This window comes from Cyprinodon tularosa, unplaced genomic scaffold, assembly GCF_016077235.1.
Source record: "Cyprinodon tularosa strain WSP-4 unplaced genomic scaffold, ASM1607723v1 ctg920, whole genome shotgun sequence".
Classification (NCBI taxonomy): Eukaryota; Metazoa; Chordata; class Actinopteri; order Cyprinodontiformes; family Cyprinodontidae; genus Cyprinodon; species Cyprinodon tularosa.
Window position 1 is genome coordinate 365 of NW_024039697.1, and position 144,179 is coordinate 144,543.

General features: G+C 40.6%; 3 protein-coding genes and 2 long non-coding RNA genes across 6 annotated transcripts in view; 1 reads left to right on the forward strand and 4 right to left on the reverse strand.

Moving 5' to 3' along the window:
* Positions 1-8,028: 8,028 nt before the first annotated feature.
* rcor3 (REST corepressor 3) lies at positions 8,029-25,713 on the reverse strand. The gene is made up of 8 exons (XM_038274585.1): positions 25,315-25,713; positions 25,153-25,209; positions 24,327-24,404; positions 24,200-24,252; positions 20,562-20,723; positions 18,064-18,188; positions 15,193-15,271; positions 8,029-8,319 (listed from the first exon to the last, which is right to left on the reverse strand). The coding sequence occupies exons 1-8, from the start codon at positions 25,436-25,438 to the stop codon at positions 8,044-8,046; spliced, it is 954 nt and encodes a 317-aa protein (XP_038130513.1). The 5' UTR covers positions 25,439-25,713; the 3' UTR covers positions 8,029-8,043.
* Positions 25,714-37,003: 11,290 nt separating this feature from the next.
* Positions 37,004-69,137, forward strand: LOC119776271. Its single transcript, XR_005279763.1, has 3 exons — positions 37,004-37,157; positions 53,345-53,492; positions 68,470-69,137. It is a non-coding gene; the product is annotated as an uncharacterized LOC119776271 (long non-coding RNA).
* LOC119776272 lies at positions 44,752-45,625 on the reverse strand. Its single transcript, XR_005279764.1, has 3 exons — positions 45,565-45,625; positions 45,416-45,480; positions 44,752-44,833 (listed from the first exon to the last, which is right to left on the reverse strand). It is a non-coding gene; the product is annotated as an uncharacterized LOC119776272 (long non-coding RNA).
* Positions 69,138-74,696: 5,559 nt separating the features above from the next.
* p2rx3b (purinergic receptor P2X, ligand-gated ion channel, 3b) lies at positions 74,697-127,583 on the reverse strand. Its single transcript, XM_038274596.1, has 12 exons — positions 127,181-127,583; positions 118,716-118,851; positions 118,568-118,639; positions 107,787-107,853; positions 107,383-107,476; positions 103,578-103,655; positions 98,689-98,830; positions 93,671-93,807; positions 92,798-92,891; positions 92,581-92,646; positions 92,344-92,421; positions 74,697-79,932 (listed from the first exon to the last, which is right to left on the reverse strand). Exons 1-12 carry the CDS (start codon positions 127,300-127,302, stop codon positions 79,813-79,815), a joined length of 1,206 nt encoding a protein of 401 aa, XP_038130524.1. The 5' UTR covers positions 127,303-127,583; the 3' UTR covers positions 74,697-79,812.
* Positions 127,584-142,052: 14,469 nt separating this feature from the next.
* The window catches only part of rbm34 (RNA binding motif protein 34), a 17,393-nt gene continuing 15,266 nt past the window's right edge, over positions 142,053-144,179 (reverse strand). The window contains exons 9-11 of one of the 2 annotated variants that reach the window (XM_038274599.1): positions 144,113-144,155; positions 143,925-144,043; positions 142,053-142,460 (exon numbers count right to left, since the gene is read on the reverse strand). In XM_038274599.1, coding sequence (XP_038130527.1) covers positions 142,158-142,460; positions 143,925-144,043; positions 144,113-144,155 — 465 coding nt within the window. In that variant the 3' untranslated portion in view covers positions 142,053-142,157. Of the gene's footprint in view, positions 142,461-143,856; positions 144,044-144,112; positions 144,156-144,179 lie in introns of both variants that reach the window. The other variant, XM_038274600.1, reaches the window with a different exon arrangement.

The window sequence follows — 144,179 nt, forward strand, 5'->3', positions numbered from 1 at the left end:
CTTATCTATCTGATCGAATTCAGTTTGTTCATGTTAATGATAGATCTTCAACATGCTCAAAGGTTACCTGTGGAGTACCACAGGGATCAGTGCTAGGACCAATTCTCTTTACTTTATATATGCTCCCAATCGGTAGAGTTATTAGACAGCATGGGATTCAGTTTTATGGTTATGATGTTGATACTCAGCTATATCTGTCTATAAATTCAGATGAAGCTAACCCATTATATAAATTACAGGCATGTCTCGAAGACATAAAAACCTGGATGACTCTTAACTTTCTCCTTCTGAATGCAGACAAAACAGAAGTTATAGTCTTTGGACCAGAGTCTTTGAAAAATAAGCTGATTAGTCAGTCACTTCATTTGGATTGGATTAAACTGATTTCAGATACGGTAATAAAGTAAAAATCTTATTGTTGTATTTGATCAGGACCTGTCATTTAAATTCCTGTTTCTGTGTTGCCCTGCGATGGACTGGCAACCTGTCCAAGGTACACCCCGCCAATGACCGCCAATACCCCAATGACTGCTGAAGATAGGCACCAGCACCCCTTGCGACTTGGGATAAGCGTGTAAGAAAATGGATGGAAGGATAATTCTAAGTCTGAAAAAAATAATTGATTATAATTCAAGAATAAATGGTGTGTTACACAGAAATATAAGGTGAAGTAAAATGGTAGGTTTACCTGCTGCACACACGTGAAGCTATACAGTCCTTTCTTTTTTCTTTAGTAACATAAAAAACACTGTTTCACTAAATAAAACTGAATGCACTGTATACAATGAGTAGTTGTTTCAGACTTCATTTATATTGTATGTGATGGAAACAGAAACAATAATCCATGTTTCTGCCACAAGCTTGGCCAGACAACTCCACCTCTATACCCCTTTCAGTCACTGAATTAACAGAAACAATACTGCATTTAAAAACACTGTGACACTTGAACCTTCTGCATCATTTAATGTCAGTAAAGGCAAACATGTTCGTTGAGAGCAACTTTATATACTCCCATTTGGAACGGGGCTGCCGCGCTGGATTGGACGGTATGATTAAGTCATTTTGATGCACGCACCCTTGCACTTTGTGCAATGCTGTGAATATAAAACATGCTTAAAGACACAGTTTGTGCCTTTATGGATGGAAAGAATATGGCGCAACCGGATTTGATTTATCAAATAACTTCGCTAGTTGAGAAACCAAACAAGATACATCACATCTGCTATTACTGCTGCGATTGGTTAAAAGCTCAACATGGATAATAATACAAACTGAACTTTATTGATCTCACATTGGAGAAATTTAGTTCTGCATTTAACCGATCCCCTTAGCAAGCAGTGGGCTACCATTGTGCCATTGTGCGGCACTCCTCTACCCACTAGGCCAACAGTCCCCTTGTGGATGCAGATGTCACTTGGTGAATTAGCCAATCAGCTCGAAGAATTGTGCTGAATGACCCTCCCTTTTGTGAATACTTTCCACAGCAGTCTTTCCAGATGGATACTGTTAGAGGTAAAACCTTTTCTTGCACAGCAGCGTCTGAAAGCGTAATTGATGCCTATGCCAGTCCTTCCTCACACATCTTTAGTTGTTATGCGACCACACACCTTTAGCTGGAGTATTTCTGAGGCCCCGTCCACACGAAGTCAAAACGAACACGAAACGCTGATATTTTCCAAAACGTTTGCCGTAAAGACGGAGACGTAAAATAAATGTGAGCGTCCACACGAATGCATGAAAACGCTGCAAAATGTATGCCAGGCCTGTAAGTGGCGCTGTGGTGCCAAAGCAAAAATAAGCGACGAAATGTTGGGCATGTGCACTAATATTTATACATGGTTGCCCTGCGGGTCCATTTTCGTGGTTAAGTGAAATTCAGGTGCTGAACTATGTCGTCGATATTGCTCTGTTCTTCCTGGAGATATTCCAGAAGAAGAAGATTCTGTTGTAAGCCCGACAGCAGGGTGAGTAGCATTAGCAACGGCGCCATTGTTGTTGTGATACTGGTCGCGCATGCGTGTGTAGAGGCGACGCTATGACGCATGCGTGTAAAAAAAAAATGCGGTTAGGGCGTAAAGATGGAAACGCGAAAACGGCGTTTCAGAATCTTCCCACTCTGAAGGCTGAATAAAAAAATGATCGTTTACAGACCCCCGAAACGCCGGCTCCGTGTGGATGAGAGGCTGATTTGGTGAAAAATTTGTGCGTTTAGGCCAGGGTTCGTCTTCGTGTGGACGGGGCCTGAGACAGCACATACATCCCACCCTGGCCTCCCTCCATTGGCTGCCTGTGCATTTTAAGATTCTTTTATTTGTTTTTAAGCTTTTAAAAACAAATAAAGACTTGAGCTTCTCCACCCCTAGGCTCCCACTCGTTGCCTCAGGTTGGTTGACCTGCTGCTCCTGGAGGTACAGAGATCCAAATGGAATCTCATGGCTTTTAACACAGCATGAGTCTTTCTCTGTTTTTGTGTTTATTTATTATTATTACCATTCATTTATCTTATTTTATTTGTTTTATTCTTTTAAACATCTTTGTTGTTTTATTCTTTTAAACTTCTGTTATTTTTATACAATTCTAACTTTCGTTGGTATGTGCAGCACTGTGTAACAGCTCTGGCTGTTTTAAAGGGCTCTAAAAATAAAGTTAAGTTCAGTAGAATTCATATTGAACAACACATATCAACCTGGCTTATGACATGTTACAAATGGCACTACCTGGGGCCTCATCTATGATGCATCATGCAAATTTTAAATGCAAAAAAACTGGCTTCAAAGTCTCCTCTTGATCTTTTTTCTTCAGCCTACTCTCCTCCTGCTGAAACGGCGCAGGTCTTGTAATTGCCTTAGAAATATCCATTTTAGCTCCCATCCAGTTTTGCATCCTTAAGGGCTGGTTATACTCCTGCAGCAGTGTGTCGCAGTGAGCTTGACGCAGACATTTTCTATTTATGCTAAATTTTGAAGCGTGGTCTGCACTACACACTGTGGGTTTAGATAAGGCTGAGGCGGTGAGGAAGTGAGGGCAAGTTTGTCCGACAACGGAGGGACATGACGCTGAAAAAGAGCTGGGATCCAGGTGGAAAAAGGGTCCCAGCGTTCTCGTGCACCCTGCACTTCTAGCTGGTCCAACTATTTCAAACTGCGGTCAAGCTCGAGTTCCAAGCTCTCCAGCTTGCAACTCTAGCTTAATGAATTGAATCAAGCAGTAATGGGCCATGTGTACGTATTTATAGTTCTAAAGTTATAAGGACTTTATGCTTATATTTTCTGATTTCATACCTGGAATAAATTATAGACTGAGCAATTTTTTTAATCAACTGTGGTGTTGCTATCCATCCTTTTCAAAATCTATACCTGTGGTCGATAACTTGAATCTGTTTTAGAAAATTTAAAGCAGTGGGTGTCTGCCCTGTTCATGAATAACACCTGCAATGGTGCTTCCTCTAGGCTTGGAAAGTGGTGTCAAAGGTACACACATTTGTAACTTAAGTAGAAGTATAGATACTGCAGTTTGAAAACACTCTGGTAAAAGTTGAAGTATCAACTTGACCTCTTTACTCAAGTAAAAGTGAAAAAGTATGTGTTCAGAAAACTACTTAAAATATAAAAGTATAAAGTAACCTTTAAAAAAGCAGCCAGATCTCACTATTTGAACTGAAAGCTCAATTTTTCAACTATTTCTATAAATTCTCTGAGATAGGGCCAAGGATGAGGGAGGTCTGGTTGGTCTCCGTCTCCCGATACGCTCTCGCCTGTGTCCGACCTTTCAGACATTTCAACATCTTTTTCTGAATCCCACATTGTAGCATGGCATAGACAATTCACGTTAGCAGTTTGAAGAACACCTGCTTGTTTCTGATGATTTCCTTTAGCTAACCAATGAGTGTTTGCATTATATGACTCATCCAATGACTCTAGTTTTCACTAGATGTGGATGGAGCCAATGATCTGTATTGGATGGAGCACATGATGGGAAATAAATATTTATAAAATTAAAACCAGGGGGAACCAATTAACAATCAGCAGGGTCTGAACCAAATTCATCAACCAGTAAAGGTCCGGAGACATTTTTAATGATCTGTTACTTTAAACATAATTTAACACTTAAATAAAATGAGGTGTTTAAGCATTCATGTTATACATTGAATCTTTAAATAAAAAATTATTTTAAACCTTTTTCCATTTTAAAATCTAAAGTGTTTTTGAAGTAGAGAACAACAATCTTTCAGTTTGGTATATAGCCAATTTCCTGATTAACATACACTGAAAAACAATGCAACCATTTTTGGCATTTACTTAATCATATTTAGTTACTTTAACACAATTGTTTCATGTTAGCAGGTTAGGCCATAAAATAATTGTGTTAAAGTAACTAAATATGATTAAGTAAATGCCAAAAACGGTGGCATTGTATTTTTTTTTAAAACACCTGAACAGTTGTTTTTTTTCTTTCTTTTTTCTGTCTTAATGTTGGCAGTGGGCTTTATGCTGCCCTGCAAGGCTTTAAACCTGGGTTTGAATGGAGACTAAGCCATTCTCAAGCACATATCAAGATGCTCATTTTGAGCTTGGATCCAGATTTATTTAGATTCTGTTCATGGTGGATAATCCTGCTTCACAGCAGCAGGTTGAGCCAAACATCCTCTAAATGTTCAGGCTCCACTCAGGTCCGTTCAGGTCAAAGATCCTCTATTGCAATCGCACCAAACAGGAGAAAGAACAGCGAGAAGATCTGGTTTGTCGGATTAAAATATAGTGACAACAGATCGGTAATTACAGATTACAGCATAATTCTTATGAATTCCAAAAAAACTAACACAGTTTATTTAAAAGATTGGATGCAAACTATTGCTACTACTCATCTCCGTCAGAAACCGCACATATGCTGGATCCTGATGGGGATTTCTTTCATATATCATTAAATTAAGCGTTCATTTCTGCAAGTTTTGCTCCTACGAATTTAATGATAATATCACACATGCTCTCCTAAAGCTCAGAGGAAGTCAGAGCAGCAATACAGGAGGAACAGCTGAGGCTGTAGGCTTTGCTTTGCAGGAGGTCTGGAGGGCAGCTAGGGGTGTAAATCACATCCATCATGGCAATTCGATTCAGTATCAATTTCCTGACCCAACGATTCAATTAATTTCGATACTCAAGAATACACCACGATACAATTCTATTCGAATAATTATTATTATTATTTTTTTTTTTTTTACACCTTAAAGGCTAGCCAATGTGTCAAATTTGAAATAAATCAATGAAAGCTGTAATATCGTTATCATTATAATATAATATCATTATTAAAACCTCATTCACTGAAAAGTAATAATACCCCTGCGTTATAGATTTTGAAAGGCTTTGCATCAAAAAATACTGCACAAAATCAGTGCAATGAGTGCAATGCAATATCTCGGCTCCAGATGTCCCCGCCCCCTCCACAGACGCTCCGCTGCTCCTCTCCCAAATTGCAGCTGACCGCAGACAGGAGGCCGGCTTATTTTGTTTTTATGACCGAAATTGCGGAAAACAACTCTTGAAGTTGGACCAGCTAAAACAGCGAGGTGCGCGAGAAAGCTGGGACTCTTTTTCCACCTGGATCTCCGCTCTTTTTGGCCCCCACTTCCTCACCGCCGAAGCGGTGAGGAAGTGGGGGCGAGTATCTAGACCCACAGTGTGTAGCACAGACCATGCTTCCACATTGAGCATAAATCAAAAATATCTGTGTCAAGCTCACTGCATCACACTGCTGTAAGAGTATAACCAGGAAGCGAGGTAGGAGGGCAAAATAGATTTAGCGCCACCGCAGCACAGGAGGGAGAAATACGTCCAGGAGCAAATGGATAAAAATACACCGGAGGAAAAAAAATATCATGAATAGATACTCTTGCGGATGTGTCGATGCATCGGATCATCGGCCGTTGATCGATGCATCGATACAAAATGATTATTATTTACACCCCTTAGCGCAGCGGGGAGGAGCGGAGGATGTGGGATTTCAGGATAACAGGAAAAGTGGCGCAAGTGACTTTTAGACACTGTCGTCGGACAACATGCAGTAATTTATAAATGTTTTAAAACAGGTTGCGTCCGGATTAGCCAGCAGGTGGGTCTGGATCCGGACCGCGGTCCGCTAATCCCTGACCTCTGCATTAAACCGAAGCCAAGAGTTACGAGTAACGTTTGTTTTAAAAATGTAAGGAATAGAAAGTACAGATACTTTTGTGAAAATGTAATGAGTAGAAGTCAGAAAAGAAGTCAAAAATAAGTAATGCAGAAAAGTATAGATACCTAAAAAAGTGTACTTAAGTATTTGTACTTTGTTACAGATCTGCCTAATTCTGCCTTCACCAATATTTTGCCTGTGCAGTCTTGCTATCTAGCCTTAACTAAAGCCATTGGATATAAATGCAGCTGTGCTGAGAGGAGATGGAAAAAGTCTAGACTGTGTCTCAGGGGCTCCACTCTGCATGGCTCCACTTCACCCCATCAATTTCACTGCTTTTTCAGTACAGGCACCAGCTTTTTCAGACCTGCTCAGGAGTAGGTATAATCAGAGATCAGATTGTTGTTGGCTTGTTTACAACCTGTTTTGGACAGTTTCCCAGTTAATATTGTGGACACCTTTGCCCGGTGAATGGTTCATTTATAATGAGGCCAGTAAGACCCCCACCTTCTTGAAAGAAGGAAACACAAAGATTGTAGAGATCTCTCAACTCAATGGAGACATTTTAAGACCCAGACATGAACCTTGTGCTGTCAGTTGCATTATTTGGTTATTTTAATCTCTACAAAAAGCATATGGTATAGACCTGCTATCATAATCAATATTTGTTGCTATGTCACGCATACCTGTTGCTAGGGAACAGATAGCTGGCTCTCTAAACCTATGAAAATTTTCCTAAATAAAATTCAATATTCATGCTATTTTATTTTTTTAGTCTGTGTTCACACATATGGTAATGTATTATTCACTGTGGCTTTGGGAAAGTAAAATATTTTATCAAATCAACATACATGTACATGTAGATCCAAATTTAGTAAATGGTTGAATCAACATTGATATAGTATGAGCTATGACTGAAAACCTTGTGATGATTCAAAATGTATGTCAAAACAAGCTTAAATGGGAGGCAACCAGATATTTGCTCAGTTTTTCTAGAGACGTCTTGTCTCAAATTCAGGATTGGTTGTCAGTTCTGTCAGCTGTTGTTATCTGTATTTAAACAAAGATGGCGTACTACCACCCCCTATTCAAACATCTGCCCAAGATCTGGACATTTTGGAGGATGTGTCCTTTGTTCTTGACGAAGTGTCCATTGGAATCTTGTCAAGAGCTACTGGCTGTCTGTGCTGCATCCTGCATTTGTGTAGTCGTTTGGTTTCTAGTCAGCGTTGTTTAAGCTGAACAGGATAAACAAAACTGCTCAGCTTTGCTTTGGGTCTTCTGTCTTTGGGATTAATCCGTTTTTGTCAGAGTATCTTGTTGGGTTTGAAATTATGCTTCTCATAATCTACTGTATGGAATCACAATGTTTCCATGTCTCTCTTTTTTCTCCTATGTGAAAGATGCATTTCTCCTTCCATTTTTTTTTTTTGGGCAACTTAACAAACTAGAAATAAATGGCAACCAAAAACAAAAACTAGCAGAAAGAAAAACGAGACAAGATGCAAGTCACTGACTGCTTTTTGTATAATTGCTTGTGCCTTCAGCATAGATTCAACATTTTTGCTTAACATACTTTCCGTTTCAACATTGATTCCCTCGTGTTTTGGTATCTGGTGTATTCTGCTCTCTCTTTCTGCTTGAAAAGAACCATGAGGTATACGCTACAATGAAGGCTGTCTGTTCCCAGGTCTGGGCTTAGTTGTCAGGGAGACAGAGCCTTACCTGTGATATGTTCTAAACTTTGGAATATCCTTTCTGTTATTGACTTTCATGTTTTGATTTATAGATGTTTTTGTTTTAAATTCCTTTAATTTCAATTTATTCTCCATTATTTTTTCCTTCACTGTTGTGACTTTTATCCCTCTGGCTGATATTTTAGCCAGTAAAGGGTTTGTGAGGAGTCAGTGAGAAAACAAGGTTTGTTGCAGCGCCTTCTACCTGTCTCTTAAGGGACACCAGCTCCATGTCCAGCTGACGAAGGAGTGTGTTAGCAGCAGAAGCACTACAGGATACAGCCACTACGTCCTCTTGCGTAAGGTACATGCCTTTGGGGGGGCGGCAACGGGAGCGCTGGTGATGTCGGTGCTGCAGGGTCTGGTGCTCACGTCGCCCTAAAGCTGCCTTGGAGCAAACAGCCAGCTCGGACATGTTCTGAAGGAAGCAAATGCCAGTAGAGCTATTAGCAAATAAATAAATTGAAATAATGGACAATCAACTACCAATACAGACGAAATGTATTTAAATGATTACATACAAAAGCCTAATGTTGTACATTTCCTCAAGTATGTGCCCATTAATAAATGCTTCTTAAATGTGTGTATTAACAAAAGATTGTTGATTTTGGCAAAAAAGAGCAAGAGCAAGCATGGAGCATCAGTAGAGAGGAAAAACAGTATAGCACCATCCGCGCATGCAGTCTGGAGTCGTAACAGGAAACTTTACCCCTTCTATACATTCAGCTTGGTAATCTGGATCATTCAATTCCATTTGGAGAGCGAGATCCTCTGTGGTAGTAGCACTAGACATCTAGCCGGCGCGCGTGGATGACGTCATACACACGCCGCTTTGTTTTTAAAAGATAAAAATATAAAAAAATATAACCGTGGATGTCTGGGGGACAGTGATTGGCCTACATGTAATGAATGCTGGCGTACGATAAAGAATAAACTATGAACAGTTTAGTTTGTGCCTTCAAGTCGTTGCCCACAGGAAAATGTTACTTGAATATAACCTAATGGAATATATTCAGAACTGCTCCAAAACACATAAAACTAATATGGGTGAGTAGAAGATGATGTAATAACGTGAAATCAAGGAGCCCAATGTAAAAAAAACAGCGTTCCCCTTTAAGATGAAAAGGGAACAAAGTAAGAGGTGGAATGACACTCTAATGAAGCTTTAGCTCAGATGGTGGAGGAGGGGCTGAAGGTGGGTTGAAACGGGGTCATCTGAAAGAAGTCACAGCGCATCCACCGCCTATGCACAGGAGCAGACAGGTGCGTATCGGAAGCCTTTTAAGATGAGCTTTGGATGCCGATTGGCAAGTGGCTGTATGAAAGCAATGAGTTTCTTCATTTTTTTTTTGTGTGTCATATAAAAACATCAAAGACAAAAACTGAAATATCAAGAAGTTATTTTTGCCGAATGACCCCAAACAAATTTTCAAATTTAACTTTTTAGTAAAAGCAGATAATCTTCGGAAAGATATTGATGGAGAATTCTCCCACTCTAAATGATGGGCCACATAAACTCCATTAAAAATGTGTCCTTGCCTAAATTTTATTATCTTTTTCAGGGTCTGCCTATATTTTCAGCAAGGGTTTTTTTTTTTTTTTATAATTGCTGGACTCATTAGTTTAGCCTTTTCTCTGGGGTTTTACAGCACATAGAATATCATTTACAGAAACCAAGAGAGATGGGGGGATTGGGATTACACTGCTCAATGGCGTAACGACACAACAATAGGCCCGTAAGCAACATTATCTGGGTGGGCCACATACGAAGTACAACAATCATCACTATCTGATATAAAATAAAGAATTGGAGACTAAAAGGCCTAACTACACTGAAAAATTTGTACATTGACAAAAAGTTTACTTAATTGGCATTTCTGAGGGACCACTTCTCCCTTTAGATATTTGCAAATTAGACTGCGGATTGGGATTGAGGTCTGGAAGGAGGGTCCGGGGAGGATTCAGTCAAGCTCTATCAATGTACAGTTTAGTTCAAGGTGTTTCACAGTCTTCACAATTCGATAACAAAATAGAACAGAATATTCCCCTCAATATCTCCAAAATGTGACAGATGTAAGTCCGCTGATGACTCCTTGACACATCTGTTCTGGTCATGCTCCCAGCTCTACCAATATCGGTGCAACATTTTCAAATGTGTTTCTGAAGTGTATAAATGGGCCTTGATTCCAGACCCCAGACTACATTTTTTGGTACCTCAGGACTGCAATACAAACAACTGTGGCGTATGGATGGTAATAGCTAAAAAAGTAATATTAAGATTGTGGAAAACTGACAAGGTTCCTCAGTTCAAAATGTGGGTTAGTGATTTTACTGAGATTCTTCATTTGGAGAGAATGCGGTACGATGTTAAGGGCTCCCCTAAAAGGGCAGCAGGTTCTAAGACCATTTTTCTCAGTCCAGGTCTGACGCCAACACAGGCTCAGTTTTTTATTATGCCACCCGTGCCTTGATAGACAGATAGTACCATCCTAAAGTGTAAATGGTAATCAGTGTAATGTAACCATTACTTTGATAATTTCCCTGACCTTTGTTTTTTTTCTGCTTTCCTCAATTGTTGCATTTTTTTTATTTTTATTGTTATAAAAATAAAAATATGAAAACCATGACAGTGAAACTATATTTTTTCTTATGAAGTAATTTGTCAACACATATACATATGCATATATATATATATATATATATATATATATATATATATATATATATATATACATATATATATATATATATATATATATATATATATATATATATATATATATATATATATATATATATATATATATATATATATATATATATATATATATATGTATATATATATGTATATATATACATAAATAATATGTATATATATATATATATATATATATATATATATATATATATATATATATATATATATATATATGTAGTATATATAAATATATTACCAAAAAATATATATATTATATATATATATAAATATATAAAAAGAAATGTCTAAGACATAGGTCCTCAACCTGGAATTGCCTTACTTTGCTGACACAACTTATACATTGTTGAAAATATATAGAACACTGCATTTTTTCCACATTCAGTAAATTTTCAACTTTATTCCAAGTAAATCTATTCCTTAACATTTTACACACAATACCTCAATTGTGTCAATGCGATTTCTTTAGACTACTGAAAACTATTACAGTTAAAGAAATTGTTGGGATCTGGAGATCTGAGGGCGTCCCTGGGTCTCCTGAGCTGAAGCCACAAGCACACCTGAGGCTGATCATCTCATCAGGAGACCAGCTTTATAAGCAGCGGCTGAACTTCCCTTCAGTGCCAGAGTGTTAAACAGTTATGGTTAGCAAGCCTGAGCCAAACCTGTTGCCTGAATCTCTGACTATTCTGAAAGCCAATCTGATTCTAACCTGCCTTTGTCCTCTCTGCCTTCCTAGGAAGACCTTATTGACTCAGGAGCTCTGGAGGAGCTCACATTCAAAGACCTGCCTGCCTGCTCTGTGAAGCCAAACCTGAAGATCAACAGTCTTTATCTGCAAGCTAGTTCTCAGAAGAGAACTAGGAGATCAACTCAAGGTCTGAACCTCTCAAGTCTGAAGTCAAGCTCTGCCGCTGCTAAACCCTCTGCTGAACCCTCAGTCTCTGGACCCTTCTGGTTCCCTCTCTCCAACGCTCAGTCTGAACTACCATCAGGTACAGATCAATTACAAGCTCTGTCAAGACTCCTCTGCTACTTGGCTAATCAAACTGTCCCTCTCTGCAGAGAGCCCTGTGATTCCAGTCCCGGACCCGTTCCTGTATCAGTGCAAATAACTTTATTGTGCCTACTCTCAATAAACAGTTGTTAACTTTTATTCTGTCTCCGTGGTGTTCTGCATTTGGGTTGAGCTCCTTAGACCCAACATGAGAGAAATCATAAAACATATTTCTCAAACTATTCACAGCTTTTATTTAATACGTTGCTGATCCACCTTTGGCAACAGTTCCAGCCTCAGCCTTTTTAAATCTGATACATTGAACTTAGCATTTTGCAAAACATCCCAAACTCCATCAGGTTGGATAGGAGATATGTGTTCAGTTATTTTTAGATCTCTCCAGATGTTGAACTGGATTCAACTCTGGACTCTGGCTTGACCACTCCATGGCATTAACAGAGTGGTTCCCACTCCTTTGAGATCTTGGCTGTGTACTTAGGGTTTTCGCCACAGTCTGAGGTTAAAAGTGCTCTGGAGCTGATTCCAATCGGGGATGTCTTTCCCAGAACTGTCCTAAATTGGATCTTCAGATTGTTGCCATGCTGGGTATTGAGATACCAGACAAAACTGGGTTTCTGACAGACCACAGAGTTCTAGTTGAGTAAAATAATTACCCTTATGATTAAGTTTCACTACTCTCAAGCTGTACAAAACGAAATGTAGTTTTGTATACACGCTGTGCATACAAAATGACAATAAAGTTTGTCTAAGTCTTGTCTAAGTCTTAAGCCCCAAAGAGTCGGAACTGGATTTTGTGTCCAATCCGATGGATAATCTTGTAATACGATGTTGCGGCATTTAGTGTTCACTGAGAGTCATTGCATAAGAATACAACTGATACGATTCTGCCAAGTGGATTGCGTAGCTCTGAGTGTGAAAGAAATCAGTCTTTTTTGTCAGACTATGTGGCAATTCAGCTGCAATTCTATGGGTCTGACTGGAAGAGAGACTCAGTTATAAAGTAAAAAAAAACACCTGCTTTGAGGGAAATGAGTCACAAAGTGCATGGGAGGAACGGGCGCTATCGCGAAGCAATTTTTCTCCATCAAAGCAGTTCCCGGTGAGTGTGGGATTTTTTAGTGTGATGGTTGATGAACTCATATGTGAAAGTAGTTTAATACACCTGCCAGTATTTTTATTTTGCTCTCTGAGGTTTTGATATAAATGTGATACGATACAGTGCCTACATCAGCTCCTAATAGCTCAAAATGTTGCTGTAAGCTAAATGGTGGAGGCAGGCATGAGCACATCACCCCAATCCTGACTGAGCTTCAATCTAATCCTAACGCTGGTAGGTTTTAGGATCAGGTTTAAGATAATGAGGCTAGTATATAAAGCACTTATGATACATTCACACCGAACAGGATTTGAGCAGCAGAAGCAGAAGGTTTACATGCAAAGTCAATGGTTGATGTGCATCAAGGTGTATTAAAAGGTCCTGCAATGCGGAGTAGCGCATCTTAAAGCATCTGAGTAGCACCTCATGAGCATCTGAGGCGTGCTACCCCTTCACAAGATGCTGGAGCTGGAATATTTACATTTTTACAGCTCAACATATCACATTAACCAGAGTAGCTGATCTGGGAGCTGAAAGTGAGACTCACACAGCACTGCTGATACAGAGGTGTCAGCATAAAGCAATCAAAAATATATAAATGAGGTGAAACTCTACTAGCTTTACATAAAAGGCAAGTTGATTTTTTCATATTCAAAGAAAAGGTTATTGATGCATCCATATTGATTAAGTTAAAATGTCAGCAAACTATGTTCAGTTTTCTTATTCTGTTGACTGCAGTTGGTACCAAATACCCAAAAAAGTCAACATCTACTTCCAGCCACCATGGAAAGTAGTAGAAAATCCCAAAGAGGCTGGTGGCCGGAGGCAGCTGCTGCTGGGGATTCCCAGTGACTGAGCCCCACCGGTATGTGGGGGGCCCACAGAGAAGGCAAAATGTTTTCAGGAGGACTTTCTGACTTCAAAATAGATTCAAACTACTTTTTACCCACTGATCACAGCAAATATAGCAAAGCCGCTCTCTGCCATTGAACACAGGAGCAGCAGAAACATCGGGACACACGTTACTTAACGCGCCTGGCCCATCTCGCTCCACCCAGGACGCAAAGATCTTCCTCTTTGTGATCCTAAGGGCTAAATGCACTTCAAGGGATGGGAGAGCCTTTTCAGTTGCTGCCCCCGCCTAAGGAATAAGATCCCACTTGAAAAAGTCAAAATCTAGACAAGTAATTTATTTTTAAAAAAGTGCATTTGTTCATGAATTAAGAAGGTAAGAGTAATTACTGTGCCAATGGAACAAGACAATTTTAATTTAAAAAAAAACACACAATTGCATTGTTTTATTTCAAGTGCATGTCATATAATTATCCAATTCTAAGAGTAAAAAAATCTAATTCTATTGGCAGATCATCTTATTACCTACTCAAATTAAGGGTAAATACTTTTAATTAATTTAAGAAATGTTGGCTTATTTCTAGATTAGTTTTGCAGTGTATTAGATATGCCAACTCTGTTGCTACCTTCGAGTTAGCACTGAAGACCTTTATGTTTACTCAGGCTTTTAGAGTGTTTGTTGTCTATTTATTCCTAGTTTTTATATTCATTTCAACTTTTTACAATCTATTTTTATCTATGTTCTTAGCTTTATGGCCTCTTTCTTCCATCCTGCCTTGAGTTCTTACATATACCTTGTTTTTTTATTTTTTATTTATGCCTTTCCTTTTACTCACTTTTTTGTTTGTGATTATTTTCTCTGCTGTTGTTAATTTTTTTTTTTAGATGTTTTGGCATCCGGAGTCATGCGTGTTAGTTATTCAGTATCCTTGGCATTCTGTGGATTCTTGTAAATTTTGCTGTAGACATAAACTTGAACTTGAACTTAGGATAATATAGTTTGAGGCTTTGGAAAGAGTAAAATAACAATACAGGTCAGTTAGTTTTTTATAGTACTAGCGTAAATCTGATCATTTTTACTTCTATCCCTGATAATGCAATAAATATTTACCATACATTCTATTTTTTTTTTTTTTATTGAATCGATACACTGCAAAAAAATTCAAATCTAAATAAGTCAAAAAGATTATTTACATTTAAAATAAGAATAAAAAACAATTGAACTGCTGTATCTAATTATCTTTTTTAAGAGTAAAAATACTAATTCAATTGGCAGATCATCTTATTTACCTACTCAGATTAATGGTAAATACACATAATTTAAGAAATTCTGACTTTTTTGTAGATCGTTTTTGCAGTGTACTGTCTTCTAACATAATTGGAGCATTAGTATAGTATAGTAAGAAATATTTCAGAGAAACATATCTCCAGAACCCTCATTCTAACCTTTATCACCACTCTCCAGATTTTATGTCTGAAATGTGGAAAATGTGCAAAGATTTGAATAATTTCTGGATACACTTATTTATAATTTTGCATGTAAATACAAACACAAATATAAAAAAGAATGATATTTATAATTTTCCAGAGCTAAAACCTTTGGGCTCACCTCTTTCTTGGTATCTTTGTTTGGATCATAGTCGCTATCATTTGCTTCAGTGTGATTTGCCCCCTCCATCTCCTCCTCACTGTTTCAACAATAAGGACAAAGACATACAACTTTTAAAAGAGCAACACCATGGCAAATAAGTAAAGAACAAGCTTTCTAAATTAACTATAAAGTTAGTCAAACAAGGTACATGAGCACTAAAATATTTTATTGAATTAATCATGATTCATTATCAAAATAAAATTACTGTTGTCTAAATTATTCACTAAAGTAATTTAGTGATCAATTAGAGATTAAGCTCTGAAATATTCCTTTTTTTAAAAGTTAAACCAGATCTTTGCAAGATATATATTGTTATTTTGCATTTAAGACCTTCAGTGTCTGTAAATATAGTTTATACTGAAAATATTTTGGAGTACTTAGAAATCGAAATTATTTGTAAATTTCACTCAATGAAATGTAAGTTGATTTTACTAACAAAGAAGGGGTGATTGAACAAACAAACACACTCAATTTAACTTTACAGCCAAATTTCTCTTATTTTCAAAAGATGCACTTTTCTCTTTTTTTTTCGCTAGGGAATTTTACACAGAGGCACAGAAACATAAAACCACTAGGTACACACACAAGGAAAATCCTGAGAACCCAATTAACCCAACAGTCAAGCATTTGGACTGTGGGAGGAGACTAAGAGTACCCGGAGAAAACCCATGTATGCATGGGGAGACCCTGCATGGAACGGATTAAACCCAGGACATTATTGCTGCAAAGCAAGAGTGCTGTGAACTGTGCAGCCAATGAGTAAGTAATATTTTCTATCTCTGACCTTAACATGGTTGATCTTAAGTAAACCCAACTTAAGGGCAAGCTTAAGCTCCAGCTGTATGCAGGAAGAATTGGTGAAAATGTTGGTCTAAAACTGATGGAGACATACAGTACCCTGAGTGACGTGCAGTTGTAGTCGCAGTAAAAAAAAGTGGCATAACAAATTACTAATAAATTTAAGGGGGCTGAATAATTTTGCACACCCAATTTCCAGTTTTTTATTTGTTAAAAAGGTTGTAAATTTCCAAAAATAATGTTCCACTTCATGATTGTGTCCCACTTGTTGTTGAAAAATCTTACAATTTTATATCTTTATGTGTGAAGCCTGAAATGTGGCAAAAGGTTTAAGGGGGCTGAAAATTTTGGCAAGGCTCTGTAGCTGTCAAAATGTAGCTGTCGAAAAGGAAGGAGCCTTATTTTGGAAGGCTAGGTTCAACATACTCTCATAAATAGTTTGTCATTGTTTGGATCTATGTGGCTATAATGCGGACGCTGCATCAGTCAATCTATGTTCCTACCTTCATCTGTGGTCATGAAATCTAGATTGTGACTGAAAGAAGGAGATTTCTGATACAAGCGGTTTAAATGAGGTCTCTCCACAGGGCAGTCCCTCAGAGATAGGGTGAGCTAAGGTGTTTGGTCATCCGAGAGTGTAATAAGCGCAGAAACTAGAACCCAATATTCAGACAGACCAGGATGATTTTCAACAGGCTTCATTTCTCAGCTAAGGTGAAGAGCATCGGCCTGGTGTCAGCGGGGCGGAACACTGGATTCTCTGATTCAAAGTACAATTTGATCCCACAGGAAACGGAGGAATCTGGGAGAGAGGTTATCCACAGTTTGCAACCAGGGCCGCTACCAGAATGCCGAACAATGATGAACTGAACGCCAGCTGACGCTAAGGGAGCAACAGCGTCCGTGAGGGGAATCCAAGCCGAGGTCAGTGAAGCACTCCAAGATCGATAACCAGCAGAATCCAGGAAAAACAATAAAAAAAAACAAAGCAGACAGAGCAGACAAGGGCGAGGCAAAAACACGAATATCCAAAGCAGAAAACAGGTCAGGATCAGAATAACAGACAAACTCTTCTGAACGCTAGAGTTACACTCACAACAGCTGAAATAATCTGGCACTAATGGAAGGCAGGCAAACAACATAAATAGTTGAGGAACCAGGTGGAAACCATCCTTGTTAATCAGCCACTAGGCCAATGAGACAGGTGAACATCAGCAATTAAAAAAGCCAACCATCAACGCCAAGACCATGACAGAGAGAGGCTTAGAGTAGAGCCACATCAACAGGAGTCAGCTGACATGGCCAGGACATCCATTCCAGATGGCCCTAATACCTCCGACAATTTCAGTCACATGCCACTGGAGGGAGGTCTAAGAGACGGAACGGGACACCATGGGGGGACAATGTCTCTCCGTTGGCTCTGAAGCTATTCCAAGAGAAGAGGGAGGTCTGGGAGTCTCAACTGAGACTAATGAGCCCATGACCCTAATCTGTGCCAAAATTTGAATTACAAAATTGGGACAAAAGAAAATAATGTCATTTATTGTCAGTCCTTAAAAGAACCACCACTGCCTACTGTGCTAACCCTTTTTTAACCAGGAGGGAGCCAAACATGCAGTTTTAAACATAAAAACAGGATTTAAATATATAAGCTGTAAATTGTCAAATAAAATGCATGTTACATGTGGAGAGTACTAAAATACATCTATTTATACAGTGAGAGAGCAAAAAATAAATAAAAACAAAATATGACAACAAAAAAGTTATTTTATGGTTAAATAGTAATTTAGCTAAGTGTCCAAAAAACGTTTTATTTTAGACTATGGAAAATGTTTTTTTCTATAGTAAGATCAGATTTCTGTTTCTTAGATGGAACCTGGAAATGTTTAGCAGTGGGGGTTATTGTTATCAAGCTAATCAAAGAGGAACAGTGCAATTTTAGATGAAAAAGAATTGTTGATCAATTTACAACTTATTTTCACTTAAAAATAAAATGATCAGCTCTATCAAGAAATGATTTGAGAGTTGTACCTGTCATCCTGATTGCTTCTGTTAGCCAGTTTACGGGCCTGACGATCCATAAGGCTTGTTCTGGAGCGTGTCTTCTTCCAGGAATAATAGTACTTGACAAGACTGGAGATAGATTTGTCTGGTAACTGAATGAAAGATAAAAAGATTCAACATGTAATGCCAAGAAAAACCCTTCTGTTGAGTAACAAATGAGAATTTAACCTAGACTGAGACTGATATAACATGATTTGAAGCATCAGAAAAGCTTCTGCTGCTTCAGTTCTGATGATTGTTCACATTAAGATCAGACGTCCATAAAGTGTGTCTGATGCTTCTGCTGCAGAGAGCGTATTTGCTGTGATCCGTGGGTAAAAAGTTTGAATCTATTTTGAAGTGAGAAAGTCCACCTGCAGTCAGTTCATCCAGATTACCATCCTGCCTACAAATATTATTTCTGTGGGAGCCGCTCAGACCCCCACATACCGGCGGTGCGCTGTCAGTGGGAATCCCCAGCAGCAGCTGCATCAGGCCCGGTCGCCTCTTGGGGGGTTCTCCTACTGTTGGTGGTGGCTGGAAGTAGACGTTAGCGTTTTCCACATACGTAATCCAATGTGGAGGCACCAGGATAACAAAAGCGAACATATTTTGCCGGTAGGTTTCTACATTCTAAGTTAATTTAGGCGTTAATAAACAGTTTTAGAGGAGAGATCCTAGTGCCCTGCATCAGCAGTGCTGTGTCTGTCTCCCTGCCAGCTCCCAGATCAGCTTCTCTGATCGGATGATGTGGACCCAGAGAGGAGGCTACGATTTTATTTTAGTTTAATTTAAAAAATGAAACACTCCAGACAAAATACTTCAGAATTCTTTCAACAGTATAAAAAAACCTTCAATTAAATGAAAATATTCTGTAAGATTTGCACAAAAGAAGTTTTTTTTTAATGCTATTTTTTCACAAGTACAGAGCAACAAAATGTATTCTCTGCATTTAAACCATCCCCTTGGGGAGCAGAGGGCTACCATTGTGTGGCGCCCGGGGAGCAGTGTGGAGTTAAGGGTCAGTGACCCAGAGTGGCCGTCCATAGGGGACGGGCTTGAACTCAGAACCTCAGGATTGACCAGGCCGCCACTCCCCAAAGCAGGCATTAGCGTAAGGCGTCTTTGCAAGAGACCCACACTGGCAGCTCATTCCCCCCAGCTGGGAAATGAACCCAGGCTTCCTGTTTGCAGGACAGGCGCCAGCAGCTTCAAAAATAATATTCTGTCTGTTATGTTTCTGGCCTGTCAACTAGTGTTTGTGATGTCATTCCCCTCCCCCTCCTGCTCTGCCTGTTCATTTGGCCCTCCTGTGCTGCTGCTGCTCAGACCCTGTAAGTAAGTGAAAGGGTGGAGTAAGAGTAAAAAAAATATGCACTCCTAGGGCAATTTATTATCCTAGGACATTTTCTAATCACAGCTCATCTGATCCACCTGCTCCTGCCTCTATTTAAAGTGTTTGAATCCGGTCATCAGAGCCTGATTATTCTTGTTCTCTCTGAATGGTTTGCCTCAACTGTCTTAGGACTCCTGGACCTCTGATCCTGCCTGTTCCTGTTCTGATATATTTGTCTGTCCTGGCTTTGGACTGCCTTATGTTCTCAGGGGTTGCAGCATCTGAGACACTCTGGTTGATGCCCGCTGCATCTTGTAGGAAGCCCACTGGCTGGATTTTAACTCGTTCTCTGGGCATGGACTGAACCAGGTTAGTGACTCACATGGATAATCATCCACAGTCAGATTATCATGGTCACTAACCTGTGTTGCTCTCCTGCAGAGAATTCAGTTATCTATCTATCTACTGCACCTCCTATATGTCATTGCAAAGTTTATTTCATTAGCTATCAAAGTTTCTATGACAATCAAAGTTTGATCAGTCACTAATGTTTGGAGTTTCGGCTACACAAAGACTACAGAGGACGGCACTGCTTGTGTTTCCTTGAGGATACTGGAAAGGGATTTGACGCTGTATTTTGGGAGCAAGCTTATTGGTGAATAATTTTGTTTTTATCCTTATATTTTTACGTTTCCGTGGGGGGGAAAAATGGGCTTTGGGGGATTATTGCGATGTGATTTTTTATTTTTTGTGGTTACTAGATATTCCTTTTTTGGGGAGTGTTGTAAAGCAAGTGAGCCCAGGTATGCCAGGATAGAGCATGTTTTGGAATGCCAGAAGATGAAAACAAGGTAATAAATGAAAATTATGAATTCTCATTTATTGACACAATATTAGTTTTAGGCGCTTTTAGAGTGCTGTTGGCTTTCAGTTGAGTTGATGGTTGTTTTCTTCAGGATCACCTGATACTAAAAAAAGTTCAACATTTTGGGCTTTGTTTAGAAACAAGATTGCTATTCGGTGGGGGACTTAATGTGACATCAAAACCACTCAGGGCCGAGTGGTTGGGTTATATTGAACCTGAGATGTAAACACAAACACCTCAGGAATGCACAAATACAAAACAAAAACAAAAAAGTTAGGTGTTTACCATCTGCTGGATGCGATGGAAGCTCTTGCCATGGAAGCTAAATGCCTGTTCAAACAGGACCTTGTCCTCAATGGTCCACTCGTCTGGGAAAGGGGTGAAATTGGGCAGGTCAGCCAAGGACTTCTCTATGTTGTGTTTGTGCCAGAACAGCATACCAAGAGCCTAAATAAAATTCACAAACATATACATGGTAGTGTTAGCAGATCGGCAGCATGTTCCCAGTAAAAACCTGCAGCAAAGTTTGACCTTCACATCCTACTGTCATTAACAAACACAGCAACAAGACTGGAACCTATTGTCTACCTGTTGGCACTGCTTTTACATAATGCAGAGAATTACATTGGAGATAACCATAAAACTCATATAAACTATTTTTAAGATTATTTTATGTAAAAATTTAAATTGATGACGACACAGGCCAAAAGTATGAGTTTAAATCTAGCCAGGCAGGTTAAAAAGCATAAAGCTATCTTGTTGATTATTATCGTTATTATTTTATTGTGATTTATTATTTCAACCTGGAGAGACTCACACTCAGAAAAGTTGCAATACTCAATTTATTCATACAGGTAACACAATCATATTCTCTAAAATATTTTTATCTAAGGAAAACCAGTTGATATCAAAGATTAATTGACTTGCAATACCTCGCTCTGAGCATGCATGTAGCGTCAGTTGAGAGGAAAACTAATTTTGAACAGGTAGAACCCTCAAGCAGAACCAGGCTCAGTGTCATCTGCTAAGGAAAACTACGGTATGATTTTTTAAACCTGATATCAGGAAAACCGAGTTTACAAAGAGAGTTTACTCAACCTCTGTTTCAGTCACCTTATTAACATTCTCCCCAGAGCTAATCTGATTAGCAGGTTAGGTAAATTCAGAGTGCCCTGTCTCTGCTCTCCTTACAGTCAATCACACTGTCTTTTTTCCTGGTTTAGTCAACCCAAGGAAGGGCCTCATAACATACCTGGGCGGGTATATAAAGAATGTGCAGATCAGCTGGCTGGTGTCCTCACAGACATTTTTAACACCTCGTTGGATCAATCCATAGTACCACCATGCTTCAAGTCTGCCACCATTATTCCAGTCCCAAAGAAGCCTCAGGTCATGAGGACGTGCTTCAAAAGGCTGGTTAAAGAACATATCGTCTCCAGTCTGCCGCCAACTGATGGAACCGCTCCACCGAGTACGCCATCTCTGCTGCTCTCCACCTGAGCCTGGCACACCTGGAGGAGAAGAACACCCAGGTGCGGATGCTGTTCCTGGACTTCAGTTCAGCTTTCAACACCATCATCCCACAGCATCTGATGGGTAAACTGGAACAGCTGGGCTTCAATACACCCCTCTGCTATTGGCTGCTAGACTTCCTCACCAACAGACCTCAGTCAGCCTGGGTCGGACAGAACACCTCTGATGTCATCAGTCTAAGCCCCTCCCCTCAGGGCTGCGTCCTGAGCCCCCTGCTGTTCACCCTGATGACACATGACTGCGTCCCCAGGTTCACCACCAATCACATGGTGAAGTTTGCAGACGACACCACGGTGGTGGGCCTCATCAGAGAAAACAACGACCTGGACTACAGAGAGGAGGTGGAGCAGCTGGTGGAGCAGAGATAACAGCCTGATCCTGAACGTGGAGAAGATGAAGGAGATCATGGTGGACTTCAGGAAGAACCGTCCTATTCGCGCTCCACTGCTCATCAACAGCTCAGCTGTAGAGGTGGTCAGCAGCACCAAATTCCTGGGGGTGCACATCACAGACAACCTTCACTGGACTGGAAACACCACCTCATTGATCAAAAAGGCACAGAAGCGCTTGGACCTCCTGAGGAGGTTGAGGAGAGCCCACCTGCCTCCACCCATCCTCCCCACCTTCTCCAGAAGCACCATAGAGAGCGTTCTTGAGCAGCTGTCTCACTGTGTGGTGTGGAGGCTGCAGCGCCTCAGACTGGAAGAAGGTGAGAACAGCAGAGAGGATCATGGGGGCTCCTCTTCCCTCTATTAAAGATATTTCATCCCAGCACTGCATGTCCAGAGCCCGTGACATCATCATTGACCCCTCACCCCCCCATCATGGACTGTTCTCCCTGCTGCCCTCTGGGAAGAGGCTTCGCAGCATTCAATGCAGGACAAGCAGATTCTGCAACTTCTTCCCAACCGCCATCAGACAACAACAATCCTCCTCCTCTGGACTCAGACTGAACTATAAGACCAGGTGACTCCCTCGTTTGTGATCATCCACTTCCAGAAAGACATGGTCACAAACCTGCTGTCTCCACCTGCAGAGGTTCCTGCCGATTCTGTTGTTAATCAAACATTCTGAGAAATCTAACTACTTTGTCTGCCTCAAATTACTGGATCATTTTGTTCTGAGATCTGGTTACATCTTTGTTATTAGTGTTTTTGGTGCAAAGGAAAATCCAACCATAATCCCAGTTACAATATTGCTTAATAAAAATAATTTCCTTATTGATTTTTGGCAGAGCCATTTACCCCCGTTAAAAAGTACAATCTGCTCTGTCTCTTCTTGTAGATGGCTTCACAGTTGTGTCTCTAGTCTAGTTTGTTGTCCAGGTGAACACCAGAGTATTTCTATTCCTCCTCCACTTCTTCTCCCAAGATTTTAACAGGATTCAACTTGTTCCTGATTATTCTTAAACCTCCAATCATCTCCTTGTTCTGTTGACATCCAGGATCAGAGGATTGTTTCCACACCATGCCACCAAGTAGACCTCCGTCTCTCTGTGCTCAGCTTCTGCTCCATCTTTGATTCTTTGCCTCATTAAACAAAAGATGAACAATATCTAATTTCAAATGTTTAAAATGTACCTGCTCAACAAAAAGAACCAGAGTTTGTATTTTGCTGTAAGAAAAATAAAAAAGTACAAAATGGCTTGTTGTATTTATCCAGCTTACATAATGGATCTACCAAAGCAGACTTGGATTGGATAGGATTTACAGAGACTGTTTGCTATATAAAAAAAATTCAAAAAGAAACTGTTTTAGAATAAATTTACTTGTCAGCCCGGAATATTTAGACTCAATCCTCGACTACGTAAAGTTTAGGCAGTTCTTCAGATTTGCTATAAGTAAAAAAGCAAACCCCTCAAACCATGTCTTTCAACTTCCATTGCAGAGAAGATCGGGCTGTTTTCCAGTGTGGTCCTGTTTCTCTGACCGTGACTGGCTGGATGTGCTCTCTTCGTCCTCTGACATGGGAGCTGGCTCGGAGCTCGTCTGCCTGGCTGTGTGTTTCCTGGACGGGGCCGCCTTTTACAGCTGCTTTTTTTGTCTCTGCTTCTGTCTCCTTGAACCCCAGTCGGCCTCAGCAGATGGCCGCTCACACTGAGCCTGGTTCTGCTGGAGGTTTCTTCCTGTTAAAAAGTGAGTTTTTCCTCTCCACTGTCGCTACAAGCATGCTTAGTGTGAGGGATTGTATTTGAGTCAACGAGTCAATGCAATCAACTGGTTTTCCTTAGATAGAAAACTTTGTATCAATTTGACTGTATGATCTGGTTGAACTGTAAAGTGCCTTAAGATGACATGTGTTGTGAATTTGACGCTATATAAATAAACTGAATTCAATTGAATTGAATAGAAAACACTTTATCAGATGAAAGAAGAAAGAAAAAAACACACCTGCTCCACATTGTAGCCATGTTTCTCCTTGGCAATAGAAATATATTCGTCCACTGTGAATGTAAAGGCATACTGTTAGTCTCGCCTAGTTTCGTGCCTCAGGAGCATCATCGGTTGCATCACTTACATTTAGAATCAATAATGAAGTGATATGGAGACCATACCAACATTCCCCCACTGTCTTTTTCCGTATACTTGACAGAATCTGAATGTGGAAAAAACACAAAAGAACAATTAAAAAACTTTCATGGCAGCTGCTCCATTAAGTACTTGTGATCATTCATGGCTCAGAAACAGATTTTATACTTCAGTTACATATTCATTTAACACCATTTGGGGAAACAGAAACACTGAAATCTACATCTATACAGCTCAGGCATTCATAACAGCAAGGCCCATCTTTCTTTTATTTCTCATCTTAAAGTGAGGGAATACCCTTTCTTCCCAGGAAAAAAAAATCTAACTTTAAGAATATTATATATTGTTACAAATCAGATAAAACGTCAGCGATAACGTAAAGCTATTTTGGTTACAATTAAAAAACTACGAGAAGAAAATAAATATACCTAAATTTACATTTATATTTAAAGATTTAATGCAGAAATATATCACCAATCCATCACTACACAGATTTCAGCTTTATAGTTTTAAAGAGAGAGGATTTTCTCTCAACAATAGGACATCATTAGTATCAAATGTGGTTTTATCGATGATAATGACTTTGTCTATAACAAAGTTACTACAAACATATTTGTGTAGTTATAACCATCATAAGCATAGATTTGAGCGGAGAGGCAACGGTAGCCTCAGTCATTGCGTTCGTCTTTATTGTGATCAGTCAGTTGTATTAGAGCACTGGGTGAAATGTGCAGTAGGCTTTCATTAATGCGTTCCCTGGACATGGGCCGAGGCTATCACTCGTTATCACTCGGCCAAAGCAGTTCAAATCTCACCGGGCTCAAATTCTGGAATGTTAGCTTGATAATCAGTTCCAACCCGCATTCCAATATCTGCAAAACAGAATAAAATAAAATCCACACTGTAACCGATATACCGACTAATTCTGAGAGAGTTCAGTTACCAAAGAGCGGACAGTGTTCGAGGCTATCACTCACCGTGTTCGTCGTCGCTGCCGCTCTCGTCAGAAAAATGTCCGTTAGAGGCACTGGACGGACTTTTAGTCCCATTTGACCGTCCCTTCCCCAAATAATCTGAGCTTTTATCCATCATCCCAGGCATTTCTGAGATTAAATTTGATCTAAATGCTATGTGCCTCAATATGAAACGTCAGCTGCAGCAGGATGAATGGGGCTGCTGGGCCTTTACTAACCACACCACCTTCCACCGTTTCGCTGTCCCCTTTTCTATATCTCCCTACGTTTGTGTACGTACATTTATGGTCTGATAGCGACTGTATAATACAGGTGTAGGTTTTCACAAGATCACAATTTCCTCTGAGAGGAGATGCATTTTCTTTAAAACCGCGAAGGAAAAGGATCTAACTACCGCGGCGGAGGCGTTCGAAGATCAGTCAAGCTACAGTGTGATGCGGTTCGCTCCGCTGGCTGCAACCTATCGCTACATTAAAATCCAAATAGCAGTTATTTACAATATGTGACTGACAATTGGCCTTGTTATATAAGTTTATATCAAAACTCGAGTGTTTCGTGTTAAAGTAGACAATTGTCATGGTCATCCAACTAAAAACTGTTTTTTCTTTATAGAAAGCCTATTGACCTGCATCAAATTAGAGTTTAATTTAATTCCCTCTCTTCTATATTTTCGGAAACCAAGCCAGCAGAGGATGACCCAGCACAGAGCTCAACCTGGGTTACAGTAATAAGAAACAAACAGTGGAGTAACATTTCTGCTCATTTGCTCCCACATTATTAACTACTCTGTAATGGAGAATAATCTTGTTATAAACAAAAAAATGCATCAACAGGTCTCTAAAATTTTTGTCTAAATTATCACTTTTGTAAAACTTTTTATACACCAAATTCATTGTATAATATTAATCCTAGCACCTTATCATTAAGAGTTAAAGCAAACATTGTTAGCATATTATAACTTGAATTATCTCACCCTTTTCTAGCTTATGTACTAAGTATTGGTTTTATTCATATTATGGTCACAAAATCTAATTAGGAAAACAGTTTGGCTTTTTATATATATATTCTCATATCATAATTTAACCTAATTCTAAATTCTTTTTTGATTTAAAATTGTATATCACATGAAAAAAATGTTAAATTATTATATTCACCTTATCCTTATCATTTTATTTTTTTGTTTATTAGCAGCTACTCTTGCGCCAATGGCATTTTTTTTGGTCTCAATACCGATACCCGATACCTGGCTGTGCACTATTGGCCAATACCAATACCAACAGTTTTAAATTGATGTGTGCATGTATATATAAAGAACGGCATACTACTTGGATGTAAAATAATTGCCATCATGGCTTTGTCAAGCTGCTGCCTACCTTTGTGAAGCAGGAAAAAGACTAAAACAAATTGAATCCAGTAGAACTTTGTATTGCCTACCTGGAATGGGTGACAATAGTTGAATGAACATTTGGCTCTCAACATGGTATTGGTGCCTATTTGTTAGTATTGATAGCGATAGAACAATTTTACTGCTGGATTGGGGGCCCGTCCAATACTGGTATCCGGCCACATTATTAGTAACCCATAGCTGTGTAATACTTAGTTTCCTGTAACATTTTATCTCTGACTGTTAGATATGTGGGGCTCCTAAGTGGTGCAGTGGTGCACCTGCCTATTCTGCCTATTCACCTGCCTATTCTGCCTAGTTCCTAATCATTTCTGATCTCATCCACCTGTAGGTTCTGCTTTATACTCAGTCCAGTCCAGCTATTATGGCAATATCATTGTTTGATGTTTGTTCCCTGTTTGCCTTCTCTTAATGTCCTGTCTGTCAGTTTTAGATTTATTTCCATGGTTCATGTTCCGGTGAGGAGTTTATTTCCAGGCCAGTTTCCTCAGGCGAGTTCTTCTTCTAAAATTTAAAATCCTCCTTCTCACATATAAAGCCTTAAATGGCCAAGCTCCATCTGATATCAGAGATCTGATTGTTCCTTATGTTCCTAACAGAGCACTTCGCTCTCAATCTGCAGGTTTACTTGTGGTTCCTAGAATTTCTAAAAGTAGAATGGGAGGCAGATCTTTTAGTTATCAGGCTCCTCTCCTGTGGAACCAACTACCAGTTTTAGTCCGTGAGGCAGACACCCTGTCTACTTTTAAGGCTAGGCTTAAAACTTTCCTTTTTGATAAAGCTTATAGTTAGAGTGGCTTAGCTTATCCTGAGCTATCTCTATAGTTAGTTTAAGCTGCTGCTCTGAACCTGCCTTCACGCTGTGATGGATTCCTGGAATCCTAATATGTCTGTTCCTATGTGGATCTGAACCCCTAACCGGACTGTGGACACCTGGATTCAAGAACCATTCAAGTCTGATCCTAATCACTGTCCTGGCCTGCTCACTGGAGCTGCTGCATCAGGGACGTTCTGGACGGCTCAGGGCAACAACTGGTTGGCCGTGTATCGGCTGATCATGCCTATATTGAGAGGATGGACTGAACTGTTAAACTAGGTAGGTGACTCACTCTGATAATCATCTCCTGTTCAGCTGATCACGGTCACTTACCTGTGTTTCTCCTTAAACCAGAGTGTCAGTGATTGGGCAAAGCCCTGCCCCATTCCTGCAGCAGCCGTGAGCCGCAGATCGACAGCAGCGTGTTTCTGTTCTGTTCTGTTTTTAATAAACGTTTTGAACTTACCTACTGACTGTCTCACCTTGAATACTGGGTCCATCTTTCCCGTTTTATAACATACATACACTCTGTGTAAATTTCAAAACATACAGCGTTTCAGCAGTGAATAAGCAGCTTACAACTGCTGAACTTTGAGAAAAAACTCTAAACCAAGTCACACACAATGAGACTGCATCACACTGATAACATCAAACCAAAATGAACTCAACTCAAATAATTTTCTACTGCATATTTGTTTTTGCACTTCTCTGAACTTCCACATCAATACATTTTTGCAACATGTTTTTTCTCCCCCACTGTTTACGTTCAATCACTGCTGCACTTTAACGAATTAAAATGTTAATTTCGCTGCTAAGCTGCTGCTCCTTCACTGTCTAAAAGCTGTAAAAAACGAAATTTCATTTTGTGTACACTCTGTGTATACAAAATAAAAATAAAGTTGTCTACGTCACCAGTGAAATGAACATTACCATTTGTAAAGTGCAGCAGTGATCAAGAATGTAGATGGTGTAGCAAAAAAGGAAAAAGAAGGTTAAATTTTAGAAGATCATTACCAGATAGTGCAGTTATACCCTAGGCCCCCAGAAGATGCACCCATCTTGTAAGCTCAACTCAGTCTTTCTTTTTGCATAAGGCCTCAAATCCTCACTAACGATCAATCACCTTGGGCCAGCTTTGTTGCAGGTAAGTCTTTACCTTTAACAGGACAGGTCCATTGTTTGACGTGAGAGCTACTCAACCCGAACGCTTTCAATAGGGTTTGTATTCTTCAAAAATGAGCTCAAACATATATTTATTGAAAGCTTTACTATTGTTGAGAACACAAGAGAAACGCAATACATTTGTGGTATTTATAGTTATAGACAGATGCCTGCATTTAGCGCATTATTTTATAAAGGGCTCAAAAATATATATCATGCATCCCTAGTATGAACACAACTTCCGTTCCATCCTCCTTTCATTCAGACTCCTTTTATGTTGGCTTTAATCAGCCCCTGCTCACACCTGAGCGCAGCAATTACGCAGAGCAATTAATGCACTCCGCCTCCCCAGACAACCACTTCAGTCCAGTGCGCATGGATTGTCACAAGGGAAAAACAAACCAAAACAACCCAACATGCAGGAAAATTTCAAAAGTCTAAATAAAAGAAAACACAATCATATAAACAAACATCAAAACATGCAAAACTCAAGAAGAAAATACAAAGAAAAACAAATCATATCTTCCCCTCCAAACATGCAAAGCATAAAACTAACACTTAAATGAAAGAAAAACATAAATCATATTTTTCCCTGTGCAACATAATTGTTACGAATAGGTGGCGCCCAATGACTATAGAATGTAGTAATGTGTATTATCCAGCACAGAATGTAGATCTCAAAACTATAGAAGACTGGATGTTCTGTTGCCAAGATGTATTAACAGTTCTCTCAGAGTGCATTATCTGTATGGTTTGGATGTAACACCTTACATAAAATGCAAACTCGGCATCAGTATTAGTGGGGTTCATTTATTAGAAGTTACCATAGATAGCCTTCTTTTTTATGTGGTTGTATTGCTGCTCTTACTTAACTACAATTTAGCTACTCTAACCACCTCTTATGGGTTAAACCTGGATGGGAAAATGTAACTTCACAATGTGTTTTACTTCATGTTCATGTTTTTACATTTTACAGTGTATTTACATGCCATTAATTATCTTAATAGAATTGCCACTAGTTAATGTCATGGTTGAAGGGGACAACAGGAGCTGTTTAAGATGTTTATTTGACTACACAGAAATAAGGTCAGTTCATGACAGGAGCCACAGACGAGGAACATCAGAGTTCTGCGGGAAGAAAGAGGTACAGATAACCTATCCAGGGAGGGTGAATGGAGGAATGGGTTCTGTAACTCTCAGCTTTCCGATGGAAGAGGAGGCTGAGTGACAGGTGGGACTTAGGCGGGGGCCCGAGCAGCACTGCAGCGGAGGCAGGTTTGAGGAGCAGCTGAAGGAACCACTTTGAATCCAGGGAAGGGTCTCTTGTCCGACTCAGTAGTACCGAGGGGGCTTGAGAGGAACGCCAGAGCAGAATCTCAGCAGCAGGGATTCAGAGGCCAGTCCTAACAGCACGGAGACAGGCGGGTGAGCAATCCAGAGCTCAACGAGCTGAGAGAGACAGGAGATACACTATATTGCCAAAAGTATTTGCTCACCCATCCAAATTATTGGAATCAGGTGTTCCAATCACTTCCATGGCCACAGGTGTATAAATTCAAGCACCTAGGCATGCAGACTGTTTTTACAAACATTTGTGAAAGAATGGGTCGCTCTCAGGAGCTCAGTGAATTCCAGCGTGGAACTGTGATAGGATGCCACCTGTGCAACAAATCCAGTCGTGAAATTTCCTCGCTCCTAAATATTCCACAGTCAACTGTCAGCTGTATTATAAGAAAATGGAAGTGTTTGGGAACGACAGCAACTCAGCCACGAAGTGGTAGGCCACGTAAACTGACGGAGCGGGGTCAGCGGATGCTGACGCGCATAGTGCGAAGAGGTCGCCAACTTTCTGCAGAGTCAATCACTACAGACCTCCAAACTTCATGTGGCCTTCAGATTAGCTCAAGAACAGTGCGCAGAGAGCTTCATGGAATGGGTTTCCATGGTCGAGCAGCTGCATCCAAGCCATACATCACCAAGTGCAATGCAAAGCGTCGGATGCGGTGGTGTAAAGCACGCCGCCACTGGACTCTAGAGCAGTGGAGACGCGTTCTCTGGAGTGACGAATCGCGCTTCTCCATCTGGCAATCTGATGGACGGGTCTGGGTTTGGCGGTTGCCAGGAGAACGGTACTTGTCTGACTGCATTGTGCCAAGTGTAAAGTTTGGTGGAGGGGGGATTATGGTGTGAGGTTGTTTTTCAGGAGCTGGGCTTGGCCCCTTAGTTCCAGTGAAAGGAACTCTGAATGCTTCAGCATACCAAGACATTTTGGACAATTCCATGCTCCCAACTTTGTGGGAACAGTTTGGAGCTGGCCCCTTCCTCTTCCAACATGACTGTGCACCAGTGCACAAAGCAAGGTCCATAAAGACATGGATGACAGAGTCTGGTGTGGATGAACTTGACTGGCCTGCACAGAGTCCTGACCTCAACCCGATAGAACACCTTTGGGATGAATTAGAGCGGAGACTGAGAGCCAGGCCTTCTCGTCCAACATCAGTGTGCGACCTCACAAATGCGCTTCTGGAAGAATGGTCAAAAATTCCCATAAACACACTCCTAAACCTTGTGGACAGCCTTCCCAGAAGAGTTGAAGCTGTTCTAGCTGCAAAGGGTGGACCGACGTCATATTGAACCCTATGGATTAGGAACGGGATGTCACTTAAGCTCATATGTGAGTCAAGGCAGGTGAGCAAATACTTTTGGCAATATAGTGTAGGTTAGAATCAGGAATCCAAAACATCATGTTTCAGAGATCTGTCGACTGGACAGAGGCCTAGGCGTACCACAACAGTTTAACACTGTGGTGTCCTTCAGCAGACTGAACACTCCTCTTAAGCTCAGCCGAGCAGTCAAGGCCCACCTGTCAGCAACGACCACCTGTGGAATGGAGTAAGCAGAGCACAGAAACACGGAACCCTGACAGTTACAGCTTAGAGCTGATGGGAATCATCCTTCCATATATTATAACATTAGAATATACACTCACCGACCACTTTATTAGGTACCCCATGCTAGTAACGGGTTGGACCCCCTTTTGCCTTCAGAACTGCCTCAATTCTTCGTGGCATAGATTCAACAAGGTGCTGGAAGCATTCCTCAGGGAGTTTGGTCCATATTGACATGATGGCATCACACAGTTGCCGCAGATTTGTCGGCTGCACATCCATGATGCGAATCTCCCGTTCCACCACATCCCAAAGATGCTCTATTGGATTGAGATCTGGTGACTGTGGAGGCCATTTGAGTACAGTGAACTCATTGTCATGTTCAAGAAACCAGTCTGAGATGATTCCAGCTTTGTGACATGGCGCATTATCCTGCTGAAAGTAGCCATCAGAAGTTGGGTACATTGTGGTCATAAAGGGATGGACATGGTCAGCAACAATACTCAGGTAGGCTGTGGCGTTGCAACGATGCTCAATTGGTACCAAGGGGCCCAAAGGGTGCCAAGAAAATATTCCCCACACCATTACACCACCACCACCAGCCTGAAGCATTGATACAAGGCAGGATGGATCCATGCTTTCATGTTGTAGACGCCAAATTCTGACCCTACCATCCGAATGCCGCAGTAGAAATCGAGACTCATCAGACCAGGCAACGTTTTTCCAATCTTCTATTGTCCAATTTCGATGAGCTTGTGCAAATTGTAGCCTCAGTTTCCTGTTCTTAGCTGAAAGGAGTGGCACCCAGTGTGGTCTTCTGCTGCTGTAGCCCATCTGCCTCAAAGTTCGACGTACTGTGCGTTCAGAGATGCTCTTCTGCCCACCTTGGTTCTAAAGGGGGGTTATTTGAGTCACTGTTGCCCTTCTATCAGCTCGAACCAGTCTGGCCATTCTCCTCTGACCTCTGGCATCAACAAGGCATTTCTGCCCAGAGAACTGCCGCTCACTGGATGTTTTTTCTTTTTCGGACCATTCTCTGTAAACCCTACAGATGGTTGTGCGGGAAAATCCCAGTAGATCAGCGGTTTCTGAAATACTCAGACCAGCCCTTCTGGCACCAACAATCATGCCACGTTCAAAGTCACTGAAATCACCTTTCTTCCCCATACTGATGCTCGGTTTGAACTGCAGGAGATTGTCTTGACCATGTCTACATGCCTAAATACACCGAGTTGCCGCCATGTGATTGGCTGCTTAGAAATTAATGTTAACGAGCAGTTGGACAGGTGTACCTAATAAAGTGGCCGGTGAGTTTATAATGCTCTAATACTTAACACAAGCCTTCAAAACCAGGCATCATTGCCATCATTGTAAGCTAAAAGATCAGACAAACTCTCCTGGATGGGTTTGAAACATTTTCAGAAAATTCTGAGTGAAAGTCTTGTTACCTGGTATTAAAGCCTGGTTGCAGTGACCGGGATGGCTGAATAAATTGCACAGTCATTAGAATAACTAACATTGAGAGAAGCTTTCATTTCTGTTAGGTGCATTACACAACCACAATTATGAAGAGTACTTTTTTCTTGGCTGTTGTCCAGAAAACGCAAAGGTCTCTGCTGAAAGGGCCGATTTTACTGACTGTCACAATAAATCCAATGTATGGAAAGTTGACTAGGAACCACAAAAAAGTTTATCAAAATTCGCAAGTAATGTCTTGAGCCATTAACAGAAAGGCTCTTCAATCCAGCAGTAGAACTGTATTGTAGAATTCTTCATGTAAAAAGCAGACATCTCTCCCTGGTTACATAAGCATGTTTAAAAGAGAATATTCTTGTCATGATCTGTTTTATGAATCTGACCCACATGCAGAGAACCACTCAGGGAGCACGGAAAAAGTTTAACAGGTTTATTGAGGGAGTAATTCAGGATATGGATCCGGAACTCAGTGAGCTGGTAACCCGGAACTGGAAGTGAGAAGGGAAGTTCAGAGGTGAGTTCAGGGAACGTGGGAATCTTGGAGGTGCTTAGATTATGCAAGTATGGGACTCACGTTTGAGGGGGGCCTTGTTAGTCCATGAATCCAGTCTGTGTGGTTAATCTAGAGAATAGTGCACACGTTGGAGGGCGGACAGGTAGACAAGCATTGGACCCGGAGGAGTAATGGAGCGGACTGTCACTCGGATTTCCAATGGGTACTTGAAAGGAACATGTGGAGGTCTTCCCCTGCTCAGTGTAACTCGGTTTTTCCATTCAGGGGGTAGAATTTTCAGGTATCCAGTAACACAGGAAATCTTCCTGCTGGGGAACAAAGACAAAAAGCTTGTTAGACTCAGAGAAACAAAGCTAGATTAGACCCAGTTAAACTCAGCTTGGTTAGAGTACCCAAAACTGGCAAACACTCTGGCCTCAAGGTAATGTAAGCCCACTGCTCAAATATTCTTCCAGATAATGATCCAATGAGCTGCAGGTGTGCCAGGAGGGACAGCGAAGACAGGGCACCTCCTGGTGGTGGAAAAGGAAAACACACAAACAGGCCACACAAACTGGATTCCTAACAATTCCCCATATTTGTTTTTTATGCTACTAGTCTAAGTCAGTGCATCAAAGATAATTTCAGATCAGGTTTAGGCCATATTGAAAATGTCTTTATTATCATGATACAAAATAAATATTAATTATTTATTTAATTTACAGCTTATATGGAAGAAAAAAAATCAGAATCAAAGACAACATTAGGCATATTATCCTTGGTAAAGGGCAAGAGAGCAGGTCTTCTGATCAGTGGTCCAATGTTTCCTTTTAAGTGGTTGTTTTTTTTTTTGGGATAGCGATTGGGACCTCTGTAACGCTTCCATAGTGCCATAGCTGCATCCTTTAATCAAAGACGATAGAGCTCCTTAACTGGGGTGTCAGGGTCAGTTTCCTGAAATGCTCAATCAAATTCCTTGAGGTCCCCTGGCCTCAAAGGGCACTCAGATTCAGGGACAGCAATCCTTTTATCCTCTTTCTCCCCATTATAGTCTGCCACTGTTTTCCAGTTTCACTCAGTGTAGAATGAGACACCGAATGCTACATGCAGTAAAGTGAAATACATGTAAACCCTGAAAGATAATTCAGGACAACAAGACAACATAGATGAGATCATTATTAAGTGGTTGTTTTTTTCTGCCCTGAAAGTGAATTTATTTTTAAAGACAAAATCTGCATTCTTTGTTCTCGTCTTACTGTGTCATACTATTATTTTGCCAAGAGAGGAACTGAACTAAAACCACAGACCAGACATGGGCAATGTGGAGTCAACAAGTCATCTCCATGTCATGTATTTAATCTACCCAGCCAATTAACCAGGTCAGTCCAATCTGCACAGGTTAATTCCGGGTGAAGATTGGACTCACCTGCTTCAGTGGCAGGGTAGAACAAATACATGAATTGGAGATGACTTGTTGACTCCACATTGACCATGTCTGCCACAGGCCTTCACTGATGGCTGTTGATGTTAAGCTAAGCAGATGGAATATAATGTAATGAACTCTGGTGTATATTCTACTGAACGTTACCTAAGACATGCAGTTCTTCTTCTGCTTCATCCTCTTCATCTACTTCGCCATCCTCCTCATCCTCCTTTCTGCTGGATGATCGCAGAGGTCAGTGGACTTAACTTAATCATGTGTGGAGAGCATAGATATATGACATGGTGCTAACAAGTTTACCACAGCAGTGCAAACTGCAGGCAAGCACAGAGGAGTTTGCAGGTGAGAGCAGATGTGTTCTTGAGTGCTCGGGTGGGTTGGCAGGGTTTAAACGCCATAATAAACTTACGTACCACCAACTTGAACTTCTTTCTTTGTTCTGAAAATACTTTTTGATTGAAGCAGCTTTCTTTAACTGAATGATTAAGACACAAATGTCCTAACCATACATGGCCCAAACACAAAAATGATTACTTCAATTGAGGAAAGCTGTTTCAATTTAAAAAAAGTGTTCAAATACAGTTGTTTAGATCTCAGATATATTGTTACGTTCAAAAACTTTTTTTTCTGATTGAAAGCCATTTTCTTTTCATTGAAAGTGTTGGGATCCAGAGGTCTGTCCACTTTCTCCACCAGAGAGTGTACGAGATCTCCTGGAGCCGGAGCTGATTGCACCACCTGTTGCTCATCTGCTCATCAGGAGATCCGTATTTAAGGAGGCTGAGGACTTCTCTCCAGTGCCAGAGTGTTTGGCAGTAACGGTTAGCAAGCCTGAGCCAACCAGCCTGTCTGAACCTCTGACTCCCTGAAAACCTGAACCTGATCTGTTTTCTCCTCTCTGCTTCCTAGATTGAACCTGCCTGAAACCCTGAAGAGTTTCTCTGCCGGTGATCTGCCTGTCCGTTCTCAGAAGACTCTGGGAAGAAACTCAAATCTGTGATCTGCCAGCACTCAAATTAAGCTCTGCCTCCGCCTAGCCCTCAGCCTGCCGACGGCCTCTGGACCCTCAAGGTTCCCCCCCCTCTGCTCAACTCCAGAACAGGTACAGCCCTGCACACTCTCATCCTGCAAAATACCTGGACCCCCACTAACTCCTCTGTCCCCCTATGCAGTAAACCCACTCGTGACCAGTCCTGGATCTGATTATTCTGTGTGCTTTTCAGAACCCACTCGTGACCAAACGAGTTTCCCTCTGGACCTGTTCATTTATTGTGTTAAAACTCATCAATAAATCTTTGAACTTTTCTCCTGCCTCTGAGTGTTCTGCATGTGGATTAGAAACCTTAAACCAAACATGACAGGTCTTTTTTTTTTTTTTTCTTGTTTTGTTTGATGCAACTTCTTTTTGATTGACTTTTAAAGACACTAATGTCCTTCTCATTATAAGGTCTGGACAAAAACATTACTTCAATTAAAAAGCTGCTACAAACAAAAAACACCTCAATTCCATCAACAAACTCAATTGAAAAATTTCAGTCACAGTGAAAACAGTGTTCAAATGTGTTCTTGGGGGTTTCAATTATCTTTTTGGGTTCACCCACTTTTTTATTTGATTCAAAAGGGTTCTTTAATTGAAAGAATTTTTTTTTTTTTTTTTTTATAATAAAGAAACAAATCTAACTCCATAGTTAAGAGGAAAATAAATAAACCTTTGTATTTTGTACTTCTGCAGTTAAATAAAGAATTAGTGAGGTTGGGTGTCTTCTTCTTTAGAGTTGGATGCTGATATGTATAGCAATCTGGAAAACATATCAGGGTATTTATCAAGTATAAGCGGTGGCAGAGGTTTGTCAGCAGGCAATAAAATTCTATTCATGCGGTTCTATACCAGTCAGTATGTGGCATTGTGAAGCTGGTTAAGTCTGTTCTCTGATTGGCTTTTTGTCCGAGGATCACTCTGTCACTATTAGAATTGATGAGTCAACCCTCTTTTTTAAAGGCCCCAGCTTTACCCTCACCCTCCCACCTCCAACACTTTATGGCCTTCTATTTTTTTCCCATAGCAGTTTTTACATCCTGACCAAACCTTCCTGTGTAAGAGGATAATATATGTGTGTCTGCAAGGACACCAGGGGCATAACCTAACAAATGTGTGGGGTCAATTGGTAAGAATTTATTTCTCTTTGTGTGTACATGTGGTTTAATACTAAATTGTATATTGTTAACAGATGGAAGGGATGGAGATACACACCTTACACCTGGACTGAGTAGACTTGGACTTTATATTCTCTTTAATTTACAAACTTTGGATTTTGGTGAAGTGTTAAAAGCTGCTTTGTATCTTTAGGATGCCTTATTTATGCTTGAGGAAAAAAATTATATTTTTGACTGTCAAACATTTCAATATGATTATCTAATAATTTTACTTAAGACAAGAGGAAATATCTTTTATAGACAATGTTGTTTAGCAAGGTAATAAAGCGTTTTAATCAAACTTAACCCTATGTTAAGTAAGATTTTGCTCCACGATTGTAATTATTACTTTTGCTATTCTCTTCGAGCCCTTTGTGCTGAGGGATTTTGGCCCATTCTTCTAAAAATAAATGCTTGATTTGAAACCTATTGGAAGTTTTGTGAGCATGAACTACAAGTTAGGCTCTTCTGCTACAGATCATTCCCTAACTTTATAACCCAAGTCTGTAGGAAAATAAGTTCACAGACTAATAGCTATGGTCAGAAGTTGTGGATCTAATAATTGCAGCAGCTCCTTCAGATCTCCGTTTAGAAGTCCTAGATCAGCCAATCAACCTCTGAGATGTTTGCTTAGATGCTGCATAAACTTTGTGTTAAACGTAATGGTAAACTCACCCTCCCATTTAGTTTCATTTTTATTTTTGAAACAGTAAATATTACATGATGTTCCATGAAGATCTTAGGTATGGGGGTTCAGCAGTACTTTATACTCTCAAATATGTGTGATAGCATGAGGTAGACTATAAAGTCTCAGGAACTTGTTCTTGTATGACCTCCTGGATGAGTAAGTAATGGACTCTTGTAGTAATTTTGGCAAGGTTTACCAATGTCCCATGCTCTCTCCATTTTTGGGTCTTAATGGTGACAAATATAATTTACATTATTATTATTATTTATAATCCTGTTCTGTTTTTGAAAGCATTAAACAACAGAATGCTGACAACAAAGATGTTCTCATAAAAGTGTAGATAGCTGTTTTCTCTTTGTATTTGTTCTTGTGGTTACAGTGCTGTTGTACTCTCTCTTTCTCTGGCTTAGAAATAATTTGCTAGAAAACAACATATTTCTAAATGTGATATACCATATATTATAAATATCAAAAGAGAGATGCTCCACTTCCTAAATTGATAAATATGGTAGGTAGTGGATAAATATAGAATTTAGCCATTGGTCAGCAAATTAAATAAATATAAACAACCTGAAAATTGATGGAAAGAAAAATAGACGGTTTGCGTCAGCATGACTTTTGATTTTTTACTCCAAGACGAGTTGCCCTGAACTTATTTCTGTTTGTAGACCATAAAGGGAAAGCAAAAAGAAGGTTGTGTGGAAAAAACAGAATAAAGATAATACCATAGGCAAGTAACAAGCAAACAATAAAATAAGAATCATAACCAATTTTCATCAAGTGTGTGCAAGGTTTATGGTTGTTATGTGACACGGATAAAACAAGATCCAAAGAAAGGGAGGGAGGGAACAGGGGGTAGTAGGTTCAACAACAAAAACAATATTACCCTACATTTAGCATCAAGCCCAGCACGAGACAACAATGGCATTAGCAAGGCCATTCTACCTCTGAACATTGCCAGATTTCTCTGGCTGTTTTCAGTGCTCTTTAACAATAAATGGTAGGTTGCAAATACAAAGGAGCAGAAGAAAAAAGGCCCATCCCCCAGCAAACCACCCTAAAGAAGTTTCTTAAGCTTCTTTAGTTTTTTTGCCAAATGTAAGTATTTCAGACGATTAAATTAATTTTAGTCTTACACAAATTTAATCTCACAAAAAATATATAAATTACTTAATGGAAAAAAGCTATTTCCACAGCCAGGTTTAATGAGAACATGTATTGCCTGCCATGATGCTGGTCGAGCCGCTTAGCTGCCATCTTCCACCACCATTCAGAAGCAGATTACTGTCCTGTTGCATAACCCACATGTCCTTGAAGTAAAGGTTCAGTATTTATTTTCTATTTAAGTGTTAGGTTTATGTAAACACATCGTGTGGAGTATTCTTTTGTCTAAGTGTCAATATAATATTTTTCCGAAATGCTTGGGAAAGATCCGATTTATTTTACATGAATAAAGAAAGGGCATTTGTATTCTGCTTTAACTTTTATTTATTTACGACTTGTAACTTTTGCTTTTTGTATCTCTGCTTCTGTCCCCTTGAACCCCAGTCGGCCTCAGCAGATGGCCGCTCACACTGAGGCTGGTTCTGCTGGAGGTTTCTTCCTGTTAAAGGGGAGTTTTTCCTCTCCACTGTCACTACAAGCATGCTTAGCGTGAGGGATTGCTGAAGAGTCAATGAGTCAATGCAATCAACTGGTTTTCCTTAGATAGAAATCTTTGAATCAATCTGACTGCATGATCTGGTTGAACTGTAAAGTGCCATGAGGTGACATGTGTTGTAAATCGGCACTATATAAGTAAACTGAATTGAATTGAATTAAATATGACAACTTTTGGTGTAATTTGTACACACAGAGTGTATACAAAACAGAATTTTGTTTTGTACAGCTTTCATGAATTTCCATTTCTTAAGGTGCTGCAGTGATCAAATTTAAACAGTGTGGGAGAAAAACATGGTGCAAAACACATTGATATGGAAGTTCAGAGCTTAATATATATGGTGCAAATATAAGTTTTGGTTTGGTGTCATCAGTGTGATGCAGAGTCTGCGACAGGATTTAGATTTTGTTCAACATTCAGCAGTCTGATGGCAGTGGGGAAGAAGCTGTTGCACAATCTGCTGATCCTGCATTGAATGCTGTGAAGCCTCTTCCCAGGGGGCAGCAGGGAGAACAGTCCATGGTGGGGTGGGGTGAGAGGTGATTGATGATTTCACGGGCTCTGGACACGTAGCGCTGGGATGAAATGTCTTTAATGGAGAGAAGAGGAGCCCCCATGATCCTCTTTGCTGTTCTTACTACTCTTCTCACCTTCTTCCAGTCTGAGGCGCTGCAGCCCCCACACCACACAGTGAGAAAGCTGCAGCATGCCATAGACATAATGGCAGCAGCTTCTGTGCCCTTTTGAAAAAGAGGTGGTGTTTTTACTCCAAGTGAGGGTGTCTGTGATGTGCACCCCCAGGAATTTGGTGCTGCTGACCACCTCTACAGCTGAGCTGTTGATGAGCAGTGGAGCGTGGTTAGGACGGTTCTTCCTGAAGTCCACCATGATCTCCTTCATCTTCTTCACGTTCAGGATCAGGCTGTTATCTCTGCACCACCAGCTGCTCCACATCCTCTCTGTAGTCCAGTTCGTTGTCGTCTCTGATGAGGCCCACCACCGTGGTGTCGTCTGCAAACTTCACCATGTGATTGGTGGTGAACCTGGGGACGCAGTCATGTGTCATCAGGGTGAACAGCAGGGGGCTCAGGATGCCCTGAGGGGAGCCTGTACTTAGACTGATGACATCAGAGGTGTTCCATCCGACCCGGTCTGACTGAGGTCTGTTGGTGAGGAAGTGTAGCAGCCAATAGCAGAGGGGTGTATTGAAGCCCAGCTGTTCCAGTTTGCTCATCAGATGGGGTGGGATGATGGTGTTGAAAGCTGAACTGAAGACCAGGAACAGCATCCGCACCTGGGTGTTCTTCTCCTCCAGGTGTGCCAGGCTCAGGTGGAGAGCAGCAGAGATGGCGTCCTCAGTGGAGCGGTTCTGTCGGTAGGTGAACTGGAATAACCTGGAGATGAGGGCCCGGGGCCTGGTTCCTTTCTTTTGTTGACTCTCCTCAGAGTCTTCTACAATTCAGCTATGTCAAGGCAGAGTGCCTCCTCCCCCTGGTGTTGAACGGCTTTCACTGCCTTCGAAAGAAGTTGTTCAGTTCATTTAGTAAGTCAGTGTTTGCTGACTTACAAAATGAAGGGGAGGGTGTGTTGTAGTCATGTAATCGCCTGTATGCCTTGCCACATTCTCCTGTTATTGCTGGCATCGTGGAAAACATCCTGGATCTTCTGGCTGTGGTTCTGCTTTGCTGATCTGATGGCAAGGTTCAAGTTACAGTGGGTGCTGGTTGCAAATGGGCACTTCACTCACGCTCCCCGTGTTTCATGAATTGCGTGAAAAACATGTGACTACTATAGCCACTAGGTGGCAGTCTGAGTCCATTTCGGCGTCCCATGAGTCAGGATTAGATAGGTCAATGAGCAGACTGGGAGGGGTGTCAAGTGTTGTGAGCTGAGCAGACTATTGTTCCCCAGCTTTGGCGAAGAGGGTAGGGTGAATGGTCTGCAGTTCAAAAGGTTGAGGGTTTGGTCCCAGCTGTGGCCGAGTTTATTAATCTTGCCTTAAATGTTTTTCTATTTTTTTTTAATCACTTGATGGCCTATGATATAAAAAATTGTACAATAACTTATTTAACTTGTTTATATATTTTACGGATACTAGGCTATTATGCTGTTTGACTTTCTGGCATCTTTCTTTTATTTAGATCAGCTGATGCACGTTCCACCTTTCCAAGGAATTACATTAGACCATAGGGATTATCATTCTACAGCCTCAATATCTTACTCTGATTATAATAGGCGTATTGTTATACTATTTTTGCTATTTTTATTATTATTATCATTATTATTATTATTATTATCTAGCTGGTAAAATTCTCAGTTTGATCTGGAAAAGGACGCTATGATGCCTGATACAACAAGCATGAAAGGCCCAACCCCCAGGCTTTTTGGGCACATTATGCAAGAATGTTGCTTGCTGCCCCGATGAATAGTGGCGTTTCTAAGCTGTTGTCAGAGATGGCTGTGAGCGACCCAAAAGTCAGTGAGCTAATCCGGAGTATTCCCATTTTAAATACAGTGAACCCTAGTTTGTCGCGGGGGTTACGTTCCAAAAAGAACCCGGGATAGGTGAAATCCGTGAAGTATAAACCGTTATTTTTTTTTTACAGTTATCATACAATGAAATACTCCATACAACATTGAAATCAAGGAACAAAAAGTTTTTACAGGCTCAAGCATTTGTTTAACAAATAAAAGTACGGTATAAACATTGTTAACTACTGTACTGTACTGTAAAATAATATAGTTATATATAAATGAGTAATAATTTTAATCATCAATGCGAAATGAAGAGTTGATATTGCGGGGATCAGCACCGCCCGCCGTGACGGATTGGAACGAGAGAAAATGAAAAATTATTATGAAAAAAAAATACAAAGTACAGTGGGACAAATAGTGACTGACGTGTACAGTACAGTATTTCACTGCTGTTCTGACGGAGCCGCTGCATCCTGACTCTGCTCTGTGGCGTTCTTTTCTTCTAAAGCCTGCGGTGCAGGTGTGTTTTTGAGAGAAAAACATAGTTATCGGTAGTTGCTGTCGCTCTTTTTTCTTCTGGGCCAAAAGATCCTTATAAACCGACATGCCACCATCGATTATGTTTGACAATAAAGTTTAACAATGCATGATGCAAATCCGTGAAGCAGCGAGACCGTGAAAAGTGAACCACGTTATAGCGAGGGTTCACTGTAATGTAAACTGTGGAGAGTTTCAAATACCTGGGTGTTTACGTCAATAATAAACTGGACTGGACTCATAACACCGACACTCTGTATAAAAAGGGCCGAGGGCCTTTGGAGTCAGCAGGCGCCTCCTTAAAACCTTTTATGACTCTGTGGTGGCCTCAGCCCTCCTCTACGCTGTTGTCTGCTGGGCCCCTGGCAGCTCAGAGCGGGACAGAAAGAGACTGAATAAGCTAGTGAGGAGGGCCACTTCTGTCCTGGGCTGCCTCAATATCTTACTCTGATAATAACAGGCGTATTGTTATACTATTTTTGTTATTTTTATTATTATTATCATTATTATTATTATTATTAACTGTAACGACATAGAAGATTCCTAGATGACTTGCAGAGACATAATTTTCCCTTCTCCTTTTTTCCCGTATTTATGTGAATAATTAATTGCTGTATTTTTATTTGCAGTTTACAGTTAAAATGCTAACAACTAAAAAGTTAGTCAGTCAACACACCTGGAATAGAGTAAAAATTGTGTCATTATTGTTCTTTAAAAAAAGCACATTGTTTAGATTGGAATAAAAAAAAAAAAAAAAAAAAAGTCATCCAGAAATGAATCCAAAAAAAAACCTTTAATCCAAAAAATATATGTAATATATTACAACAACTTATTTATTGGTCATCGTTTTCGTCAAGAGTGAGCACTTTTTTAAGCGGGCTTAAAATAGAATGATCTGTGAATACGTAGCGATTTTAAAAGAATGCAATTGATTAAACTCAATCTGAAAAACAAAAATGAAACACAAAACTTGTGAAAATACAAAATCTGCAAATGAATTGTCTTGACAAATAAAAACATTTGAAAATATAAAAACTGTAAAATAAAAGGAAATAAAATATGACTAAATAGGATTTCATAATTTTTTTCTATGATTAGGGACTGAAAGCCAAGGTCATAGCCTACAGTTCCACTGCATTTAGTTTTTGTCCAAGCCTTATTTTTAGGCTTAGTTTACTGCATTTCTTCATATTAGTTATGTTAGATGCTAAGCAAATAAAACCTGTACAGATCTTTGATATCATTTCTAAAACTTTGTAAAGATGTTCCACTATTTTCCCCGACTGTGCCTTGACACTGAATTTTACATGTGTGTATGTATGTATATATATATATACATATATATATATATATATATATATATATATATATATATATATATATATATATATATATATATATATATATATATATATATATATATATACTAAAGCAATACTTGTTTCAATCTTTCTAGTTAATAGGTTGGAAAATATAGGTATTAAAGTCACCTTCCTTATGTACTTATATAATGTAATTTGTGAAAAGACTAGGTGACACTTGTGGCTCTCAGCACGTTTTATTTAGCTGGTCTGACTGCAAAAGTGGCTAAGGCTGCAGACCCATAGACACTATGGCTTGGCCTTGCAGTCAAAATGGATCACTGTTGACCCCATGCTCACACCGACTTCGGTCTTACCGTTGCGGTGCGGTGGGTGCGGCGCCGCAGTGATTCCAAGTCATTAAAAAGACGTAAACCTCTCTCACCGGCTGCTGAGCTGTCCGGCTGCGGTTACCGAGACACTCCGGCGCTGCAGAAAATTCCGCAAGAAAGCTATCCTTGCGGCGTGCCGGAGCCCTCCGCAACAAGCTCTCGCAAAAATCCTTTATTTGGGCGTGTTATCGCGTGAAGTTACGTGAACTCAAGTGAACTTCTGTTAAATCTCCGGACCTGTTGCCGGAGCCGCAGAGCCGCACCGCACCGTAGTCAAAAGGGCGGTGTGAGAGGGGGTGTGCGGGAGTTGCGGTCTCTGTCGGCTCGGTAACCGCACCGGAGCCAGTGTGAGCAAGGGGTGAGGCATCGTGATTTCACTAGCTCTGGGATCCTCTCTGGCAGAAGGTAGAAAAATCAGTTTGTTGAAAATTGACATAATCAGCCTGATTGGATTATAATTTACCACACACACACACACACATTACCAACCTTGGTGATGTCATCCAGTGTCTTCTTCAGTCTAAAAACTGGAGACACGTCACCTCGTAAGAGGGCCTTGGAGGACTCCGTCCAATGGGCAAACATTTTTCCATAACTGGGAATTAAATAAGAGGTGGTGGGGAGGTAAAAGATGATAAACAATAGAATCAAAGGGGTGATTCCATCTAACCAAGAAGAGCTTTTTGTCATGATCGGGCAGGATTTCTAGCCCAGGTGCAGAACTCACGGACAAAGAGGCAGGATAAAGTCCAATGTTTATTATAAAATACACAGGTTTCCTCCTGGGAGGCAGAGAGAACAGAGCAGGTTAGGTTCTGGTACAGGACAACAGGTTCAGACTTACAGGTTCAGACAGGCAGGGCTTGCTTAACCAAGAAAAGGACAACAATACGCCTCAGAGGGAAACTCTCACCCAGCTTATATGGGGAGAGCTTAATCATGAGCTGATGGGAATCAGCTGAGCGCTGAGCACCAGCTCCCAGGAGAGGATCCACGGCGCCCTCTGGTGGGCAAGCCTCTGGATCCCAACAGGTAAAACAGAAACCCACAGAAAGGGACCCACGTCGCCCTCTGGAGGGCAAACCCCTGGATCCCAACAGTAACAGAAGCCCACAGGAAGGGATCCACGTTGCCCTCTGGAGGGCAAACCTCTGGATCCCAACACTTTTGTTCTCACCTGCCAAGTTCCAGATTCTCCATTAACATGACGCACCACCAGTTTCTCAAGTTTGGCATGTCTTTCTGAAAAATGCAGAGTAATAAACACAATATCACTAAACAGCATCCACAGATTTCTGTTTGATATCACCAAGTAGCTGTACTTACGATGGAGAAGTCATAGGGCGCATCCAGCACAGTGTACAGGGCATACTATTAACAAAAAAAAAGAAAGAAAGATTTTTTTTTTTTTTTTAAGGTTTACATTCAGCTGCATTTAACCAGACAACAGAACTATTAGTGCTCACATATAAAATCGCATTTATCAAACGTATCAGTCGACAACAGCTCATCTTCACACAATGCTAAACTGTAAGAATTTGTTTGAGCCCAGGCCGCAACTTGATGAATGCTGAGCAGTCGAGAGAGCTCTGGCTGCAAAACCGCAGTCTGTTTGTCTACAGTAAACTGAAACGAGCAGAGCATTGACCTGACTCTGTGTTGAATCTAAAGCAATGCAAATAAGAAATAACAAAAACTATGTTAACTACGTTAAGTTAAATGGTTTTATGATGCCAAGCATACTCGTTCGTGACCTTGTGCGTTTGTTTACCACCTCCAAACAATTAAACCTGTACAGTATTTCAACACACTGTAACATTCAGTAAGCGCACATGCTTTACATATAACGCTACAACGATACATTGCTGACAAGCATATGAAAGCCAGACATCTTTTGCTTCATGGTAAAAGTAAGAAATTAACTTACCATTGTTGCGGAGTCCGCGTGTTCAACAACCTTCTTCTTCATCTAACAGGTGATGTCGGTTGGGGGGAGGTGGGCGTGGCTAAATTTGTTTATTTCCAGCCCTACGGTGGAGGTGGCCTGAGACAGGCGCCTGCACCGGAACTGGTCTGACAGCTGCGGTGCGGCAGCCAGACCGTCTTGATAAATAGTGGTGTTTCAATGCTGTTTTCAGAGATGGCTTTGATCAACGCGCAAGTCAGTGAGCTGATTGGATACCGAGATACCGGTGATGAAATGACGTTGCATGAACCCCCCTCCCTCCCGAATGGACGAATGATCCACGGACCATTATTGATTCAGTTATTTGTTTTGCCAAAAAGATTAATTATAATCATTTTTCATTAAATAATAGAGATGCAGATAAATAGAAATAAACAGTTCTCAGATAAGATCGCAGGGTGTATCTATAACTGCGCCCATACAGTATGCAACAATTTTCATGAAATAAGATAATGCAGTCACTATGTTAAATTAATTCATTAACTTTATTTTAATCAAAAACATCATAAAATAGCACAATATCACACCAAGATCCCCAATAAACCTGCTTTAAAGACAGCATCTTAACAGCCTGGATTAAGGAGAAAAAAAAAAGTTCCCAAGTGCCGCCTGGTGGTTGTCAGGGTACATTGCAGTTCTTTTTGAAATAAAAAAACTGGCCTCAGGAAATACATTGTGATTCACGCAGGAATCACGCAGGAATCACGCAGGAAACCGTCCATTTCCAACTAGCACCCACTGTAGCTCTCGTTGTTCTCAGTGCCTCTTTATCACCAGGCTTGAATACTGAGTTCCGTGCTTTTAGCGATTTCTGAACCTCCTCATTCATCCAGGGTCGTTGGTTAGCTTGGGTGGTGATGTTCTTTGTGATGTTGACGACTTCAATGCATTTGTTGATGTAGGCTGACACAGTCATGGCATGCTCATCTATATTTATGTTGTTGTCATAGGTTACTGAAGCTTTGAACATGTTCCAGTCAAAGCATTCAAAACAGTCTTGGAGTTTCTCTATGGCGCCCTCACACCCCTCTCTGATTTCTTTGTCTGTCGGTTTAGTCCTGATCTGCAGGGGCCTGTATGCAGGGATAAGCATGACTGAGAGATGATCTGATTACCCGAGGTGGGGGCAGGAAGCCTTTCTGGATGCATCTTTGATGTTAGAGTAAACCAGGTCTAAAAGGTTTTCAACCAGAGTTGAAAAGTCCACATGTCCGTAAAAATGAGAAATATCAGTCTTGAAGCTAGCCTGATTAAAATCTCCAGCAATTATAATTTTGGTGGGTTGGCCACTCCTACGGAGGTCTAATGTTTTCTTCAATCATGTTTACTAGCTCTAAGTGTGGTTTGCAGTAATCCAGAACATTTAAAAATACTTTAAAAACAAAATCTAAATCTGTTTGGTTGAAAGTGTGAAAGCTCAGACATTATTAAAATTATTTAACATTATTAAAAGTACCATTTCCTATATATATATATATATATATATATATAAAACTGTAAATACAAAGTTTGAAGCTGTCAAGTGGTTAGGTTGCATGTTTTGTAGTTAAGGCTGCAAACTCCTTGAAAAAGAAGAGACCTCTTAGCAAGGTATACTTTCCAACCTAAAATCTCAATTCAGAATTTTTTCATTATTGTCTTAAATAATTTTTAAAACTTTTGTCCGAAAATTGAGCTTTTAAACATACTGTCTATAAATAGTAAGCTTCTTTGTTGGTAACAAATATTTATTAATGTTTATAAGAAAACCCTTGCAATCAGTGGTGTATTCTATGTCGGCGGTCGTATTTACCCGACCCCACCACTGCGCTGACCGTCCGGGCGGGGGGGTAAATACGATCAAGCAAAATGATACGACTGGCATAAAATCAAATACAAACAGCATAAAAATAAAACAATAAGCCGGTCCCATCTTGGTGTAATCGGAGACAATGACAGACTAAGTGTGCTCCTGATGGCCAGTCTGCTCCGTAGCTTTGTTTTGGTCGCTGTAACCGCAGAAAATCCCGTTTCACAATGATAGGATGTTATAGATAGGATGAGTCTTGACCTGAATTAACCTGTGTCAAGACGCACAGATGCAACAATTGATGTAACTGGGAGAGAATACCACAGTTTTTTATATTTTTCAAAATAAAACATCACTCAGACTCTGATCGTCGATAAATTATATATATATATATATATAAGCTGTGATTGGGGACCGCTGGTCTATGTGAATTTCCGTATAACCACTTAGCAAGCAGCAGGTCCCGCAAACACGCTGCTGCTTGAGGTGGAAAAATTTTACTTTTGCTGCTCGACAAGCCGCATCAACCAATCAGAGAAGCTGATCTGGGAGCTGGCAGGGAGACAGACACATCACTGCTTATACAGAGTGTGATCACTCAATTCAATTCAGTTTATTTATATAGCCCCAAATTCACAACACATGTCATCTCAAGGCACATTACAGTTCAACCAGATCATACAGTCAAATTGATACAAAGTCTTCTAACCTAAGGAAAACTAGTTGATTGCATTGACTCAAATACAATCCCTTACACTAAGCATGCTTGTAGCATAAGTGGAGAGGAAAAACTCCCTTTTAACAGGAAGAAACCTCCAGCAGAACCAGGTTCAGTGTGAGTGGCCATCTGCTGAGGCCCACTGGGGTTCAAGGAGACAGAAGCAGAGACACAAAAAGCAGCTGTAAAAGGCGGCCCCGTCCAGGAAACACACAGCCAGGCAGACGAGCTACGAGCCAGCTCCCATGCCAGAGGACGAAGAGAGCACATCAACTCAGCCACGGTCAGAGAAACAGGACTACACTGGAAAACAGGCCGATCTCCAGCATCTATAAACAACGGTGTTGATGGCAGCAGCCCAGCTGATGTTTCTTCCAGGATGGCGTCACAGCCAAACAGGAAAAGACGAGGCAAAGCTAATCTGAGGAAAAGCAGAGAGAGCAGAACGTTAGAGATTGAACTAACAGATTCTGCAGAATAGGAGAATAGAGATAGAATGAAGCAGAATGATGAAATAGGGGTCCCTATGTCCTCCAGCAGTCTAAACCTATAGCAGCATAACTATAGAGATAGTTCAGGATAACCTGAGCCACTCTAACTATAAGCTTTATCAAAAAGGAAAGTTTTAAGCCTAGCCTTAAAAGTAGACAGGGTGTCTGCCTCACGGACTAAAACTGGTAGTTGGTTCCACAGGAGAGGAGCCTGATAACTAAAAGATCTGCCTCCCATTCTACTTTTAGAAATTCTAGGAACCACAAGTAAACCTGCAGATTGAGAGCGAAGTGCTCTGTTAGGAACATAAGGAACAATCAGATCTCTGATATCAGATGGAGCTTGGCCATTTAAGGCTTTATATGTGAGAAGGAGGATTTTAAATTTTATTCTGGATTTAACAGGAAGCCAATGAAGAGAAGCCAGGATAGGAGAGATATGATCTCTCTTTTTAATTTTCATTAGAACTCTTGCTGCAGCATTTTGGATCAGCTGAAGGCTTTTAACTACAGTTTGTGGACTTCCTGATAGTAAAGAATTACAATAGTCCAGCCTTGAAGTAACAAATGCATGGACTAGTTTCTCAGCATCACCCCTGGACAGGAGATTTCTAATTTTTGCAATATTCCTCAGATGAAAGAAGGAAATTCTAGAATCCTCTTTGATATAGGATTTAAATGACAGGTCCTGATCAAAAACAACACCAAGATTTTTTACTTTATTATCTGAAATCAGTTTAATCCCATCCAAATGAAGTGACTGACTAATCAGCTTTTTTTTCAAAGACTGGTCCAAAGACTATAACTTCTGTTTTGTCTGCATTCAGAAGGAGAAAGTTAAGAGTCATCCAGGTTTTTATGTCTTCAAGACATGCCTGTAATCTATGTAATGGGTTAGCTTCATCTGGATTTATAGACAGATATAGCTGGGTATCATCAGCATAACAGTGAAAATTAATCCCATGCTGTCTAATAACTCTACCAATTGGGAGCATGTATAAAGTAAAGAGAATTGGTCCTAGCACTGATCCCTGTGGTACTCCACAGGTAACCACTCTGGCAGAAAGCGCTGTGGAGCCCTTTAACTGTGCGTGCAGCACCAAATCTGTATTTGAGGCAGTCACAGTGGAAGAAAACCCCAAACAACATGAATAATAATACCTAATCAATATTTTCTGATGAAAATACACAGCACTTGCTGTTTTATCTCATCATTTCATTTTGATAGCTGGGGAAAATATGGCAATATATAGTGATACTGCAATATCGTGATAATATTGTATCGTGACCCAAGTATCGCGACATGTATCGAATCGCAACACTCATTCCAATACTCACCTCTAGTCAACTGTATCAAATGCAGCACTGAGATCCAACAGAACGAGTCCATTATCTGTGGCCATGAGAATATCATTAGTGACTTTCACCAGAGCGGTTTCAGTGCTATGATGAGCTCAAAAGCCAGACTGAAACTCTTCAAAAAGTTCATTATGGTGTAAGTGATCGCAAACTTGTTTGGCAACTGCTTTCTCAAGAATTTTAGTTAAGAAAGGAAGATTGGATATAGGTCTATAATTAACCAAGTCATCTGGGTCAGGAGACGGTTTCTTAAGCAGAGGTTTAATTACAGCGACCTTAAAAGCTTTAGGTACATATCCCTGTAACAGAGATAGATTAATCACATCTAAAATGGAGGAGGAGATCAAAGGGAATACCTCCTTAAATAACCTGGTTGGAACTGGATCTAACATACAAGTTGAAGACTTAGATGAAGACACTAATTTTGCTAACTCAGAAAGTTCAACTGGATCAAAGCAGTCTAAACCCGGTTCAGATTCCATGACTACCTCAGATACAATCGCGGATAGAGGAGTGCTTATGATCTTATTTTTAATAAGATTAATCTTATTTATAAAGAATCCCATAAAATCATTGCTGCTAAGAGCAGGTGGAATGGACGGTTCAACAGAGCTATGGCTCTGGGTGAGTTTGGCAACTGTATTAAAAAGAAATCTAGGATTATTCTTATTCTCCTCTATTAATGAGGAGAAGTATGCTGCTCTTGCTTTACGAAGGGTCCTCTTATACAGCAGTAAATTATTTTTCCAGACTAAGAAGGACTTCCGCAGGCCTGTGGAGCGATATTTTTTCTCCAGTTTCCTAGCATTTTGCTTCAAAGTGCGCAGCTCTGCATTAAACCAAGGAACAAGCTCTCTATTTTTAACGGTTTTCATTTTCAAAGGAGCTGCGTTGTCTAAGGCAGTACGCAGAGAACTAGCAACCCCATCAACAAAATCATCAACCTGTGAAGGGGAATAAGCTATGCTTTTGCACTCTGCAGCACTGCTCAGTGACACAGAGCAGAGAGAAAGTGAAGCAGATTCTTTATAATGTATAACTGCACTATCTGATAAAGATCTACTAAAATTGAACCTTCTTTTGGGGGAGGAGAACTCTGTTAAAATAATCCTGAAGGTCATTAGAAAGTGGTCAGAGAGGACAGGGTTGTGAGGAAATACTGTTATTTCTTCACATTCTATGCCGTATGTCAGCACAAGATCCAAAGTATGAAGATGAGAATGCATGGGACTATTCACATTTTGAACAAAGCCAATAGTGTCTAAGATAGCATTAAAGGCTGCTCTTAAGCTATCGCCTTCAATGTCAGCATGGATGTTAAAATCTCCCACTATGATGACCCTGTCAGTATTTAATACCAAATCAGAAAGGAACTCTGAAAACTCATCTAAATTTCAGAGTAAGGACCTGATGGGCGATACAAAGTTACAAAAAGAAGAGGTTTTCTTGCTGTGCAATTTGGATGAGGGAAATTAAGGGTTAAATGTTCAAAAGAGTTGTAGGTATTAACTGTTTTGGGAGTAATCAGTAAGTCAGACTGAAAAATTGTTGCTACTCCTCCTCCTCACCCAGAACTTCTGGGTATGTGAAAATTTAAGTAGCTTGAAGGAGTTGCCTCATTTATACTCACATAATCCTCTTGCTGCAGCCAGGTTTCTGAAAGGCAACATAAGTCAATGTGATTATCACAAATCAAGTCATTAACTAGCAGACTTTTAGAGGAAAGAGATCTTACGTTAAACAGACCACATTTAATTAACCCTTCTGAAACAGTTTATTAACGCCTAAATTAACTGAAAATGCTGAAATCTGCCGACCAAGCGCCTTTGCTTTTATTATCCTGGTGCCTCCAGTTTGGATTACGTTAATGTTGCAATGCAGGATGGTAATCTGGATGAACTGACTGCACTGATGAACTTTTCAGGTGGACTTTCCCACTTAAAAACATATTAAAACTAGTTTATTCCCACTGATCACAGCAAATATAGCTGCAAGGCCAAGAAAGGATAGAGCAGGGAGCTTGAAAACCTTAAACCACTGATAACTTGCATGCAAACCATTCCATGTAGCACAGCTGAGTGTGAAAGAGGTTTCAGCTTAATTAACAATATCTGTACAGATAAAAGATCTTCTCTGTTGTTGTCAAATATAAGTCATCTCATGATGATCAGTATAAATGGGCCTCCTGTTAATCTTCTTGAACCTAGGAAGTATGTGACAAAATGGTTAAGAAACCACCGCTCTGAAACAGAAACAAAAAGACAAGTAAAACATAAGGAGCCTCAAAACAAACATGTCTGGAACATTTTATAGACAGTTTAAACCTGCATAGTACTGCTGTACTTACATGTAGTACTTGATAATTCAGGATGTTTTGTTGTACTCTTTTATAGATTCTACGTCTTTTCAATACAAAGCCAACTGTAGTACAGTTTGTTGTTCATTGATTCAAATGTAAGCAACAGAAAAATTAAGCAATGTTACATATGCTTTAAAAAAAAAAAAAGGCCAATTACATTGCACTTACTGGCGTGCTTATTTCTAAGCACAGTATACCCACTACAATAATGTAGACTGCACCACTGCTTGCAATGTACTTTTAAGAACACATGGAAAGTATTATCGATCTGTTTCTTTAAATATTGTCTTGTTAATTTCGTCTGAATTGTCAAAAAATTTTATTGTCATTTTGATATGACTAATTGCAGTCTCATTTAAAATTTTCATTGAGACCCAAGGAGAACTATGCAGATTCCTTGACATAGCTTAATATCTTCCGGCAGGTTTCCCAAAGGGACTCTACTGAGAAGCTGGCTCACCAAGTCACGGCCCAGATTGCTGCTCCTTATTGCTGGGTTAAAGAGACCCCAGGTGACCCTTATGAGGAGGAAAAGGATGAAGCGCACAAAAGTAGCAAAGTCCACGTAAGGGGTAAATATTTTGCATAATAGCACAATGAAGTGGTCTTTAACAACTGTATCAACCAATATGGGAACTTGTTAAAAAGAGGTAAACCTGCCAAACCCTAACACTTGTAGTTGAAATATCCTTTTCACTCTCTTGCTGTCAAGTCACAGGACAGAAGGACCCAGTATTAAAAGCAAGACAGACAGTGGGATAATTCAAAGTGTTTTTGTAAATAAGAGCAGGCTGAAAATCCATTGTCTTTCACTGGATTTTCTGCAGGAGAGCAACATAGGTTAGTTACCATGATAATCTGACAGAGGATGATTATTCATGTGAGTCACTAACCTGGTTAAACAGTTTAGTCCATCACCAGAGAATGTGGTAGGATCCAGCTGGTGGGCTGCCAACAACATGCAGTGGGCACTGCCTAGATACTCCAAGATGCAGCAGCTCCAGAGAACAGCGGAGCAGACTGTCACTTGTTTTCCTGAAGTGGACAGCGTTCTGATAAGTTGAATTGTTTCCTTTTTCTCTCTTTGGTTCTGCCCTATAAACTGATTGGTTGTGCTACTGGAGGCTTGAGAGCATCTGTTAAAGAAATACATTCAAAGCCCAAGAATTAGAAGCAACGATGTTCATTATTAAAAAAAAATAATGATGAATAATAATGAATATTATTTATAGTGCACTTAAAAGTGCTTCAATGTGCTGCAAACAAAAGTAAAAGTGGTGAGAATTTAAAAAGTTTAATCTAAGTTTACCTTGAACGACATTCCATTGACAATGATGTCTTGTCATGATGGGTCTTAAGCGTTTTGCCCACATGCAGAAGCACTCACACAGGCAGGGAAAACTTTAATAGTTTATTGAAAAACACTGGAGCATAGAGAGACAAAAACAACTGGTTTATCAGCTTGAGGAAATCCAGCAGTCTGGTGAACCGGAAACGGAATCTCTAGGAAGAGATCAGAGTGGTGAGTTCAAGTTCTGTGGGAAAAAAGGCTGATACTGAAAATAGCTTGACAAGGACTCACTTTTGTAGTTCTTGCAGTTGCACCAAGGTTCCTGTTTGTGGAGGCTTGCACTGTTATGGAGATATTTTGCTGGAGGGAGGACAGGCAGACTATGGTAGACCTGAGGAGCAGCGGAGCAGACTGTCACTTGGGTTCCTGAAGTGGACAGCGTTCTGCTACAGCCTTATCTCTAAATAGGATGCTGTACGGTAAGAGACTGATTATAGAATAGGGCTGGTCCTCAGAAACATTTGCAACCACTGTAAAGTATTTTTTTTACAGTCCATCAATGATTACCTCTGTCTGGTAACAACTTACAGGTCACTGATTCTTGAAACTTTGGCAAAAACCTGTCCCACTGAGAAAAGTGCTAATTCTGTTGAAAATAAATAAAATTTTCATCAATTAAAATAATCAAGGTTCTAATCAGGGGGTCCTTTGCACATATCTACGGTTCTTTTAAAGGTTTATTTTTTCTGAAATTAATTTGATGATTATATGCTGGCCTGTTGCCTACAAAATCACTTGTCGTTGGATAGGAGATAATCATTTCAACTTGATTAAAAAAAGTAATAACTGAATTGAGTAATATGTTTACCAAATGAAAGAGTACATTGTAATATGTATTTAAAACTACAGTTAGTTTTGAATAATATTTACTATTATTTTTGTGATTGCTCAATGTGTCCCACATATTTTTGTCACCACCGTCAGATATTTATAAAAAGCAATAAAATCAGGTGACTAAAAGGTCAACTACATTCCTGATAACCCCATTTTCAAATCTTCAGCTCTACTGCATGCTTAAGTTCACTCAAGCTCCTGAAAGTTTGCTTTTTTCTCTTTAATTTGTTCATATCTTTGGACACTGCTAGTGTCACAACCATAACATGTCAACACCGTCTCTTTTGTATAAAAAATATTAGATTATGACATCAATGTTTACTTTTTAAGAAGAGGTCTAAAGTAGCTAGCAACAGAGGGGGAAACAAGATGGCTAATGTGAACAACTTATGCATATCATTTGAAAGAGTAGTTTTTGTCACCACCATCAGACGTGACAAAACCTACAAATGGTCCTCAATGGAGGCTGGAATATAATTGTTGATCTGTAATGTTTCATTAACCTCTTTTATACTTTTATTTATGTTTATGTATGTAGGGGATGAGGAGTGCCTTCCCTCTCTCTCAATTCACTATTATGCCATGTTCATTTGGCTTACGTCATTTAGGATGGACATAGTGCGTCTACTACCTATCTACATAGCACATACAGTAGTATACAATATCCCTTGTAAGCTGTGCATCTCCTATGACTAACGCCTAATAAAATGGCATGACAACATTTAACCAAATCTAACAAATACTGTAATTAACTCCAATTTCATAGTCATTTCACTCAACTTTGGTGAAGGAAGGGAAGATAAAAAAATATGTGACTCAGTTCAATCAATGACTTGAATGAAAGGGAAAAGAGAAGTCAGAGAAAGGCTTGGAAACGTAGACAACAAGTATCAAGTCCAGTGGATCAGGCCATACACAAGACCAGAGTAGACAGGTTGTAGCAGGAGTAGAGGACACTAGATGACAGTTTAAGTTGATTAGTCAGTGATGCATTGTACATTATTCCTACTGGTAATTACTTAATTTTTTTCTATGATGATTTTGTATTTGATGATATGGGGATGGGGTACTTCTAATAATGATACTGCTTAATTGTACTTTATATTCCTTGAAAAAAATGTTTCACATTGCTCACAATTGTTATTTTTCAATAGTTTCAATAGTTTACAATAGTTAAATAAAGTTAATAAGCAAGAAACCATTGACTTGAGTTATATATAGTTTTAATCAGGGGTGGACTGGGACAAAAAGTCGGCCCTGGCATTTTGGACTAGACTGGCCCACCACATTTTTTTGGTGTACTGAATGTGTATACTAACTGTGCAATACCTTGAGGCCAGGTTCATGGAAAGTAGTGAGAGTGGACACTTAAAATACTTCCAAAATCTTTATTTATTAACACTGTAAAATGTAAACTCCACCACAGCACAGCAACAATTCTTAGATGAGAGAGAGAGAGAGAGAGAGAGAGAGAGAGAGAGAGAGAGAGAGAGAGAGAGAGAGAGAGAGAAGTCACAGTCAACCACACAAATTATGCTACTCTTTTCATGCTCTTCTGTGCACTTGTGGCGACACTAGATGGAGATTCAAATTTTAGTTCTAATAGATTGCTCAACAACGCCACCCTGGGAATTTCACCCAGAGAATATTACCTTTTGTCTAAGGCACGCAGATTCAGTTATGCGGAGCTGTAAAACATCTGAGACAATTTCACCATTATAACAAAAACTTTATTAAATTCTTTTTTAAAAAAGTTCTTTTTAAAACCAGTTCCTTTTTAAGAATGACAAAAGAAATCAAAGAAATCAAAGAAAATAGAAAATAAAAGAGCACCAAACGCCGTGAGACACCCCAAACTAAAGAAGCACAGCACGCAGACGAGGAAGACACTGTCACCACACCACCACCGGACCACAGCAACTGCAGACAAAAACAGACAGTTAACCAAAATAATCTTAAAAAAAGAACAATTTCAGCCCGACTAAATCAGCAAAAGGGCCATAAAAAACAGACAGTTCAAGCTAAAAACGTCAGGACCAGGCGTAGCCCTATTGCCACGCCACCGCGGAAGGCGGAATGGATGCGCCGATGCCACACCCCAAACACGGCTTCACTGAGGGCAGATAACTGATGAATGAAGCTGGAATAAACTGGAGCTCAGATGAGCGTTAATGTCTTGCCTGCTGATCCACAAACATGCGCACACACACACTCGCAGACCGAGGAAGAGAGGGAGCGCAGCGCTGAGGCGTTTTACCTATGATCACACTTCAATTTAGATTTTCTGGCCAAGATCAGCTAAAGTGCAGGGAGAGAAAACACCTACCACCAGATCATCAGCGCAACATGCACCAGCCAGCGATTTGTTGCTTTCCGCTGCCAGAGTCCACCGGACGCAAGTCACACAGTGGGAGAACAACGACAACACATGCCTGACTGAGCGCCACAGCTCCCTTATGTACACCTGGAAACTATTTGTGAAATTATGTATATTTCTATAACACTACACACTGGCCTCCAATCAGACATCCCAGTAATAAATGAGCTTGTGTCAGTAGTCTTTCCAAATGCAATACATACATAACATAATAAAGGATGACTTTTCTCACAATATGTGAGCCAGCTCCTGTTGGTTGCATTTTTAGTGGTGAATACCTTTTGCACAACTGGATTTGTTGTGCTTTGTTGTCGGTGGTGATTCAAAAAGTTTTGTAAAAGACAAGGATCAGGACGGGCAAAGTAATCTATTTCCTTCTGCTCTCTGCTCTCATCTCTCTCGCCATGTCTCTCCTCAGCCGCACTGACATCATGTTCACTGCTCGGTTCGCCGTCGCCTCCACTACAACCGCAGACATCCCAAGTTCCAAAAACTAATTTCAGGGAGATGCTTAATGAAGATAAATTGTGCCTTCATTAGTAGTGGATTAGAGATATACAGTGAAGTTCATAAGAGGGCCTATTCAATTCAGTTTGGTTCAGGTAGATATTTCATGATGCAGAAAATAACAATCTTATTGTACAATTTATTTATGATGCTTTATAATAATAAATAAGTGCCATAAAATATTTGCTCGCGTGCTTGCATTAATTATCTGTGCCCATGTTTTTATAAAATAAATAATTGCCCAAAATTTTTTTTGCTCACGTGCTTTGTGCGCTCGCATTTTATTTCATGCCCTATTGTGCCCTTGTATAGTACTGGGTCAGCTGACGCCCCTGGCCGCATCGTGCGCCATACATGCACTCCATCATTCTTCACCTTCACTAGACATGGATACACTTTCTGCTGCAAAATTAGGTGACTGTAAAAGAGTAAACTGAAACTTATTGGCTTATTTTTCTGACCTATCCAATCAGCTCTCTGATCAACCAGTCGCCTGGAACGCTGGTTAAACAGAGCATCGCTTTGGACAGATATGCTGCACAGGATTCACCAGCAATCTCCTTCACACACCCCGCTCTCTCTTGTTGTTGTCTGCGCAATCACTGTAGTTCTAATCCGCACATGATGCATGAATTATTGTACTGCCTGCTCGCTCTCACTCGCATTAAAAAAACACCACCTGGCCGAGTCTAAAATCCGGGACAATTTATTCGACTCGCGGGCATCCGTGAACAACTATAACATCTATATCAGGGAGACTCCCGTAACTTCCAGGAGACTTGGGATGTCTGCACCACCACCATCATATTTTACATCAGATGAAGGGCCTGCTGTTGGGAACATGTCAGTCAGTTTGACACATTTCGCAGCGTCCGTTTGAAGAACTCGTTTCTTTTTTTTTTGCGCAGTTTTTGCGCCTACCTTTCGTTGATCCATTACTACTGTGAGCACTGCTGCACAAAGTTCCAATGGAGAGTGAAGGTGTTTTTCTACTTTCTGATTGGCCTAGCCCTTTAGACTGTCAGGGATGATAACCAATGGGCTGCAGTAGCCTGTGGTAAGGGCTGGACAGACTCTTGCTCTGCTGATTTTATTTTTCTCCATGCATTATGCAAATATAACGAGGCCGATATATAATAATAGTAATAATAATAATAATAATAATAATACATATTATTAGAATACATGTGGGGTCTGCCGGCCCAAACAGCACATCGGCCCACAGGGCTAATCCCCGGTACGCCCGATTACCAGTCCATGCCTGGTTTTAATTGTATGTTGTAATGATGCCATTGTCACAACTGTAAGATTAGTGTCACCACTGTCAGTTCCAAAGTCACCACCGTTGGAGGGCTTTTTATTTGTTTTTACATGAATATGCTTCCAATATGTTCCTTCGGTGCTGTTCTGTCAATAAAGTAATAGTCTCTTTTAATACAAAGATATGTTTGTTGAATAAAAACACATGACATTTTCTATTTAGGCTTAAAGTAAACATTGTATGATGTTAGATCTTTTAAAGGACTACTTGTGAAACAGTATAGAAAATTTACAAAAGTAAATATTTAACATTTAACAGCATATATGTTTACTAAAAATGCCAGATAATGATTTAAAAACACTAAATACATATTGGACCAAATAAATAAAAATAATTTGCTTTTCATTGTGTCTAACGGTGTTGACAAAAACAAAGTAATAACTGCAAATATGCCTATTTTATGAAAAAAATACAAAGCAAGGAGGTTGCACCGGTACATTGCTGAACAGCCAAGACCTTGGTCTATAGCAATACACCTTCAGATTTTGTAATTTTACTAACTTTTTATTTTCAAAATTAAAACCTGTTTTATCCAAATTCCCAAGAATCAGTGAGGTAACAACTAAGGATAAATGAACAGCAAATGTTATTTTTGAAGACAGAGGGGGTAGACAAAAGAGCATGTTTAAAAACTGTGCCATATAATAAATGATCCCCTAACAGCTATTGCTTTCCTCTAGTGGATTTAATCACCATTCATTGCATTGGTAAGTTGTGTAGTTTATCCTTAACATCAGCATTCACCAGCCTTAAAAAAAAAATCATTCCATTTCTCCCCACGGGTGTGGGTAATGAAGGAAGTTGGGGGTTTACTGTAAACAATAATCCTCCCTTACTATGTTTGCTTTTTAGAGGCTTGAGGACCTTGTTTCTTCTGGTGAAAATAGTACATATACATAAATGAGTGATAATAGCTCACCTGTGATTATTTACCATTATTATAGAGACAGACCGCCATAAAATTCTCAGCAAAATATGTCCAGAAATAATTAAAACAATAACAAAAAGAAAATTAAATGAGAGCCTTGGTAATCAGTTGTTTATCTCAACTAGATTGTCCTAAAAACAGGTCAGAAAGAAGACTCAGTATTGTGTTTGCTCTCTATACCTGGATGACATATCTACTAGGCCTGAGGACACTCCTCCCAGTCCTGGACTAAATGACCACTGCCACAGTCTGTGGTGCGACGTTGGTGGATGGATGGAGACATGATGTCCCAGATGTCCTCAATCGGATTAAGGCCTTGGTAACGGCAAGTCCATACTTCAATAATCTTGCAGGAACTGCTGATACACTTCAGCAACATGAGGTCTAGTATTGTCCTGCATTAGGAGGAACCCAGGACTGAATGCACCAGCATATCGTCTCACCAGGGGTCTGAGGATCTCATCTCAGTACCTAATAGCAGTCATAATACCTCTGGAGAGCACATGGAGGGCTGTGCGGACTTTTCAAAGAAATGCCACCCCACAGCATGACCCACTGCAGAAGCTGTGATGCTGAAGAATGTTGCAAGCAGCAGATCACTCTCCATGACTCCAGACTCTGCCACGTCTGTCACATGTGCTCATTGTGAACCTGCTTTGATCTGCAAAGAGCACAGGACTTGGAGAATAACCCCGATCTGTGGAGTCGATTTCTAACAGTTCGTGAAGACACATGCAGATTTTAGGCCTGCTGTGTGTCATTTTGCAGGGCTCTGGCAGTTCTCCTCCTATTCCTCCTTGCACAAATGCACAGGTTGTAGTCTTTCTGCTGGGTTGTTGCCCTCCTACCTACCTCCATGTGTCCTGTTGTACTGGCCTGTCTCCTGGTAGGAGGCACAGCAAACCTTCTAACCCCAGCTCGAATTGATGTGCCATCCTGGATGTTTTGTAGAGTCTTTCTCATGCTACCATGCTACCGTGTGTGTAAATGGCACCACCTGCATCACCTGCCATTTACAATGCATTAAGAGTTTAGAAGTTCAGAAGTGACCAAAAAATTGGCCAGAAAGCACAGATACAGAGAAATATTTTCCACCTGCTCTCTATTCTGCTTGCACAACAGCATGCTGAATTAAATGTCAATCACTGTTGCTTCTTAAGTGGAAAGTTTAATTTCACAGAAGTTTTATTTGATTGAAGTCATATTGTCTCGATATATTGCATCAAAGTTGTGTTGATTGAAGTTGTGTTGTTATATTGTGTTGTTGACAATATGAGGCTAAATCTGGCCTGCATAAAGCGAAAGTTCAGCTCAGTTCAGCTGATTGCAACAAGAGTGTCATTATTTCTGGGTAGCAGCTAGTGACAGCTATAGTCTCTTATATGGGGAGGCATCATTTTGTTAATTAAATCAGACATAATGTATTGCATTAACAAATACTGAAACATGTAAAACATTATCACAAGGGTGAAAATAGATGTGTTGTAAAGCACTCTGAAATAAACCCTGTTAAACTCCAGACACCACAGAAAGAGTTCAGGACATGACGACCGTTCTCTGTCATCTGAGTCTTATGAGGAAAACCTGGCAACTGTCAGTAAAATCTTTTAGTGTGCTCTGCCATTCATAGCTGAGAAGGCCCTGGTCTGCCCTTACTTTAAAGACCCTATTGCCCAACGCATAGGGGGCACTATGCTCTACCCTTCACTATTGAATGTCACTCCCAATGAAGTGACACAAGTGTGGAGGGAATCTTGATTGAGGGTGGAGGGTATATTAAGAAATGGTCGCCGTCTTTCCCTTTACCAGAAAAGTAGAGCAGTCATTGTTATGCAACAAAGAGGCGCCCCATGTGCACGGCTGTACCATATGGGGACAGACTCCTTTAAACCTTATATTAATTACTTTATATAACGCTACTAGATTTTTAACTGCATGGGTGTGTAGAGGACAGGTATGAGTTAAATTTTTACAAATAATGTTATTCTAATACAAATAACCCTTGAGAAGCTGATAGAAATGTAGAACTGTTGCAACCGTCCCCACGCTTCCTACTTAAAATTGGGAGGTTCCGTAATTCCACGAATCTGTCAAAAACACATGGGTTAAAATGAAATCAAACATTTGCCCCTTTCTTGACAATAAACTATACACTAAAATCAAACAATTTCAAAGGGGAAGTCTTTTTTCTCTTTCTTAATGTGATTTTCTCAGTGTGACAAAGATGAAGCAAACTAGTCAATTTCATTTTAAATCCAGGTTTTAGGTCGTCTTTATACCTGCTGCCAAATTCCAGCAAGGGTTAAATGTCCCATCGCCTAAGGCAAGTGAACGGTCCACTCACTGTGTTGCCCAACTTTAAACCAGACTTTTTATGGATATCTTAAGTAAATGGCTTTCTTCCATAAAGGCCAGATGTGTGCAGTATACCACTGTTGTCCTATGAACAGAGTCTCCCTCCTCAGCTGTTCATCCAGAGGGATCATGGGCTTCTTGGCTGCATCTTTGATTAGTCCTTGTTTGAGCTGAAAGTTTAGAGTACGAACGATTTGTAGATTCTCAGTGGTCTGATACTCCTTCCATTTCATTTTTCATATTATCACTTTCACAGAGTTCCTTGAAGTATTTAAAATGACAAATTCTTTTTGATTTCAATTCTGGCTTTAAACTTTGCTACATTACCTCAGAACTGCCTGGTGTGATCATTGTTCTTCATGATGCTCTCTGCGCTTTAAACAGACCTCTGAGACAAAAACAGATCAGGTGCATTTATACAGAGACTTAATTCCACTACAGTGGATTTTATTGATCATTATCAGTCAATTAGGTCAACATTGTATCATTCAGAGATCCTCACTGAACATCTGGAGAGAGTTTGCGGCACTGACAGTAAACACCCCTGCCTTCAGTTTTTTTAATTCTTAAAAAAGTTTAAAATATCCAACAAATTTCATTCCACTTCATTATGGTGTCCCACTTTTTGTTGATTCTTCACAAAGAATTACAATTTTATATATTTATGTTTCAAGCCTGAAATGTGGCAAATAGTTGAAAACTTAAGGAGGGCCGGAATGCTTTCACAATGCACTGCATTTAGCACTCGGAGCTTGTTTAATAATATTTGTTTCTGTTTTATACTTATCATTGTCTTTACCTCACATTTTTCATCAAGTATTGATTCAATTGCACCTAAATACTGAGCCTAAATAATAATGTTTGTTTTTAATAACATATTACTAAAGCCTTTACTTCATTTTTAATTATATATTAATTATGTATTGATCTTTGCTGAGGCTCACAATGAAAATCAGTTTCAATTCAATTCAATTCAATTCAGTTTATTTATATAGCGCCAAATTCACAACACATGTCATCTCAAGGCACTTTACAGTTCAACCAGATCATACAGTCAAATTGATACAAAGTTTTCTATCTAAGGAAAACCAGTTGATTGCATTGACTCATTGACTCAAATACAATCCCCCACACTAAGCATGCTTGTAGCGACAGTGGAGAGGAAAAACTCCCTTTTAACAGGAAGAAACCTCCAGCAGAACCAGGCTCAGTGTGAGCGGCCATCTGCCGAGGCCGACTGGGGTTCAAGGAGACAGAAGCAGAGATACAAAAAGCAGCTGTAAAAGGCGGCCCCGTCCAGGAAACACACAGCCAGGCAGACGAGCTCCAAGGCAGCTCCCATGCCAGAGGACGAAGAGAGCACATCCACTCAGTCACGGTCAGAGAAACAGGACCACACTGGAAAACAGGCCGATCTCCAACATCTATTAACAAGGGTGTTGATAGAAGCAGCACAGCTGATGTTTTTTTCCAGGATGACGTCACAGCCAAACAGGAACAGACGAGGCAAAGCTACTCTGATTCAGATCTCCTTACAAACCTGAAATTTGTAGCAAGAATTACTTTGATTTGTAAGGCAGCTAGATACAAAACAAACCATGATATCTTCCAACAATGGCAATGAAATAAAATGTGTAACAGAAATTAGCAATGATTTAAGTACATGCATCTTACGTCTCACTACAACTTAAATTGTCGCCAATGAAAATATTTCCTTAATTAACTGAATTATTGGTGCTCATGGCTTTGCATTCCTGCAGCAGTCCAGTTGTTCTGATTTCTACTGTGTTGTTTGTGTGGCATGTCTAGATAGATTTGAGTTTAGCCATGCACATGAGACATCTGTGTTGCCATAGAAATTTCAGTTATCCTTTTCCGGTACAGGTAATCGCATTCTCATTTATACCTCCTACTTCAATCAAAGTGCCTTACACACATGCGAGTGTGACTTCAAGGGCAATGACATAATAATAATAATAATACATTTTATTTGTATTGCACTTTACATTTAAAAAAAAAATCTCAAAGTGCTACAAAATTCATAGTTAAAACAAAACCGTACAATAAAAACAGTATACATAGTTAAAATGAGACATTACAATAAAATAACATACGTAGTAAAAACAAAACAGTAAAATAACCATAAAACCACACAGATAAAATACTAACTAATGTTCATAGGCTTTTTTAAATAAAAATGTCTTGAGGCCTTTCTTGAACGCCTCCACACTCTGTGGGACCCTAAGGGACTCTGGGAGGCCATTCCAGAGTTGTGGGGCAACTGCCTGGAAGGCCCTATCTCCCATTGTGCAGAGCTTGACTCTTGGCTGGTGCAGTCGGTGGGTGGAGGTGGTGGAGCGGAGGGTTCTGGAGGCGGTGTGAGGTGTGAGGAGTTCCTTGAGGTAAGCCGGGGCAGTTCCATGTATGCACTGGTGAGTGAGGAGGCAAAGTTTGTAATGTATTCTGTGTTGGATGGGCAGCCAATGAAGGGACCTGAGGACTGGAGTGATGTGTTCGTGTTTGCGCCTCCTCGTCAGGACCCAGGCAGCACAGTTCTGGATGTGCTGCAGCTTTTGTAGACTTTTGCCAGGGACCCCGACGAGGAGGGCATTACAGTAGTCCAATCTGGAGGAGACAAAGGCATGGATTAACTTTTCTGCATCGGGTTGGGAAAGGGAGGGGTGGAGTTTGGCGATATTTCTGAGGTGGAGGAAAGAGACCTTGCAGAGGTGACGTATGTGGGAGTCAAACGTGAGATGTGGATCCAATTTGACACCAAGGTTTGTAACAGATGAGGATAGAGGGATGTTTTGACCGAAGATAGGGATACTGTTTAGGGAGAAGGACTTGGTTTGGTGTGGGGTGCCAATGAGAATGGCTTCTGTTTTGCTGCTGTTGAGCTGTAGAAAGTTTTCAGCCATCCATTTCTTTATCTCCTCCAGGCAGCAGTGAAAAGCAGATGGCAGAACTGTGGGAGAAGTGGAGTCCATTTTTATGTACAACTGGGTGTCATCTGCATAACAATGAAAAGATACCTTGTGTTTTTTGATTATCTGACCGAGTGGGAGCATGTAGATGGCGAAAAAGGTCGGCCCAAGGACCGACCCTTGAGGCACTCCGCAGGTGATTGTATGGGGTGATGAATTGGACTGTCCTATGGCAACAAATTCGGACCTTCCCGTGATATATGACTGGAACCAGTTGAGTGTGGTTCCAGAGAGTCCAACTGTGGACTGAAGACGATGGAGTAGGATGGTGTGGTCAACAGTATCAAAGGCAGATGATAAGTCCAATAAGAGGAGGAGTGATGGTGAGCCCTGGTCCGCAGTCATGAGTAGGTCATTCATGACTCGGACCAGGGCTGTCTCTGTGCTGTGTGCTGATCGGAAACCGGACTGAAATTTTTCATATAGTTTATGGGTGTGAAGATGACTGTGGAGTTGAGCTGCTACAACTTTTTCCAGAACTTTGGATAGGAATGGCAGGTTTGAAATGGGTCTGTAGTGGGCCAGGATTTCAGGGTCGAGTGAGGGCTTTTTCAGATGGGGGCGAATGACTGCAGTTTTGAGAGCTGGAGGAACCTGACCTATTGCTGTGATTAATGGACTGATGGCTGTGATGTGATTTTTTAGTAGTGCAGTGGGGAGAGGGTCCAACACGCAGGTGGATGGCCTCATGCTTTTTAAGATCTTCTCCACCTCTGTCTGCGTGACATCTGAGAAAACTGAGAAAGTATTGTGTTGGGTTGAGGGAGTGCCGTCAGCGGGTGATGGTGATGGGGCTGTAACAGGGAAGGCTGACCGGATTGATGCTACCTTTGTTTTGAAGAAGTCCATAAATCTGTTACACTGACTAGTACTATTATCGACATGTGCATGTGTGGGAGGTTTGAGCAGAAAATTTATTGTTGAGAATAGTTGTTTTGGGTTTCCAGTGCTGTTTGAGATTTTTGGTGAGAAATATTGGGATCTGGCTGTGGTGAGTGCTCTGACATATGATGTTCGATGTTCACGGTAAGCCTGTCTGAAAACTTGTAGTCCAGTGGAGGTGTATTTCCGCTCCAGGGCATGGCCAGCAGTTTTCATTTTGCGGAGCTCTATGGTGTACCAGGGGGCTGATTTGGAAAAGTGAACTGTTCTTGTTTTTAGAGGTGCATGAGATTCGAGGATATTATGGAGGCTGGAACTGTAGTAGTTAACAGATCCATTAATTGATGTGAACTGTGGGTCAAGTGAGATGTTTTGTATGTCCTGGTTGAGGAGGTTGCCATCTATTGCTTTTAGGTTTCTGAAATGGATCTGACGTTTTGTTTTATTGTACGGGCCTGCTAAAGACAGTTCCATGGAGATGCTGTTGTGGTCTGACATGCCTAAATCATGTACCTGCAGATTGGTGATGGAAGCACTGTCTGTAATAACCAGATCCAGTGTGTGGCCTTTGGTGTGTGTTGGTACTGTGACATGTTGTGTAAGATGTAGACAGTCCAGGAGTTCAAGAAATTCTGCAGCGGGGCGATTAGTGGGGGAGTCTACATGTAGATTGAAATCCCCCAGTATAAGTGTGGTTTTGGCTGTTGCACAAAGGGTTGTCAGGAGATCCTGCAGTTCATTTATGAATTGGGGGTGTGGTTTGGGAGGGCGATAAATGAGAAGAATTGAAACTGTTTCTATTTGTGATTTGCATTTAAAGAGAAGGCATTCATAATGAAGGGATAGTGCATGGGGCGGTTGGGGTTTGGGCCTAGGATTTTGTTTTCATCATCTTCCTCTTTTTCTTGGTTTTGTTATTCTTCTTCTTTCTCATAGTAGCTTAATCTGGTCTGATCCTGTTTGGCTGGGACTCCATCCTAGAGAGAAATATCAGCTGTGCTGCTGCCATCAACACCTTTGTTTATAGATGTTGGAGCTCGGCCTGTTTTTCAGTGTAGTCCTGTTTCTCTGACTGTGACTAACTGGATGTGCTCTCTTCATCCTCTGACATTGGAGCTGGCTCGGAGCTCGTCTGCCTGGCTGTGTTTCCTGGATGGGGTCGCCTGTGGATCTGGTTGACAGTTGCCTTTTGTGTCTATGCTTCTTTTTCTATGTCTGCTTCTGTCTCCTTGAACTCTAGTCGGCCTCAGCAGATGGCCGCTCACACTAAGCCTGGTTCTGCTGGAGGTTTCTTCCTGTTAAAAGGGAGTTTTTCCTCTCCACTGTCGCTACAAGTATCTTTAGTGTGAGGGATTGCTGAAGAGTCAATGAGTCGATGCAATCAGCTGGTTTTCCTTAGATAGAAAACTTTGAATCAATCTGTGTGATCTAGTGAACTGTAAAGTGCCTTGACATGACATATGTTGTAAATTTGCGATATAGATATAAACCAACAACTGGAAAGGGGTGTTACAGCTTTGACCCAGTTTGTAAATTTATTGATAAAATTGTGGGTGTATTTTTTCTTATTTATATATAACAATCAACCTTGGGTTAACTTTGTGTAAGACAGCTATTTTTTTATACCCTGATTTATGCTTTTTGGAAAACATGATGTCTTGCCCCCTGGTCGTTCAGTCTTGTATGGACTAAACCATTTTGCATCTGAGGGCCAGTAGATGCCCCTTGAATATCCAGTATGCTAGGTGAACTGTACATAAGGTGAATTATCTGAATTCATCGATATATTTTTTAAAAGAAATATGACACCAATTATTTGGAGGGCCCAGTTCATAAAAATAAAAAATGTCCCATGATCCAGCGTGTACCCCACGTTGCCTTTGTCTGCTGTCTTAATTTTTGTATGCAATAAATCTTTCTCTATATTGATAGTATTAATCTAAATATATTTCTGTATGCTGCTCCTTTTTAATGTGACACACTGAAGTGTTTCCTCTTTTATTCCAGAACCTGCATCAGAGTGTCCCACTTCAGCTGACTTCAAGACTGTTTGAAGTTTCTCATGGAAGAAAAAGTAAAGAACAACCTTTCTGTAGCATAAATGGTCCAAGAAGAACTACATGCAAGAAATGCTAAACAAAAGGAAGACAAAAATGAACTGAAATACACAGAGGTCGTTATACTAATTTAGAAAACATTCTTAGACTCATTGGTCACTTTACTCACCTTGACTTTGTACATCTTTCCTATAGATGTGTTGCTAGACCAAGCCACTGTCTTCTTTCTAGTTAAACTATATCTAGTTTAAGTCGTTAAACAGCCCAAACAAGCAACTGCCTAAACTCTGTATGATTAAGCCCACTACTGTCTTACATTCTCATGTCAAAGCTTTTCAATTAGCTTATCTGATTTTAGGGTAATACTTTGCATACCAGTCACTATTACTGCAACTACTACCACTTCTGTTACTGCAACCACTACCGATCCTACTTTCACTACAAATAATAATTATGATGATAATAGATATGAATATATATAATCATATATATTGCCTTATATATTATTATTATAATAATAGGTAAGAAGAGAAAACATGACATAGATCACATTTGGAGACAAAGATGTTAATCATTTGCTTCATATATGTAATCAATAAATGATATTTTAAGTTTTAAGTTCTGTTAAAGTAATGGTTTTCTTTTCTTTTATTTATTTTTGAAGAAAATATTGAGGGTTGTTTTATTTAGTAGAATTTTGTCAGTAAACCAAACCAAACCTGTACCAGAGTCATATGCTGATATACAATTAAAGGAACACTTTGTAATCAGAGTATAGCATCAAGTTAATTAAAGTTCTGGGAATATTAATTTGGTCAGGTAAGTAGCAGAGGGGGTTGTTAATCAGTTTCAGCTTCTTAGGTGTTAATGAAATTACCAACAGCTGAACTAGAGAGGCAACAAGGAGACGACCATCAAAACAGGAATGTTTTTACAGGTGAAGGCCACATTTTTTTCCCTCCTCATCTTTTCTGAGTCGTTATGCATTTGGCTAGGGTCACTGTCACTACTGTTATCATGAGGCGCTACCTGGACCCTACAGAGGTTGCACAGGCAGTCCAACTCCACCAGGATGGCACATCAATATGTGCCATTGCCAGAAGGTTTGCTGCTTCTCCCAGCACAATCTCAATAGCATGGAGGAGATTCCAGGAGACAGGCAGTTACTCCAGGAGAGCTGGACAGGGCCGTAGAAGGTCTACAACCCATCAGCAGCACCATTATCTGCCAGAGCCCTACAAAATGACTTCCAGCAGGCCATTGGTGTGAATGTCTCTGACCAAACAATCAGAAACAGACTTAACAAGGGTGGCCTGTGTGCCCGACATCCTCTAGTTGGTCCTGTGCTCACTGCCCGGCATCATGGAGATCGATTGGCATTTGCCACAGAACACCGGAATAGGCAAGTCTGCCACTTATGCCCTGTGCTTTTCACAGATGAGAGCAGGTTCACCCTGAGCACATGTGACAGACGTGAAAGGGTCTGGAGAAGCTGTGGAGAACGTTATGCTGCCTGTAACATCGTTCAGCATGACCGGTTTGGTGGTGGGTCAGTTATGGTCTGGGGACGCACATCCATGGAGGGACGCACAGATCTATACAGGCTAGGCAACGGCACCCTGACTGCCATTAGGTATCGGGATGAAATCCTTGCACCCATTGTCAGACCCTATGCTGGTGCAGTGGGTCCTGGGTTCCTCCTGGTGCACAACAATGCCTGGCCTCATGTGGCGAGAGTATGCAGGCAGTTCCTGGAGGATGAATGAATTGAAACCATTGATTGGCCCCCATGTTTGCCTGACCTAAATCCAATAGAACAGCTCTGGGACATTATTTTTCGATCCATCCGACGCCGCCAGGTTGCACCTCAGACTGTCCGGGAGCTCAGTGATGCCCTGGTCCAGGTCTGGGAGGGGATACCCAGGACGCCATCCATCGTCTCATAAGGAGCATGCCCTGACATTGTCAGGCATGCATACACACACGTGGGGGCCATACACATTACTGAATACCATTGAGTTACTGCAATTAAATTTAAGCAAAATGGACTAGCCTGCCGCATCATTTTTTCACTGTAATTTTTGGGGTGTCTTTGAATTCAGCCCTCTGTAGGTTGATACTTTTCATTTCCATCAAATGATGTTGTCATGATAGGTCTCTGTGATTAAACCCACATGCAGAACACCACACGAAGCAGGGTAAAAGTTTAACAGTTTATTAAAGAGTTGCAAAAACACAGGGAAACAATGCACTGGTTCTGGTACTGGTCCGGGACTCGGTTTCACAGAATATCTGTAGAGAGGGATAGTTTGGTTAGCCAGGCAGCAGAGATAGCTTGGCAGAGTTTGGATCTTGGTTTGTAGCTGATGAGGTTCAGACTTGTTCAGTAGAGAGAGGGAACCGGTTGGGTCCAGAGACTGTGATTCCAGCAGAGAGTTCAGCAGCGACAGAACTTAGCTTCAGGCTAGCCAGATTCAGACCTTGAGTTGTCCTCTAGTTCTCCCCTGAGAACTAGTTGGAAGATTCTGGCTGAGGATCTTCAGGTTTGGCTTCTTTGGGCAGGCAGGCAGGTTTCCAAACATGAGCTCCTCTAGAGCTACAGCGTTTAGTCGGGTTTCCTGTGAGCAGAGAGGACAGAGACTGATTAGGATCAGGTTACTCTGTAGAGCAGACAGAGATTCTGGTTCAGATTGAGGCTCAGGTTCCGCTAACCAAAACTGGTCAACACTCCGGCGCTGAAGACAGGTCTGGTCGCTGCGCTCTCTGCTGGAGACAGGTGGCAGATCTCCAGATCTCAACAGTTGTGGCATCCTTTTGTTCCTAACACATCACCCAGCCCATATCAGTAGAAATAAACAGCATGTTTTTTTCCCCACTGAGATCTGATGTATTTTCAAAGTGTTCCCTTTAATTTTTTTGAGCAGTGCATTTGTTAAGCGGCCAAACATCGATTTTTTTGTTTGCATGTTTTTCAGCTTTAAAAATAAGATCAACCACAAAGTGTTAACTCTAATAAAAACTAAGATGCTTACGTAGGTTAGCATGTTGTGTTTAGCTTAGATGGGCTTGCTAACAGTTCTTCATGGAACAACCTTCATCTGGCTTTGGAAAATAAATAAACGCTATAAAATTGTGCAAAATGGAGGTGAAATCTGTCCCTTTAAACATTTTCTTTGATGAAAGATATCTTAGGTATGAATATACACTGGTAAGTTAAAACAGTCTGCTGTGACTTCAAGATGACTTCACTGCCCTGCACCATCTAGTTAATTATTGTATTGCAACCATATTCATCTTGAATAAAAACCATTTCATATTTCAGAAATGTGGCCCCATGATGTCAATATACAGTTATGTTCTTGACCAAACAGACAACTAATGAGGCAAATTGCAATTAGTCCTAGTGTTAATGATTAGGCCCAAGAAGAGGTGAGTAGAGAACCTAGAAATTCTAAGGTATAATAGAGGATTTTCCTGAATTTTTGAAAGGAGAGTGCGTACTCTCCACTTAAAGAAAACAATTCACATGCACAACCCTGTAACTGGTCCCTAGAGGGAGCATGTTTGCTATTAAATGCATGACAGAGCGTGCACAAGCCCATTTCTCCTTGTGCACGCTCTGTTTAAAGCTGCTGTTTGCATTGCTCATACAAACTTTCCAAAAGAACATTTGCGATTTTTCCACTATGTCAGACTCACCAGCGGTAAGTGAAAATGGTAAGCACGTAGGACAGCCTGATGTAAACATATCAGCAGAATAATTGATGATTAGGAGGACCACTTACTTAGATGATTCACCTGGAAAACGTCCTCCTCTTTACCTTTAAGCAAGAGTAGCACTACTTCATCACAAAAGTCAAACGTAGCATTTAAAGAAATTACTCCAGCAGGGCTATAAATAAGAATATGGTAAAAAGGCTACTAATGTACTAAATACTATACTAAATCTTATCTATCTGATCGATTTCAGTTTGTTCATGTTAATGACAAATCGTCCTCATGCCTAAAGGTTACCTGTGGAGTACCACAGGGATCAGTGCTAGGACCAATTCTCTTTACTTTATACATGCTCCCAATTGGTAGAATTATTAGACAGCATGGGATTAATTTTCATTGTTATGCTGATGATACCCAGCTATACCTGTCTATAAATCCAGATGAAGCTAACCCATTACATAGATTACAGGCATGTCTGAAGACATAAAAACCTGGATGACTCTTAACTTTCTCCTTCTGAATGCAGACAAAACAGAAGTTATAGTCTTTGGACCAGAGTCTCTGAAAAAGAAGCTGATTAGCCAGTCACTTCATTTGGATGGGATGAAACTGATTTCAGGTAATAAAGTGAAAAATCTTGGTGTTTTTTTTTTATCAGGACCTGTCATTTAAATCCCATATCAAAGAGATTTCTAGAATTTCCTTCTTCCATCTGCAGAATATTCTAAATATGAGAAATCTCCTGTCCAGGGGTGATGCTGAGAAACTAGTCCATGCATTTGTTACTTCAAGGCTGGACTATTGTAATTCTTTACTATCAGGAAGTCCACAAACTGTAGTTAAAAGCCTTCAGCTGATCCAAAATGCTGCAGCCAGAGTTCTGATGAAAATGAAAAAGAGAGATCATATCTCTCCTATCCTGGCTTCTCTTCATTGTCTTCCTGTTAAATCCAGAATAGAATTTAAAATCCTCCTTCTCACATATAAAGCTTTAAATGGCCAAGCTCCATCTGATATCAGAGATCTGATTGTTCCTTATGTTCCTAACAGAGCACTTCGCTCTCAATCTGCAGGTTTACTAGTGGTTCCTAGAATTTCTAAAAGTAGAATGGGAGGCAGGTCTTTTAGTTATCAGGCTCCTCTCCTGTGGAACCAACTACCAGTTTTAGTCCGTGAGGCAGACACCCTGTCTACTTTTAAGGCTAGGCTTAAAACTTTCCCTTTTGATATAGCTTCTAGTTAGAGTGGCTCAGGTTATCATGAGCTATCTCTGTAGTTATGCTGCTATAGGTTTAGACTGCTGGAGGACATAGGGACCCTTTTCATCCTTCTGCTTAATTCTCTGCAGTAATTGTCTCTGTAAAGTGCCTTGAGATTACATATGCTGTGAAATGGTGCTATATTAATAAACCAAATTGAAAATCAAAATATTTGTTTGTTCAAACTCTAACCTTATGCCTTGGCTGTGACTCCATCCTAGAGAGAAATATCAGCTGTGCTGCTGCCATCAACACCTTTGTTTTTAGATGTTGGAGCTTGACCTGTTTTTCAGTGTAGTCCTGTATCTCTGACTGTGACCAACTGGATTTGTTTACTTTCTTTCTCTGACATGAGAGCAGGCTCAGAGCTCGTCTGACTGGCTGTGTGTTTGCTGGGCAGGGCCACATGTGGAGCTGATTGATAGAAAATGTTTTTCTGCCGATTTCTGTATGTCTGCTTCTGTCTCCTTGAACCAAAGTCGGTCTCAGCAGATGGCCGCTCACACTGAGCCTGGTTAAAAGGGTTTTTACCTTAGATAGAAAACTTTGAACCAATCTGATATAATGTGAACATTCATTATAGTGGGAGCTAAATCTGCAAAAGCTGACAAGTTGATGGATGTGTTAAAAAGTATTGAAAGCAGATGGAGATGGAGGACAAGGTTTTGAGATAAGTTTGAAATAAGACTAAGTAAACGCTATTAAATGTAAACCTTGGAATATAGTGCTTCATTTTAACATGATTATTTTGTAATTGGGTGTTCTTTTATAGGCTAGGACCCTGAAATATACACAAATTTCTTAAGGGCATTAACATCAGCTGTAAAGCTAGTGTCAATTGATAGGCAGCCAATCAAAATAAATTCTTTGAATTTAAACAGCATTTTTTTTTTATTATTACAGAGAAAATCAACTGAAGGTCAATATGCATTTCATATTAAACTGAAAACACCTTTTTTATGTTATTTCCAATGTTGTGCCAGTTCATAGAAAAGGAGCTTAAAGTTCTGTTCACACAGATGAATATGAACAAACTCACTTTCATAGTTCACTTTTTCAAAACAAGTTCACAAACCTATAATTGAACTATTTCAAGTTTATTTGGTTAAGGAAGCCACAATCCTCCACAATAGAACCTCATATTTCACCCTTTAAATGTGTGATGATAATATATAGAAAAAAATGGAAAATACTGGATGCATTCAAGGTATACTGGATGTGCAGTGAAGCCTTTATTTAGCCAAATGACACAGAACTTCAGACACATTCAGGAACATTCAGATTCTGCTGAAAAGATTTGGATCCAAAATTATTTTTTCTGTTCATCATTCAGGAGCAGATATGTCACTATAAATTTGAAATGGGCTGATGTAAGAGCTTATTTGTTAAGTCCTGAAAGCCACAGTTTGCACTAGAGCATGAGTTTTTCTTTCCCAGTCTTCCTTTGTTGATCATACTCTGCCGAGCGCTCTGCTAAACTGGTATCAGAAATCCCAGCAGATGAGTCTGAATGGAGCACACTAGAACTAGCAGTAGACATGCTGCTCTGTCAGGCAGTCTGCCATAATCAGTGCGGTAAAACCTGACGTTATGAATAAAAAATGTCGTTATCAATTGAATGCCAATGTGAGCCGTGTGTGTCGCTCAGAGTGAACGTCACTTTTGTTAATGTTCATCACTTCAAAACTGATCCGTTCAGTTCACCATATTCAGTGGATACTGCTCATTCAATGTACTCATGCACAACACTGATTATTTCAACCTGGAGAGCCTCACACAGCAAAAAGCAGCAGTTACAAAGTTTTATTGACATGAAAAAAGGAATAGGTATTGGAGCTCAGACAGAAGACATCGATGCTGAATGCAGCTCTGTGTAACCAGGTAGTTTGGTCAGAGACATCTATCTCCCCAAAGTCTGACATTGGTTTTGGAATGGAGGCTGGAGAATAAGAGGAGAGTTAGGAGTCCAGTGAGATAAAGGTGGAGAAGAGGTGAAGCTGTTGAAAAGGTTTTCCTAGACAGTGACTGACTTATATGAGGGCGAGGAGCTGCGCTGATATGAGGCGGATGGTGATTAGGTTGGTTGCAGGTGAGGCAGAGCTTCATTCATCTATCTAGATCAGGGATCACCAACCTTTTTAAGGCTGAGGGCTACTTCATGGCTACCGAGTCATAGGAAGGGCTACCAATACTGACCTATGAACTGGAGGGATCAGTGTTCACCTACAGTAAATCTCATCCATAAAAACTCATCCATAGCCTGCAGATGAGGTTTTTTATACATTGCACATTTCGTAAGAAGGGTGGCCAATCTTTGTGCATGAGGCCCCTAAATGAATGGCTTGTGGTGCTTTCTATTTCTCATTCCTTCACATTGGAGATAAGGTTTCAAGAGTTGGAGTCCTTAGGGATTAGCTTATGTCTGAACATCAGGGCCTAAAAGGCGCTTCTTTTCCAAGGTTATTAAAAAGTTATTGGCAGATTATATTTTTCTAGCTATATCTTTTATTGATCATTAGGCTATTTAGGACCTTTCTATGTCTCCTCTATGTTAAGGCCAGAACACGCCGAATCCATATTTGCATCCGATCTGATAGAAAATCGTGTCGGATGAAGCCCTGAGGTTAAGCGCTCAATGAAAGTCAATGGGGATGACTGACTAAAATGGGACCCAGGTGCAAAGTCAAACATGTCTGCATTGGGGGAAAATATAAAATAAAATCTGTCAGTCTCACGGGGAAAGAGTCCCTTTTGGAGTCACATCAGGTATATAGTTGTCATGATCTTGGCGCTGATGGTTTGGTTTTTTCCTTTGCTCCTTGCTCCCTGTCTAATTGGTTCTCCGGCTGATTATCGCCGATCATTTCCACCTGGTTCCTCTACTATTTAAGTTGTGTGTTTGCCTCCCATCAGCGCCAGGTTATTCTTGTGTTTTTGTGAGATGTTCCCTAGCAATCTGTAGTCTGTCTGTTTTCCTGATTTTGACCAGTTTTCTGCCCTGAGGATCTCGAGTTTTGCCTTGCCTCTATCTGCTCTGTTTGTCGTATCTGATCTTGTATTCTACCGGCTTCTGGTTCTGGAACTGTCTTCTGACTTCGGCCTTGGAATTCCCTTCTGGACTCTGTTGCTGCTCGGTGTCGGCTGGCGCCCGCTCCGCTCGCTCTCTAGGAACTCTGGGGGCGTCACCCGCCGCAACTGCGGTCAAGCCCCCCTCCTGGAATCTGTTGTGTTCTCCGCGAACGGACTGAACTTTGAATCAGGTCAGTGACTAGCTCCAAGTCATATTCAGCTCCAGATCCAGTCCAGGCGAGCAGCAGCGCGCACCTGTTTGTTTAATAAACACTTTGAACTTTCCCACTGCCTGTCTCGCCTTGAATTCTGGGTGCAACATTCTGAGATCATTACATATAGTAGCTGGACAGACTGGTGCAAACACCATATCTCTTGGGGGAGTGGCGTCTTCGCAGTTAGGGCATAATGCTTGGATTCCTAAGGTTCTGAGTTTGATGCCCACTCCCACAGGCTGCCACTCTGGGTCCCTGACCAACTACTGATTGCCCCCCAGGCGCCCCACAATGGCAGCATACTGCTCCTCCAGGGGTAAAATACAGATAGTTCATTTCTCCAATGTGAGATCAATAAAGATAAATTATTATTATTTTTGACCACCATAAATGAAACCTTAAAAAAAGGATACTTTATCCATAATAGGAGATCAGAAGGAAAGAACACGGAAATATAATATTGATCTTTAGTGTTTATTGCAGTGTTTTTCTTTTCTTTAGACAAAGATCTCATTATGTTTTTAATATTTTAATATTCTCTATCTGTTCTGGTTCGAGATGCTGCACAGACTCGTTAAGTAGAGCTGGTGTTTTTGTATTTTTATTTATTTTTAATAACTTTCATTATCTGTTCCAGTCAAATGTGGGAAATTGTTTTAATGTGTGCACAGAGACAGAAGTGAAACAAATCTGTACAGATCTGCTCACCATGCTTAGTCAGAGTCTCTCTATATGCAGTCAGTGTGACACTGGAGAAAATTGGATCTGAGATTAAAAAGTTGTATGGAACCGGTGTGTTCAGGCCTTTAAGGACTGTTAATCCTTTGGTAAAATATCTTCACTTAAATCTTAAATCTTTAGCATTTGGAAATCATGAGCAAGCATTTACTCACAATTTTATGATAATTTTTTTTCATAGGTAGAATCTAACTGGAGTATGTACTTTGCATTTCACTGTTATTGGATTGCATTAACAATGTATTTCAATGTGTAGAACCTTGAGATAAAATTTGTTGCTAATTTGTGCTTTAGCGATAAACTGAATTGAATAGAATTATCTGTAGTTGCTTCAACACCAAAAAATCACTTTGTTTGGCAGAATTCTTGTGCAATAATTATTTGGATTTTACTAATTTGCACAATAAACCTAGATCCTAAAACATTTTTGTAAATATCCACCCATGCTCCAAATGAACAGTGTTGGGCAAACTACTTAGAAAATGTATTGATTTAGTCTACAAGTTATTCTACATTAAAGTTACCCAGCAGATAAATGTAGCAAGCTAAGCTACAACAAAATGACAAAAGCAGTTTCACTACATATAAGCTTCTTTTTTCTAAATTCAAACTTCCTTCAAAGTCATAGCCATTTATTGATCAAAGAAGCTGTGAAAAACAGATCAGATCCGTGTAATTGTTTATCAAACTCTTCTGTTTCAACAGCACTAGTACTTGTGTTAAAATTTCAAATATAACTTTACTATTGAGGTATAAATGAACATTTAATCCTTATATCTTTGGAAAATCCTGCATTTTACAACCACAACAATATCAATATGTCTCTAATATGACTAAATTAGTCATTGTAAGTTAGTCTTTAGATGAATTAAATCTTTGACCTACTTTGATCTGTTGATTTTGTCTTGCATTGTGTGGTGTTGCTATGGAGCTGTCTGTGTATAGCAAAATATTTATTGGCCCCATTTTGTACTACTGCCATCTGCACAAATATGATCCATTTCAATTTACCACAGTTTTGTTTTCTATAAAAAAAAAAACCCTGCACAAACTAATTTTGTTCTGCTTCTACTAACCATCCTGCATGAATCTTTTTCATGCATATTTATAACACATCCATGTTTTTGGCTAATACTATATTAGCTCTTGATGTTTGGTGGCTGAGTTGCGGTGACTAGCTTAGCAGATTGTGTCAACTACAACAAACTACTTTAAGTAGCTGCATGTTTCTCATTTTTACATTGGACTACTTTGGCATGAAGACGTTTCTGCCTCTGCATTCTCTTCCATTGCCTCAAGCTGATCTGGTAGCTACCTGCTGCATTTGACCATTCATGCTGGCATCTTTTTATACACTAGGGAAATCTTGATGATAGGTATTCAAAGTTAAAAGGCTGCTACAGTAGCACCCATTAAAAATGGCCCTTTCCAGTCAAAGCCAGCCGAATGGCAGCCTACTTCCAGCCTCTGAAGTGACCCCCTCCTCCTCCTGTATGGCCATACATGCATTTTGTTTACTCTAACTCCACCCTTTCATTGAATTACATGGTCTGACCAGGAAAACGCACTTCTCTTTAGATCTTAATGTCCACAAATATTGAAAGAAAGTATATTCTAGTACAAAGATTGATGTTTTAAAAAGGAATGTCAGGGGAGAAGCCAAGGACTAGTCAAGGACCAGTCAAAGTCCAGCCAAGGACCAGTCAAGGACCAGCCAAGGACCAGTCAAGGACCAGCCAAGGACCAGCCAAGGCAAGTAGGGAAATGTTGAATGGCTACTATTGTATATTCTCACAACGTCTGCGTCACGAGAAGAGGAGGGGAAATCTGTAAAAGGTCTAGAAATGCCTGGGAAGATGTAGTTTGAAGCTTCTGTGGACGAGATCTCAGTTCTACTACTGAAAAGCTATGTGATGTTGAAAACAGTGACATTAGGAGCACACTACTGGTAAATGTAGAGAAAGCTAGTAACGGCGCTACTGCCCATCACTGGTCATTGATCAGTTTGACTTTCCTTGATCCAGTACTACAAATAAACCAAAAAACAACAACAGTGTCTATCAAGTGATCCACTGATCATTGTACGGCTTTTCATGGACAACCAAAAATTAATGTCTAACTAGCCTTCGACGACTGATTCAAAAATCTATTGAACATGTTCCCATGCAGAGAGAGTCATGCTTTATGCTGCATTCATTTGATACATTTTGATTGTATAGTTTTAATGCTTCCAGCTTTCAAGGAGCCCATGTAATGAAAAACTGAACCATACATGTAGTGATTTTTCTTGTCGGTTTAGCTGTAACGTTCAATAGAAAATGCGCCTGAATCACTGGATTTGAAAGGTGTCCCTCTGAGCGACAGTTGGGAGCGATACAAGCCGCTGCTGTGGGAGTCCAATGGATCGTCTGACACCTGTAGTAGGAGAAAGAGAGGCAAAATAAAAGACAACTATACACCCATCTCAAATCTATTTCTTCCTTAAAAACAAGTCCTGTTAGTGATGCCCTGCTCTGTTCTGGAAACTCTTGTAGAACTTCTTAAAATAATTCTAGAAAAAAAAATATTTTTGTGAAATGAAGAACAACCCTTAGCATCATCAGACTGTCAAAGAATAACATTGTTGTCAGTCAGAGGCCTCTTCAAACCTGCTGGAAGACAGACGGCTACAGGAGATAATCCTGCCCAAAGCAAACATCTTCAATAACAGATTGAAGAAACTTACATAAAAGTTGCAATAATTTTCCTTTGGGGTTAATTAAGTGTTTTTGAATGGATTTAACAATTCAATTATACTTTGAATAATGGCATAAAAACAAAATGACCTATGCTTTTTCTCAACATAGTAGCTTTATCTGCTCTGTTCCTGTTTGGCTGTGACTCCATCCCGAAGAGAATAATCGGCTGTGCTGCTGCCATCAACACCTTTGTTTCTAGATGTTGGTGCTTGGCCTGTTTTTCAGTGTAGTCCTGTTTCTCTGACTGTGACTAACTGGATGTGCTCTCTTCATCCTCTGACATGGGAGCTGGCTCGGAGTTCGTCTGCGTGGCTGTGTGTTTCCTGGATGGAGCTGCCTGTGGAGCTGGTTGACAGTTGCCTTTTGTATCTCTGCTTCTTACTCTATGTCTGCTTCTGTCTCCTTGAACCCCAGTCGGCCTCAGCAGATGGCCGCTCACAATGAGCCTGGTTCTGCTGGAGGTTTCTTCCTGTTCAAAGGGAGTTTTTCTCTCCACTGTCACTGAAAGATGTCCTTGCAATCTCATCCAGGCAAACATGTCTTCCAAGTCAATGACTGGATGCAATCAGCTGCTTTTCCTTGATAGAAAACCTGACTATATTCTCCGTTAGATGCTTTGAGTTGAAAAAGCAACAACTACAGCTCCACCTCCCTCAGCAACACCTCTGTTTTTGGACTCAGTAAAATGGTGGGTTTTTAATATTTATTAATAAGGCCCTTTCCACTGACCATTAATGGTTGAATTTGGAAAATTTATATGTGATAAACTTAACTTTATACACGAAAAAATTAGCAGGAAAGCAATACAGTCTATTATTTTTTAGTAGCTCCTTATTCTATTTTATTATTTATCTTTTTATATTGTATTTATCATTTACTTAATTTGTAACCATTTAACTCAGTCTCCCCTTACATTTTATAAGGATTCATAGGTAGATGATGTAGCCCTGTTTCAACTGTGCAATATAGTCATATTGATAAAACAATTTCATGTTAATTCTATTTATGTAAACAAAACAAAACAAAGGAACAATGTGCAAGTGATAAAAAAATAATAAGTCAAAAAAGTAGAATAAATAGATTAATAAATGACTGTGGGAAGTTGGGAAAGTGATGAATAGCAGGAACAGTGGTATTAGCGTATAATGTGATCCATCCCTGCAAATCCGTTTTTTATAATGCGAGAATTTCCCTCTTAAAAAATCATGTCGTTGTATAGATACTAATGTGGCATTTCAGATTAAACGAAGAAGATTATCACCGCTATTCACTGGTGTGCGCTCCTCTTCTATCTTTTTTCTTCTTCTCATATAGCACAGTTTAGTCATAATTAGCGTTGAGTTCGAAGCTTCAAACAGTAGCCCAAAAACTTGTTTGGACTTAGAAAACATGCAAATTGAACCAGAAGATCCACCACTAAGGATATAGCATTGGTTTGGGTTCTTTGTTAGCCTGCAATACAAGATACTGATCTATGCCTCTGAAAGGGGAGATTTTTTTTGTGACCCTTTTTTTAAAGTTGTTTTTTTCTTGAAGAAAACTGAGGGGGTGGACTCAGGCTTCAGCTTTTAAAAACCTACAATGCAGAAATATGGTTGATTCCTTCCTGCTATCATCCCAACCCCCGTCCCCATGCAGGGGAAAAAATACCCTGCCTGGTCAGCCCAAATGACTGCACATTCCTCAGGTTAAGATCTTCTGGTATGTTTTCTAAGCCAAAACAAGTTGTTTCATCCATCCATCATCCATCTGTCTATCCATCCATCCATTATCCATCCATCCATCCATCGTCCATCCATCCATCCATCAGCCATCCACCCATCTATCATCCATCCATCATCCATCTGTCTATCATCCATCCATCCATCCTCCATTCATCCATCCATCATCAGTCCATATTTCCATCCATCCATCGTCCATCCATTCATCATCCATCCATCCGTCATCCATCCATCCGTCATCAATCCCTCTATCCACCAATCCGTCGTCCATCCATCCATCATCCATCCGTCCATCCATCCATACATCATCAATCCGTCTATCCATCCATCCATCATCCATCCATCATCCATCCATCCATTTATCATCCATCCATCTGTCCATTAATCCATCCATCCATCCTTCATCCATCATTTATACACCTGTCCATCCATCAATTCATCCATCCACCCATCCATCCATCTGTCCATCCATCCATCAAACCATCCGTCCATCCATCCATCCATCCATCATCAATCTGTCCATCCATCCATTATCCATCCATCCATAAATCCTTCCATCCATCTGTCCATTAATTCAACCATCCATCCTTCATTCATACATCTGTCCATCCATCAATCCATCCGTCCACCTATCCATCCATCTGTCCATTCATCCAACCATTCATCAATTCAATTCAATTCAATTCAGTTTATTTATATAGCGCCAAATTCACAACACATGTCATCTCAAGGCACTTTACAGTTCAACCAGATCATACAGTCAAATTGATACAAAGTTTTCTATCTAAGGAAAACCAGTTGATTGCATTGACTCATTGACTCAAATACAATCCCCCACACTAAGCATGCTTGTAGCGACAGTGGAGAGGAAAAACTCCCTTTTAACAGGAAGAAACCTCCAGCAGAACCAGGCTCAGTGTGAGCGGCCATCTGCCGAGGCCGACTGGGGTTCAAGGAGACAGAAGCAGAGATACAAAAAGCAGCTGTAAAAGGCGGCCCCGTCCAGGAAACACACAGCCAGGCAGACGAGCTCCAAGGCAGCTCCCATGCCAGAGGACGAAGAGAGCACATCCACTCAGTCACGGTCAGAGAAACAGGACCACACTGGAAAACAGGCCGATCTCCAACATCTATTAACAAGGGTGTTGATAGAAGCAGCACAGCTGATGTTTTTTTCCAGGATGACGTCACAGCCAAACAGGAACAGACGAGGCAAAGCTACTCTGAGGAAAAGCAGAGAGAGCAGAAGGTTAGAGATTGAACTAACAGATTCTGCAGAATAGGAGAACAGAGAGAAAATGAAGCAGAATGATGAAATGGGGGTCCCTATGTCCTCCAAAAGTCTAAGCCTATAGCAGCATAACTATAGAGATAGCTCAGGATAACCTGAGCCACCCTAACTATAAGCTTTATCAAAAATGAAAGTTTTAAGCCTAGCCTTAAAAGTAGACAGGGTGTCTGCCTCACGGACTAAAACTGGTAGTTGGTTCCACAGGAGAGGAGCCTGATAACTAAAAGATCTGCCTCCCATTCTACTTTTAGAAATTCTAGGAACCACTAGTAAACCTGCAGATTGAGAGCGAAGTGCTCTGTTAGGAACATAAGGAACAATCAGATCTCTGATATAAGATGGAGCTTGGCCATTTAAGGCTTTATATGTGAGAAGGAGGATTTTAAATTCTATTCTTGATTTAACAGGAAGCCAATGAAGAGAAGCCAGGATAGGAGAGATATGATCTCTCTTTTTCATTTTCATTAGAACTCTGGCTGCAGCATTTTGGATCAGCTGAAGGCTTTTAACTACAGTTTGTGGACTTCCTGATAGTAAAGAATTACCATAGTCCAGCCTTGAAGTAACAAATGCATGGACTAGTTTCTCAGCATCACCCCTGGACAGGATATTTCTAATTTTTGCAATGTTAAGAATTGGTCCTAGCACTGATCCCTGTGGTACTCCACAGGTAACCTTTGAGCGTGTTGAAGATCTATCATTAACATGAACAAACTGAATTCGATCAGATAGATAAGATTTAAACCAGTCTAGTGCTGTTCCTTTAATTCCAACAAAATATTCAAGTCTTTCTAAAAGAATATTATGGTCAACTGTATCAAATGCAGCACTAAGATCCAACAGGACGAGCACAGATACAAGTCCATTATCTGAGGCCATGAGAATATCATTAGTGACTTTCACCAGAGCTGTTTCAGTGCTATGATGAGCTCTAAAGCCAGACTGAAACTCTTCAAAAAGTTCATTATGGTGGAAGTGATCGCAAACTTGTTTGGCAACTACTTTCTCAAGAATTTTGGATAAGAAAGGAAGATTGGATATAGGTCTATAATTGACCAAGTCATCTGGGTCAAGAGACGGTTTCTTAAGCAGAGGTTTAATTACAGCAATCTTAAAAGCTTTAGGTACATATCCCTGTAACAGAGATAGATTAATCACATCTAAAATGGAGGAAGAGATCAAAGGGAATACCTCCTTAAATAACCTGGTTGGAACTGGATCTAACATACAAGTTGAAGGCTTAGATGAAGACAATAATTTTGCTAATTCAGAGAGTTCAACTGGATCAAAGCAGTCTAAACCCGGTTCAGATTCCATGACTACCTCAGGTACAATCGCGGATCGAGGAGTGCTTATGATCTTTTTTTTAATAAGATCAATCTTATTTATAAAGAATCCCATAAAATCATTGCTGCTAAGAGCAGGTGGAATGGACGGTTCAACAGTCCGTCCGTTGACGGACTGTTGAACCGTCCATCCGTCCATCCAACGATCCATCCATCTGTCCATTAATCCATCCATCCATCCTTCATCCATCATCCATACACCTGTACATCCATGAATCCATCCATCCATCCATCCTTCATCCATCATCCATACACCTGTACATCCATGAATCCATCCATCCATCCATCCTTCATCCATCATCCATACACCTGTACATCCATGAATCCATCCATCCATCCATCCATCTGTCCATTCATCCATCCATCCATCAATCCATCCATCATCTATCCATCCATCCATCCATCATCAACCCGTCTATCCATCCATCCATCGTCCATCCATCCATCTGTCCATTAATCCATCCATCCATCGTCCATCCATCCATCATCCATCCATCCATCAGCCATCCACCCATCTATCATCCATCCATCATCCATCTGTCTATCCATCCATCCATTATCCATCCATCCATCCATTGTCCATCCATCCATCATCCATTCATCCATCAGCCATCCACCCATCTATCATCCATCCATCATCCATCTGTCTATCATCCATCCATCCATCCTCCATCCATCCATCCATCCATCCATCCATCATCAATCCATATTTCCATCCATCCACCGTCCATCCATTCATCATCCATCCATCCATCCGTCATCCATCCATCCGTCATCAATCCCTCTATCCACCAATCCGTCGTCCATCCATCCATCATCCATCCGTCCATCCATCCATACATCATCAATCCGTCTATCCATCCATCCATCATCCATCCATCCATTTATCATCCATCCGTCTATCCATCCATCCATCCATCATCAATCCGTCTATCCATCATCTATCCTTCCATCATCCATCCATCCATAAATCCATCCATCCATCTGTCCATTGATCCATCCATCCATCCTTCATCCATCATCCATACACCTGTCCATCCATCAATTCATCCATCCACCCATCCATCCATCCATCTGTCCATCCATCCATCCATCCATCATCAATCTGTCCATCCATCCATTATCCATCCATCCATAAATCCTTCCATCCATCTGTCCATTAATTCAACCATCCATCCTTCATTCATACATCTGTCCATCCATCAATCCATCCGTCCACCTATCCATCCATCTGTCCATTCATCCAACCATTCATCCATCCATCCGTCCATCCAACGATCCATCCATCTGTCCATTAATCCATCCATCCATCCTTCATCCATCATCCATACACCTGTACATCCATGAATCCATCCATCCATCCATCCTTCATCCATCATCCATACACCTGTACATCCATGAATCCATCCATCCATCCATCCATCTGTCCATTAATCCATCCATCCATCCATCGTCCATCCATCCATCATCCATCCATCCATCAGCCATCCACCAATCTATAATCCATCCATTATCCATCTGTCTATCCATCCATCCATTATCCATCCATCCATCCATCCATCGTCCATCCATCCATCCATCAGCCATCCACCCATCTATCATCCATCCATCATCCATCTGTCTATCATCCATCCATCCATCCTCCATCCATCCATCCATCATCAATCCATATTTCCATCCATCCATCGTCCACCCATTCATCATCCATCCATCCGTCATCCATCCATCCGTCATCAATCCCTCTATCCACCAATCCGTCGTCCATCCATCCATCATCCATCCGTCCATCCATCCATACATCATCAATCCGTCTATCCATCCATCCATTTATCATCCATCCATCATCCATCCATCCATTTATCATCCATCCGTCTATCCATCCATCCATCCATCCATCCATCATCAATCCGTCTATCCATCATCTATCCTTCCATCATCCATCCATCCATAAATCCATCCATCCATCTGTCCATTGATCCATCCATCCATCCTTCATCCATCATCCATACACCTGTCCATCCATCAATTCATCCATCCACCCATCCATCCAACCATCTGTCCATCCACCCAACCATCCATCCATCAAACCATCCGTCCATCCATCCATCCATCATCAATCTGTCCATCCATCCATTATCCATCCATCCATAAATCCTTCCATCCATCTGTCCATTAATTCAACCATCCATCCTTCATCCATACATCTGTCCATCCATCAATTCATCCGTCCACCTATCCATCCATCTGTCCATTCATCCAACCATTCATCAATCCATCCGTCCATCCAACGATCCATCCATCTGTCCATTAATCCATCCATCCATCCTTCATCCATCAACCATACACCTGTACATCCATGAATCCATCCATCCATCCATCCATCCATCTGTCCATTTATCCATCAATCCATCCATCATCTATCCATCCATCCATCAATCATCCATCCATCCATCCATCATCAACCCGTCTATCCATCCATCCATCGTCCATCCATCCATCTGTCCATTAATCCATCCATCCATCCATCATCCATACACCTGTCCATCCATCAATTCATCCATCCATCCATCCATCTGTCCATCCATCCATCAATCCATCCATCCATCCATCCATCAAACCATCCGTCCATCCATCCATCCATCCATCTACCCATCCATCATCAATCTGTCCATCCATCCATTATCCATCCATCCATCTGTCCATTAATTCAACCATCCATCCTTCATCCATCCATCTGTCCATTCATCCAACCATTCATCAATCCATCCGTCCATCCAACGATCCATCCATCTGTCCATTAATCCATCCATCCATCCTTCATCCATCATCCATACACCTGTACATCCATGAATTCATCCATCCATCCATCCTTCATCCATCATCCATACACCTGTACATCCATGAATCCATCCATCCATCCATCCATCCATCTGTCCATTCATCCATCCATCCATCAATCCATCCATCATCTATCCATCCATCATCAATCCGTATATCCATCCATCCATCATCCATCCATCCATCCATCATCAACCCGTCTATCCATCCATCCATCCATCGTCCATCCATCCATCGATCCATCCATCCATCCATCCATCATCAATCCGTCTATCCATCCATCCATCATCAATTCGTCTATCCATCCATCTATCATCCATCCATCCATCATCCATTTATCCATCAATCCATTCATCCATCCATCATCCATCCATCTATCATCCATAAATCCATCCATCCTTCTGTCCATTAATCCATCCATCCATCTACCCATCCATCATCATCCATCCATCCATCCATCATCCATCCATCTATCATCCATCAATCCATAAATCCATCCATCTGCCCATTAATCCATCCATCTGTCATCCATCATCCATCCACCCATCTATCATCCATCCATCCATCCTTCCATCTATTCATCCATCCATCAATCTACCCATCCATCTATCATCCATCTCTCTATCCATCCATCCATCCATCCATCCATCATCAATCCATATATCCATTCATCCATCGTCCATCCATTCATCATCCATCCATCCGTCATCCATCCACCCATCCATCCATCCATCCATCATCAATCCGTCTATCCATCCATCCATCGTCCATCCATCCCTCCATCCATCATCCACTGTCTATCCATCCATCCATCATCAAACTGTCTATCCATCATATATCCATCCATCATCCATCCATCCATAAATCCATCCATCCATCTGTCCATTAATCCATCCATTCATCCTTCATCCATCATCCATACACCTGTCCATCCATCTACCCATCCATCCATCAATCTGTCCATCATCAATCCGTCTATCCACCCATCCATCCATCCATCTGTCCATTCATCCATCCATCCATCAAACCATCCGTCCATCCATCCATCCATCAATCCATCCATCCACCCATCCATCTGTTCATTCAACCATCAATCCTTCCATCTATTCATCCATCCATCATCCATCAATCCATCCATCCACCCATCCATCTGTTCATTCAACCATCAATCCTTCCATCTATTCATCCATCCATCATCCATCCATCCATCCATCCATCCATCCATCCATCTATCCATCAATCTATCCATCCATTCATCATCCATCTGTCTATCCATCCATCCATCCATCCATCCATGCATCCATCATCCATCCATCCCTCCATCCATCCATCATCAATCCGTATATCCATCCATCCATCGTCCATCCATTCATAATCCATCCATCCATCCGTCATCCATCATCAATCCATCTATCCATCCATCCATCCGTCCATTATCCATCCATCCATCCATCGTCCATCCATTCATCATCCATCCATCCATCATCCATCCATCCATCCATCCATCATCAAACACTATCCATCCATCCATCCATAATCCATCCATCCATCATCAATCTGTCTATCCATCCATCTATCCATCGTCCATCCATCCATCAGCCATCCATCCATCCACCCATCATCCTTCCATCTATCATCCATCCATCATCCATCCATCCATCTATCATCCATCCATCCATAAATCCATCCATCATCTGTCCATTAATCCATCCATCCATCCTTCATCCATTCACCTGTCCATCCATCTACCCATCCATCCATCATCCATCCATACATCCATCCATCCATCCATCCATCTATCATCCATCCATCCATCCTTCCATCTATTCATCCATCCATCCATCAATCTATCCATCCATTCATCATCCATCTGTCTATCTCTCCATCCATCCATGCATCCATCATCCATCCATCCCTCCATCCATCCATCATCAATCCGTATATCCATCCATCCATCATCCATCCATCCATCCGTCATCCATCATCAATCCATCTATCCATCCATCCATCCATCCGTCCATAATCCATCCATCCATCCATCGTCCATCCATTCATCATCCATCCGTCCATCATCCATCCATCCATCATCAAACACTATCCATCCATCCATCCATAATCCATCCATCCATCATTAATCTGTCTATCCATCCGTCCATCCATCCATCGTCCATCAATCCATCATCCATCCATCCATAAATCCATCCATCCATCTGTCCATTAATCCATCCATTCATCCTTCATCCATCATCCATACACCTGTCCATCCATCTACCCATCCATCCATCATCCATCCATCTGTCCATCATCAATCCGTCTATCCACCCATCCATCCATCCATCTGTCCATTCATCCATCCATCCATCAAACCATCCGTCCATCCATCCATCCATCCATACACCTGTCCATCCATCAATCCATCCATCAACCCATCCATCAATCCATCCATCATCTATCCATCCATCATCCATCCATCATCAATCCGTATATCCATCCATCCATCTATCCATCCATCATCCACCCATCCATCCATCGTCCATCCATCCATCCATCCATCATCAATCCTTCTATCCATCCACCCATCATCCATCCATTATCCATCCATCCATCCATCCATCCATCATCCATTTATCTGTCCATCCATCTACCCATCCATCATCCATCCATCCATCATCCATCCATCCATCCATCCATCCATCATCCATCCCTCCATCATCCCTCCATCTATCATCCATCCATAAATCTATCCATCATCTGTCCATTAATCCATCCATCCATCCTTCATCCATCATCCATTCACCTGTCCATCCATCTACCCATCCATCCATCATCCATCCATCCATCCACCCATCTATCATCCATCCATCCATCTATTCATCCATCCATCCATCCATCAATCTATCCATCCATTCATCATCGATCTGTCTATCCATCCATACATCCATCCATCCATGCATCCATCATCCATCCATCCCTCCATCCATCAATCATCAATCCGTATATCCATCCATCCATCGTCCATCCATTCATAATCCATCTATCCATCCGTCATCCATCATCAATCCATCTATCCATCCATCCATCCATCCGTCCATAATCCATCCATCCATCCATCGTCCATCCATTCATCATCCATCCATCCATCCATCATCCATCCATCCATCATCAAACACTATCCATCCATCCATCCATAATCCATCCATCCATCATCAATCTGTCTATCCATCCATCCATCCATAAATCCATCCATCCATCTGTCTATTAATCCAACCATCCATCCTTCATCCATCATCCATACACCAGTCCATCCATCAATCCATCCGTCCTCCCATCCATCCATCTGTCCATTCATCCATCCATTCATCAATCCATCCGTCCACCCAACCATCCATCCATCTGTCCACCAATCCATCCATCCATCCATCATCCATCCATCCACCCATCATCAATCTGTATATCCATCCATCCATTGTCCATCCATTCATCATCCATCCATCCATCCATCATCCATCCATCCATCCATCCTTCCATCATAAATCCCTCCATCCATCCATCCATCCATCATCAATCCGTCTTTCCATCCATCCATCATCAATCTGTCTATCCATCCATACATCGTACATCCATCCATCCATCATGCATCCATCCATCGATCCATCCATCGATCCATCCATCCATCATCCATCCATCCATCCATCCATCCATAAGTCTAATAATTAACCAGCGCTCTCCCCCATCCTCCTCCATGTCTGAGGTACCCTGAGCATGGTACCGTCCCGCCACACTGCTCCCTTGGGGCGCCATTGAGGGCTGCCCCCTTGCACGGGTGAGGCATAAATGCAATTTCATGGTGTGCAGTGTTCACTTGTGTGTGCTGTGTCACAATGACAATGGGAGTTGGAGTTTCCCAAAGGGCTTTTTTTCACTTTCATAAGTCCATCCATCCATATGTCCTTTAATCCCTCCATCCATCCTTCATCCATTCACCTGTCCATCCATCTACCCATCCATCCATCATCCATCCATCCATCATCCATCCATCCATCAATCTATCCATCCATCCACCCATCATCCATCTGCTTTTCAATCATCCATCCATCCATCATCCATCCATCCATCATCAATCCGTATATCCATCCATCCATCCATCGTCCATCCATTCATCATCCATCCATCTATCCATCCATTCTCAATCGGTCTATCCATCCATCCATCCATCCATCCATAATCCATCCATCCATCATCCATCCATCATCAATCAGTCTACCCATCCATCCATCCATCCATCCATCCATCCATCCATCCATAAATCCATCCATCCATTTCCCTGTCCTTCCATCTACCCATCCATCCATCTGTCTATCCATCCATTCATCCATCATCCATCCGTATATCCATCCATCCATCCATCCATCTATCCATCCATCCCTCCATCCTTCCATCATCCATCCATCCATCATCAATCCGTCTATCCATCCATCCATCCATCCATCCATAAATCCATCCATCTATCTGTCCATTAATCCATCCATCCACCCTTCATCCATCATCCATTCACCTGTCCATCCATCTACCCATCCATTCATCAACCATCCATCTGTCCATCATCAATCCGTCTATCCATCCATCCATCATCAATCCTTCTATCCATCCATCCATCGTCCATCCATCCATCGATCCGTCCATCCATCATCCATCCATCCATCCATCATCCATCCATCTATCATCCATCCATCCATAAATCCATCCATCCATCATTAATCTGTCTATCCATCCATCCATTATCCATCCATCCATCAATCATCCATCCATCATCCATCCATCCATCCATCCATCCATCCATCCATCCATCCATCCATCCATCAATCCATCCATCCATCCATCCAAATGTTTACCTCTTCAAACTTCTTAGCCTTGTACTGCTCTGCGCCCTTCAGGAAGTTCAGCAGTATTATATCACACAACACTGTGCCCTAAAAACAACAGTATTGTGAACAACAATAAGAACAGTATGAAGAGTAAAAACAAATTAACACAAGACATTTTTTCTGTTTTATTCTGACAAGTAGAAAAATGCCATAATATATATGAACAAATGGATTGAATTTCTTAGATAATTCAACATAGCTTACCACTCCCACTGACGTGAACGCTGCCACCATGTTTATGATTGTAGGAATCATGTTAAACTTCCCTGCCTAAAAAAACAGAGATTTTCTCACCATCAACAATTTTACTTGGTTACAAACAAAAGGCATTCCGCTCCTAATGTAATTGAAAGCTTTCTGTGTTAATTGGGAATAAATAGCTTGCCACACAACTTTGACAGTTATTAATATATATTCTTACATTTCCATTGACAATAACATCAAATCGAATGGCATAGGCTTTGACCAGAGTGCGGTAGTCTGTCCCATTTTCCATCTTATAGAATTTTGCAAACCTGTGCGGATAAATACAAATATATTTAAATATGATCATCTCTTTGTGAAGACATTCATTCAAGCTTCTGCTGTGATTCAGATGTACGTTTTGATTGACCATCTAAATGGTAACACCTGAGGGAGTAATATGATGTCAAGATATGTTCTCAACCTTCTACATACAGCAAAGTTTCTTAAACTTGTGTCTTTAAAATGAATCTACAACTGTTATCAAAAAGGGAAGCATTTTTCTTGTGGGTTATACACAGATATCAGATAAAAAATTTCTAAAAGTTAATTTGCTAATACAAAATGCTTATGTGATGATTTTTTTTCTCTGTTTGCTCCCAATGAAATCCCAAAAAGTCAATTTTGAACCCACAGAGCTCAGTAAGACCATCACACAACCACCTTCTGTTAAATCAAGGGGAAACATCTCTGTTCATTCTCTGTTGCGTCTCTTTGCAGGCTCTTTTGATATTCAGTTTCTCATATAAACCTGATTGTCTGCATTACACTGCAGTCATTTGTGCTCATCTGTGTAGATGTTTTCTTTATTAATATTATTCTATTTTTTTATTGGAATGTCAAAATATGTATTGATACGCTTAGTACATAGAGAGTACTGATCTCTTCATGTGCCAAACGTTACAGCAGATATATTTGCATGTCAGTTTGCAACTGACTTTCAGAAGTACTGAAAAAAGACTCACAAAACTGCGCCACAAACTGCAACTGTGGCCAGCTTATAAGATTGTTACTTGACTAACTAAAAAAAAAAGAAAACAAGCTAAATTACCTGAAATTGTATCCAGGAGAAACATTGCTCTGCTGTGACATGGCATCGAGTCGGGTGAATGAATATGATGGTTTACACTCATCATCTGGCTTGTCCAGATCACACATCCAGCTGATCATTATTCCGATCACTCCACCCTAACAGATTTGATCAAACAAATTAATATTTGTGTAAAGGACAACAAAAGATAGAACAAATGTGAGACATCTTGTAAATAACCATAGTAGTTTGTTGTTCAGACAATAGGTGGTAACAAGCTTTCTGACTGATTAAAACATTTGATTCATCCAACATATCTCCTAGAATCTATCTAAGCCAAACTGTTATAGAAGGTTTTTTCTAAGATTGAATTTCTAACTTTGCATCTGATCAATCTATCTGCAAGTGAATGTATGTATGGAAGCCCCTTCCGATATGAACTGTATCATGATTGCATCAAAATATTTTGCTTGAAGACTTTTAGTTATAATGGTTTGAGAGCTGAAATTGATAACACAACAAACTTGATCTAATAGTTTGGTTGTAGAAGATGATAAAAGCTGTTCCAAACTTCTTCCCATAGCGCCATTAGGGGAATTTTATAAGCTATGAAAAAAAAACTTATTCTTTTTAAACAGGTTTATAGTACAATATTTTCAGTTTATTGTTAAAACCTCTGCAATAGAGAAGGTGTAAGGTAACAATTTCCTAGCTTAATTTTAACCAAATAACCTTCAGGTGGGCTGTCCTGGGAAACACCAGCACAATGCAGTAATATTTTACAAAACAGGCCTGGCCTGGAGGTATGTTGGCGAGCACCTGATGGTGGGGTTCCTCTTCATGGGACCCAGCATGGCCCAGCCTGAACAAGTGATGCTAGGCAATCCCCTAGTTGGCCCACCAACAGCTGAGGGAACCATAAGGGGCGGATGCAAAAAGGATTGGGGAGCAGTTTTAAGGCCTTGACGTTCAGATCAATGCACCTGGCTATGGGGACATGAAGGGTCACCTCGCTGGGTGGAAAGAAGCCTGATCTTGTGCAAAATTTTGAGCAATACTGGCTCACTACCAAACATAGCCTGGTCTCTGGAACCCAGCTGCTTGAGAGAGGCTGGATTCTCTTCTACAACCCCTGGCAAAAATGATCGTCGGCATTGCCGAATGGTCATTCAGTTGTTTAGTTTTGTAGGGGAAAAAAGGAGATCACAGACATGGCAAAAAAACTAAAGACATTTCAGATGGCAGCTGTCTGGCTTTAAGAAACACTAAAAGAAATAAAAAAATATAATATGTGGTAGTTGATAACGGTTACTTTTTTACACCAAGCAGATTTCTTCAATTCTGAGGATGGAATTAAGGAATCAAGAAAAACAAAAACGTTCCAGCACTTCACTAGTATTTTGTTGCACCACCTCTGAATTTTCTAACAGCTTGCAGCCTCTGAGTCATGGACGGAGTGACAAACAGGAATCTTTTCAACTGGATTAAGATCTGGACTATTTCCAGGCCATGAAATTGAACTTATTTGTCTTTTTTCAAGGAAGGTTTTCACAGTCTTTGCTCTATGGCATGATGCATTATCAAAAAAAAAGAAAATGGTTTCAGCATCACCAAACATCCTTTCAGTTGATGAGATCATTGATTTTCTTTACTGATTTTCACAGTGGAGAAATTTACTCCATGAAGATGTAATGACAGCCATCTCCCAGTGCCTTTACCTGACCCATGGCACCATGTTGACTGATGTAGCCCCATATCCCCATCAATGCCTGCGGGAATGTGCATCTTCTCTTCAGGCAGTCATCTTCAGAAGTCTCATTGGAATGGCACCAGACCAGAGTTCCAGGTTCATCACTGGAGATTCATCACTGATCATGACTTTCATCCAGTGGAGTCCATCATTGTTTTTCCTCGGCCCATCGTAACCTTGTTTTTTTTCTGTTTAGGTGTTAATGATGGCTTTTGTTTAGCTATCCTGGATATAAATCCCATTTCCTTTAGGCGGTTTCTTAAAGTTTGGTCAGACGTTGACTCCAGTTTCCTCTCGTTCAATGTTTTGTTGTGCATTTTCGCTTTTTAAACATTTTGCTTTGACGCTTTGATGTCTTCCTTGGTCTTCCAGTATGTTTGTCTTTAACAACCTTTCCATGTCTTTTGTTTTTGTCCAGATTTTGGACACAGCTGACTGTGAATAACCAACATGTTTTATTGCGGGATGATTTACCCTCTTTGAAGAGTTTGAAACTCCTCTCTTTTGTTTCGATTGACATCTCTCTTGTTGGAGCCATGATTCCTGCCCGTTCACATGGGGCAGCAGCTCTCTAAGGTGTGATCACTCCTTTTTAGATCCAGACTAACGAGCAGGCCTGATTCCATCGTTTTTTCCTAAAAGTTGAGTGATTCCATATTTTTTTCATCATCATCATCATAATCATCATTCATCCCTTCACCTTTGACAGGGGCGTTAGCCAATAGGCTGAATGGCGATATAAAGTAACAGGCTTTCTTTGCATCCCTGGTGGGGTATTTGAAAACACTCCTCCCAGGGATTTCATCATTCTGCTGGTGGACTTCAATGTCCATTCGGGAAATGATGATGATAGGAGGGCTGTGATCAAGAGGAACAAACCCCCAGCTCTGAACCCAAGTGCTGTTTCTTGATCTGTGCAAGTCATGCATTGTCCATAATCACCACCATGTTCAAGCATAAGACTTGTTGAAAGAGATCAAGTTGACACTTTTCCAGGTGCACGGTGGACTCTGATAGGGACCAACAAGACCTCTAGAGTGAGAGTCAGCTTTACCAACTCCAAGGCCATTGACTAGAAGAAGGTAGCTAGTCCTCTTCGGGTTGGGGGAGAGTTTATTCCTCATGTGAATGATAGAAACAGCTTGAGGTGCTGTTAAATGAGTGAGAGAATGGAGTGATTGATAGTTGGATAGGTGACACTGCTGCTGCATCGGTCTGTTGAGGTGAAGAGAGAACTGAGCAAAGAGGCAAAGCTCTCAATTTACTGGTCAGTCTACATCCCCAACCTCAATTATGGTCCTCTAATCTTGATTGTGACTGAAAGAAAGGGATCCTGGTTACCAATGGTTAAAATTATGTGCTTGTATCTTCAAGGTGGCTGGGCACTCCCTTAGATATCTCTAAGGGAGCCAAGGTGAGGAGCTTGGCCATTTAAAACAGGCTCAGAGTTGAGAAGCTTCTCCTCCACATAGTAAGAAGTCACTTGAGGGGAGCCACCTCATCTTTTCTTGATGCCTGTGATAAGGTGTCCCAGACACGTCCCATCAAGAGGAGGCCTAGGGAATTATCCAGGACACACTGGAGGGACTGTGTGTCTTGTCGGGCCTGGGAGTGCCTCGGGCTCCTCACAGCAGAAAAAGATGTGTGTGGGGACAGGGAAGTCAGGAAGTCGCTGCTGAGACCTAGTCCAGGGTATAGCAGAAGTCGACGAGTAAGAGTAAACAGTAATATCAAGTCAGGTATTTTTAAACAGTGAGGACAAAACTCACATGACGACTCCAACAATAAAAGAATATTTACAAAGTAGGTGATCTCCAATTCAAAAGATCTCAGCTACTGAACAATTTAACTAGGCCTTTAATCTACTTAAATTTTTAAAAGTTAAGTCAATTTCAAATCTGCAAAAGGGCACAATTTTACTAGGCTTTACTACAAACCATTACTCAAGTTTGGCAGGTCAGACCAGCACAAATGACCCCTCACTTTTATCTGCAGAAGCAGTAGAATCAACTTTGATTCAATACATTTGTGTTAGTCACACCAATTAAAAACTAGATGAAGAAGAAATGGATGTGAGGCAAACTAAGAAACATTCCCTTTATCCAGTCAAGTCCTTGTAAGCTAGAAAAAGGAAAATTGAGTTAAAAGGAAGCTTGTTAAGCACATTGGGAGATGTAGTTGATCAGTAACAAAGGTAATATCCCTAATTAGTAAACTTTGGTTGATATAAGAAGGTCAAATGGGTCAGTGTCAATTGTGGTCATGGAGGGTGAGCTGAATGACAGGAAAAGGCAGTGTTAGGAGTGAAAAGCAGGAATGACCGATGAGCAGAAGGTGTTTCAGGAGAGGAAGCAAGAAAGTGTCATGGTTCTGTTATGTTTTACTTTGCTCCATGTTTTCTACTGTTATTTGTTTAATTCCTATTTTGTTGTATTGTATGGATATATTTTAGTTTTCAGGTTTTTCTTTGTTTTCCTCTGTTGCCCTCTGTGTGTGTGTGGGGGGGGGGTGGGGGGCTCCACTCACACCTGCTCCTTATCTGCTCGTTAGCCCTGCCTTTGTCTCAGTCAGCTTTATATACTCTCCCTCTGCTGTCAGTCCTTGTTGATTCCTCTGTTGTTGCTGCGTCTGTCATTGCTGGCTTCTCATGCTGTTGTTTTCCTACCTCGTCTCTCCCTGGCTCCTCGTGTTCAGTTTCCCATGATGTCTCCATGGTTTGGCTTTACATTGGATTTTTGGATTCCTGCCTTTGTTGCTGTTTTCATCATTAAACTGCAAGAAATCTCCCCAGCCTCTCTGCCTCTGCATTTGGGTCCTTAAAACCACAACCAAACCATGACAGAAAGTAGATCAGGAGCCAAAAAACTCCGTATTTACTTTTAGGCATAATGTATTTGTTTTTGCTTTATTTGAATATAATTTTAGCCAGCCTTAACAGAGGGGTTGTTCCATGCTTATATTATTCTGCTTTCATTTCCGACAGTTTAAATTATCTTGCATCTGATCAGAATCTCTCTTTATCATCTGTCAGTTTACCATTGCTTCCTTTGTGGCTGCAATGACCACCAAACGTTTTATGTGAGAGTTTGCACTTGTTTTTCAAATGTACTTAATATAGATGCAGAAAGTGGGCCTGCATTTCTGACTGTCCTTCATATAGTGGCTGCTCCTTATCTAGTTATAGAAGGGAAAAGAACAGATCTTCAAAATCCTTCAACAACATTTCTGTACAAACCAGAAATCACAGGTCTAATTAGATATCTCATCACACAAACAAGCATGGCCTTACCTTGTTTGCCAGCTCAGTGAAGTTCTGCTCTGCATATTTCAGAATATCTCCAACTCTGAAGATAGGGCAGTTGATGTCAGTTTCTTTGTGGAAGTTACATTTTTTTATGTACTCTTTTGTTATTGATGGAAGAAAGTTCCCTCTGCAGAAAGACACAACAGCATATCAGAATTGAAGAAATGTTATTGTTGCCTTCATAGATGAAAGGTTTTCCTGATATTATCCACATTCTTTATGATTCAATGCCAAAATCAACAACATTAACTTAGACAGACTTTCTGATCTGATCTGTAGTAGTGGGCATGGTTCCATTTATTTAATAACAGCTAAAAGCAAAATAAGGATTAGGATAACCTTGGAAACATTCACCATCTAGCTTCTAAATTAGATTTATCCAACATTACATTTGGCAGCAACATTCACAGGCTTGTTTCTTCCTGATGTAAGTACTTTTGTGACATGTTTTTTTGTTCTAATGTAAGTATTAAAATAAATATTAAAATAAAACAATAGGTTCTCTCTTTCAAATGGTAACCGTTTCATGTAACTTTAGAAAAGCAATTGAAATAAAATTCTTAACTTACAAATATAACTGCAATCAGGGGCGTGCATACATAGACACTAGGTGGTGCTAAAGCACTAGGAAGTTTGCCCTTTATCAACGAAAATGCCCTTTTGAAACTCTTTTTTTTTATTATTATTATTAATATTATTAAGATTTTACCTGAGCCATTAAAAACAACTGAAACAATGCCCCGAAATGAGCCACCTCCTTGCGCACACCCGACCAGCCTTTGTCACGTAAACTTGCGCGGTCGCCCGCAGGGCATGCCAGATGCGCAGCATCATAACAGTTCAGTAAGCGTTTTCAGATAACAGGAACGGTCGCTGACAGGCTGCTTCCGTGCCCGATTAGCCAGGTAATATACAGATCAAGCTAAATAATTTTGTTGTGCATTAAAATGTCTCATTCAGCAGCACCAAACAAGCATTTTGCCGACTGGTCACCTGATAAACTAGTTAGGCTAGATAGCGCTAGTCGGCTAGATAAAGCTAGATAAAGTTTTACACTGTAGCCCAAGTCAATTACAGATAACGTACGGACGACCACATAGGCTACAAATAATTTCGGTAGAGTTTGCAATTGCAAATCTATGTGTTAAGACAAACGTTTTCTGTTGTATAGGTTTTGTTAGGCAACAGAAATTAACACATTTTGGTCTCTTTATTCTCTTAATTGTATATTGATTTAGTAATTGCAGCACAATGCCAAGAAAGGAGGGTTAATCGTATTGAAAAATCTTAAAAGCTGTTCACATTTTATTTTTAAGTGGTTTGTACAAAATCAGCAGGTATTAAAATAGCTATTATTTTGTAGGCTACCATAAGTCATATCCACGTGACAAGACTTCCAGTCATGTTGCCCTAATAGCCCATTATTTAAACTAATGTGGCATATTTGTTAAAGCTATTATTATAATTATTAATATTATTATTATTATCATCATTATTATTGTCATGATGGTTATTATTATTATATTGTAGCCAGTCACAGCAGGGAAGCTCTATACCATAAACATCTACCAGGACAGGAGATGAGGAAGAGTTCAGGGAAAACACAAAGACAGAAAAAGACCGGGATGAGGGAGACCACCAGGATGAGGGAGAACAGATGGGTGAGGGAAAACAGGGAGATGAGCCAGATGAAAGAAGAAGAAAGATGGACAAGTCTGTTCTGTTGGTGGTGTGACTTTTTTCCATTGAAAACTCACGTTTAGAGAATGTTACAAATAAAGTCAAATTTCATTCAACATGCGTGTGTATTTTTTTTTTATAATTAAGGGTTCCACATGCGCTAAAAAGTGCCCTCCCCCACCTCCTGAGCACCTGCCCCCCAAAATGTCTGTGCACGCCTCTGACTGCAATATTTGTACATTTACACCTTAAAGGGATAGTTCGGTATTTTTGACATGAATCTGTATGGCATCCCCATCACCAGCGGCATGCAATCACACTGACTTACCCCTGGCAGCGTCCTGTGAGCAGAGTTATCGTCCAGTTTTGGTCAAGCCATGTCTCCCTCCGCCGCGGAGGGAGACATGGCTGTTGTTGGGCTCGCTGTCTGAATGACGGCGCGCACTGATACGAACAGAGAGAAAATAGGACCAATTGATAACGACGTGTGACTTTTTCCACTACAATGTTTTTGGGATGCGAAAATATCACTCTTTTGAACACATAATGTTTTGGGAAGAGAAAAGTTTTATTTCGCTGTTCCTAAAAACCTGCCGGACTACTTTTGGCTTGACCAAAACTGGACGATAACTCTGCTCACAGGACGCTGCCAGGGGTAAGTCAGTGTGATTGCATGCCGCTGGTGATGGGGATGCCATACAGATTCATGTCAAAAATACCGAACTATCCCTTTAAAGAGTCTGTTGTGAATTTGTGAATTTTATGCCTGATACATAATGCCCATAAAAAGATTAAAAGCGAGCTTGGTTATCTTTGTTGAGCATGACAGTATTTACATTTAGATTCCCCATGATCCAGAGACTACTGACTAATGACGGCAACCCAGTAAGAGACGGGTCGAGAAATTATTGAGTTTTGCAGGGAGGGTTGGAATGTTTATTTTTTTAACCAGAGCAGTGACCATACACACTCCGCTTCGTTTTTAAGATATAAATATAAAAAATATAACCGTGGATGTCTGGGGGACAGTGATTGGCCTACATGTTATGAATGCTGGCGTACCATAAAGAATAAATTATGAACAGTTTAGTTTGTGCCTTCAAGTCGTTGCCCATAGGAAGACGTTACTGGATATAACCCAACGGAATATCTTCAGAACAGCCAAATGACACAAAAATAATATGGGTGAGTAGAAGATGATGGAATAATGTAAAATCAAGGGGCCGATGTTTAAAGAAAACTGTGCTCCCCTTTAACTTAGAAATAGAGTTTGCCGGAGTACCCTAATATTAGTAGCAGGAGCAGTGGGGGATCTAGGGGGCAGCTACTGGGGCTGCAGACGCAGATGTTTCCCCCAGATCCCCGGATCTCGCTTCTGAGCTGAGCTGAGTAAAATGAGCAGTACTGAATTTCACCAGATGGTGGCAGCATGAACAGGAATGCAGCCTGCAGCATTCCCACGCAGAAGAAGAAGTTGTCACCACTAGCTGTTGCTAAACAGACTCATGTCCCAGAAATGTGAAGCTCTGACTGACTTCCAGACGTTCTTTGTCCCGGTGTCGTATGAAATTCTGTTCCCCTTGTGTCGGGAGCGCGCATTGAAGCCAGAGAGGCGGATTTGGAGGATGGGACCATTTTCACTGCGCTTTTGAATGATTTCTTGCTAAAAACAACTCCTATAATCATGTCAATGTTATAACAGCAGTTGTTGTTTACTAAATTGTTAGATAAATAAATAGATGAGGTCATTTTAAGCTGTTTTGTGTTGTTGTTTTTAAACGCCAAAAGTTTTTTCCAGCTTCTGTCACTTCAGCCTGACAGAAATAAAAGTCAGTCACCAAACACAGTTTTCCAACTCGTAGTGAGTATTTATCATTTTTCATTAGGGATATAAGATGGAAACTGATTGATAGCAGGACACAAAAATTTAGAGTTCCTGAAGAGATGACAGTGTGTAAGACTTCCTGCTAAATCCAGCTCTAATGCAAAATATGACAGATTACTGGATTAAGGACATTTCTGGTAATCTACATGCTGTCACATAGCAATTTTTAAGAATTTGGAAACAATTGTTCTTTATTTCCGAAAGATATGGGAGGAGGAGAGAATGGAGATTTCATCTGCGTGAAATAATCCGTTCCGCTGGGATTAGATCAATTTAACATGGGATTAAATTAATTTACCTGCAAGTATTTAACTGTGTTTATTCCTCTCTTCATCATCAACCCTGTGGATTTGATCACATTTGATCATTATTTACCAAAATTAAAGGAGGGGAACAATATATTTTAGCTGACTGCAATGACTGAATCTAGTCTTTATGAAATATATTTTCTGTTTAAATGTTTTTTATCTAACAATTAACACATATTCCAACAAAAATTCACTTTCCATCCAGAAAGATTTCTCAATTCAAAAAACCTGAGCAATGCTACTGCAGACATTGAGAATTAAAATACATTTCATAAAGATCATCAAACCAACTGTCATATTTTTTTTTTCACTATTTTGGATTTCAAAATATGAAATAAATGTTTCAAACATAATATATGAAATATAATGACAGTTTAAAAATTCACAGGATTTGTTTATTTTTTCCCATGTTATGGGGGGAATTGATTATATCAGTTGTCTAAAATATTTGATTCCCCTCTGATAAGTTTGGCAAAAAATGATCAATTGTCACCAAATCCACAGAGTTTGTTGCTGATGAAGAGAGGAATAAACACAGTTAAAGACTTGCAGGTAAATTAATTTAATCCCATGTTATGGAGGGAAACGGATTATTTCAGGCAGCTGAAATATTAATTCTCTCCTCTCCTCCTCCCATATCTTTAGGAAATAAAGAGCAACTGATTCCAAATTATGTAAAAAATTATGTGTGATAGCATGTAGTATACTAAAATATTTCTTATACATATTTTCTAGTCTAATTTTACATTAGAACAGGATTTACCAGAAAGTCTGCACTCTCATCTTCACCCTCAGGGCTAAGCCCCTGACCTCCTAGAATCCTAGATCCTCCCCTGGTCTGAACTACTTGACAATGTTTTGATTAGCTTTGCCCACCAGTGCTGATGTGGTCCTAATGAACATGACTTCACATCTACAGTAGTCAGCTTCATTCAGTAAAAGTTGGCTTGCCTACAATGTGTGTTAATGTCAGAAGAGTAATAATGAGAAGTGCATTTTACTTGGTGTAGTTAAAAGTTGGGAAACGGATGCTGTTCTTTATGAAGATTGTGAAGTTCTCCACATCCATCATGGGATCACTGACAAAAGAAAAGAGAAAAATTAGGAGAAAAATATTTTATTTTTTTTATTTTTTTTACAAAAAAATGTCACTTAATATGCACCTTTTTCATATATGAGAAACACACCAGTTATGTCTATTTAGTTTAAGAAGAGTAAACACCAAACCATGATTACTTTACAAGTTGGTTCTTTGTCATATTAACATGCAATTAGTTAGAGTGTGTATATTTGTAAACAGAAACAGTAAACTCTACATTTTTACACACAAAAATCAACTAGAATGGCCCATTAATCTCTGAACTCATGCTTGGAAATTTTAGTTTCAGCATTATAATTAGATCAGGACAGGGTCACTATAGTTATGCCTCGGCTGCACCATGGAGGACACCAGAAGAGAGGGACATCTAAAACCACCAGTGGCTGGGGGGGGGGTTCTGAAAGGAGGGTTGGCTATAACAATTAAGAATTAATCTGACTGGATGAAATAGAAAAAGCATTGACTGGCCATGAAAGCAGAGAGCTGCACCCTGAACAGGATGTTTAAGTGACCAATGAGAAAACAGCTTGAAATCACGTGACTCCAAATCTCCTCCATTAAATCCATTTGAGTTTTACATAAATGCACTTACCTGTTACATTAGCATTCTAGATCTATAAAGACTATATATTGCACAAGTCAATAAGGGTAAGAAAAAATTATGAAATTCTTCAGGGATGGATAATATTTTTACAAACAATAAATCTGTTTCACTCTTGTGAGCTTTTTTATGCAACTACCGTGCAATATAAAATGATGGATTTTGCTAAGAGATTGTGTATCAATGTGTGACTGCTAGTCTACTAGTCTACTGATATACAAAATATATAGACTGTATTGCAAAATTTATTTTCTTACCCATCTTAATTATTGGAATCAGGTGTTACAGTCCCTTCAGGGCCTTGAATGATGCCACATGTGCAAAAAAAAAAATCCAGTCGGGAAATGTTCTTGGTCCTAAATATTCCACTGTCAACTGTCACCTGTATCATGAGATAATTCATTGTCTCATGATACAGGTATAATCCAACGCAAACTGATGGAGTGGGGTTGGCGAATGCTGGAGCGCATAGTGCAGAGAGGTCACCAATCTTCATTCAGATTCATTAAAGACATACTTCCAAACTTCAGATTAGCATGGCTGGGCAGCTGCATCCAAGCTGTACATCACCAAGTGCAATAAAATGCGTTAGATGCAGTGGTGTAAAGCATGCTGCCACTAGACTTCAGAGCACTGCAGACACAAAGTCGGGAGTTACAAATCGTGCTTATTAATCTGGAAATCCATCATGATTCTATGGTTGCCAGGAGAACAGTACTTGTCTGACTGCACTGTACCAAGTGTAGACATTGGTGGGGTGGGATTATGTTATGGAGTTGTTTTTAAGGAGTTGGGCACCATCGAGCACCATGGCTAAAACCAAGCAAATTAGAAAATAATCTTAAAGAAGTAAATCATAGGAACTAAATCAGAATACATCTGTTTTCAGGCAGTTTGTTAGTCCATGACTTGAAAAGTGTTGAACAGATTGATTTATGATGTCTTACAGAAACTGATGCTAGCATCAATGAGGCAGCTCCCTCCAGCATTTCACCGTTAGTTTCCCTCATTTAAATTGAGCATCATCTTCTCCTGCCTATTACGTCAGGGTGAGGCCAGTGGCGATCTCCGACAGTAGAGGGAGGGTACACCCAAGACAGGCTGCCAAGATCATGACATTTTGACCGTTTTGTGCTTTCGGAGTTACCAAAAACATTATTTTTTCTAAGATTTTTCAACTTGTACCTTTGTTCCAATTTTAACCAAGTTTAGGGAGGTATTCCCACTGACTTCTATTTCCATTTTAGATATGACTAACCTATCCCTTATACGGGGATACATACCGCAGCCTTTAACACTAGAGATCCCAAGGTCAACAATGACCCTAACGATTCCCTTTCATAGGACAGTTTCGGGTATTGCAGGACACAACAACCTCGACGACTTCCCATTCCTAAGGGTTGACCTTTCAGTTCAATTTGCATGTTTTCTAAGCTAAGGCTTGGAACTCAACAATAATTCTGACATTTTGAATTGAAAAAACTTACTAGATGGGAAGAGAAAAGCCTTCAAACTTGGAAAAACAAAGTCCAGCGGTTTGATTTTAACTTTTTTGGAATTAATATGACCTGGTTGACTGAGAATCTTCACCAGCATATCCCAAGGCAGCCATCTGAGATTCTGAAGGGAAATAACTTTTTATCTTATGTTGGTCATGTTAACTGACTTTTTCTGTTTCTATATTTCTATATTTCATGTTATTTTTTTTTTAATAAAATAAAAACTTAAAAAATAAATATGGTTTATTTCACCTCAATATCCAATGGCCGTCATTTTGACGGCTCCATTATCTGCATTGTAAATTGTTCCTGCAGTTCAATGATGTTCGGTACCATTGACTAGCAACCAAAATTTTATCAAGAAAACTCTGGAACTGTTGGTTTTCAGAAGAAATCTAACGGCGGAACAGGCTTTAGAAATGCTTGAAAATACTGATGATAGGATTCGGTTGAAGATTGAGAGACTGATGATGATAAACTAGTTGGAAGGGTGCAGCTCAGATTCTGAAAATGAGTTCGAGGACGATGAACCACCCGCAGAAAAATTATCACTTATCAGTGACCCCTCAGAAAATAGGAAAACTTTAGTTAAAGGTTGGATAGCACTGCCCACACTTCAGCCGGTACACTTAAAAGCCAAACCAGAGCCCCCTGTCGACTATAATCACACACAGGTTGGTGTGGAGGTCTTGGATCAGATGATTAGAAAGTATTCTGTAAAAGCTCCACCGTGATGGTGGCTTGTTGCTGTCTCTTACAATTTCCTGGATATAGCAGCTATAAACGCATTGGTTTTGTTCAGGAGCTGTTTAAACGGCAGAGATTTTATCATTGAACTGGTAAAACTGTTGCGTGCCGACCAGATGCTCTCCAGAGAACAGCAGGTTTCCAAACCCCTTTGTCGACGGGAAAAACAGTGCCAGGTGCTTCAGCGCTGCACAAAACAACTTCTAATATATGATGTTTGTCAGAAATGTGACACGTCATCTCAAAGCACTTTCCAGTTCACCAGATCATCCAGTCAGATTGATTCAAAGTTTCTAACTAAGGAAAACCAGGTAATTGCATCGACTCATTGACTCTTCAGCAATCCCTCACTCTAAGCATGCTTGTAGCGACAGTGGAGAGGAAAAACTCCCTTTGAACAAGAAGAAACCTCCAGCAGAACCAGGCTCAGTGTGAGCGGCCATCTGCCGAGGCCCACTGGGGTTCAAGGAGACAGAAGCAGAGATAGAAAAAGAAGCATAGATACAAAAATCAACTGCAAAAGGCGGCTCCGTCCAGGAAACACACAGCCAGGCAGACGAGCTCCGAGCCAGCTCCAGTTATTCACAGTCAGAGAAACAGGACTACACTGAAAAACAGGCAGATCTCAAACATCGATAAACAAAGATGTTAGTGGCAGCAGCACAGCTGATGTTTCTCTCCAGGATGGAGTCCCAGCCAGTTTGATATATATCAGCGGCTATTTAAAAAAAACTTTCTGGGTGCTCTCTATAGTTTGAATTCTCAAAGCTTTACCACTTAATAAAACAGAAAAAAGGGAGTCTCTCTAATCATTGATCGATAGATCGGTAAAAAGATATCAGAGTAAAGTATTATCTTACATTTTTATGGTGTCGATCTCTGCAGGACACCACCCTTTAATCTCACACATTTTGGTGTTGTTTTTGAAAGGAACACATTTCCCAGTGAGAATTCCTGAGCATGGATGAAAAATGAGAAAGTTTCAAAACAAGAAAGCAGTGGACCCCAGGCCTCCAGATCTTCTTCCGTGCAACTAGATACATCCCTGCTCTAACAAACCTGTATCAAATGAGTGGCTCATTAAGGGGCCTTTACCAAACCTGAAGGCATGCAGAGGAGATAAGTAATCATTTGATTGGGCTGTTTGATCAGGGATTTACCTAAAAGTTGCAGGCTAGTAGAGCTTTATCCTTGGAGGTGGAGACCATTGTTGTAAATATATCATTAAATGGTATAACAGAAGTTTTGACTTGAAAAGTGTTACCATATCCTCCAGGTTTGTTACGAAATTTACTGCAGTCGCTGTCTTTGGTGCAGTTGTATTTCTCTGTCTAAATGGCAAAAAAAAAAGATTTAAACAGCTCATTTTACACCTGGAAAAAATACCTGTATATTTTGCCAATTCAGCTGGAGGGACTTTACATAGAAAATTCAAACAGCTCATCCAGTCAGACTGGTACAAAATTTTCTATCACAGGATAACCAGCTGATTGCATTGTTTCACTAACTTCATCATCAAAGTCTTTGCACTGGCCCCAAGGTTACATCGGTATTTCTCTGAATGTGTGTATTTGTTACATTTCTTCTCTCTGTAATACAGCATTTTGGTTTGTATAATAAACAATTGAAGTGAATTTAAGAACTCCCTGTAGGAATTCAGAATTCTGCAAAAAGTACACATCAGTAATAAAAACTGGCATGAGCGTTTTATTTAAAACACATGCAGGTTAACTACTCTCCAGGTCCATTTCTAAAATTATGACTGCTGCCATAATGTTCTTCTTGATATTTGTATGTTAAACTTTACTGAGCATGATTTGGGGGTAAAATCGTATACAACAGACATGGAAAGGAAGGTGAGAAACAAAGGGGGGATAAGAACTAAGGGAAAAGAGAGAGATAGAGACAGGACAGAGTGCATATAAGGTAGAAAATAAATCAAAGCAACCTAAATAGAAAAAAAGATATACAGTAATTCCTAGAAGTCTGCTTCCATACATGTATGGATGAGACGATTAGAAAATAGAGGCAACAAAAAGAAGACAACAGACAACCAAAGTAAACTTCAAAACATAAAGCTTCTAGAGCAGCAGGTATCCTTTAGATATCCATATGTGTGAAAGGCAAAACCTATGGTGAAACACTATATCATTCAGGGTGGTATATATCTGTAGCTGCAGCTTAGTATGTAGTATTAGTGTGTATCTGTGAAAACCTGGAAGTAAACTTTATACATGAGCATGCTTATGTATAAAGGATTCACAAACCTTCTTCAGAAGGAATATATGCTTAATAGCAGGTGTGGGCGGCCCCAGACTCTTCCTGCAGGACTCAGGACAGAAAAAGAGGTGATAGGGGCCCCATTACCCAGAGGCACCCCAGATTACTGGGACACAGGCAGGGCAGACATAGTGATGGCCACACCTACTAGAGAAGGACAGACAAGAGCACCTGGAGCCTGACCCCCGAAGGGCAAAACCCAAAAGGGGCCCACTCCCTGAGGGTCCCTAAACCCGGAGGCCATAGTGCCAAAGACCTACAGGGCTACAGCTGCCCAAGGCAGATCTGGATGGCAGGCCCACAGTCCGAGGACTTGGGGTGCACAACCCCTAAGTGGGCACCCCACAGGGCAGCATCAAAGATGAAACTGTGCCTCCTGAAGTACCCAACTCCACACCTAGAGAACGCACCAGCAGACACAGGGCCTTCACTGGCAGGAAAAGCAGGATCTCGTTGACTTTTGTTCCCTGTTTTAGGAATATTTCTTTAATAAACATTTTCTAACATTCTACAGCATAAAATAAGTAATAAAAGCTGCTATGATTCATACAAATATTGTATTGGGTCACGATTGGTATCAACTGTTGTGATCCAAATACTGCTGGACCATATGATTACTGTTCTGAGCAAGCCAATCATGGTGATGCCATTTAAGGAAGACCCGAGCGTACCCAATGGCTGCAGTGCTAAATTGACAATGATGCAAACAGACAAAAATTCTCAGCTGGTTCTCCTACAGTCATGGCTTTAGACAAACCAGCTGCTGGAGAACTGTGATGAATGCAAGCCAACCCTCCAACATCATCCTCCTTTAAAACCAGGCAGCGCTGTCCAGAAAGGTCTCTTTGCTCATGGCCGAAAGCTTGAACAGGAGAGCATACCTTCACGTGAAGTCTTTCAACGTGGCTGCATTTGTTGGTGAGCCCTTTCCTGCAATTCAGAAGCTCTGATTGTAGTGCACATCAGGATTCCTGCCTTCTCCTGAAGCGGATGAGAAAACTGAAGTTTTCTGAAATGGTAAAACCCCTGCTGTGAGGACCCAGCACCGCAGTGAACCACATTACCAACGCATCATCACTGAGCTCCTGACTTGCTATAAGTTAGCAAACCGATTAAACCGAGAGCTGTAGAAGCACACCCCCCAGAGCACTGAGTCCAGCACCGGGAGACCCAAAGCCCCAGGCGCCCAAAGGGACCCCAAGAGCGAAGGCAACAAGGAGGGGCCAGCCCCGGGAATCAGACCCCCACCAAGGGAGGAGGAGAGACAACCCCCACGAAGCCCCCCAGCCACCGCCATGCCGGCGCCCCGGGGAGCCGCGGAGGCGAGTCTGCGGGCTCCGCCGGCAGCCGGCCACCCTGAAGTAGGGCCGGGCAAAGAACACCGCCCCCCCCACGGCACTGACCAAAATGCCCCGGCCCCACAGAGCGCCGAAACACGCCCCGCCCCCTGGCACCAAGCCCCGGCGACAGGCCGCAACACCCAACGTCACCACACCACCCCCGAAAAACACACAGGCAGCCGCGCCCACCGACGGGGCCAACGCGCATCTGCCGCGAACCGGCCGCGAGCGCCGCGGAACCCCCCCAAAATGCCCCCCAGGCCAAAAGCGCGGCCCCGCCCTACCAAGACAGACGCCAACAGTGTGCAACACAACACACCGCGCACGTTCTGTGACCCAAGAGCAGAAAAGCCGCCCGGTGCCCGACCGCCAGAAGAGCAGACCGTAGCCAGCGCAACCACCCCCCCCCCCCCCCCCCCACCCCCCCAGCAGCCCACGGCCAGCACAGAGCCAAAGCGGAGCGAACCACGCCGCTCCCCCACCGGACGAAGCAAGAGCAGCACAGCCGCGTCTGCCGCCCGCACAAGCCCCCAACATGCTGCCGAAGCACCTCCGCCGCCCCGGCCCCCCGACACGCGCCGGCTGGAGCCACTCCACCGCCACACCCGCCGTGATTGGCGGGACCAAAGCAGCTCCACCATGCCTCCAAGCGGGAAAACCCACCCGAAGACCCAATCAGCGCAGCCAGCCCATCCACACCAGCCTCCCAACAACAACCCCGCCGGAGCCGCCCAGTGTAGAAATGTTTCTAAATAAAAAAAAAATAATATGTATATATATATATATATATATATATATATATATATATATATACATATAAAAAAAAATAAAAAATAAAAAATTCCCCTAAGCAAGAGGAGAAATGCAAGCGGAAAAACCAGAGCCCAAAACAAAACCCAAGACCTGCACCTCACCATGCCGTGCAGCTCCCCTCCCCCCCGAACCGGTACCACAAGACCAGCATCGGAAAAAGCACCACCCAGGAACCGGCATCGAAGCGAAGGCACTGACACCGACAATCCCAGAACAACACCCGGCCCCACCCCGAAGTGAATCCAGTCCCGGGCCCCAGGGGCGCCCAACCCCCAGACAGGAGCCCCAGCAAGGCCCCGGCCGGCCGGGGCAGCGGAGAGGCCGCCAGGAATAAGCCGGCAGCTACCCGGGCATCCACCCCCAGACCCCGAGTCCCACCTGTGCACCGGCGAGCACCGACGCCAGCCAGCGGAGGGAGAGCAGGACGGGGTGAATGGGCTCCGCAGTTAGCGGAGACTTGAGATGTATTTGGAAGGGGGTGCAGAGAGAAAAAAAAAACACACTCACAATCTCACCCCCACTCGCACCACAGGAAAAAAATAAAATAAAATAATAATAAAATAAAGTAAATTACTAAATAAATAATAAAAATAAATAAATAAATAAAACAAAAACACGGACACACATTCACACATAACACGCACATCCAATAATACCAGGACCAAAGACCCGGCGGCACCAGTGGTTGGTCCCGGGACTATCGGATGACCCAATAAGTGAACCTAAAATCCGGATGGGGTGGAGGGGAGCGGCGACACCGCCACAACAACCCATCTCATTCCTGCTTCGAGCCCGGCCACCCACCCTGCACACGGACCGGACCACCCCCAGCAAGAACCCCCCCCCGCGCGGGATGGGTGGGCCCCGGTCCACCCATCCCGCGCAGGCCACCCATCCCGCGCAGGCCACCCAACCAGAACCGTCCCCCCCAAAGAAAAAGAAAAAAAACACCGGTAGGCCACCAAGGCCCTGCAGCCGGCCCCAGCCAAAACCACGGACCAGGTGGCTCACTCTTCCTCCTGGCCCCAGACTCCGGGAAGCAGCAGGAGAACAGGGGTGTGAGAAGACCCCGAACCTCCCTGCGCCCACTCAGATGTGGTGTTGATGCGTGTTGCTCTCAGATGTAATTAAAACTGGGAGTACCAAGAGGGGGTGTCCGGCACAGTCCACCCCCCCTCCGGGGGATAGGCGGTGCCAGCGCACCCCCCCTTCGAAAACCCTGAACCCTCAATGTATAGATGCGAGAGGGGATGGAGGAGGCCGACCGTGGTGAGGCCCATAAAATAAGCGGTGTTAATATTTATTAATTATTTTTTTTATCAGGACCTGTCATTAAAATCCCAGATCAAAGAGGTTTTTAGAATTTCCTTCTATCATCTGAGGAATATCTCAAAAATTAGAAATCTCCTGTCCAGGGGAGATGCTGAGAAACTAGTCCATGCATTTGTTACTTCAAGGCTGGACTATTGCAATTCTTTACTATCAGGAAGTCCACAAACTGTAGTTAAAAGCCTTCAGCTGATCTAAAATGCTGCAGCCAGAGTTCTGATGAAAATGAAAAAGAGAGATCATATCTCGCCTATCCTGGCTTCTCTTCATCGGCTTCCTGTTAAATCCAGAATAGAATTTAAAATCCTCCTTCTCACATATAAAGCCTTAAATGGCCAAGCTCCATCTGATATCAGAGATCTGATTGTTCCTTATGTTCCTAACAGAGCACTTTGCTCTCAATCTGCAGGTTAACTAGTGGTTCCTTGACAGTGTTGTCTCTAAGTCACTGTTAGTGCTACTTGGTCCCAATATAATTTCTCATTGGGAACCTACTAGCATTATATTGCTAACTGGTTAAAAAAATGCTTCTGAGAAAATGGCCACAGTCAAACTTGCTTGCAAACCTTCCGCCACAACAATCGCGGCCTCTTGATAAACGACCAATCACGATTACTTTATTCACTCGTGTAAAGTAATTCACTACTTGGGAGAATTTAGATATGCAACGTCTGGAACAGCCGTTTCTCACGAATTTAAGGCTATGCTAAAAACTTTCCTTTTTGATAAAGCTTATAGTTAGAGTGGCTCAGGTTATCATGAGCTATATCTATAGTTATGCTGCTATAGGCTTAGACTGCTGGAGGACATAGGGACCACTTTTTCATCATTCTACTTCATTCTATCTCTATTCTCCCACTCTGCAGAATCCGTTAGTTCAATCTCTAACGTTCTGCTCTCTCTGCTTTTTCTCATAGTAGCTTCATCTGGTCTGTTCCTGTTTGGCTGTGACTCCATCCTGGAGAGAAATATCAGCTGTGCTGCTGCCATTAACACCTTTGTTTCTAGATGTTGGAGCTTGGCCTGTTTTTCAGTGTAGTCCTGTTTCTCTGACTGTGACTAACTGGATGTGCTCTCTTCATCCTCTGACATGGAAGCTGGCTTGGAGCTCATCTGCCTGGCTGTGTGTTTCCTGGACAGGGCCGCCTTTTACTGTTGCCTTTTTCTATCTCTGCTTCTGTCTCCTTGAACCCCAGTCGGCCTCAGCAGATGGCCGCTCACACTGAGCCTGGTTCTGCTGGAGGTTTCTTCCTGTTAAAAGGTAGTTTTCCTCTCCACTGTCGCTACAAGCATGCTCGGTGTGAGGGATTGCTGAAGAGTCAAGGAGTTAACGCAATCAACTGGTTTTCCTTAATACTTTTAATCAATCTGACTGGATGATCTGGTGAACTGTAAAGTGCCTTGAGATGACATGTTTTGTAAATTGGCGCTATAGAAATAAACTGAATTGAAGGTTTTGCTAGGATATTTAAAAAATTGTTAAAGAAAATATTTGGTACATTTTACTGTAATGCCAATACAGTGTTTCCATGGTAATGGAAAATCCTCTAAAATAATTAAACACATGGTTACAGAAATGTTGCCCGAAGGTTTTGGAATTTGGACACAAACCGATTCTGGGAGAATATCATCAAAATTGAACCTCACAAAAATATAAAAATTTAATGCTTTCAGGTAGTTTAAGGCAGATTGAATCCTGTGTGTCTTTAAAGCACATTTCTTTCACGTTTTAGTGAGGAAAAAGTGAGTAGGAATCAGGCAAATATGCTTCCAGGACAGATCAGTCACAAACCAGTTCCAATATGGTGAAACAAGAATAGATGTCACCTCCCTATGAAGGAGGGATCCGATCGACTACAATTCTGGAGTCAAAATTGAAGGTTAAACCCATCATAAAAATGACAAAATTAGAAAAAATGCTGAGGAGAAAAGTTATGCTTAGAGATAAATCACCAAGACAAAAAAGCCAGGTGGTGAAAACTGGTGAGCTTAAAAGGAAGTTTCTGTACATCAAAATTACAAACCAAGATAAAGTGTACAGCCCCAAATTTAGAAAAATATAAGGGCATAGGTGTCAAAAATATTAATGTTTATTACTCAAGTGGAAGTATAAATCCTGCTTAAAAACACCTCATAGGTAAATAGGACAATCTTTTATTTCCAGTTGGACCATCTAAATCAGTGGTCCTTCTAAATGTTAATCATTCGGGTGATATGTTTATATGATCTGTGGTTTAGCTATGCTTTCAGACAGTCATTGAAGCTCACCTTTCTCACCAAAGGTCTTTGAAAATGTTTGAGGGTCGTAAGAGAAAAAGTGTCTACAGTGTGTATGAGAAGAAAAGAAAGGCCTCAGAAGAGGCAGATATATCCCAGAATGCTTTGTGCGGAGAGCTCTCCGTACAAATCATTCTATTTCTTATGAACATATTCCCAATCATTATGTTTGGTCAGGTTATTTGTTATTTGTAGAAATTAATAAAAATCTTGTGTGTGTTGTCCTAAAGTATTTTTCATATTGGGTAAATTTAAATCCCCATTTTCTTTCTGGCTTTGTTCACAGAATCAAACTAATGATACATACCAAGCTGTAGCTACAGATATATACCATCCTGAATAATACAGTGTAATCATCATAGGTTTTTCCTTCCACACACATGGATATCTAAGGGATACCCGCTGCCCTGAAAGATTTTAGATTTTTCATTTGGTTGTCTGTTGTCTTCTTTTTGCTGAAATGTTCTGTAAAGGTTATATCCCCTGTTATGTCTGTCATGTCTCTGTTATGTTCTCTGTTTTATGTTCCTGTCATCTCATAAAGGTGTGTGAGCAGACTTCTAAGAAGTACCATGTCTTCTGTGTCGTCTATTTTTGCTGTTTTGTTTTATTTTGTCTCTTTTCCTGCACTCTTTCCTGTCTCTATCTTTTCTCTCTCCCCTTAGTTTTATACCATCTTTTTTCTCACCTTCCTTTCCATCTCAATCTCCATTGTATACATTTTTATATAAAGTTTAATATAGAAATATCAGGAGGAACCTTATGACAACAGTCATAATGGTCTGCTGGTGAAAGCAAAAGTGTTGGGCTATCGTCTGGCTCTGGGACATCTATACCCAAAGCTATATTGACAAAATAGGACAGAAAAATAACAAACTCTGGGAGGAGATGGGAAAAAAGGTTAACATGAGCATGCAGAAACAGATTTATACAAGAGTAGGAGAGAACAGGCACAAAGAAAGCAAGCCACTAGAGCAGAAAAGGAGCATGTGCTCATGCTTGTGATTATTGAGGGACTCATTTTATCAAATCTGCTCAGATAAAACTTTCAAAATGCATGTGGAGAAAAGTTTACATGGTGGTGTTTTAAATAAAGTAATGAGTAATTTTTATGTGCAGTGGCTCTTTGGCAGAATTCTGACTTCATGCTCTAATGTTACTTAATAGTTGTACTAGTTATAGTTACAAGTTACCCCCCTGAAAAGAAGGTTAGTGACTCAGTTAGTGCTTAGTGAAAGTAACTAGTTATTGGCCAAGGTGACTATGTAGTTACACAGTGAGTCTGGTTTTGCTGAAGTTCCTTGTTTTGAAAAGGGAGTTTTTCACCTTTTGCTTCATGCATTCTCCGTGTGAAGGTTGGCGCTGTGGACCCAACAGACAGATGCAAGTGTATTTCGTTGGTTCAAGTGTCATGAACTTGGCTTTGATGGCTAGCCTAATAGCTCATTTCATTCACCTGCCTAACTCTGCCTAGTTTCCAACTCTGTTTATCTAATCCACCTGCTGCTGCTTCTATTTATACTGCTCAGTCCCAGCCATCATGATTATTGATGCTATTGCTCTTGTTCATTTTCTCATTCTAAGGGGCCAGTGGAGAGAGGGTTTTTTTAGTGTAGGAGTGTTTCTGATTTCCTGATCCTGTTCTGCCTCTCAACCACTGAGCTTGCTCTGTTACTGTCTTGGCTTAGTGGAGAGAACTTTTTGTTAGCGTCCCGTAGTGCTCCTGATATCCCAACCTGGTCTCTGACCTTCTGCCTCCGAGCCACTGAGCCTGTTCCCATCTGAACATTCTGCCTGAACCATCTGTGGACTCCTGGAACCCTGAACTAGCCTGTTCCTATTCTCATCGGTATCCCTGTCCAGGCTCCGGACTCTTGGACCTCTGAGCCTTTCTGTTCTGATCTGTTTCCCTGATCTGGCTCGGATGCCTGCTCGTTCTCTGGGGCAGGGCCGGCGATTGCTATAGGCGAGCTAGGCAATTGCCTAGGGCGACAAATGTGTTGGGGGCGCCCTCTATAGTGTCGCCCTTAGGCTTACTTCCCATTAATCATAGAATTAGAAAAAAAAGCGAATTAAACCGGTTATGAAGCGTCCGTCAGTTTGACTTAACCTTACGTATATATAAATAGCAAAATATGAACAAATAAATATACCACTGTTTTTTTATTTATTTTTTCACATTTAAGAGAAAATCGGAAAAGATTCTGATCACTTTTCAAGCGCCCTCCATCCCGGAAGTCGTGACGTCAATCACTGCAGCATGTACACCAATATTTTGGAATGAAATTGTAAGCAAACAGATATTAAAAGTAAAACTAGTGAAGTCTGGCAGTTAACTCTGCTCACGAATCGAGGATGGCTGAACGGAAAAGACTCCTCCTCCTCCTCCAGCTGCTGCCGCAGTCGGCCCGTCTTCATCATCCACTCAGAGTACCACTGGTAAGCGCGCACACAGACTTTGTAGCTTGTCCGGTCAGTTAAAAATATTAATTGTGAAATCCGTCTTGTAATCGGAAGCATACAAGCTAGTTAGCTTGAAAAGTAAATAAAGTTTCAGACGTGCTGCGTGATGATGTGTTCAGATTGGCTCAGTAAAATGACAATTAGGTTATCATGATGCGTTCAAGTGTAACGTAAAGAAAACGGGAAATTTTGTTTTTGGCGAGAAACATGAGTAATACAGTTGTATATTGCTCTATATATAATTAAACTACTGATGCCAACATTTATTAAAAATTACATTTAATTTAAAATACAATTATTTATTTGTTAAATATTTTCCTAATCACTAAAAACATGATGAAAAGTGACAGTAGACAATACATTAACCAACAATTATGAAAATATATTCTAGTTAGTTTTATGTCATTTCAAAGTGGCCTATTACATTAGCCATGTTTATTGAAGGCTAGAAACGTTTTTGTTATGCTCACTTATTAAGCAATAGAAGCAATACCAATTCTGTTAAAAAAATTTTGTTGCATCGTCTTTCCACCAAATAACAGAAAAGTATCGATAGTGGTATCGATAAAGACTCGGATCGATAAGGAGTATCGATAAAGGTATCGATATCAATAAATATTAACGATCCCCATCCCTAATGTTGACATAATTTTTTTCTCAGTATATATGCAGCAGAATTATGTGCTATATTATTAGCTTGAGAATGGGTAGAAGATACTAATATAAATAAAATATTTTGTAGTGATTATCTGCATTGAGTATTCAAAGGGGATGTACAAATAATGATCAAAATATATGAAGTTATGGCTGTTCATCATAGAATATGTGAACAAAAAAAAAACAACAACTTCAAACTTTTAATTTTGTAATGGTATTCATAAAAGCACTTTTGTTTGTAGAGGGTTAATCCTTTCTTTAATCACTAATCAATGTCAGAAATCAGGGTAAATATACCTGATATATTTTATTTAGAGGAAAACTCAATCTCAATCTCGCCTAGGGCAACCAAAGGGCTAGAACCGGCCCTGCTCTGGGGCTTTAGATTCTGGTACACTCTGGGTGGCGCCCGTTGCATCTGTTTGGCAGCCCACCGGCTGAATCCTACCTCATTCTATGGAGATGGACTGAGCTGTTAAACCTGTTAAGGGACTCGGATGGATAATCATCCACTGTCAGGTTATCATGGTCATTTACCTGTGTTTTTCTCCAACAGAGTTTCCAGTCAAGACGCTCTAGCTGCTGATACAGTGGATTCACAGCCAGGCCTGTTTTTAATAAACATTTTGAGTTATCCCCCGGTCTGTCTCGCCTTGAATACTGGGTCCCTCTGTCCTGTATCATGATACTAAGCTCATACAGGGGAGGCATGTCCTGCAAGTCAATAGCTCAATGCAATCAGCTGGGGTTCCTCGATATAAAACTTTTCACCAATCTGAGGGAGTTGATTGAGTTGTCTCTGTAAAGTGCTTTGAGATGCATTGTGAATAAACTGAACTGAATATCAGAGCAACAGATCTGTCATGGATAGTGAATAACATCTGACCTCAGGACAGTATCCTTGCACTTGGTTTTCTGTTGTTATCATTTTGGTGATGATGCAAAAGACAGAACCTCCCTGCAGAAACATGGATAGTGTGGTTCATCATTTCCAGGCATCTGTCTGCTAGTTTCTTAAAACCACTGACCCATACCTGTGTAGGAGTGACGTAATCTGCAACATCCATGACTCTATTATTGTAGTTTCCAAAGCCTTTGACCTTGGTCATAACCGAGGACTCTATAGCCGTGTCTCTCACCTGGTAGGCCTTTTCCCAAAGGAACACCCATCTGAAACACACAAAAAAAGGCATACAAACATGAAAACATACTATTATTTCAAAGCCTAAACCAAGTAAAGTTTAAACTAAATTAAAAATGAAATGTGAAATCAGATATTTCTTTTTTGCAGTTACTGCCAACATTCCTACAGTTTCGCAGCCTTAGACTGCCAGAGAGAGGTACCAGCCCCACCCTGATGGAATAAAGGGAAGAGGATGGATGGATGGGTTGTTTACTGTTTAAAGCACAGAATTTGCTTTGTAAGAATGCAGCTAGTTCCCTGGTGTAAATTGCACAGACTGACACTTGGTGTTTCCACAATACTTCTCTGCAGCTTCTCTACTGGGTAAACTCATTACCCCATCCAGACAGTGTCTAGCCAACGACCAAGAAACGGTAAGAAAAAATCCCAAAGGAGAAAATCATGGTGATCTAATAGAAAGGAACCTAACTGAAGAAAATATATATTTTAGATAAGAAATGTTTTTGGAGATATAAGAAATAAATATTAAGTCAAGCTAATCAATTTCAAAGGGGCCTGCCATACACATGTTCCTTTTTGATGTTTGACTGGAGTGTCAGGTCACGTTTGGTTTCTTTCATTTCTACAGATTTTATAAGAAGTACACAAACTAGATGCTGATTGTCATGCTTAGAGCATCATCTTCTCTTATGAATGTCTAACTGGGACCTGTATTTACTTTGAAAGGGTTTGTATTTTAAGTCCTAATCAACAGGTGGTAAATGTATGCCTATGTAGCCAAATATATGTCTTTTGTCTGTGGATTTATTCTTCACTGTCTTAAAGATATACGAAGGCGTAGAGTTCAGTCCACCCTTTTTTATCTGACATACATTGTATAATAACACTCAGCAAAATACATTCAACACAGCAAAAAAATATCCACCGCAACAAGAAGTATAACTGACACTGACAGCTTTTAAAATATTAACCTTTATATTTTAACAAATGAACAGCTGTGTTAGGAAGCCAGTTAGTGTGGGTTGTTTTTTGTGTTTGTCTCTCCCTCCACCACCAGGTGGTGCCCTGTCCTCGTTGGCCCTCCTGCACACCTGCAGCTCGTTGGTTCATCACTGAAGAATATTTGAGCCGTTGACTGCCACTACCTCAACGCCAGAGTGTTTGCCAGTTTTGGGTACTCTAGCCAAGCTGAGATTAGCTGAGTCTAACCTAAGCCTTTGTCTCTCTGAGATTAACACTGTTTTTGTCTTTGCCTTTGGCAGGATACCTTCCTGCAAACTGGATGTTTGGCCTTCTCCCCCTGGAAGGATCTTTTGTTTTCACACTGAGTAGGGGAAAAACCTCCACACGACCCATTCAAGTTCCGTCAGAATTCCAAGTGGCAGTCCGCTCAAATAACTCCTCAGGGTCCAACCCAAACCAACCTGTCCGCCCTCCGACGAGTTGCCCTTCCTCTGGATAAACCCACACTTTCTGGATTTCAAGGATAAGACTGAAACCCCCTCCAACGTGAGTCCCGCTTCCTCTATATTCTAGAACTCAATCCAGTTTCCTACGGCCACTGAACTAACCGCTGTGAACTTCCCTTCTCACTTCTAGTTCCGGTTCATCAGAGTTCCAGATTCAACTTCCTTTGATTCTCTTCAATAAACCTGTTTAACTTGACCTTGGTTCTCTGAGTGGTTGTCTGCATGTGAGTCAGATCACTTAAAAGCATCATGACAAGCTGGGCTGTAGGCAGGGGTGTAACCATCATCTTAAAAGTGAGAGGACAATTTTATTTTGAGTGATTCCTCGGTTCTAGCATTCAGTTTCACCTTTCCTGTAAAATATCTGAGAAAGCCAAATACCTGACTGATTTCTCTCTGCAATAGATATTCAAGGGAATTTATATTAAACTTAAATGTAAAGACCCTACATCATTCTAACTGCTACCCTGGTCTATCTCCTCCCTGACTGTGATCTATTATAGCAATAAACATAAAAGTCTTCTTCCACATCTGGATGAGATGACAGGAACAGGAAACAGCAATGAGAAGACAGCAAATAACCAAAGTAAACATCAGAAAAAGCTTCCAGAGCAGCGAGTATCCCTTAGATAGGAAAATGTGTTTAATAGCAATTTTAGGCGGCCCCAGACTCACCCTACAGGGCCTTGGACAAAAAAAGAGGTGATACAGGCCCCATTATCCAGAAGCAGCCCAGATAACTGGGGCACAAGGAGGGCAGATATAGGGAGGGCTTCACGATCCAGAGAAAGGTTGATGAGAACATCCGGAGCCTGATCTGGGTTAAACCCCAAAGGGTCCCATTTCCTGATGGGCGCTGAGCTCAGAGGCCATATTGCTGAGGTCCCATGGGGCAGTGAGCCCATTGGCACGGGACTAGACGTCACAATATGGAGGCGAGCAGCAGTGTAGTCCAGGACCAGCCCTAAACACCACCCCATATCCACAGAATTTAAAGAGATTTGTGTTTATTCCAAACATAAACCAACAACTAGCAAGTCATGTCACAGAGATAGCAACTTTTAAAAATCTCTCTTAACTAGTTTAACAATGTCTCATCCAGTATAGTCACATTTAGGTCTGAAATGAAATTTTAAGGTTAGGTGAGGAGGTGTCTAAAATACTCAGCATTTTGTTATAAAGCCACAAAACCAGGTTCCTTGACAGTTATTTCTCACTGAGGCTTGGCAGGTAATCGCGGTCAAAGGAGGTCCGCGGTCAGTGCCGGGTGATCAGAAATTCAGAGAATCCAAAACAGAATCCAGGAACAAAGTCAGGGCACAGAAACAGGTCAGGGATCCAGGGGGCACAAAGACCCAGGTCCAACAGGGGCTAGGCAGGCTCCAATACCAGGAGGCAAAAACAGGTCAGGATCAGGTAAAGACACAGAGAAAGATGCTGGATGCTTACTAACCAAGGCTTTTCAGGCAATCTGGCACTGCCAACTAGTCAGAGGCCTGCTTAAGAAGGCTGGCAAAACAGGTGAGAGAAATCAGTGGTAATAAAGCTGAGCAGCAGCAGCACAGGAGGGCCAGATGAACAGTCAGAGCACAAGTGGGAGGGGAATGAAATCACAAACACTAGCAGACATCCTAAGTCTCCCGGAAGTCCTGATATAGATAGTTGTTCACGGATGCCCGCGAGTCGGATAAATTATCCCGATTTTAGACTCTGCGAGGTGCACCATGTGTGGATTAGAACTACTTCGATTGCACAGATACAACAAGAGAGGGCAGGTTATGGGGAGGTTGTGAAACCTGTGCAGCGTTTTTGTCCAAAGCGATGCTCTGATCAACCAGCGTTCCAGGCGGCTGGTTGTCAGAGAGCTGATTGGATCAGTCCGATAAGTTTCTCTGGTTACTCTCTGGCAGTCACCTAGTTACCACTCAAAGCTGTGCATCCTGGGAAACGGCAGAGGTTTAATCCTTGATTAAAAAATGAAAATATAGGACTAATTTTCTAGTGAAGGGGAGGAACAGTGGCGGATCTAGACCAAATGTACCAGGGGGCCAGGAGGGGGCCAGCGTGTTTTCATGGGGGCACAGAAAAGCATGAAATAAAAAAACAGGGCAAGAGATTCAAATATATTAAGGGAGCTGCTTGAAATTACATTTCTTTACAATTAAGTTAAATAAAAATTATATTTCTTATGAGGTCAATATACATTTATAATTTAGGAATTTTACATATTTTTGACTTAATTTAAGTTAAGTTAACTAATGTTTTCTATAAAATTTGAATTAGAACTCAGTGAGTTTAAGGCAGCTTGAAACTTCGCCCAAAAGCATATCTACTCAAGCAAGCAGAGTCAAATTGAACCTGGTCAAAGGCTTGCTCCACATCAAAGAGACGACACTTATCCGAGTCTGTGGGAATGGAATAAACAATGCTATGCAGTCTTCCAACATTAAAACAAAGAGCTGACCTTTAATGAAACCTGTTTGGTCTTTGGAAATAACTGATGGTAGAAAAGTTTCAAACCTATGGGAGAGAATTTAGGCTGATATTTTGTAAAAGAGAAATAGGTCTGTATGAGGTGCATTTCTTTGGAATTTCTTTCATCCCTTTTTCTGCAACAAGTATGATTCAAGCTTCATAAAAGGACTCGGGTAGAGAGCCTTGTTCAAAGCAATCAGTAAGGATTATCTGGACCTGGGAACTTGCCAGATTGCATTGAGGTTATGCAAGGGAAACTTCTGCCTGGGTTTTTAGTGCATCTGGTCTATTTCTAAGTTGTGATGGGAATATAAAAACTATGGGAATATAAAATTCAGCAAGGAAATCAACAAATCAACAGCCCTAGAGCCCTTAAGCAAAGTTGCTAACAGTTTATCACGTTGGTCGTTGTGCACGTAAAATTAGGATTCGTCATGTAAGAGCAAACGTTCAGCTGAATATGTTGCCAGTAAGTCCAGCTTTGATATTAGTTAAACTCTTTTTTTTTTTTTACATTCTGGGCACTGTTCAAGAGCATATTTCACATTAATTTCTTTGTGTTATTTCACTTGATTATTCTGTTCATTGTTGCCCTGTTTCTTATTTTGTTTTTTTGCTGAGTGGGCAATAATATGTCCTCTGATGTAGGCCTTAAAGGCATCCAATTCTACACGGATGGTAGTCCCTTGGGAGGAGCTAGCATCAAAATAAAAAGATATCTACTCCTGAATAAACCTTAAAAAGTTTTTATCCAACAGCAAGGTTGAATTGAAACACCATGGTCTAGTCCCAGGAGTTACATGAATGAACATGGAACTGGTCTGTGGCAAACATTTAGTATCCGTGATAAAATAATCAGTGCTTGATTAGGTTTTATGTACATGTGAGAAATATAAATACTTGCTCTTGTCAGGATTTAGAGTTCGCCATACATCACACAGTCCATACTATACTAAAAACTGCCCTCCACAGTTGCAGCACCTTTCTTCATCTTCTTTCTTGCACTCCTCAATTCTGGGTTCTTCTGCGCATTTTGAACACCTTTGCTTTCCTCGACAAACTGCTGCCAGGCGTCTGTAGCAGCCTAACTGGTAAACATTTGAAGCCTATTTTGACTCTTTCTGGTAGAACTGACTATCAGCAGTGACGTGCTTGCCACCGTTTTCCCTGGTATGTTTTTATAAAGTTTCTTTGCCTTGTCAGCCTTGCCTCCAAAAATGTTATTCTTTAATCAGTCTAAATCCTTGATAATTGGTATTCCTGCTATGACTAATGTCACTGTTTTATTCTCTCCTACGACTTTTATCTCTTTAACCTGTCTTTTTCCTAGATGTTAAACATCCAATGCTTTGTTGTTTTGCTCTTCATTATTGTTTACCTGAATTTAAGTATTATTTTTATCTCTTCTCTGACAACCTTCCTTCCCACAATTCTTTTTTCATCTGAACTAGTTTCTTCTAATTCTCCTTTATTTCCTTGAATCTAAAACCACTTTAAGTTTGGCTTTTTTGCCAGAGCCTCAAACCATTTGAGACAGTTCTCCAGCCTTCCTCATCCTCATCTACCTTGCTTGCTATTTTGTTCCATCCACCAACGCGTCAGCCAAAAAACGTTTTTCACAAACGACTGCCAGTGCGTATATCTCTCTCCTTGTTCTGACCTTTTGCCCCCACCCCAGTGCGTCTCAAATACGAAACAAAATACGAACACACATTTTGGATTGACTAATCTATCTTCAAGTATTGGGAAACATCCCAATCTGGCAACAATGCACGTAAGACAAGAAAGGTTAGCATTTAGATGCAAAACATTCAAACATAAATTCGTCACATTTAAGAGGAACATCATAGTTTGGTTTAAAGAAAGCATTTCAGTTTCATTATAATTTATAGTTTGTTGCAAGGATTTTACAGTTTGAAGAAATAGAAAATTCTTGCCAACCGTCACAAGGATGTGAATGACAAGGAAGGGCTATATAATCTGCATGCATCATTTAGGTGGTTAATACTGGATTACTTCTAGAGCTCCTTGAGTTATTTACTGTTACAGGTAGGAGCTTCAGCCGGGGAGGAAGTGTTGGGGCCGGTATGATTTACTGTAAAGAGGGCCGGCCCTCGCACACTGACATTAGGGATCACACATTACCAGTCCGAGCCTGACTGAGGGGTAGATACTGTCTCAACTATTGCCTAAGATGTTATTATAGCGACGGGCAGTGTTGTGCATGAATGTGATCAATGAACGGCGTTCACTGAATACGTTCATAATTTTAGTGAACAGTGTGCGGATCAGTTTTGAAGTAATGGACGTGAAGAGAGCGACGTTCAATCTGAGAAGTTGAACGCTCGCGTTGGCGTTCAATTGATAACGACATTTTTCATTGATAATGTCAGGTTTTACAGCACTTATTGCGCAGAGAGCCTGACAGAGCAGAATGTCTACTGCTAGTTCTAGTGTGCTCCATTCAGACTCAAAACTCACGTTTTAGTGCAAACTCTGTTCACCCGGACTTAACAAACAAGCCCTTACGTCAGCCACATCCACTTGAGATTTTAGGCCACACATGGAGCTATGTTGGGAAATATCTGCTACTGAAGTCATTTTGGATCCAGATCTTTTCAGCAGAACCTGAATGTTCCAGAATGTTTCTAAAGTTCTGTGTCATTTGGCTAAATAAAGGCTTCCCTTTACATCCAGTAAACCTTGACTGCATCCAGGATTTTCCATTTTATATACATATATATATATATATATATATATATATATATATTATCATCACACATTTAAAGGGTGAAATATGAGGTTCTATTGTGGAGGATTGTGGCTTACAAATGAACTAGTACATTTGTAGGTTTGTGAACTTGTTCATGTTTGGAAAAAAGTGAACTGTGAACATTAGCTAGTTCATTTTATTTCATTCATTTTTGCAGAGGATGAGGAGAGCCCACCTGCAACACATTAGAACTGTAAATTTACAGTCATATGTTTATATTACTGTATTATATATTTGTTTATTTTTTTATTTTATTATAATTTTTTTTTACTATTTTTCAAGGCTGCAGAAATGTCTTTTTATTTTGCACTTGTGTAAACAAAATGACAAATACAATCTGTCTAAATCTAAGTCATGTTAACTTTAAACTGGAATACTATTGCTGGCAGGCTACATGAACGCAGCTGTCTGTGAGGTAAATTTAATAAAAAGGTTAGATTTTACCTGAGCAGTTCATCCTGTCTACGCTCGTCGAATACCAAGCTAGAAGTCCCCAGAAAAAACGATGTTTAAGAGAAAATATTTTCACTGTGATTGCAAAAAAATTTATTTTAGAGGGAAAATATATTTATATATCAATATATTTTATGTTATAAAAATACTTTTACACCCTGGAAATAATTTTCAAACATCTTTTCTTTATTCTATGAAAAAATATTGTCTCTTAAAAAACTTTCACTTCAATCTCAAATCAGTTTTTGTAATTAGTTTGAGATTTTTTTTTTCTCCCCTTTATTATTTTAATTTAAAAAATATATTTTCTCCGTTCAGATGGCTTTTTTTCTTGAATTTAATAAAAACACAAAAGTAACTCTATAATGGTGAGTTAAAAGACAGTTCGGAAATCTAAATTATTGCATATTAATAACAGGTTCAAGTTTAAAAAAAAAAAGGGGAGAGGGGATAAATAGAGTGTGAGGAACATGTAACACGCAAACCCGCTTCGGTTAGGCCCATGGCCGTATGAACTTGGTGTAGCTGATTTAATGTAATCTGTCTTTATGGTCCATATCAGATTTCTACAAATGTCTGCTGTAAATACTGTATTTGGTGTATTTTATTTGATCTAAGTATTCCCAAGGTCATCATTTACTTATTTTTACTCTCAGAGTCCGGGCCCCCCTCTTAGCGGAGTGGGGGGGCTCCACACTATGCTATGCACTTGCACTGTCACTTGTGCTGCTGAGTTAGAAAGACATGTGGGTAGACAGTCAGTCAGAGCAGCAGCAGCCGCCAGGCAGTGGAGCGGCTATAGGAAATGAAGTACCTGCAGCAGCAACATTGTTTGTAAATTTGAAACATGTTATTAACAGCTCACATTGTAGGGAAAAATAGGAGGAAAATGTTACTGAAAGCACAGCCAAACGGTTTGGAAGAAATTCAAATCTGGGAGCAATTTAAGTGGGGCTACCTTTCAATAGGGATGAAAAGTAAGAATTATTTTGCCAGTCTCATAAACCCAAACCAGGTAAAAAAAACTAACGAATCTTAGATGTTTGATCTTTGCCTTTACCTTAAGAGAGACGCATCAAAACATGGTAAACAGATTTAGTTCATAATGTGTGTCTAATATAGATAAAATTTGAATCATTAAACTGAATATCTGAGAGTTTCAAGAATGACCACATGCAAACTTACCCAACAAAGTAGGAAATAATGATTAGTTGAACAATCCGGTTGATGATGCCAATAGTCCAGCTTTTTACAACCACTGACTTAGTTGTTTCATAAGTGAAGAAGTTCGTTATACATGACCACATCTTTGCAGTGTGTAGATGAAGGATGTCTCACTAATGTAGTATCAGTTCACAAAACACAGTAATTCTTATTGTAGCGTGAACATTTAAATCGCTCTTCAGTCCCAATGGGGGAAAAAGGAAACAAGCTCTGTCAAAAACATACACAGGGTGTTTCTGATCTTCACAAAGATGATCCGTCCAAAATTCCAAAGTCTCAGTGACTGCAGGCTTCCATGGAAGGAGATTCAATGAAGAGCCCTGTGCTTCTCTGCTTCCTTTGCTGTGATTTAGTCTTCTTTCCTCCTTCTGTCAGCTTCAAATTGGCTTCAGATAACGCCCCTCCTCTCTCTGCTTGGTGCTCTTTGGTTTCACATCTCTCTGGATCTCTAACCTCCTGCACCATGTTGGCAGCCAGCTGGCCAGAATAATCCTCTGCCTCTGGACTCAGGCTGTGATCATCCACTTCAATTACATTTTTTTCAATTCAGTTTCTTTATATAGCGCCAATTCACAACATATGTCATCTCAAGGCACTTTACATTTCAACCAGATCATACAGTCAAATTGATACAAAGTTTTCTATCTAGGGAAAACCAGTTGATTGCATCGACTCATTGACTCTTCAGCAATCCCTCACACTAAGCATGCTTGTAGCGACAGTGGAGAGGAAAAACTCCCCTTTAGCAGGAATAAACCTCCAGCAGAACCAGGCTCAGTGTGGGCGGCCATCTGCTGAGGCCGACTGGGGTTCAAGGAGACAGAAACAGAGACACAAAAAGCGGCTGGAAAAAGCGCCCCGTCCAGGAAATACACAGCCAGGCAGACGAGCTCTGAGCCAGCTCCCATGTCAGAGGATGAAGAGAGCACATCCAGTTAGTCAGTGGCGCAAAAACTGGGTATGCAGCGCATGCAGTGCATAGGGGCGCTGCACTGGAGGGGGCGTCAATAACCCCTCTAATAAAACGATCAATAACAGAGAGACAGCATTGATTATGCGCCCCTCTGATGCACCCCCACTGATTATGCGCCCCCTTCACCTCCCCTCCTGTCGCTCTCCCTTCCCACACAGGTGGCTTGAGCACGCGCCCCTGAGAGGCGCACTCAGGCGTGTTTTTTTTTTTTTTGGGGATGGAGCGCCAGAAAAAAAAAACTATCCGGGGCGCAAAACAGAAAAAGAAAAAGGGAGAAGGATAAAGTTGTTGGCGGGATGAAACAAAGCCTTTCAATGCGGTTGAAAGACAGTAGGCAAGTTCTGTCAGTGTATCAACAACAGGACAGGAGGGTTGTAAATATTCAGGTTAGATAAAGCTAGTCTGATACGGAGTCGTCCCATATTTGGCTGTTAAATGTTGCGTCCCCTATTGAAGCGATAAGGAATGCGATTTGTTCCGTATTTCTAGGAATATCTGATACATACGCCTGTAACAAACACATATCCATACACTAAGTGTAATAATGACCGAAATAAAACTTGTGAAATATTAACACAGGAAAGCTAAAATGTCGTGGCCAGTGCCCAGCTATGGTCCAACGCTTAGCCCTCTAGGCTGCGATTTATTCACTCATATGTATATTTCTTATTATTGATTTTTTTAATTAAAGATGAGTTGTACAAGTTTATGTGAGTATCAGACACATTAATCCAGTGTCATTATAGCCCTTAGACTGGGTGACCCATGTTACCAAACCTTTTTGGCAGGGGCAAGGGCGTAGGAATATGTTTACAATTGGGGGGGGACACATGTCGGAAATCTGAGATTCGTAAATATTCAACAGAAACATATCTTAAGTACGCTACTTTAAAAAAAGGCTATTTAATCTTTTACTTTATTCCTTTATAAATGTGTCTTGCAAAAATAATGCATTTAAAATTTACATAATGCATTTGTTCATAAGATGTGAGCATATCACCAAACAAAATGACTGGAGTCTTTTATTAAGCAAACGGAGATGTCTTTCAAGGGCTTCAGCCCTTGGCATATTTAGTGTCCGCATACGCACTAGAAAATCAAATATTTCAGTTGGATTAAAAACAATTCAGTAGGCCACAGAAGTGCAAAGTTTGATATGTTTTATTTTGTCAAACTTGCAATAATGGTCAAAAATGAATTTATATAGATTGACTGACAGAGGGAGCTGACAGTGTGGTGAAGAATTATGGACAGGGCGCTTTGAAGCATCTGGTTCAAAAACGCATTCTAAATCTTTGGTAGAAATCCATCCATCCTTCCATTTTCTGTACACCCTGTCCCTTAGTGGGGTCAGGAGGTGCTGGTGCGCCAGTCTGTCCCGACCTTTGGTAGAAATGGCGTCTTTAATTCCAATTTGCAGTACAGAACAGAGAAAACTACAGAGTTGTCAATGTTGTGTTAATCTGTTTATAGTCTAAAAAGAGGAGCCAGCAGTTTATTTGAGGAAATAAAGGTGCAGAAGTTAATTAGTTGGTTAATTAGTGGTTGTGCAGCAGTTCGCTGCTAAGAATTAAAATTAATTCTCCCTGTGGTTTTAACTAACGATCAGGAGCGCGGCAGGTATAACATCTGTCCATTTCGGGGAATCAAAACCACACAAAAAATAAAAAATCCCAGACCGGGCTAATTTCAACACAAGTTGTGTAAGGTGACTGTTACTCACACTGACGTTTCTCTTTTTTAAAAATCTGAGTAAGTCCTACTGCTGTTTAAGCCTTTTAGTTGGTGGTGGCAATGTACTGAAATGAGATATATAAAAAAAATAACATTTTGGCTAGCGTGGCAAACATCTAGAGAAAGTTAGCAGTTAAATATTGGATGAGTGATCAGCCCAAGACTACGGAAGAGGATTAGGGCCACTGAAAAAAGTTAAGTGATTATTAAATTTTATTTCAGTTTAATACAGGAAAAAAGTCAGAATTCTGACTTTTTTCTCAGAATTCTGACTTTTTTTCACAGAATTCTGACTTTAATCTCATAATTCTGACTTCTTTCTCAGAATTCTGACTTTAATCTCAGAATTTTGGATCTTAATGTAGATGGGCACCATGAAGGTAGAGATGTGGAGCATTCAGCTTCACTGACAAAGATGTGAGTTGTTTGAGAGGGCCAGTGACATATTGGTGAAAAATTACAGAATTAGGCAACTTTTGATGTGCCCGAGGGGTCCCCCTTATAAATGGAGGAGCAGAAGGTCATTAAAACAAGAGAGCTAGTCTCTAAAACAGACATGGCTATGGCTTGATGCTAACATGTTTGTTTTTAAACATACTTTTGTTATATTACATTTGTGTTGTGTTTTCCAAATAGTGTAGAAAATGAATGGTGGGTTTATAATGTTTACCTTTTATGAGCAGGACAGGAAGCAGAGAAGTGTAGCATTACCTCCAACTAGTTAAACTCATAATTATGAAGTTATTCAACAAATTCCTCAAGTAAAAAAGTGCAACTTTTATTTTTTATTTATTTATTTTTTACCAGATTTGTTGATTAATTTCAAAATTATGTATTCCTTCCAAATTTCCAAATCTGAAGAATTTTTTAAACCAATATCTACATTATTTAACATTTAGTTTGTTTTAGCAGTACTTCCTGTTATATTTCTTTATACGTATATTTTACATTTTCTTGCACAGCAAGCTCAGCAGATTTGAAATTGTGTGCTAGTGTACAAGTAGTAAATCTTTACTCTAAACATATATTCTGGTTATTTTTTTAGTTAGACCTTCTTGTTTTTATATATCTGTATAGTACCCCCCCCCCCCCCCAAAAAAAAACAAAAAACAAAACACTGTAAATTGATTAGAAATATTAATCATCTGTCAGATTTCTGAGAAAAAAGTCAGAATTCTGAGATTAAAGTCAGAATTTTGAGATTAAAGTCAGAATTCTGAGATTAAAGTCAGAATTCTGAGAAAAAAGTCAGAAGAAAAAAGTCAAAATTCTGAGATTAAAGTCAGAATTCTGAGAAAAGTCAGAATTCTTACTTTTTTACCCATGTTAAACTAAAAAAAAATTTAAAAATCAGTTAACTTTTTTTTTTTTCCAGTGGCCCTAATCCTCTTTCGTACAAGACTAAGATGACTAAACCAAAAAGATTCAGTTTCTATATATGAAAGTGAACTGACAACAAAGACGTTTTAAATAGGCAGCATCCCGACAGACCATTTTACCTCTTTCACAAGTTTCTGACTTCTGTATCGCTGTTTCCCTCTGAGTGCTCAAACACTCTCACTCAGCAGTTCAGAGAGGGGAGGGGGAGTACAGTGACGTAACGCTATGCTGCGCCTTCAAAATAAAAGCACGCTAGTTAAAAAATGTCAAAATCTAATATTTTGCGGTACAATTTTTTGGGGGGGACATATCCACCTGGCTTTTATATTGGGGGGGACATGTCCCCCCCGTCCCCCCCGCTTCCTACGCCGCTGGGCAGGGGGACACTTGAGTTTAAATGTTTTATTCAGTATCACTACAGTGGTGTTGTGATGTATCTGATAAGTCCGATCAGATGCAGTGTCCAGTCAGTAACTGTTATCCAACAAGAAGATCATTCAAATTTAATTAATTTTTATTGTATTTTGACTGCTTTATTTTTTAACCCTGCTTAACATAAAATTAATTTAATTCAGCTGTGAGGATGGAGAGAAAGAAGAGAAGATGACAGAGGAAGAATCAGGACAGACAAGGGAAAGCAACCGGTTGGTCTAATATTAGGTGGAAGTGAGGGAACAGCTACTTAATCCCAATTGATAATGTTTAAACATTATTTTTAAAAACTGTATTAAGATCTTTAATTTTTACAACTAATTTATGATGCTTTTTGACCATATGACTTAGTGGAGAACGCCATAGACAAGGGGTGAAGTAGACAGACATGAGGTCAGTGATAGAAGAGACAAGTGAGCACATCAGGTAGGAATAAATACATTAGGGAGGCAGCAAAACCTATATACCATAATGGTTTGAATTTCTGATGATCTCTCATTGTGTTCTTTTTTGGGAAAATTGGGAGAATGTGGAACAGAAAGGTGCAGATGAGGGATTGGAGCATAGAGGTTCAGATGATGAAGAAGAGGGAGAGGAGCATAGAGGTTCAGATGATGAAGAAGAGGGAGAGGAGCATAGAGGTTCAGATGATGAAGAAGAGGGAGAGGAGCATAGAGGTTCAGATGATGAAGAAGAGGGAGAGGAGCATAGAGGTTCAGATGATGAAGAAGAGGGAGAGGAGCATAGAGGTTCAGATGATGAAGAAGAGGGAGAGGAGCAGAGAGGTTCAGATGATGAAGAAGAGGGAGAGGAGCATAGAGGTTCAGATGATGAAGAAGAGGGAGAGGAGCATAGAGGTTCAGATGATGAAGAAGAGGGAGAGGAGCATAGAGGTTCAGATGATGAAGAAGAGGGAGAGGAGCATAGAGGTTCAGATGATGAAGAAGAGGGAGAGGAGCAGAGAGGTTCAGATGATGAAGAAGAGGGAGAGGAGCAGAGAGGTTCAGATGATGAAGAAGAGGGAGAGGAGCAGAGAGGTTCAGATGATGAAGAAGAGGGAGAGGAGCAGAGAGGTTCAGATGATGAAGAAGAGGGAGAGGAGCATAGAGGTTCAGATGATGAAGAAGAGGGAGAGGAGCATAGAGGTTCAGATGATGAAGAAGAGGGAGAGGAGCATAGAGGTTCAGATGATGAAGAAGAGGGAGAGGAGCATAGAGGTTCAGATGATGAAGAAGAGGGAGAGGAGCATAGAGGTTCAGATGATGAAGAAGAGGGAGAGGAGCAGAGAGGTTCAGATGATGAAGAAGAGGGAGAGGAGCATAGAGGTTCAGATGATGAAGAAGAGGGAGAGGAGCATAGAGGTTCAGATGATGAAGAAGAGGGAGAGGAGCAGAGAGGTTCAGATGATGAAGAAGAGGGAGAGGAGCAGAGAGGTTCAGATGATGAAGAAGAGGGAGAGGAGCAGAGAGGTTCAGATGATGAAGAAGAGGGAGAGGAGCAGAGAGGTTCAGATGATGAAGAAGAGGGAGAGGAGCAGAGAGGTTCAGATGATGAAGAAGAGGGAGAGGAGCAGAGAGGTTCAGATGATGAAGAAGAGGGAGAGGAGCAGAGAGGTTCAGATGATGAAGAAGAGGGAGAGGAGCAGAGAGGTTCAGATGATGAAGAAGAGGGAGAGGAGCAGAGAGGTTCAGATGATGAAGAAGAGGGAGAGGAGCATAGAGGTTCAGATGATGAAGAAGAGGGAGAGGAGCAGAGAGCTGCAGAGGAGAGTGCTGAGACAAGGCTTTATTCAGAACATCCATCTGTATGGCCTTTACCACACAAAATGGGGGACATATTTAGGCAGTACATGGTTGAAAATGACCCACCAAAAGTTTCTGATGGCCCATATCCAAGAGCAGAGAAGAGTAAGAGGTGTTTTTCCAAAGAATACTGTTTTCGTTTACTGTCTGATGGAGAGAAAGTTGAACGAGATTGGTTACTGTACGGGGGGTGGGGGGCGCCAATTTTGTGTTTTTGCATCCACCTCAAAAATACGTAGTTGCGCCCCTGCAGTTAGTCACAGTCAGAGAAACAGGACTACACTGGAAAACAGGCCAAGCTCCAACATCTAGAAACAAAGGTGTTGATGGCAGCAGCACAGCTGATATTTCTCTCCAGGATGGAGTCACAGCCAAACAGGAACAGACCAGATGAAGCTACTATGAGAAAAAGCAGAGAGAGCAGAACGTTAGAGATTGAACTAACAGATTCTGCATCGTTCAATTCCATTTGGAGAGCGAGATCATCTGTGGTAGTAGCACTAGACATCTTCCAGTCATGATGGATGACGTCATACACGCGCTGCTTTGTTTTTAAAAGATATAAATATAAAAAATATAACCGCGAACGTCTGGGGGACAGTGATTGGCCTCCATGTTATGAATACTGGCGTACATTAAAGAATAAATTATGAACAGTTTAGTTTGTGCCTTCAACTCATTGCTCATAGGAATACATTACTTGGATATAACCTAACGGAATATCTTCAGAACGGCTCCAAATGGCGCAAAACTAATATGGGTGAGTAGAACACAGAGATGGGAGATATTGAGCCATCAAGTCATCTCTATATCATGTATTTGTTCTTCCCAGACACTGAACCAGGTGAGTCCAATCTGCAGAGTGAATTAACCTGTGCAGATTGGACTCACCTGGTTCAGGGGTTGGGTGGAATAAATACATGACTTAGAGATGACTTCTTGACTCCAGATCCCCCATCTCTGGTAGAACATGATGTAATAACGTAAAATCAAGGGGCCAATGTGAAAAAAAAACGATGTTCCCCTTTAAGTCGTCAAAAGTAAAAATGTAATGTTTTGATATCAGTACCTTTCTGTCTAATTTTCAGAGTAATTTTACAGAGCCTGTATTGATGCAAATAACCACCTGCTCTAGATTCTATACCACCTTCAGCATAAAAATGCCACAAAAAAGAACTGGTACCGTATTTTGATTATTTTTTATAAAAACAAAGCCAAAAACAAGCTAAATCCTCCTCACGCTTTCATTATGGAATAGAAGTTTAAGGTTGAATCTATTACCGCAAAGAAACCATAACTGATTTGAACTCATCCTGCTGATCAACATGGCCAGATGTAAACAACTAACACCTTAACAACATTATAAACTAAAAATAATATCTGCCCTGACTTTCTCACATCTGTGGAACGTCATTAAATCTCTAAAACATTCCTACAGGCTGCTATGTTAAAATTGCATTTCAAGAAAAATAAACAGCAACAGCGGATTACAAAGCTAAGCTGAACCAAAGGAACACGGAACTAGCAGCTTCCTTGAAATGTAGTGTAGTGAAAGTTGTGTCTGTGTGGGTGTATGTGCATCGGGCTCTGTGTGAATGCTTGCAAGTTCTGATGTGGATGCTGGTGCAAAGAAGCAGCTGTGGCGGGGGTGATGGAGGGGCAGTGGGAACAGACCCCCACTAAAGGGCCCAAAGCCCATTGGCCTCTAAAAACCTATTCCCTTCCCCTACCAAACCTTTTTTTTTTTACCATCAATTTACTACAGTATATCTACTTATCAGCATTTCCACAGCTATTTATTTTATGTAAATGAATACCTATCTATATAAACAAACAAAAGCAAATAGCTAAAATGGCACTCTAAACCAGTCCATGAACAAGAGTGATCAAAAAAGAACATTTTTAAATTATTTTATAATCCTTTTTCTAAAGCCATCTTCTATGATTTTTCCAGTTTCTTAGCTGTTTTTATTAAACAGCCAATGAGATGTAGCTAAGGGAATCTGAAACCAGGCAATATCCATTAAGAGAGAGGTAAACCACACTGAGAGGAGAAGTCATTTGATGTAAGAGGCGACTAATAGCCCAATGGCTGAGTCTCCACATCCTAATACCCACCGCTAACAATATCTAGAGTATAACATTACCCACTTATTCACTTACAGAGCCTTTCAGTCTAATGCCATCATCAACCACTGAATGCTTCCATCAAACAGCACCGGCTCATCACACATGAGGAAGACATAAAGGCTTGACAGTTTAGATTCCTTCCTTCCTTCCTTCCTTCCTTCCTTCCTTCCTTCCTTCCTTCCTTCCTTCCTTCCTTCCTTCCTTCCTTCCTTCCTTCCTTCCTTCCTTCCTTCCTTCCTTCCTTCCTTCCTTCCTTCCTTCCTTCCTTCCTTCCTTCCTTCCTTCCTTCCTTCCTTCCTTCCTTCCTTCCTTCCTTCAGGAAAGCAAAGAAGGCAGACTCCCATGCATCCCAGAAGGCTTGTAGCTAGCAATGCGTAAGGCCATACATTTTATGCACTTTACTAAAAAAATGGTTAATTGTACGCCCTGTTTTTCCCCTAGAACAGTGAATACAGTCCGCTGGTTTTCCTTAGATAGAAAACTTGGAACCAATCTGACTGGATGATCTGGTTGAATTGTCTCTATAAAGAGCCTTTAGATGACATGGTGTGAATTGCTGCTATGTAAATAAACCAAAGGGAAATAAATTGAAGGGTGTGTTGAATCAGTCTGGACTGCCCACCCATGATCCTATGTGTCAGAATCCCAGATTTAAACCAGGCACCATAGATGCTGCATTTGTGAAACGATCTGATAAAGGCCTGACCACCTTTAAAGACCTCGATCCATAATCACTTTGTCTTTCTCTCAGGACTCCCTACTAATCATGTTTCCTGAGATCTGCAACTCAGAAATTCTATTAGAAAATTGACTCATTTTGAAAAATTTCACAAGCAAATTCTTTTTATGGAAATAGAATACTAATTATACTTTGTATACATACATCCTCTGTAAACTGCAGGACCGAGGCCGTTTGTTTAACAGATGACATTATTTTTATCTTAATTGCTCTTCATATGTTATATACCCCATTAATAAAGTAAAGAACATTGGTGTGATAATTGTCCATGACGTCTCCTTGAAATCATATTTCTAACAGGTTTAAAGGATATCTTTCTTTCATCTTTACAATGTTTCCAAAATTAGTTATAACCCCTACATTAAAAAAGATATACATGGATATTTTTTGCTTTCAGGCCGTCCAAATAATCTAAAACTATCCTTAAGTTCATCCAAGACATGACACAGAAGATTCTGATACAAATTAAAAGGAAAGTTTACACTACTTTTATTCTCTGTAATATTTCCATGACATCAAAAATAAATGTATAATTTTAAGTTATCAGTCCTATTTCAGATATCTGATATGTCTTTATGTTCCTATAGGGAAGCACTTTGCTCTGAGGCATCAGGTGTACCAGTGGGTCCTTCTGTTTCTAATAGTAGATGGAGGCAAATATTACAGTAATAAGATTCCACACCTGTGCCCATTTTAGCTTTAACAGAACTCCTATGTCTCCATGACCTTCTGGTTCATTGCATAAGTAAACCGTTGTCAGAAATATAATGTTATACAGTAATAACAGACCCTTATGAGAGAAGTTTATCCTCGACCAGGGGTGTCCAACACCAGTCCTGCTTATTGTAGATTGCCCATGCTCCAACAGGGCTGATTCCAGTGTTAGTGTTGAATGTGCACTGTGAAACCTTTAAATAATAATTTATTTTATATTTATTTTGCCAATAAGTATACTACTTCTTGAAGACTGAAATTGGAAACTTCTACGCTGTAGGGTAATGACTGTAAGCATTTGTTTCCATGAGATCCATCCCAACTTTTTTAATCCTTCTTAATCTAAATATAAACTTTAACTTTCAAGGTTGTTTTTTTATATAACAAAATGCACATGAAATATACAGGCTACTCATCTGTTTATTACTTAAAAGTCATGTCCTTACAAGATGCCTGTGAAGGAGTAGACAGAAATATGCATACATAGCAATAGTGGCATGATTGTAATATAACAGGCTATAACAAAAGAATCTGAAAGACATAGCAGAACAAATGGCACTACTTAGGCTATTCCAAACACATTAGGATTGATTTGAAGATTTCTATGCAAGGAGAAAGATCAGCAGAAATGGGGGTGGGAACAAAAGAGCGTCTTCAATCTTTTGCCCTCCTACTAGCCATTAGTAACACTTCAGCTTCCTGCAGTGTTATCTTTGAAATCAATACTTCAAATCATGGTTGAAATGTTAACCACAAAGATCATGTCAGTGTACATTATATTTCACTCTGAGAGAGCTGATGGGAATTCAGACAAGCTGTGCAGTAAAATCCTCTTTTCACCATCTGATGGATTGAGGTTTCTGTGATTATTGTATTTTAAAGAAAGAATGCCACCATCATCAATACATAAAAGAATATCAGCAGAACTGAAGTTTTTCAACCAACTTCCAGCCCAATCAAAAGTTTGAATTTAAAGTGAGCGAACAAAAATAGTTCATTGAATTTCATTTCAATTAATTTTTTTTTGTCCGCTCACTTTAAATTCAACTTCTTACTCTCAGATCCTACTTTAGTAGAACCTGTCTCATGGAGTTCTTCAAAAACCTCAGAATGAAAGAGTTAAAAACTAATGTAAAGACATTATTAAACATTTGCAGTTCTATCAAGAGGAGGAGGTGATTCCTCAGTGCCACAGGCGTAACTTTCTGAAGGACTGGTGTGGACATGTCCCCAACTTTGGCCTGGTGTGGACATGTTCCCACCAACTTTGACCTGGTGTTGACATGTTCCCACCATCTTTGGCCTGGTGTGGACATGTTCCCATCAACTTTGGCCTGGTGTGGACATGTTCCCACCATCTTTGGCCTGGTGTGGACATGTTCCCATCAACTTTGACCTGGTGTTGACATGTTCCCACCATCTTTGGCCTGGTGTGGACATGTTCCCACCATCTTTGGCCTGGTGTTGACATGTTCCCACCATCTTTGGCCTGGTGCGGACATGTTCCCACCATCTTTGGCCTGATGTGGACATGTCCCCATCAACTTTGACCTGGTGTTGACATGTTCCCACCATCTTTGACCTGGTGTTGACATGTTCCCACCATCTTTGGCCTGGTGCGGACATGTTCCCACCATCTTTGGCCTGATGTGGACATGTCCCCATCAACTTTGACCTGGTGTGGACATGTTCCCACCATCTTTGGCCTGATGTGGACATGTCCCCATCAACTTTGACCTGGTGTTGACATGTTCCCACCATCTTTGGCCTGGTGTGGACATGTTCCCACCATCTTTGGCCTGATGTGGACATGTCCCCATCAACTTTGACCTGGTGTGGACATGTTCCCACCATCTTTGGCCTGATGTGGACATGTTCCCACCATCTTTGGCCTGATGTGGACATGTCCCCATCAACTTTGACCTGGTGTGGACATGTTCCCACCATCTTTGGCCTGATGTGGACATGTCCCCACCAACTTTGACCTGGTGTGGACATGTTCCCACCATCTTTGGCCTGGTGTGGACATGTCCCCACCAACTTTGGCCTGGTGTGGACATGTCCCCACCAACTTTGGCCTGGTGTGGACATGTCCCCACCAACTTTGACCTGGTGTGGACATGTTCCCACCATCTTTGGCCTGGTGTGGACATGTCCCCACCAACTTTGACCTGGTGTGGACATGTTCCCACCATCTTTGACCTGGTGTGGACATGTTCCCACCATATTTGGCCTGGTGTGGACATGTTCCCACCATCTTTGGCCTGGTGTGGACATGTCCCCACCAACTAGTGTAAATTATTCTGTTTTAAGCTCTTGATTACTTTCAGTAACAACTGAAATAAATCCATCAGCGTATCCTCAACTTCTAACAAAGTTAATACACAAACACCTTGCTGCATAAATTCAGTTTTGAATCTTTATTTAAGAAAAAAGGTACTGTGAATAAAAACTGGGTCTAGTTTAACCAGAAATAACAGGAAGGATTTTTCTAGTGCCTCATGGATTCATGGATGTGCCTCCATGTTAGGGTCTGATTACAACCCTTCTGACGCATTACTGCAGCCGTTCTGTTTCATTTTCTGTTGTTGTTTTTTTTCTTTTTGTTCACTAACAAATGTGAAAAAAATCTAGATACTTAAACACAACATAAGTCATAGCAGTGGCTCAGCTTTGTAAACAACTTTACAAAATACAAAATACAGACAAACAAACGTGAAGAGAGTCACAATCAGAATGTTCTAAGAATATAAAAACGCTTTTTGTACAATGCGAAGTGTAAAAATATACAACAACGAAGTGAATCGTTTTTACATGGGGTGAGATTAAAGTGGCTGTAGTGGAGCACGGCCTTGTTAATGAGGCTCGCTGCAGACAAGAAGGCTGTTTTGTGGTGCAAGGTTTTATTCCTAATTGACCACAGCATCCTGCAGGGGGGAGGCCAGTCTGCTGCTTTCTTGGTTGACCACAAGTCCTGAAAGTACAGTCCCTGAAGAAAAGTACGGTGATGATACAATGCAGAGTGCTTCTGTCCCTACAGTGTTCCAGATGGTGACAGCAGAGCAGAGGTTCACCATTATTGTGTTTGGCAGGCTGAAGTATGATGTGAAGGAACAGGTAACTTTTCACTCAAGTGTCAAACAATGAGTTGATACGATCCAGCTAACTAGAGGAAGAACTTCAAAGAGAATATCAAAGAGAAGGTTAATTACCACTCTAAAAATGGTTAAAGCGAAACAGGACAGGATTAAGATTTTTCTTTTTTAAGTATTTACAGCACAAGTGGCTGGGCTTTGACAGGAGAGACACGCAGCAAAGGTTGACAGGTCAGATTCAAACCCGGGTCGGTCACTTCGAGGACTAAGGCTTCCGTACATGGGTCATGTGCACTAACCACTGCCCCACCTGCATGCCCAAGAAGACTAAGATTTTGACTTCAACAACCTGATTTTATGCTTTTAATGATGCAAAGATTAATACATGGAATATTGGCTGCTGTGGGAAGAATGAAACAGTAGAACATGTTATACATTAAACATAAAATGCTTCATCGACTGTACTTGAAGAGCATTTTATTAAGTTCAGGGTTAAAAAAAACTCTTCCAACTGAATATGACATTTTGTTGATGGATTAGGGGTTTTTTTCAAGTTTTTATGAGTTTTTATCAAACAAATATACGTGTAAAACAGCAACAAAAAAGGCCTAGTTTTGTATTAAACCTCCAAGTTTTCTTTAGTGAAAAAATATGCATGAAAGTATTTCTTATGGTGTATCATTTGTAAAGTGAAGCAGTAAAAATAAGGAGCAATATTGATGGTTATTTAGTGTTTTTTTTAAGTGAAAAATAAGGTGTTTATTTCTTTGTTAGTCATTTTTTCACTGTCATTTATTCATTTGTAAAAATCAAAGTTCCAAACTACATATTTAGTTTGGAGCTAAATATTTATTTAACAATATATGTGTTTAGTTTGGAAAATAATTAGCTTGCTGACACTTGCTTAACTTTACAAACTGCATTCCATTATTTTACTGTCCAGCCAAAATGCCATAGTAAAAGTGTGTATACTGCCATCTACAGTGACTAAGAGCACCCATTGAGGATCACTGCCAGCTCGGATACCCAATTTTAATTTTGAAGGTAAAAATTGCTTTTGGCAGGTGGAGATAATTTGGTCTGGTTCGGAATCAGATCAACCGTTTTTGAGTTAACCTATTAAAACACGTGTCCACCAATTATTCATCACTACTGGTTTAAAGCAAAGCCTCCCTGACCTTTTTCCATGGCTGATTAGCTGATGTGATCTGCCAGGGTGTTTACAACAGAGAACTGGTGTATTGGAACCACAGATGATGCTAGTTTTAGCAACAGGTGGATCTGGAGTGATAAAGCTGATAGAGTGGCTCAGGTTATCCTGAGCTATCCCTATAGTTATGCTGCTATAGGCTTAAAGATTGAACTAACATATTCTGCAGAGTGGGAGAATGATGAAAAAGGGGTCCCTATGTCCTTCAGCAGTCTAATGTTCTGCTCTCTCTTCTCTGCTTCTTTTTCTATGTCTTCTTCTGTCTCCTTGAACCCCAGTCGGCCTCAGCAGATGGCCGCTCACACTGAGCCTGGTTCTGCTGGAGGTTTCTTCCTGTTAAAAGGGAGTTTTTCCTCTCCACTGTCACTACAAGCATGCTTAGTGTGAGGGATTGCTGAAGAGTCAATGAGTCGATGCAATCAACTGGTTTTCCTTAGATGGAAAACTTTGAATCAACTTTGTATGATCTGCCTTGAGATGACGTGATGTGATGACAGGTGCGCTATAGAAATAAACTTAGATGAATTATTAAAAAGGTTCCATTTTTAATTGACTCCATAAATCACAAGCATGCATTTCATCAAAATGTTTTTATTCCGGTCTTACAATCGATTAAACATCAAAAAATGATGATTTCATAAACATTTTCTAGCTGACTGGTCTTAAAGGAGCAAACAGACAGTTTAAGGTGAAACTGAATAAAATTTACATTTTATTTTGGTCAGTTTATCATTTCTTAGAGACTAGATGTCTCTTTTTTTTCTTTTTTTTTCCTTTCAGAGCCTTCTTGGTTTTTTTCCTTGGATCTGCCACTTCTCCTTTAAAAGAGGAACAGTTGTTTGGTTTGGACTTGAAGTTCCCTTTGCCGTGTTCCTGCGGCCGTCCAGAAGCTTTCTGACTGGAGCTCCACAACATTCCTCCATCTTTAGTTTTCTTCTGCTCCTCCTTTTTCACGGATCTCTTCACACGAATAGACCTGCTTTCCAGCTGCGAGCCGTCCAGTGATAGAGCCAACTGTACCGAGTCAGCACTCTGCATCAGGGAGAAAATACACCATCTATTATTCATCTTCAACAATTCATACGGATGATTCTGCCAGCCCATGGACATTTGTGGGGGTCCAAATGGAAAACTCCATATTACTTTATAACAGAATATAATAAATAAATATATGAATGATAACATGTCATTTGTAGCCATACACCTTGGCTATATGTAAACATTCATTGAACTCCTAACAGGTCAGTTTTGTCAGTGTTGGAAACAGAAAACCTTATAAAAAAAGCCTAATACGCGTGACTGTAAATGTTTCAATGCACTGTACAACCACAATATGCATCCTATTATTCCCTTATTGTCTAAATTAGCACCATATGAGTCTCTGTGTACAAAAATTGTAGCCAAAACATGACTACTTTTCAAGATATGGTACATTAAATATTTCCAAACCTTGTATTTTCCAACAATTTCTGAAACATAAGCATAACTTTAAAGTTATTCCATTAAAACTACCCATGTTTATAATAATCATCAATGAATTAAATCTCCAGCATGTGTCCTTATTAAAAAAAAACATCCTCTGCCTGGTAGCACATACCATTATTACGGTCAGGCCTCAAAGTGACGTTTTTTTAATAGCGTTTAACATCGTGCACGTTACACGTTTAGCCTTCCAATCTTCCAACGGTATGGACGTGCACTGAACACTCTGGCATATTGTTTTTAACCATTTTACCACCAATCTGTGGCCAATTTGGGAGCTCACAGTCCCTTGAAAAAACAAAACAAACAAAACACTTTTTAACAATTCTTACACACCATCAGCTCTAAAGTTGAAAAATATTTGCCTTAAAAATATTCAAAGGGTTTTAAATTACTTGCCACACATGTCTCCCACTGCCTGAAATAACATAACATACAAGGATAATTTAGGGGCTACACTGTAAAACGACTTGGGTAATGTGCGTGACACAATAGATTTGAAAAATACATCAAGTCTTTGGCAAATAGAGGATTGCAGTTAGGCCACAATTAGTTTTTTCCTAAAGTAAGAGGCAGAGTAATGAAATGGTTGATGCACCTCAAATGTTTCATAACTCAAATTGAGGTGACTATTTCAATTTATAAGAAGGCAAGACAATTATTTAAGGGATAAATCTAAACCAATGTGAGATGTTAGCTTTGATCCAACACTAATGGAAAAAATAAGTTCTTTTCAACTTTGAGAGGCTATAAATCAAAGAATTATGGGCTGACACGTGAAAATGTGGACTTTTTTTGAAGCTCTGGATGTTTTCTATCAAACTAGGAAGAACAAATATGGTGCAATTGTTTTTTTTTTTTTTTTTATGGCCGCCTGAAGTCAAAATAACCTCAAAATGTACATGGTCTGGCGAAATGACATAAACAGAAAAGCTTTGAAACAAAAATTTTTCCGAAAGGCCAAATACTGCATGTGTGAGGTAATAGTGGTGTATGCTGGGTGCTGCTGTGCACCTCAAACAGGACATAGCCGAATCCTTTCCCGAGTCCAGACTTGGCGTCTCGCACTAGTCTCACCGCCTCCACTGTTCCACATGGCTCAAAATGCTGTCGGAGCGCCAGCTCCTTCAGATCTACAGAGAGGCAACCCATGAATATGTGCATCACAGCTCCTCATCACCACAGTGGAGTCACCAACTTACCGAATGCCAGATTCCCAACAAAAATGGAGCGCTTGTGGTCATGCTGCAGGAGGAGAGACGTTGATTA

What these genes read in the sequence shown, in the direction of transcription:
- rcor3 (XM_038274585.1), bottom strand. Translation starts at nt 25,438, where the DNA reads ATGCCTGGGATGATGGATAAAAGCTCAGATTATTTGGGGAAGGGACGG. An exon ending in AGAAGCAATCAGGATGACAG is followed by an intron (nt 15,272 to 18,063) that starts GTACAACTCTCA and finishes TTGTTGAAACAG; the next exon opens with TGAGGAGGAGATGGAGGGGG. An exon ending in ACAAAGATACCAAGAAAGAG is followed by an intron (nt 8,320 to 15,192) that starts GTGAGCCCAAAG and finishes TGCTTCCTTCAG; the next exon opens with AACATGTCCGAGCTGGCTGT.
- p2rx3b (XM_038274596.1), bottom strand. Translation starts at nt 127,302, where the DNA reads ATGTGGTCATGTATAACGAACTTCTTCACTTATGAAACAACTAAGTCA. An exon ending in TGCAAGGATACTGTCCTGAG is followed by an intron (nt 107,854 to 118,567) that starts GTCAGATGTTAT and finishes TTTGCCATTTAG; the next exon opens with ACAGAGAAATACAACTGCAC. An exon ending in GAGATCGACACCATAAAAAT is followed by an intron (nt 103,656 to 107,382) that starts GTAAGATAATAC and finishes TTCTTTTGTCAG; the next exon opens with TGATCCCATGATGGATGTGG.